At 43.5% G+C, this 144,179-nt stretch overlaps 2 protein-coding genes across 4 annotated transcripts; one reads left to right on the forward strand and one right to left on the reverse strand.

Annotated features, from left to right (window-relative positions):
- Window positions 1-31,169: 31,169 nt before the first annotated feature.
- On the forward strand, window positions 31,170-35,642 carry GPR142 (G protein-coupled receptor 142; the record flags this gene model as incomplete). The annotated part of the gene is made up of 2 exons (XM_060252093.1): window positions 31,170-31,251; window positions 34,786-35,642. Coding segments are annotated over 2 exons (939 nt in total), but the record flags the coding sequence as incomplete, so codon positions are not given.
- Window positions 35,643-60,918: 25,276 nt separating this feature from the next.
- Window positions 60,919-115,423, reverse strand: GPRC5C (G protein-coupled receptor class C group 5 member C). 3 transcript variants are annotated; one of them, XM_060252238.1, is made up of 5 exons: window positions 115,402-115,423; window positions 74,448-75,507; window positions 66,850-66,944; window positions 63,606-63,752; window positions 60,919-62,953 (listed from the first exon to the last, which is right to left on the reverse strand). In XM_060252238.1, the coding sequence occupies exons 2-5, from the start codon at window positions 75,463-75,465 to the stop codon at window positions 62,921-62,923; spliced, it is 1,293 nt and encodes a 430-aa protein (XP_060108221.1). In that variant the 5' UTR covers window positions 75,466-75,507; window positions 115,402-115,423; the 3' UTR covers window positions 60,919-62,920. The 3 variants fall into 3 exon arrangements, with proteins under 3 accessions (XP_060108221.1, XP_060108218.1, XP_060108220.1); XM_060252235.1 differs by lacking the exon at window positions 115,402-115,423 and adding an exon at window positions 85,593-86,096; XM_060252237.1 differs by lacking the exon at window positions 115,402-115,423 and adding an exon at window positions 86,020-86,094.
- Window positions 115,424-144,179: the final 28,756 nt, after the last annotated feature.

Consider the following 144,179-nt stretch of genomic DNA (forward strand, 5'->3'; position numbering starts at 1 on the left):
AGCATGTATGTGTATCAGTAAAAAAGAAACAAATATCAATAAAATGTATCAATAAAAAGGGTTCTTGGTGAATCGACAGCTCACTGCACAGGTAACAAGTGCAAATCTGCAGCCCGATAAAATTAGTATTTAAATTGTACTCAGATAAAGCTCAACATGTCTTTCCCAAGAAGAACAAAAGCTGTGGTTAAATTCAGATGTAATGAAACCATGGTTTAATAGTACTAACTATGGTTAGTATGATTGTCTGAATGTGGACCACTCTGGTACCTATAGATGGTTATGGGATCTGAAACCATCGCTTGAAGTTGGTTTATTAATCACTGTCTTAACTGTGGCTTTGCATGATGTATGACCGCAGATACCTGGGCTTATTTGGTTTATCTCCTTGTGCCATCCTTGAGGCAATGCAGGCTGGAATACTAGCAAGATCTCAGTGCAGGTGACAAGGAAAAGAGCAAAAACAAGAAAGCATACCTTTGTTGAAGAAAACCAGGAGCACCAAAAGAGCACCAAAACCATCATCAAAATAAATCATGGGTTTGCATTACAAGTGAATCAAGCCAGGAAAAACAAGTTTCTCCAATGAGCTTTTAGATGGGAATCTGCCTTACTAGAAGAACTGCAACTGATATGTTAAGAGTGAGTAGCCAACAAAACAAAAGAGCTTTTTCTTGTAGCACAGATGACAGGTCATTACCTCCTTTGGTATCTTTTGGCTCTAAGGAGGAGAATTTTCCACCAGGTATGAGAAAGGCATAGGGATCTGATGTGCATAAAAGAAAGAATTTCTTTGTTTGGGGACAGCAACCTTACAAATTGTGTGAGAGGAGAAACAATTTTTGCTCTTGACTAGCCCTTTCTGCACTCACAATTGTTTTTGATCTTTTCGGAGTTAGGTATTTTCTGAATCTTGGGGTTTTTGTCTGAAAGAGAAGGGAGAAGCTATGTAGAGTTTTCTGAAGAAAACATGGCTTCTGGAGGTAGCTTGCCTCCTAGCCAGAACAAAAAGGTTCACCCCAGGGCTTTTTTTCTGGAAAGAGTGGTGCTGGAACTCTCAAGTGGGAAATGAAGGAGAAACACACAGGCGCCCCTCATAAACTTTTAAACATTTTTTGATAATTTTGTTTCCACAGACAGGCTCCATTCTGCTGTGTTCCTCCAAAAAAAAAAAAAAAGCCGTGGTTGACCCTGAAATTTAGTAACTTTAAGATTATTTTACCCATCTTACCATTCGCTATCATAGAGAGATCATTTTAGATTTAGATAAAGAAAATTGCAATTATTGCATTTTTGCTCATCTGTGTGTGTTATGTGCTTCTGAGTTATGGTTGACTATGTATCAATTTCCTCCAAAACGTCCTGTCATTAACAGCCTTTCTCTGGCCTTACAAACTGAAAGCCATGGTGGCTTCCTTGACTGAGACAACCCATCTCATGTTGGGTGTTTCACTTTTCCTACTGTCTTGAACGTCTCCTAATATTATTGTCTTTTCCAGTGAGCCTCATCTTCTCAGACAAGCAGCTTCATTTAAATAACATTCCTTTTCCTCCCCACCCCACCCCCAACTAAATCAGTACCTTGCAGTAGATAGATCCAAATAGGCAGCCTTGTTGGTCTGAAGTAGTAGAACAAAATAGGAGTCGATTGCACTTAGTTTTATTCAGAATGTAAGCTTTCGTGTGCATGCACACTTCTTCAGACGAGGAATGAGGTACAGTAAGCAGAGCCATATATAGCTGGTGGGGTTTGGAATGCCAAGTGGTACAAAGTTAAAAACCAATAGCAGAATAGTAAAATTAACAAATTCAGAAAACCTTTGATCTGGGTTGAATTAGTGTGGGAATCCATAAAATAGTAACATGTCAAAATGTGAGAATGCCCATCAATTATTCTATTGCTAATAAACCTGGGTCATAACAATGCCCTTCAGTTCTCTACATAGGGCAAACAGGACAAACCCTCCGCCAAAGGATAAATGGACACAAATCTGACATCAAGAATTACAGAACTGAGAAACCTGCGGGGGGACACTTTAACCTTCCAAAGCATTCAATGGGTGACCTCAAAGTAGCTGTTTTACTGCAAAGGAACTTCAAGAACAGAATGGAGAGAGAAATTGCTGAATTACAAATTATTATGAAACTCGGAACAAACACCTCCCCAGGACTGAACAGGGATATTGGTTTTTTATCTCATTACAGATGCTAAACCCGCTCTCAGAACTTCAAGAACAGAATGGAGAGGGGAATTGCTGAATTACAAACTATTATGAAACTTGGAACAAACACCTCCCCAGGACTGAACAGGGATGTTGTTGTTGTTTTTTTTATCTCATTACATATGCTAAACCCACTTTCACCAAGTAGGGTGATATATCCACAGTATTCCAATGTATTTCTCTTTTAGGATAGCGTGTCAGAATAATGCTTTTGTACTGATATACTCAAACTAGGGATATTGGCTGTTTATCTCATTACATATATTAAACCCATCTTCTACTATATTTTAATATATTTTTCCTAATGGCAAACTAGAATGATGTATATATTTATGTTACATGTTAAAAGGTAAATTAGTTGGACAGGAAAAACTTCTGGGAAAGAAATGCCTTCTTTTTGAGTCTGAACTGACTCACCTGACACCAGGTGTTCACAGCCTGGCCAGAACAGGATGGTAGTGCAAGTGCAACATCATAACATAATGCCCAAACACTATAAACTGGGCTTTCTTTGATTAAGGCACTGGTAGCTAATAGGCACATGGACTCTCTTTTATTTATTAGCCCTTTTTGGCAGTGTCAGCTGAGAATAACGCATTTTACAAATTGGACTGTGGACAATTTGAAAGCATACAGCTCCAAGCACATTTTAATATTTAATCCCTAGAGATGATAAACACTTTGTTGTGGTCTTCTGGAACCGCTGGCCAAGAATATCTCTCAAAGAATATCTCTCCAGAGAACTACTTCTCCAGAGATGAACTTGGAGCTACTGACCCAGAACACCTGGTTAAACTGCTGATTACAAACAACCTGAACAACTAGATAGTTCTAAACTGTTCTATCCACTGCTTTTAATAGATTTTAAGTGGTTAGGTTAGCTAGGATGATTAGTTATATGATTAGTTATATTATTATAGGATGATTAGTTATATTAGTTATATTATCTGTTCTCACCCATTATGTGTTAGCTATTAGACATTCCGTTTTTCTTATTATTGGAAATGTGGTAGGGAAGATGGGAGGTTAGGGTGAGGTTAGGGTGAGAGGGAGTTGTTTTTAGAAGTTTATTATTTTATTCTGCTTAGTAGACTTAATTTATTGGATTATTTAACTGTTAATTGATAAATATGAGTTGGGTGAGTGAATGGTGGGTATAAAGATGATCTGAACCCCACCATGTTCACTGTGTTATAGAGCCAAGGGGGCACTAGGAGGGAAGAGTGTTCAATCTGGCCTGGGAGGCCACTATGGGACCAGGAATACTTGTGACTGAGGGGGCTGGAAAGTATGGTGGTGGAAGGAGGTATTGAAAGGGAAAAGAAATGAGATATGGTTTTGCTCGTTCCTCTTCCAAGCTCCATCCTATCCCAAGACACGATGGTAGTGGGCTAGGAATTCCAGCCCTTCTCCAACATTGATGTTGTGCAATGCCAGGTCCATTACTAACAAGACTGCAGCTCTCCAAAGCTATGTAACTCAAGGAGTAGACCTGTTATGCATGATCAAGACTTGGGCAAGAGGAGAGATAGCTGCTCTGAAAGAACTGACTCCCCTGGATTTTATGGTCCTTCATCAACCCCAGACAAAAGGTTGGGGGTGGGAGGGGTGGCAATACTCATTCAGGAGTCTTTCTCCTTCAGGACAACCCCTGCTACAATGGCATTGATAGTGTAGGCCTGGTGTGGGGAGCCAAGGAGAATGTGGCTATCTTATTGATGTACATATCATCTAGCACACCAGCAGATACCCTGTCAAGCTTGGTAGAGGTGGTGGTGGAATGGGCCTTGAGATATCCCAGGCTGATTGTTCTGGGTGATTTCAATGTCCACATAGACACAGCCTCCTCCTTCCAGGCTTCAGACCTAATAGCATCCATGGCCTCATTAGGACTCTCCCAGGCTGTTTCAGGCCCCACACACCAAGCAGGCCACATGCTGGATTTAGGGTTGCTAAGTCCCCAGCTTCCCGCAGCTGGGGACTCTCTCTCACGCACAGAACGCACGCGCGACACAGTGACATCACCTGGAAGTGACATCATCAAAATGATGGTGTCCATGCGGGGCTGCTCTACATTTTTCCGGGAAAACTCTATGGTTTTCCCGGACGCCCTAGCCATTTGAGAGGTAAAAACTCTACGGTACCTATGCACCATAGAGTTTTTACCTCCCAAATAGCTAGAGCATCCAGGAAAACCATAGAGTTTTCCTGGAAATGCCTAGAGCGGCCCCGCATGGGCGCCGCCATTTTATGACATCACTTCTGGGTGATGTCATCACGCCAGCGATGTTGAGGGAGGTTCCTCCCGGGTGGGAGAACCCCTACTCAGACCTGGGGCTTGGCAGTTCTAGCTGGATTTGATCTTTGTGTCGGGAGTGAATGTGGGCCACATCTCTATGGACATTGTGCCATGGTTGGACCACTTTATCCTGAAGGCCTGTGTGGATATTACAACCCATCTCCACAGGCAGCAAGCAGATTTATGCTCATTTATGTTGACTTATGGATCCAAATGGTTTCCAGAATGCTCTGTGGGATCCAATACCCTGTGACAACTCATTAACTGATGGAAGACTGGTACAACAGTCTTTCAGAGGCTATTGACAAGATCACCCCGACATCCTCTTCACTGCCATTCTAAACTAGTTCCTTGGTACACCTTGGAGCTGAGAGAGATTAAACAGGAGCTTAGATTACTCAAACAAGTGTGATGCAGCACTTGTGATGAGGCTACAAGAACATCCTATAGGACATTTATGGCCAAGTGAAATCAGCCTGTTTGCACTCCTCACAAAGGAGTAGGATCTCGACTTAGGGTTACAAGCCCTGCTACACCTAGTGGAGATAGAACTTTTCTGTCCTGGGAAGCGTAACGTGGCCACAGTTACCCATGCTTTGATCACATCCAAATTGGAAAATACTGCAGTTATTATCTGCAATTTATTATGTGATACTGACCCATTTGTTACTTATAGTGTCACTTTTTGCCCTGGCTGCAAAAAAAAAAAAATTAGGGCCAAGACTGCTGTCTCAGTAAATAAATCTTATCACTAACAGGTTTCATTTTAGGTGTTTATAACTTTATTGTATACCAATATTTGTAACTAATTAGGTCTATTATGGTTGGCTATAATGGTAATTGTATTTCTCTAATTCTATTTTACTTGCTTCTGTAGTTTATCTTATAATGGATTTTTAATAATGCTTTTAGTTTTGTTTGACCTTTTTATTATTCTTAATTTTCCGTTGTGATGGCCTTTGGCTATATACAATAAATATTTCTGCACTTTCTGCTCTACTTCAATGAGGTTACTCGCTAACATGGGGCTTCCACCCCCACATCAAGTCACAGCTGACTTACAGTAACCCCACATAAGTTTCAAGGCAAGAGACATTCAGAGATGGTTTGTTGTTGCCTGCCTCTGCGTAGCAACCCTGGTATCCCTTGGTGGTCTCCATTCACTAGGCACTGACCTGGGCCAACTCTGCTTAAGTTCCAAGATTGGGCTAGCTCAAGAGTGGCCAAACTTGCTCAGTGTAAGAGCCACATAGAATAAACATCTGATGTCTGAGAGCCACAGGACATGAACATCAGATGGTTGAGAGCCATAAGACGGAAGGAAGGAAGGAAGGAAGGAAGGAAGGAAGGAAGGAAGGAAGGAAGGAAGGAAGGAAGGAAGGAAGGAAGGAAGGAAGGAAAGAAGGAAGGAAGGAAGGAAGGAAGGAAGGAAGGAAGGAAGGAAGGAAGGAAGGAAGGAAGGAAGGAAGGAAGGAAGGAAGGAAGGAAGGAAGGAAGGAAGGAAGGCAAATAGATGGGGAGGGAGAGGTGGTAAGAAAGCAATTTTAATTTTAAATGCATTCTCTAAGCTACCGGCTGGCTTGGCTTGGAGAAGTGATTTAAAGAGACAAATGCCTTCTTCAAGCTGGCCAACAGGACAGTGGGGGCTTTGAGAGCCACACAATATATGCAAAAGAGCCACATGTGGCTCCTGAGCCACAGTTTGGCCACTCCTGGGCTAGCCTGAGTTATCCAGAGCAGCATGAAGCATACAGAACATATACCTCTGGCACTTAAAGATGCTGCCATCACCAACAAGTTATCACAGGGAGGAAATTGTCTGAGTTGCATTCACAAAGTAGACAAAACACAGCTATATATCATGGCCTGGAGAACAACACTCACTCACAGCTATATGAGTGGGAAACATTCCGCTAGCCAAGAGTTCTGCCAGCTGTTTGTTTAATTGGCTCAGGAAGGAAAGGCTAAACTTGGGGGGAAAGGGTGCCAATCTAGCAGCAAATGAAATGCTAGTACATAAGGAGGAGGGGAGAGTTCACACTTCACTTGTCTGCTTAATACAAAAGCAGATGCCCACATAAATCCTGTCAGCCCAGACAGCTACTCAATAAATGAGAACCGGCTAATATTCCCCCAGCTGTGACCCAACTGGATGCTGCATGGATGAAGGTCACACACTATCTGTTAGAGCCTGGGGCAGGGACTGCACACACGTATGGAGTGGAGGATTCTCTTTGCAACTTTGAGGGTAAGAGGACATACCAATAGCAACCTTACCAAAAGCAGCATGGCTGGGGGAGGGGAATCTGGTCATGACTTTTTCTTGCTCAGTCAACAACAACAAAATCATAGCTCTTCAATACATCTAACACAACTTTCATATCACTATTATATGACAGCACACTAAGTACAGCCATGCCAGCCTAACTACTAATAAATTACCTTTAGCAACTCCCACGCAGTAGCACTGAACAAGGTTTGCTTACAGCTCTAATGCCCAACAAATACTTGGGGTGGGGGGGGGGGTTCTGTACAAGGGATGGTCATGCCAACAGCCTTGTCCTGAGCACAACCATATCCCCATCTTCTGTCTAGCCAGATATTTGGATATTGGCTAATGCAGGACAGCAGGAAGTATGTGCAGCCTGCATATCTCTTTTCTCATGATAACATACATTTAGTGGGTAGCAACAGATTACAGGCAGTCCCTTGATTACTTTCCCCATTAAAAAAAAAAACAGAACATAACCAGAGAGGCTGTGATCTAAAAGGAGATGCCCTCACATGAAAGAATTAGGCTACTTAATCTTTTCCTTTGGACTTCTTTCATGCTAAAGATTGTCTTAAACACCCATGCTACTTTTATCATGCCGGGGAAACAAATTCCTCAGCATGAGAAAGCAATTCAGGGAGTGGTGATTTTTAGTCGGAAAATGGTGAGGAGATGCTTTAAAAGCCCCACTTCAAATTGCAGCTCCCTGTGTTCTGTTAAAAAATAGTCAGGAAAAATAATCATGAAATTACACATGACATATAGTTCACCGTTAGTTTTGTTTCACGCATACTACAGAGTGTGCACTATTATCTCCTAATCAGCTATGCCATCTGCCCACTTCAGGTGGGCAACCTTCTGGAAGCCTCTATGGCCCTTGCATCCTGGTCAGTGGAAAAAGCAGTGGGACAGTAAAATTGCAACATCACAGCCAGGTGGACACCTGGATGAGACATCAGTACATTGTCTGACACACCAACATCCAGGTTTTCACCCAGACCATGCCAGACAAGCAACAAGAAATCAGGGGGCAGGGATGGGGTGGGGAGCCATCAATGGCAGCATAGTGTCATTCCTGGAGGAAACCAGGAAGTGATGTCATGCCTGTCTAGTAATTGCGAGATACTCTGTGGTAAAACTATAGATTTCCTGATGATGCTGAGAGGACTATTTTTTTTTTTCAGTTTTCCCTGGAAGAGACATTATGCTGCCAGCCAATAGCCATTTTTTATTTTTCTCCAAACCCCTCTGTGAGCAACAGCAGGAAACAGGAGCCAGGGATTCCCTGCCCCCCATGGGTGGTCAGCAACCATACCTTGGCATAATATCAACACACTGCACAATGTCACATCTGCCCCTCGCCTCACCTCAAAAGCTCCTGGGGTATCAGGCAGCAGCTTAGCATCCTTATCCCTAATGCACACAAGTTTGTCTCACTGAGGGTTTCCATCAGCACAATGTGACTTTGTTGCCTCCCCTGTTACAGCAGCCCCAAATACACCACAAAATTCTGCTCCTGGGGAACCTGCAGCGGGGGGTGGGGGGGTGGAATCACGTTGATTCTCAACCTGAAGGGGGGATCCAGAGTTCTCTTGGAATTACAATTGATTTTCAGACTAAAGAGAGCATATAGGAGATGTGGACCAGAGCCGATCTTGGCACTACTGAGCAAAGATTAAAACTAACTGGCATGAATAAGGAGTGGACAAGCTCCTGCTTCCCCCTAGTGTTGCCAGGTCCAACTCAGGAAATATCTGGGGACTTTGGGGGTGGAGCCAGGAGCAAGATTGTGACAATCACAACTGAACTCTGAAGGGAGTTCTGGTCATCACATGTAAAGGGATTGGGCTCTTTTAAAAATGCCTTCCCTTCATTGGAAATAATGGAGGATGGGGGCACCTTTTTTTGAGGTTCATGAATTGGACCCCTGGTCTAATCTTTTTGAACTTGGGGTTGAGGAGAGGCATCGCATGCTATGCTGAAAATCTGGTTTCTCTATCTCCAAAAACAGCCCCCTTCCAGAGCCCCAGATAAGCACAGATTGATTCTTCATCATACCCTGTAGGAACCAAACTCCATAGGGTATAATGGAGAGCCCAGCAGACATTCAACCCCCCCCCTCTAAAGCGGGAGAACAGCCTTCAAACCAGAGGATCCCCTGCCCCCAACTGGGGATTGGCAACCCTACCTCCCCTGCTCCAAGTCAGTGCCATTATCTGTTTAGGATTTATGCTCACAAATGCTGACCACATATCAGTTACCAGCATTTGGGTACTTAGAACAGTAGAAATGGTGTGGAGGTATTATGCAGCTGTCTCTCAGGAGAAATCCAGCTGCATTATATGGGGCAGAAAATACCCATATGTAGATTTAATTCCTGATTGGGGAGGGTGGAATGCTTCTATTTCCAGGGCTCCATTAAGGATTTAGGGGGAAAAGAGCTTCCAGATGTTTGTTTATAGAAACATTTATTGCGGCGGCCAGCTCCTCCTCAATCCTGCTCAGGCAACAGAGACCAAGATCTCACTGTGCTATCCTAGTAGTCAATTTGTGTTTTTCAAGTACCTTCAGTATCCTTCTGGCTCTAAACTTCAAGCCTGTATTCACCCCACCCCCCACCCCCCCAAAAAAATCTCTTCTCTCTCACCTTTTCCAGTGTGGTTATTTTAGGTATAGGATTTTAATTCAAGCAAATTCTTCAGAGACTCAGCCCTGGAAACTATTATCCTGTGGCTTAGTGTAGGAAACTGAGGGGTCATAGTAACAAAGGATGATGTCTTTGAGCATGTGCAGAGAGCATTTCCTTCAGCACTGATAACAGCTCTCTATATAACTGAAAAGAGAAATAAGGGTTTCTAGGGCAAAAGAGAAGGCTTTTAGAGGCAAAGATACATTTTCTTGGAACAACATGCTGGAAATGAAATACTGTACCTACTCCTGTCAGCAAGAAGCTTTGGTACAACATCATGCATCAGAGACTCCTTTTAAATTCTGTACTGCTCTTTACCCAGCAATGGGTCTGAATAAACAAAGCCAGCAATGGAGTAAATCTGTTCCAAGTTTCCTGCAACCGTAGTAACATCCAGCAGTTTTCAAACATATTCCCTTTAAACACCACTTTCCCCCTAAACCAGCTGCCTTTAGCAAAACTCCTAGAGCTACTTCATGGGAGCCACCCTGCAAGACACTGTATAGCCTTTGCTAGAAGCCTAGAGCACATTTATTCATCATTAGCATGAATGGCTTTGTTGATTCAGCAATATGATTTCTTACTAGATGAAGAAAACCATAGACTGAATATGCTCTGAAATGCAAGAATGGCTAATGATCAGATCCAAGAGGGGAGGGAAGCAGACTTCATGAAGCTGAGGTACAATCTATTGTGACACATGGGGCACTCTCTTAGATACACATTCTGACTGACAGAAATAGAGAGTGGAGATATTGATTGTATAAACCAACATAAACTAGATCAGGGGTGGGGAACCTTTTCTCTCCCAAGGGCCATATGGATATTTATAACATCATTCGCGGACCATAAAAAAATTATCAGCTTAAAAAACAGTGCTCCACCAAGGGAGAATGATTCAGGCCAGCAAAGTTAATGCAAATAATTGTTTTTTTATTGGAAGTCATGTGGGGAGAGCCTAATCTGGCGCACACACACACACACACGGCCTGCCTCCCTAGGCAAATGCATAGGCCCAGGGCTTTTTTGTAGAAAAAGTCCAGCAGGAACTCAGAAGCATATTAGATCACATCCCCTAATGTTAGCATATTAGGTCACACACTCATTAGCACATTAGGCCACACCATCTGGGATAATCAAGTGCAATCCGAACAGTGACAGTAACTTTTCCAGGTCCTGCAGCAATTCTGGCCAGCCAACCAGGCCCCAGGGAGGCTGCCGCACAGTACATCTGGGCCCTGTGATCCCTGCCTGGCCCTGGGGAGGCTGCTGCACAGCGCAGCTGGGCCCCACAATCCTCGCTGGCCAGCCAGGCCCCAGGGAGGCTGCAACATGACTCGGTTCAGCCCAGCAATCCCCGAGAGCCACACCAAGTGACCTTGAGGGCCGCATACGGTCCTCGGGACAGAGGTTCCCCAGCCCTGAACTAGATTAAGACATGTCAGGGCCCTAAATTACATTTTTTAAGAGGCCCCACATAATTACAAAAAAATGATGATTTATTTATTTAAAAGCCCCTCAAAATCTAAGCTCCTAAACTGTAGCTTGCTTAAGGGGGGGGGGGGGGGAATGGGAAAGGTGAATCCTGTGTGAGCACCAGTCATTTCCAACTCTGGGGTGATGTTGCTTTCACATCGTTTTCATGGCATACTTTTTAACGGGGTAGTTTGCCATTGCCTTCCCCTGTCATTTACACTTTACCCGCAGCAAGCTGGGTACTAATTTTACCGACCTCGGAAGGATGGAAGGCTGAGTCAACCATGAGCCAGCTACCTGAACCCAGCTTCTGCCGGGATCAAACTCAGGTCATGAGCAGAGCTTGGACTGCAGTACTGCAGCTTTACCACTCTGTGCGCTGCTGGGCTCTCGCTTACTTGTGCTTAAATCCAGCTCTGTCCATAGAGAGAAAATAGTTCCCCAGGCAGTGAAACTAAAAATCACATTATAAATACATTATAAACAGTTCCCCTAAAGGCTGGAACTACACTAAACAAGACTGGAATCCCCTAAAAGCTGAACTAAAGCCCCTGACCTGGCTAGCCCAATTTTGTCAGATCTTGGCTGTTAAGCAGAGTCAGCCCTGGTTAGTATTTGGATGGGAGACCACCAAGGAATACCAGAGTCCTGACGCAGAGGCAGGCAATGGCAAACCGCATCTGAACATCTCTTGTCTTGCAAACCCCACAGGGTTGCCTTAAATCAGCTGTGACTCAATGGCCAAAAAAAAAAAAGTGTCCACTCAGTCATGTATGAAGTGCAAAGTGAGAATTTGTTTTGCCTTCACAGACTAGGCAGTTGAAATGCACTCTTATAATACACTTCATGCATATGAACATAATCTAAGCTTCATATAAGAGGTAATAATAATAATAATAATAATAAATTTTTATTTATATCCCGCCCTCCCCGCCAAGGCAGGCTCAGGGCAGCTTACAAGACATGATACATATACCATGATATAACAATAAAATACAATTAATACAATAAAATACAGTTAAAATACAAATTTGTAAGTTTAAGTTAAATAAATTCAGCTGTAGGTACGCACTACGGCTGAATGTCTAAAATTTTCTTCATGTACATTATCAAAAAACATCATGTCATCTATGAGGCAGACCAAAGATAAACTAATGCCAACCTGTCTTTACTAGTTTTCTTTCCACAAGATGGTTAAACTGTAGTCATGAGACATAATTTTCAATATATGTTTTTCCATGTTGAGACAGGGTTCTAATCAACAAGGGTATAAAGAACATGGAAGCAAGCAGGTAACAGTTATTTTAGATTTGGTGACTGTTTTCTACTACCTCACTCACATCCTGCGGCAACTAGTTAACACATTAATACCCTTCCAGTGTTCAATCAGCAGTAAACAGGACAGCCAAATCTGAGTTGGAAAATTCCTAGAGACTTGGAAGGAGAGGGAAATGATCCCTGTAATTTGGAGATCAGTTTTAATTCTGGGAGGCCTCCAAGCCCCACTTGGTACCTCTAGGAAAAAATCAGCGTATATGGTGATTAATTAGGAATACCTAATGTAATGCCCACATGCAACAAATTCTACACATATGTAAAAGGTAAAGGTAGTCCCCTGTGCAAGCACTGAGTTGTTACCGGCCCATAGGGTGATGTCACATCATAACATTGTCTTGGCAGACTAGGGCTGCCAAGCCCCCAGTCCAGGTGGGGGTTCCCCCACCCAGGAGGTTCCCAAACTGCTGGCCCACATTGGGTCGACAAGGGGAACCTCCCCCTATGTCGCCAGCACAATGACGTCACCCAGAAGTGATGTCATCGTGCCCGCGATGGCGCGCAGCAGCCACTCTAGGTGTTTTCGGGGAAACTCTATGGTTTTCCCGGACGCTCTAGCGATTTGGGAGGGAAAACTCTATGGTACAATAGGTACCATAGAGTTTCCCCCTCCCAAATGGCTAGAGTGTCTGGGGAAACAAAGTTTCCCCGGAACGCCTAGAGCGGCCGCTCGCAATGTTGCCAGCGTGATGATGTCACTTCCGGGTGATGTCATTGCGCCACATGTGTGTGAAAGTTCCCTGCTCTGGGAAGCAGGGAATTGGCAACCCTATGGCAGACTTTTTACGCAGGGGTGTCAAACAGGCTGCTCGGGGGTCAAATCAGGCCCCCAGAGGGCTCCTATCAGGCCCCCAGAGGGCTCCTATCAGGCCCCCAGAGGGCTCCTATCAGGCCCCTGAGCAACTGGCTCTTGTCTGCTTCCTTCTCCCTCTCTCTTGCTTCCATCTGCATCTGAACTTGCTTTGCAAGGCTTGCTCAGTGGCACAGGAGCTACAAAGCAAAACCTCAATTTTCTCCATTGGTTGAGGCTCCTTCCCCTCCTGGTTCCTTGTGGGGGAGGAAAAGAGCCAGAGCTTCCTTTGTCCAGTTCCCTGGATCCCATGGAAGAAATACAAAGAAAGCACCTTTAAGGCCAACGAGTGCTAATGTTTTAAGCATGTTTCATTTTAAGTTTTTTTAAAAATATATCTTTAGGTGTGTTTGTCTGTGTCCTTTAAAAAGTTTATATCTCTGCTACCTAATCTTAAATAGGTACACACAAGCCCCAGCCTGACACGGCCTGGCCCGGTCTGACAAGGTCTCATTTATGCCAGATTCTGCCCTCATAACAAATGAGTTCAACACCCCATCATAGATCATAAAATTAATATATTAAATTGTCTCTTCATTCAATCCCATACATTCCATTTCACAAGGAAACTACAGAATTAACAAAAATAATCAACAATCTCTGTATGCTCTGCAAATCTACAGAACCACTTCAAGCATCCTGGTTTTCCTAAACAGACTGATATCACTTCTTTGTGTAACAAAGAGATATTGGTCTATTTTGCCTCCTGGAGGCAAATGGTCACATCTAAAATTGTCCTTAGTTCACTCTGTTTTGCCTCTTGGAAGAATATGGTCACATCTAAAATAACCCTCAGTTCATGGATACATAGAATCTGTGAGATATTCAAATTAACTTCAGTACTCATATTTGTTTAAAGTTCTAACTTCATCTTTATATGTGAGGGTAGAAGTATCAGTCTTGAACTACTTATCTGATTTTTTTTGTACATCAGCCACACAATAACATTTATGCAATTAGTTTCTAGAATAAGAGTGCCTTCTAGTGGCCGTATGCACAGCCTGCCCATCCAACCATCATACAGCCCAATTAGATACCACTGATTCATTTTGATTACAAATTGTCTCTGGCAAAAAGGAAGACTGAGCCAGACCCATTGCACACTCACACTGAAGTGCTTTTTTTCTTATCCAGTATATGAACATTGCCCTTACAAAAATGGTCCAGGCAAGTCCAATGTCATCAGATCTCAGAAGCTAAGCAGGGTTGGCCCTCATTAGGACTTAGATGGGAGACCACCAACCCAAGGAAATCCAGGGTTACTATGCAAAGGCAGGCAATAGCAAACCTTGAAAACCCTACAGGGTGACCATAAGTTGGCTGTGACTTGATGGCACTTTATGTTTGTGTGATATGCCATCAAGTCACTTCCATCCTATAGTAAACCTATGAACACACACTAATGAATGTTCACCAAATATTGAAGCATCTGTAGGGACATGGCTGAACACTGAGTGAAAAGAGATGATAGTGGGGTGGACCATTCCACATCTTCCAGCTTCTGGAGGCTTTGACAGCTGGGCTCTAACATGTCCCTGCCTGATACTGATTGCTCCTAGAAGTGTGGTCCAACCAAAAAAAACACCACAGGACAACACAAATTACCATCCTTGAGAGAGAGATAGTAACTAGGGATGGGCATAAACTGGGAAAATGGTGGTTCATTAGTTTGGCCAAAACAGTAGTTTGGTTCATTCTGTGATTAATTTTATTTTCAATCCATTTCATGGTTCATTGGTTCATTTTGTTCAGGAGGTATAAAACTCAGTGGGAGTCTTCAGCAGGCTCTCCTCCACTCACCCTCCAAGTTTGGCATAGATTGGATTTGGAATGTCTGAATTATAGCCCCCTAAATCAGGTGCCCCCAGGAAAGCTCAGATTTAGCTCTCACAACAACTAACTCTGCTCTCTTCATGCTGCAAAGTGAAAGCAGCTGAGTCACAATGTATGCTCCTATAAAGCAGAATGGGAGCTATATGATTGGTTGCCAATCAAACTATGGACAACTGCTATGGGTGTATCTCGGACTCCCAGAAGTCCACCCCCAGCACTGCCTAGGAATTGATTTTATTGGCGCCAGGTTGTGTGGAAAAATGAACCAAAACCAAAACCAAATGAACCACCGATAAAAGGTGGTTCATTTTCCCGTTTGGGCATGGCATGATCAAACAAATCTGTTTGAAATGAACTATGAATTGTCCCCATTCATGCATGAATCATGATTCATGGTTCAGTTGATGCCCATTCCTAATTGTAACTGTTAAGGGCTGGCTAAATTCTGAGGCTGGGACTGTCAACTGATAGAGATGACAGAGGGAGACACAATGCTGTGCAAGGGGCCAACTGCAAAGCTGCTCTGCCAGATAGAGCTAGGGTTGCCAACTAACTCATGGGGCCTGGAGATCTTTCATCACAATGATCTCCAGACTTCAGGGATCATTTCTCCTGAATAAATGCTCTGGAGAGTAGATTCCATGGCACTGCACCCCACTGAGGTCCCTCCTTTTCACAAACCCTTCCTTGTCCAGGATCCACTCCCAAATCTCCACGAATTTCCCAGCCTGTTGGCAACCCTCAATGTAGCCTGTGGACTACCAAGTTGCTTATCCCTGACTTACTTTATTAAAACAACATACTGTCACTAGAAGGAGACCTGGAACCAAGAGCAGATTAGGGTGTTCTATATTTTAGCTTGTACCTTACTACCACTTGGGTCACTTAAGCCCTAAACCAAGCAGGGCTCATAATCTGTCTCTTAGGCCAATGCAATAAATATTCCAGGTAATGATGACTGTGCTAATAAATCCCTTAGGGCCTATCCATATAAGTGTTTCCTCACGATACGAAACCCAAAATTGTTGAACTATCCCTATTTGTAACAGGGGATCCAAAATTTCCCTATTATTATTGTAGGGACCTCACATTTTCTCGAACAAAAGTTTGCTGCTGGAAAATGCAGCTTTTTAAAGCTAGTATCTTCCTTGATAGTGCCCTACTTGACGGCGTGCAGAGCACGACTAGGGATGAAAGGCACAATGCCTCCCCATTCCTGCAAGCAACGTTTCTTGAGTTTTAAAAAACATTTTATCTTAAAATTTGTTTAATTATTTTGAGTTTTTTCTTTGTACCACTCAACCACCGGAAGTGCTCATGAAGCATACTCTAGCACTGGAGCACCCATCCTTCAAGAAAGGCACACATCTGCAGCAAAGCCAGTCTCCCAACAAGATTGTTCCCTTCCATTACTTTGGGTTGGGACACTGTATCATTGGCCATGAAAAAGACATTAAACCCCCCGCCACCCCACAGATATTGAGAACACACTGTCAAGTTATTGGGAGGGAGAGTTTTTATACTCTGCAAACAAAGTAAGGATTCTGAGCTAAGACCATGGAAAGTGCAAATGGAGAAAAGGTACATGCAGAGAAAAAGCAAGATTACCCTTTAACCTTTTTAGACATAGAGGATGGCTAAACTGCAGCCCTGTACACACCACTATCTGCTGCTAAGTGAGTGCCCCAAACCAAGCAAATATGGATTCTTGTATCACTAGTGGTGATGGTGCTCGGTACTGCCAGCCATTTGTAGGTTAATTGCTTGACAGTCCATCTGCTGATGGCTCATTTAGCCACCAGCATGAAAAACAACAGCTTGCCTGAGAGAGTGCACACAGCTATAGAGGAGGTGGGGGGAGAAGGAAAAGAGAAGAGAAATGGAATTAGGCTTTGGAGAATTAGTGCAAGCTGTCTAGTCATGCGTGCCTCCTATGGATGCCTCCTGAGGCTGGAGGACAAGACTGCGAGAGAAATGGCTGGCCATGACCAGACAAGCCAGAGCCATGCTCAGATGAGCTGCTTTCAGACAGGGTCACCTTCCCCCTGGGCTCTGCCATGCTGTTTTTATAAGAAGCCTCTCTGCATTTGCCATCTTTTTGAAAAGGCTGTTTATATGCGGCCATCTCTGATTGCCACCCTCTCCATCCCTAATCTGCAGATGATGGGAACAAAAGGGAAATGGCTTGGGGATAGTCCCACAGCAGAAGCATGCAGGACTTCTGTAAGACTCTTAACTCTTAAGAATGTCTGACTCCACTTGGATCTATTGTTTAAAATGAGGAGCCACCTCAGGAGGGAGAGGTTACGTCAGAGAAGCAGCAGGAGGAGAACTACCTCAGCCTTTTCCTTCCTATTGTGTAGGAACATTATTTACAATTTAGAGATATTCCCTTATAGTCAATGATGTTTGCCAACTGGTAAATTGAGGATTTACCCTAACATCACATGAGCTAATTCTAGAACAGGGGTGGCCAAACTGTAGCTCCAAGCCACATGTGGTTCTTTCACATATATTGTGTTGCTCTTGAAGCCCCCATACATCATAAGCTGGCTAGGAGAAGGCATTTCTCTCTTTAAATTACTTCTCCAAGCCCAGCCAACCAGTGGCTTGGAGAATGCATTTAAAGTTGCTTTTCTTTTCACCTCTTCCTCCCTCCCCATCTCTTCCTCCCTCTCCATCCCTCCCTCCCCTCCCTCCCTTCCTTCCCTCGTGGCTCTCGAACATCTGACATTCATGTCTTGTGGCTCTCTAACATCTGACATTTATTCCATGTGGCTCTTATATTAAGCAAGTTTGTCACCCCTGTTCTGGAACAAGGTTTACAGACAGACATTTTAGCGCATCTTTGTGGCTTCTGTACAGTCCCACATGGGACTGCGCTTTCACAGGCTGGTCATGGAAAGGAGCTAGCAAGCTTTATAGAGAAGTTTCTAGAGCCCAAGAGTGCTCCCCTTCCCCTCCATCTTCAGTGTAGCCTTTCCCGCCCAAAGGGCCACATGACAGAGGAAGGGCAAACACTCTTCCCTCAGTTCTCTTCTTGCTGTTGTAAAGAGAGAACATACTATAGCAAACTGTTGTGAATTACGTCCCTTAGTGCTTCTGATTGGATTTCTTTGTCTCTTCTTCAAAAGAAATGGTAGGATGGCATGTTCCTCCATATGTGAAGAATGTGGAGCCAAAATGGTGCAAAATTACCATCACAAGTTGTCCCTCCTATGTTTGGGCAAAGTTCACAATACTGCCTCATGCCTGGGCTGCCACCACCTCACTCTGAAGGTAAGAAAGTAAAGCTGCTAGATTCAAAGCAGCTTTGTGGGGAAAAGCTTTTGGAGCCCCAGGCCTGAATTCAGATAAGTGCTGGGCTTTAACAAAAAGAAAAGAAAAAAAAGGTCAAGGACCTGTCAGTAGACTCAGTACTAACTCCCTCAATGTCACAGTCACCTGAAAAATTGACCATGACTCAGTCAGCCTTGGAGCCACCAGCAAAAAATTTGAAAAAGGCTAAACATGCACTACACCTCATTGTGCTGTTCAGTGTTGCCTGAACACCAATTGTTTCTGTGGTGCCAACAATCCTCATCACTCCAAATTGAGCTTCACTTTCACCTTGGGGTTGCCATGATTTGGAGGTTCATCATCACTCCCAAGCAGAGTCTCAGAACCATGCCAACTGATCATTCTTCAATGTCACTTTGACATTCGTCATCACCAATACCAATTGATATTGAGCTCTCCCCAATGCCGAGAACTCCATCACCCTTGGGGCAATGCACCAATCTTCAAGATTGTTGTACCTGGAAGTCTTTGAGATCCCACCAGCACAACCTCCAGTACAGTGTGGATGACAAGATGGGGGAACCTCAGATTCAAGGGCCAGCACAAATACCTTCTGGTTCCTGTTTCCAATGAAGTTTCTCACACAGTTGGGGCTCATGAGACCAATAGCAATTTTTTCCATGGTATCCACTGTCTCAATCTACGTTCAGTAGAAAGAAACAAGCTACTGCCACCCAATGCCCTGTCATCAATGAAGTGTCACATTTTTCTGACTTAGAAGACTTTTCTGAGCCCTGCTTATAGGGAAGGGCAGGGTATATAAAACCAAATAATAAATCATAAAATATAAGAGGTATGGATCAGTGCTCAGAATCTGAGTCAGAAGACGCATTAATGCCTTCATCAGATGACATGGTTGGTGAGCCATCAGCTCCATCACCCGTGGAAGACTTAAAACTTTATGCTGAACAGATCATTCATATGGCTAAATCCTTAAATCTGGTATGCCTTTCTATGGAGCCCCAGTCTTCTGACCCAATAATGAAGGTCCTATACAATCCAGAATCTGGGCCCATGACTCTGCCATTACTGCAAGCCATTCAATATATTGTTAAAAATGCTTTGCCCAAACCAGCCTCCATTGCAGCTTCACCAAAGAAGCTTGAAAATTTGTACAAGATGAAAAAAGAAGGTAGTGCATATCACATTCATCACCCAAGAACCAACCCCCTGGTCTTTGAGGTCCTTTCAGTGAAAGGACAGTCAGGTGCCCTGCCCACTCTGCACCAATGGACAAGGAGCACCACAGACTTGAGCCAGAAGGTCTACTCATCACGGGCAATGGGACTGTGGGTAGTGAATTTTACAGCCATATTTGACCAATATCAGATGCTACTATGGGATAGGAAGTCACAGTTTGTGGACTTAATCCTGGATGAAAAAAAGCCTTCAGCTAAGGTTCTCATGTTAGAGGGCCAAAAGCTCAGAAAGCAGCAATTGAATGCAGCTCAACATGTCGCCAATTGCCACAGTGGGGGAATGGCTTTGGGGGCCAATATAAAGAGACATTCCTGGCTGAGATCCTCAGCCCTCCTACCAGACACCAGGGCCAAAATCAAAGACCTCTCCTTTGAGAGTAGGTGTAATGGGTCTGTCTGGAGAGAAGGACTCCTCAGAAGAAGAGAAGTCTTGCTCTGAATCAGCAGAAGCTGGCAAGCAAGAAGATGAACTGAAGGCTTGTCAGAGTTCACAACCAACAGCTGATGCAGAGGCACCAGCACCTTCCAGTCCTATTCTAACAGATGAAACCCAGGTGGTTATTACCAGCCCTCCAGTTTCACCCACACCTTTTTAGCGCCGGAGACAAACACTTAGAATGGAGCTCTGGGAGAGAAGACAAAGCACACATCTCCTGGCCTGATGCCAGCTGCTTGCTGATAATGAGTAGCTACAGGGTTACTCCCAAGCAGTTGGCTACAAGAAAGACCTTCCAGCAGATGCCTATTAAAGCCAGTCAAAGGGGACTACTGGATGTGGAAGCATCAAATAACTACCTGGTGAACTCTGTAACCACAGCTCCTGACTCTACTTCATTCCAGTGACCTTTGGACCAGCATTGCACTTGGATCTCAGGCCTGCTTGCTCTTGGGTATAACTCTGGACTGAATGACTCTGCCTTCCCTGGCTTCTGGAACCCTTTGACTGTGACTGTACCTAGCTCTTAACAGTAGGGAGCTCTTCAGTGACCAGATGGATGAAATCCTAGATCACAGCTAAAAGTATAAGATTTCAGTGAAGTTATTGGGTATTGCCCCCAGTGCTAAACAGCAGTATAAGCAGAGATATTAGCTCAGAAACTCCCAAAGGTTTCATAACTCTAGGCCATTTGGGTATTCTAGGTACTCTCCATCCTCTCAACAGTGCTTTAGACCTCCTTACTCCGGGGTAGGAGGCAGAATAGAAATAGGAATAAGCAACCTTCCCAGTCCCCCAGGGATCACCAACCTAGAGTTCAAGCATGCTCTCCCTCCCCTCCACCTTCAGTCTTCTGCCCAAATGGTCATGTGATAGAGGAGGGGCAATTATACTTCCCTCAATTCTACCTTAAGGAGTGAGAACGAATGAGTAGAAAAGCCTGCAGGTTGTTTTTAGTCAACAGTCACAAATAATGCCTGACCGTACTGACCGTATGGTGACTTGCCTGCCTGGTGCGAAGGTAGTGGACATTACGCGTGTAGTAGATAGGCTGATAGACAGTGCTGGGGAGGAGTCAGTGGTCGTGGTACATGTTGGCACCAATGATGTGGGGAAATGCAGTCGTGAGGTCCTGGAGGAAAAATTTAGGCTACAAGGTGGGAGACTTAAGGCCAGGACCTCCAAGGTAGCCTTCTCAGAAGTGCTACCTGTTCCACGTGCAGGGCTGGAGAGACAGGCACAAATTAGAAGTCTCAATGTGTGGATGAGACGATGGTGTAAGGAGGAAGGGTTTAAGTTTGTTAGGCACTGGGATGCTTTCTGGAACAAGTGGGAGCTGTACAAAAGAGACGGTCTCCACTTGTCCCCAGATGGAACCAGGCTGCTGGCGCTTAAAATCAAAAAGGTGGCAGAGCAGTTTTTAAACTAAATCTTGGGGGAAAGATGACAGGAGATGAAATGTCTCTGGTTTGGGAGGACTCATCTCAAAGAGATGAAGGGTTAGCTGTTACTTTTCTACCGGGTAATGTATCAGAGTTGTCCACTGAGATGGTGACAAACTGTATGGACTGCCTGCCAGAGTCTCGAGGCAGCAGGAGGAAGTTGGCGGGCCTAGCTTGCCTGGGAAGTTATAGATGTTTGTACACAAATGCTAGAAGTGTTCAAAGTAAAATTGGTGAGTTGGAATGTTTAGTGTTGGCAGAAAACAGATATTGTAGGAATTTCAGAAACTTGGTGGAATGAGGAGAATTAGTGGGACACGGTGATTCCTGGATATAAGTTCTATCGGAAGGATAGGGAGGGAAGGGTTGGAGGTGGGGTGACTCTGTATGTCACTGTATGTATGTATACGGTCCACTAAGATGGAGGTCAGAGAATTAGATTCCCTTCTAGAAATGCTTTGGGTTGAAATAGAGGGCCCAAAAGGAAATTTAACTATGGAAGTTTGTTATCGCCCACCAAATCAAAAGATAGAGGATGATTATAATATGATGGAAGGCTTAAAGATAGTGGCTAGACGTAAAAACTGTGTCGTCATAGGTGATTTTAACTACCCGCAGATTGATTGGGTCAATATGTGTTCTGGTCAAGAGAAAGAGATTGAGTTTCTAGATGCTCTCAATGACTGTGCTATGGAGCAGATGTTCTCTGAACCTACCAGGGGTGGGGCGATCCTGGATTTGGTCCGAAGTAATGCCCAAGACTTGGTGAAAGATGGAAAAGTGATCACACCGTTTGGGAGCAGTGACCATAACGTTATTGATTTCACCGTTTGTATAAATAGAGAGTTGCCCCAAAAGACCGGCACAACCACGTTTAACTTTAAAAGGGGTAAATTCTCTGAGATGAGGAGGCATGTGAAGAGGAAACTGAAAGGAAAGGTAAATACAGTCAAAACCTTTGGGGAAGCTTGGAGGCTATTTAAAACTACAATCCTAGAAGCTCAGATAAAATATATACCACAAGTTAGGAAAGGCACAAACAGGTATAAGAAAAGGCCTGCATGGTTAACAAACAGAGTAATGGAAGCTGTAAAAGGTAAAAAGGATTCCTTTAAGCGGTGGAAAGCTAGTCCAAATGAGATTAATAAAAGGGAACACAGGATGTGGCAAATCAAACGCAAGACTGTGATCAGGCAGGCAAAAAGGGACTATGAGGAGCATATTGCAAAAAACATAAAGACCAACAATAAAAATTTCTTCAAATATATTAGAAGCAGGAAACCAGCCACGGAGGCAGTGGGGACCCTTGGATGACCAAGGGGTCAAAGGATTACTGAAGGAGGATAGGGAAATGGCTGAGAAGCTGAATGCATTTTTTGCCTCTGTCTTCACTGTGGAAGATGAGAAGTGTTTGCCTGCTCCAGAACCACTTATTTTGGAAGGGGTGTTGAAAGACCTGAGTCAGATTGAGGTGACAAGAGAGGAGGTCCTACAACTGATTGACGAATTAAAAACTAATAAGTCACCAGGTCCGGATGGCATACATCCAAGAGTTCTGAAAGAACTCAAAGTTGAACTTGTGGATCTTCTGACAAAAATATGTAATCTTTCTTTGAAATCTGCCTCCGTTCCTGAGGACTGGAAGGTAGCAAATGTCACCCCCATCTTTAAAAAGGGTTCCAGAGGAGATCCGGGAAACTACAGACCAGTCAGTCTGACTTCAATACCAGGAAAGTTGGTAGAAACCATTATCAAGGACAGAATGAGTAGGCACATTGATGAACACGAGTTATTGAGGAAGACTCAGCATGGGTTCTGTAAGGAAGATCTTGCCTCACTAACCTGTTACATTTCTTTGAGGGGGTGAACAAACATGTGGACAAAGGAGACCCGATAGATATTGTTTACCTTGACTTCCAGAAAGCTTTTGATAAAGTTCCTCATCAAAGGCTCCTTAGTAAGCTCAAGAGTCATGGAGTAAAAGGACAGGTCCTCTTCTGGATCAAAAACTGGCTAATTAATAGGAAGCAGAGAGTGAGTATAAATGAGCAGTCTTCGCAGTGGAGGACGGTAAGCAGTGGAGTGCCGCAGGGCTCAGTACTGGGTCCCATGCTCTTTAACTTGTTCATAAATGATTTGGAGCTGAGAGTAAGCAGTGGAGTGGCCAAGTTTGCGGATGACACTGAATTGTTCAGGGTGGTGAGAACCAGAGAGGATTGTGAGGCACTCCAAAGGGATCTGTTGAGGCTAGGTGAGTGGAGGTCAACGTGGCAGATGAGGTTCAATGTGGCCAAGTGCAAAGTAATGCACATTGGGGCCAAAAATCCCAGCTACAAATACAAATTGATGGGGTGTGAACTGGCAGAGACTGACCAAGAGAGAGATCTTGGGGTCGTGGTAGATAACTCACTGAAAATGTCAAGACAGTGTGCGATTGCAATAAAAAAAGGCCAATGCCATGCTGGGAATTATTAGGAAGGAAATTGTAAACAAATCAGCCAGTATCATAATGCCCCTGTATAAATCGATGGTGCGGTCTCATTTGGAATACTGTGTGCAATTCTGGTCACCACACCTCAAAAAGGATATTATAGCATTAGAAAAAGTCCAGAAAAGTGCAACTAGAATGATTAAAGGGTTGGAACACTTTCCCTATGAAGAAAGTTAAAACGCTTGGGGCTCTTTAGCTTGGAGAAACGTCAACTGCGGGGTGACATGATAGAGGTTTACAAGATTATGCATGGGATGGAAAAATAAGTACTTTTCTGCCTTTCTCACAATACAAGAACTCGTGGGCATTCAATGAAATTGCTGAGCAGTCGGGTTAGAACGGATAAAGGGTGATTAACATGTGGAATTCACTGCCAAAGGAGGTGGTGGCGGCTACAAGCATAGCCAGCTTCAAGAGGGGATTAGATAAAAATATGGAGCAGAGGTCCATCAGTGGCTATTAGCCACAGTGTGTATATATATGTTGTATGTATGTATTAATATATATATAATATAAAATTTTGGCCACTGTGTGACACAGAGTATTGGACTGTATGGGCCATTCGCCTGATCCAACATGGCTTCTTATGTTATTTTTTTTTTTAACTCCATTCTCTGTTTTCTTACCAATCACCTCTTAGATAGTCCACATCAGGGCTTTTTTTGTAGAAAAAACCCAACATTAACTTATTTGCATATTAGGCCACACCCCCTGACAACACCATTGTTTCAAACAGGACTTTTTAAAGAAAAAGGCCTGCAGGAACTCATTTGCATATTAGGCCACACCCACTGATGCCAAGCCAGCCAGAACTGCATTCCTATGTGTTCCTGCTTTAAAAAAAAAAGCCCTGGTCAGTCCACATTCATATCATTTTTCTCACTCAAGAGGGTGCGTCATTACTTTTTTAAAAAGGCCATCACAAGGGTTTCCCCAGACTCAAGCACTATAGGGGTTTCCCCCCAGATATTTTACAACAGACAAAAGAGGGGGTGGAAAGACCTTATGGTCCTGAAGAAATATTTACATGTTCTAAGGTTCAGAATGCTGTCCCTGCAAGAAGACCTGCCCTTACTGGGCAGATGTCTTTGGTTTGCAATTCTTGATCTGCCTGCAGGGTGGGGGCACTATGCACACTTTGCTGTGACCCTCCCTTTCTAAAATTCCATATAGATAAAGTCATGCTGAGACCACACCTGGAATTCCTTCCTCAGATAGTCTCCTGATTCAGCATGGGTCAGAACATCAGCCCTCTGTTTTTTTCCCTTCCCTGACTTCTGCATCAGAAAGGACGCTGTGCATGTTAGATGTTAGAAGGGCTCTGCTCTTTTATTTAAAAAGAACAGAGGACTTTAGGAGGGATAGGAATTTATTCATCTGTTTCAGAGGCCACAATAAAGAGTAGGCTGCCCCTACATAAACATTGTCTAAATGGATAGTTTCCATAACTAGAGCAGCACACATTGAAACAGGTAGAAGCTGTCCAGTTGCTGTATCTGTGCAATCTACAAGGGCTCAGGCTTGATCAGCAGCCTTCTCATCCAAGATACCTTTCCAGGATCTTTGCAAGGCCACCACCTGGTCAACACCCTCAGCTTTTGTATGGTATTACTCCATAGGCCCTGAAGTTGACTCCTGGAGTGAGGCAGCTGTGGGGAAGGCGATATTATAGTCAATCTTCCACTACAGCCCACACCCTCCTCCTTGGTAAGTGAACTTGCCATTCTCTCATGTAGGACTGCACAGAAGCCACAAAGATTAAAACGGAGTTGCACTTACCTGTAACTGTTGTTCATTGAGTGGTCTTCTATGTGGGCACACATCCCCCCTCCTTTCCCCACTGTGGGCTTCTCTATTCATTCCTGGTCACTCCTTATGGTGATGAAGGTAGAACTGAGGGAAGTGATCCTTTGGTTAGGAAACTGAAGATGGAGGGGAGGGGGAGCACTCTTGAGCTCTAGAAATTTCTCTATAAAGTTTGCCAGTTCCTCACAGTGGCTGGCCTGCAGAAGCGCAGTCCCACCTGTGCCCACCCAGAAGATCACTTGATGAACAATGGTTACAGGTAAGTACAACTCCATTTCCCTTTTCATATTCAAGCTGATCTAAGTCTTTGCTCATTCTGATAGTCTTATCTGTGGACCCAGTAATATTGTGCATTGTGTCTCAACAATACAATCCTAAACAGAGTCCTCCCCTTCTAAACCCCTTGAAGCCAGTGGGCTTAGAACATTCTAATTCTGTTCAGGATTGCACTGAGGATCTCTCATATGCAGCCGCCTTTCTCCCTGCAAGGTTCCAAAAATATATTTGTTGTTTGGAGGCTGATTCAAAGAAGAGAAACATTAGGCAGCAAAAGGGTTAAGCGTGCCCTCCTCCGCTGCTTCCCTCTTTGAAGTTACTCTCTTCCAGAAGGTTCTTTTCTTTTAAGAAAAAAAGCCTTGGAGCTGAATACAAAGTGCAGTCAGTCTCCCACTGACCCTATGCTGTACTGCCACCACCTGTTGATGACATCAGATTACATGAGAAAAGTAGTCTGCTTTTGGACAATTTTTGCTGTTTGTTTTCTGGCACTTTGATTTACCAGAACACAGAGCAAGCCATCAGCATCACATTTGTGAACAGTAAACTCACAAAGGCATCTGGTGAGTCACTGGGAGAAATGAAATGCTGGGCTGTATGGGCTCTTCATCTGGCCCAGCAAGATAATCCTCAGGCTCTTCGGTCATGGTAGACACCTAATGAAGTTTGCTGTGGCTTCCTGTGCAGTCCACAAGATGAACAGTAGACACTGAATACATAATGGAAGGTCACTTTTTCTGTGTGTGCTGTAGTTCTGTGCTCAGCTCCTCCCCCCCTTTATAATGATGGACTGTCCCCCTACTTTAAAGGGACTGCACACTACCTATTTCATGTGGAACCTATGCTTGGCACTCCATCTGTGTGGAACTATATATGATATTAACATATGCACACTTCCAAACCTACATTTGTTGAGGTAACACAACTGTAGCATGGAGATACAGGCAGCATTAGGATACCTGTATGATCCCCTCTGTAGAGCGAATGGCAGCTTGGGGGCAGGGAAATTGCACAAGGGAAAAGGTTACCTCTTGCACCAGAACCCCCGTTTGAATCAGCCCCAAAAGTTATCAGGTCATTGAATTCAGGAAGGAAGACACCTTTTCATTGTATAACCATCAATATTAGACAAATTCCACTCACAGTTCCTCCTGAATGGTATCCCCACAGAAGTCTCTTGAGCTTGAAGGGGAAAGTGCCTGAAACTGAGGGGAAGAAAGGAAGGCAGTTATTTCATTGCTGGTGTTTTTCCATTACACTCTGAGTGGCAGCTTCCTGTTTGCTTTTGGATGAGTATAAAGCTACTCTATCAGCCCATCCGATCATAGCTGAGTACCTGGTCTGTTTGCAGAAGACAATACTCTGCAGGAACCAATGGAGTGAGCAAAAAAGGGCAGGATGCAAAAAGAATCCAGGCAGGGTGATACTGGACTCTGCACCACAGAGAGCTCAAAGCTAGAGAACAGGGAGAGATACAATCAGAGATACAGGGTTTGCAAGATCATATAGTGGAGGGGCAGGGAAGAAAGTAGGCTGGTATGGAGTACCAATAAGCTGACAATGAGGTGCTTTCCCATCTTCCTCTTCAAGCTCCGGAAGACAGCACAGTTGAGAGTTGTAAGTAATTTTTACCCAGGGGGATGTCACACAATTGTATTCCTCCTCCCCCCTGCAAAAAAAACCCCGTGTACTTTTTTAATAAAATAAATCATTACAGCATGCTTCAAGAACTCATTTTTCCTATGCTGAGGACAAACTGGGTGCTCACAATCCAGTACAGAATTAGGCAGACTTTCATAATTTCAAGAGTTTAAACAATGCAATCCTATGCAGAGTTATTCCAGTCTACTGAAATCTAAGTGTTTAAACTGGAGTTAACTCTGCATAGGATTGCAATGTGCACTGGACTTGCATGACCCATATATGAAGTGGCTCTAGTAGTGGTTCCAGTAGTGGGATAACGCTTCAGTTTCCCAACCCCGGACCGATTTTACACCCTGTTTCTTAGGTAACAGCAGAAAACTTCCCTCAGAATTCTGTAATTTCACCTATAAAATAAGCCAGGGATGTCAAACTCATTTGTTATGAAGGCCAGATCTGACATAAATGAGATTTTGTTAGGCTGGGTCATGTGTGTACCTATTCAAGATTAGGTGGTAGAGATATAAGCTTTTTAAATACACAGACAAACATGATTAATTAAAAAAAACAAAACCTTAAAACAAACATGCTTAAAACATGTTTGTCTTAAAGGTGTCTTGTTGGTCTTAAAGGTGCTTTGTATTTCTCTCATGGGATCCAGGGAACTGGGCAAAGGAAGCTCTGGCTCTTTCCCCCCCTCCCCAGGGGAGCAGGAGGCAGAGGAGCCTCAACCAATGGAGAAAATAGAGGTTTTACTCTGTAGATCCAGTGCGATTGAGCAAGCCTTGCAAAGCAAGCTGAGATGCAGAAGAAAGCAAGAAAGAGAGGAAAGGAAGCAGACAAAAGCCAGTTGCTCAGGGGCCTGATAGGAGCCCTCCGGGAGCCTGATTTGGCCCCTGGGCCGTGTGTTTGACACACCTGAAATAAGCTATTGCCCTTCTTTAATCACTTGCTGGAAAAGGCCACTGGTTAGTAAATAAAAACCTTTACAGCCCTATATGATTTGGGACCAGCATACCTACTCTCACGTGAACCTAACCAACTGCTGCAGTCAGGTTCTGAGGCCCTGCTTCAGGTTCTCCCACCTTGTGAGGTTAGACAGAGGGCTAATGGAGAGAGGGCCTTCTTGATCATAGCACCAAAATAATGGAACTTGCTCCCCAGGCATATTTGTCTGTCCTAGCAATCTCTTCAGCCAGCGGATGAAGACCTTTTCATTTTGTCTGCTGTTCCCTCAAGGATCTCTTCCTCCTGCCATGTTCTAATCATTGCCCCCTTTGTCTTATATATGTATTTCAGTTGGGGTCCTGATGTATTTTATGATGTATTTTTAAAACGCTTTATTTTGATTATTAGTTACTTTGGTGGCCCTAGTTGTGCAGAAAGGTGAGATATAAATGATGTAAATAAATGTCAATGCTGTCACCCAACTGAAGAAATCTTAATCAATTATTAATACACAATTAATCCCCAGCAGAAGCTGGGTTTTCAGGTAGCCAGCTCGAGGTTGACTCAGCCTTCCAAGGGCGGTCAAATGAGCTTGCTGGGGGGAAAGTGTAGATGACTAGGAAAGGCAATGGCAAACCACCCAGTAAAAAGTCTGCTGTGAAAACGTTGTGAAAGCAACGTCACCCCAGAGTCGGAAACGACTGGTGCTTGCACCTTTCCTTTCCAAAGAATAATTCTGAAGAAAGGTACACTTTTTTTTTCTTCAGATAGACACCTTCTGATATGGCATTTCTTCCTCTGTATAGAGAGATAACTTCTTTTAAAATGATACCTGTTATCTGTTTTTGAAATAGATCTTTTTCAGGCTCCTGTGATAATCATATTTCCCCTAGTGCAGTTAAAATGGTCTGATAGCATTCTTTGGAAAAATCACATAGCCATTTCTAGCTACTGTACTATGCAGTAGTATGAACCAAGGGAAAGAAGGGAGGCATTTGCTGAGGAAGTACAAAGAATGTATAGCGAATCCCTTCTTTCAAGTGTTTCAGGCAGTGTATGCAGGTGGACAGAGGATTGCTTTCGTCATATCACAGCTATGAAGAAAAATGATTGTACCAGCAGCAATTGGTATTATTTGTATTCTTTTCTTCTCTGGATCTCAAGACAGGGCACATAAAGGTTCCTAGAAGCTCACCCCTTCAGGCACTGGTGAGACCTAACCTGCTGAACTTCACAAGTTGGCTGTATGCTGTGCATTCAAACCATAGCCTATGCCCTAAGACAAGGCCTACAGACCTTCAGTGGTTAACCCACTGTATCTCCACTGTCACACTTTTTACATAAATACATTACAATTGAGTGCCAATACAGATGATCACTGATTGGCATGGGATTACCATATATATATATAGTGTGTATGTGTTAGGACATTTAACAGAACTTTGGATGTATGACTGGTAGTGATGTTCCATGGCCAGTCCACCACCTGTGCTGAGTATTCAGCACAGTCTCACTCCCCTTCCTGACTCCTGATCTGTCTACATCAAGCACACACCTGCTGCTCCTCCCTCCACTCAGCCACCCTCTTTTTCTTATCTCTCATTCTCACTCATGTCAGCGTTACAAATCTGGTGCGCAGGAGAAGAGGAGATGCCCTATCTAGACATCTGATCTGGGAGAATCAGCAAGAACAGTGCAAGTAACTATACAGGGAAGCTATTCCTACAGAAGCATCATCAGGGTAAGATTCCTTCTGTCTTTGGGGAGACTGAGAATATCTGGCTGGCAAGAGAACTAGACTGAATGTGATGTCCTCTGCAGAAAGATGCTGAGACACATGTCATGCAGTAAACCAGAGATATAAGCGTCACAGTACCCAATTCCATGTCTGCCAGGTGGATGGGAAATTCTAGCTTACTAGGAAAGAGTGAAACAATTGGGTTTAATTATAAAGGTGACTGGGGAGGCATATCCTCTCTATGGAGTGAGTGATCTCCTATTCAAGATGAGCTTATTTGGGAAAACATGTATATGTCACCTTATTCCCAAATATGTCTTTTTTCCTATCGCAGGTGTTTTACTAAGTGGAACCTTCAGTGAATTTTGTATCTGGTTATCTGGGCACAAGTCTGGAATAGAGGAACATTTGCAGCTACCTATGCCCTAGCGCACATTGCTTTCCTTATGCCTCCATGGCCTTGCAAACTACTTAATAGGCTTTACTAGGCTGATCTGGAGATGATGAGTCATGGTTCCATCCATAGCCTTACATGTCAAGTATGACAATCCTAAAGAGAATTAAAAGAACATAAACCAGCTTAGGATGGCACCGTAGGGGTCCCAACAGGAAAAATCTACTGACAAGATGGGTCAACATGTACTTGAAGCTGCTACAAGAAGTAACACATTGATCCTTACATTCATAGCATAATTTTTGATCCCTTTAGAGAAGAAAGGAGAATTTAAATGTTCACGAATTTTTGAGGTTAATTTATCGTTCAAGATAGTGATTAGTTCTGAAATGTATTCTTAATTCCACAACCACCCCAGCTGGCAGATTCTAAGAAAAGATGAATACAACAGATCTGGCATTGACAGGCAAGACCAAGGGCCATAGTGAGGAAGCAAGATCAAGCTGTGTTGCTGGCAATGGTCCCATCATCTACTATGGTATCCTGTTGTGCCTGGGACTGCCAGGTAAGAAAAACTATTTCTATAAAGCTATCAGAGAGAGGGGTGAATAATATCCAAATGAAGGAAGAGCTCTTGGCTGAGGAATGAAGCAAAGGTCACGAGACCATCAGTATTGTGAATTCCCAAAAATCAGGGAGGGTGGCATGAGGATTAGATTTGGATGAGGAATAGTGGTGAGGGGGTTTAGAGATGTGCTCAAGGTTTAGAGATGTGCTGAATGATTATAATTATAATCTGAATACTTCTAACTTAATTATCCTAAAATATGGATGCTATGTCAAGACATAACCAACAACATTGCTCCCTTTTTTTTTCCTGTGAACTGCTGCACCACCTAGAAATGTTCATTGCAGTGCTAAGGGAAAATCTATATACAATAATGTACAAAATAGATGAGATTGACCTGGGAAAGGAAAGGTAATTAGGCTGGTATTTGCTCTTCCTAACGTTGTCCTTTCCAACAATAGAGGGAGCCATGAGTTCAGACTGATGCAGGATATCCAGCAGCAGCTCCGACAGGACAGTTTGATAGGCACAGCCTGATAATGATCTATTATGCATGCACATTTTACTGAGGATTTTCAGAGCCGTAAACCTTTAATTTTGACTTTGGATTGTGTGCCTGCCTTATGTATGATTCTTTTTCCTCCCATGTATTTATTCTACAGCTACAATTTAAAAAATACATTTGTCTAAATTGGGGTAGAGCATCACGTGTGATGTCTGTGGGGTGGTCTCCAAAGTTTTTTTTAAAAAATTACTCAACTACTCTATTGCACATGCACAGTAGTGTCCAGCAAGCACCTTCCATTTAAATCCATGTGGTTCAGGTTTTGTGCATGCATTTTAGTGTTAGTTCATTCAGTGAAAGGGAACAGAATGGAATGCAGGCAAAAGAGGCGGGGGAACCAATGTTGAGTCACATGGCCTCCTAATATGTGGGAACATGTTGAGTGTACAGAATGCATGGCAGAACCCACTGACACTGGCATTGCAAGCTACGATCATTGACAACCTGTGTGTGTCTATGTGTGTGTGCTCCTGCCTGTGCAAATTGGCTGCAACTCCATCATGTTTTGCACAGAGCTACAATGGGGGGCAGGAATCCTCTGGCAGAAGCTCTGGAGAGCTTTTTCAGTCTTGTGCGACTAAATTAAAAAAATAAATTGAGTATTTTTGCCTGTGCCCTAATGCAGCTGCATTGTAACACTAATCTCCTTCATCTCCTTGCAAATTTGAGTGGTTTTTTTCTTTGTAATTTTCTAATTTGATCCTGCATACTGGTTGTGATCTTAGTAGTTTTTAAAAGCCTGTCCTGTGCAATTGCACTTTTCTGCCAAATGGACCAATCCCAAGTGATTCTTAAATATGATGGCTTATAGAAGGGCCATGTGGCTCAGCCACCATTTTAATGTTAGGTTTCCAGAGATTGCCAAAATAGTTCCCCCACACACAAAAAAAAAACTTTGTTCACTAAAGGATGAACTTTGTTTTAGTGAACTTTGTTCACTAAACTTTGTTTCCATCCTAGTGTCTCTCTCTTTACATATCCTGTCAATTTCATTCCACGCTGAGGATTCCCTCCCCACTTTATTTTGTTTGCATGCTGCATTAAAATCTTTTTTTCCTTTTTCCTTTTTTTGGCACTGGGGACCCTGCCATTTGCCTCCTCTATGATCCCTCTTTGAAGTCAATACCAGCAGAGAACTAAATCTTGCACAGCTCCATTTAAACCTCCCGGTCATTCTATTTTTTTTTTTTAATTCAGCAATCTAAGACTAGTGCTAGTCTCATATCACTAGATTCCTGCTGTTTAAAAAAAATAAAAAATTTAAAATGAGAGTGCAATGGAGTTTGTACACTGATGATGAAGGGAAGGTGGAAGAAGGTGCAGTGTGGGCAGGTCAACCTCAATATGGGCAGGGAGTGACCATCAAGGGGTGGCAAAAGGGGGGGGGGGGAATCTGAGAGAATCTGTATGCTTTTGAATTACCTTCAGCTTGGAAGTGAAACAAGGGGGAAATCAGCACAACCCAGGAAACAGCAAACAGCCCTATTTAATACTTGGATGGGAGTCCACCACGGAAGTCCACGGTTGCTGTGCTAAGGCAGGCAATGAAAGGCCACCTCTATTTGTCTCTTGCCTTGAAAACCCTATGGGGTCACCATAAATTGGCTGCAGCTTGATGGTACTTTACATACACCCATATTAATATTTATTAAATCCTCTAATTTGATTTTTCATATTCTAATGCACCTGAGCATCTGTTTCCCATATATAAAGTGAAAATGATAATTGTCTACCTTGCTGAAATAGCTACATTCAAAAGACTGGAACCATGTTACATAAATGCCGGGCATATAAGAACCAGCAGGACTGAGTGACAGGATGGTCAGGCAGAAGGAAGTACAGGTGCAATACAAGATGGGGTCAGTAAATACAATGGCAATGCAGAGCTGGAGAAACCTGGGTCCAGACCCCAACTCAGACATGAAAATCACTAAATGTCCATGGGTCAGTTCCCCTCTCTCAGTCCAACCTACCTCGGAGGATTGTTGTAAGGATAAAATGGATAGAAACATGAATTTATTGGAGAAAGGATATGAGGGTGAAGTAGACAAAAAGGGACTCACCTCTCAAGTCGCATGCTGTTTAGAAGGGCGAGGAGGACTCTCCCTGTTTGCTTTCTCCATGGTGTCATAGCAGCTCCAGCAGCGGCACCATCAGGATGCTTATAGGAAGCAGAAGCTACATATCCCTCCCCTGAGTGCTTCCTGGAAGTTCCCATTCTACTGCCATCACGGCAATCCATGGAGACCCCACCCCTTGAGTCAAAGCCCTCATTCAGGTGCGTTGATACAGCTGTTAGTGTGCTTCCTGAAGGAAGGACTTTATTATATGCCAGACTTCTGTAGTAGTAGCCTGGCCTCCCCCACTCATACATCCTCTCATACACTGGAGAGCCAGTTTGATGTAGTGGTTAAATGCCCGGGCTCTTGTCTGGGAGAACCGGGTTTGATTCCCCACTCCTCCACTTGCAGGTGCTGAAATGGCCTTGGGTCAGCCATAGCTCTCACAGAGCTGTCCTTGAAAGGGCAGCTTCTGTGAGAGCTCTCTCAGCCCCATCTACCTCACAGGGTGTCTATTGTGGGGGAGGAAGGTAAAGGAGATTGTGACCGCTCTAAGACTCTGAGATTCAGAGTGAAGGGCAGGGTATAAATCCAATATCTTATCTTCTTCATACAAACACACACATCAACAAAAGGGACAGTCAGATAACTTAATAAGTATGATCAGTTTCTTCCATTTTTTTCTATGCAGATATTAGCTTTTGTCTGGAATCCCGACCTCTGCCACCACCTTTCATTCCCTCCCCCCCCCAAAAAAAAAAATGAAACCAAGAATTAAATCCAGCTTTACACTGCCCTTCTTGGCAGAAGGAAATTATTTATGTCCTGTGTTTGATGTGGATTTTCTGCTAGCACATCTCTACACTGACTTTTTATCACCTCACTCTCCTCTCCTCTTCGTTGCAGTAAACATTTTGACCGCCATTGCACTATCCCGCCTGGCTACTCGCACCCAGAAATCCTCCTACTGGTACCTTCTGGCTCTTACAACTTCTGACATCCTAACTCAGGTCTTCATTGTCTTTGTGGGCTTTATAGTGCAGGCTGCCATCTTGGCTCGTGATGTTCCGGGAGCCTTTGTCCACACCATCAATGTGCTGCAGTTCACAGTCAATCATGCCTCCATCTGGGTGACCGTACTGCTGACTATAGATCGGTATGTGGCAGTTTGCCACCCACTGCAGTACAGGGTTGTCTCCTACCCTAAGCGCACCCGGAAGATAATAGGTGTTGTGTTTGCCATATCATTGGCCACAGGAATCCCCTTCTACTGGTGGCTAGATGTTTGGCATGATGCGCCCACTGCCATGGACAAAGTCCTCAAGTGGCTTCATTGCTTCATCGTCTACTTCATTCCTTGTGGCATTTTCCTGGTGACAAATTCTGTGATCATCTACAAGCTCAAGCATTCGAGCAGACCCAACAGAAGGCTCAGCAAAACTACAACAATTCTGTTGGCCATCACAACTGTCTTCATTATTCTCTGGGCTCCACGAACATTTGTCATGATCTACCACCTTTATGTGACTTCAGTCAATCAGGACTGGCGAGTACACCTAGCCATCGATATAGCCAACATGGGAGCCATGCTGAACACCTCCCTCAACTTCTTCCTGTATTGCTTTGTCAGCAAGACCTTCCGGCATACTGTATGGGAGGTGTTGATCTCCTACAGGCTCCCATGCACCCAGTCACTGAAGAAGAATTGTCCCTCTGATCCAACCATGAAACCACTGGGAATCTTGCAGCATACTCCACTGTAGGAAGATTACCTTCCTACTGCATCCAGCTGTTACTCTGTTACTATGCTGAAAGATTCCTTTGTTCAACAAGCTGCTAGTTCCCTTGAACGTATAAGTTTGGTATATTAGTATGGTCCACAACAGGAGACATTAGGCAACATCTGCATAGGGTCTGATGGGTATGTATATCTATGAATGTATATTTGTACCTGTTGCATTATAAGTGCATAGATATAGAAGGAGCACTGGAGGAAAATAGATTTTGGGTGCAGAAAGACAAACATTAATGAAGCAAAAAATTAATACACTGGGCATGTATGCACCTAGAAAGCAGTTATCTCTAATGCTCTTCCAAAATATACAACACAGAACTGGTCATCTGCATCCTCTGATCACACAGTAAGTGCATTGCCTTGCTCCCCCACAAGCATTCAAAATCCAGGGAAGCAGAGAACATGTACGTGAACACTCATTTTGTCATGCAACTGGACCCTACAGGAGATGGGCTTTCTGCACAGTAAGAGTAACCAGATGGGTCAGTTTCCAATTCAACAAATGGCCGAGTAGCAGAGGCATAACCAGGATTTTTTTTTTTTTATGTTGGAGGGCTTTTTTAAAATTTCAAGGGCACTCCAATTTTTTTAAACAACTTAAAAAACTCTGGCTCCCTCCTTGGGCAAGTCTTTCTGCTTTCACAGTCAGCTTTAAAGCTGGCTGCAAGAAAAAGACCTGACACCCTATCTTTAGCTCTCCCCTCCTGCTTGGTTGAGCAGGAGGGGAGAGACAAGCAGGGCCAGCATTCCCTCGTTGCTGTTGCTGCTGTAGTGGCTTGAGGGCCGCCCCCTCCCCCATGATCCAAATGTGCAGGACAGGTAGCAGGAGCCTGCCTCCCCACACCATTTAAAGGGCCTTCCAAACAGCTGGTTGGTGGGGCCTTTAAATCATGCGGGGAGGCTGGCAGTTACTTCTACACATCCCTCTCACATGACATGAATCACAGGGGATAACGGGGGCTGCCCTCAAGCAGTGGTGAAGGCAGGGAGGGAAAGTCACCCCTTCCTGTCCCATGGTTCAAATTGCACAGGAGGGGCAGCTGCTGGCCTCCCTGTGCAATTTAAAGGCCCCACCGATCAGCTGTTCAGCAGACTCTGGCTGCTCCTGCCACACACACACACACCCCCATGCACAATTTGAATTGCAGGGGAAGGAGGAGGCCATGGCAGAGGCTGCTGCAGTGGAGGGGAGCAAAGACCACAGTTTTGGGGCCTTGAATTGGGAGCCCGCCCCCTGTGGCTACAGGCCTGTTGTGCAGAGTTGTAGATAAACTGTTGTTCAAATAATTGCTCAGCCATAGAACTCTTGGGCTACTCACTGTCTCTCAGCTGAACCTACCTCAAAGGGATGGTGTGAGGATAAAATGGAATTATCACATTTGCTGCCCTCATCTCCTTGGAAGAATGATGTAATGAAATAAATGACAATATGGCTCCTCCCAGAAGGAAGTCAAACTGCTCTCTTCAGCCCGTTTATTCTCTTCTTGCTAACCTCGAGTGATCAGACAAATATCACCATTGATACACAAGTTGTGCCAGACATCAGAGATACTGGCAAGATGGACCCATCTATGCTAATCTTGGGAACAGGCACGATATAACAGGAGTGATCCCCTCTGCACTGATGGCAACTTGTTATGTGTGGTGAAGAAGCAACACTTCTGGCTTCCACAGCTCAAGTTCTCAATAAATGCCCAGTTCATGATCAAACATCCCAGGGCTTTGTGTTTCTTATTATCTCTCAATAGGGAGGGACGGTGGCTCAGTGGCAGAGCATCTGCTTGGTAAGCAGAAGGTCCCAGGTTCAATCCCCGGCATTTCCAATTAAAAAGGGTCCAGGCAAATAGGTGTGAAAAATCTCAGCTTGAGACCCTGGAGAGCTGCTGCCAGTCTGAGAAGACAGTACTGACTTTGATGGACCAAGGGTCTGATTCAGTATAAGGCAGCTTCATATGTTCATACATTTGTATATCTAATGCAGCATACAGAAACATTTGTGACAGAATGGGACATTGTATATATGTATATGTCCATGTCTGTGAGGAAAAGTCCTGGCCTGGGCACCACAGAAGGAAAGGAGAGACTGGCAGCACCAGGGTTCTGAAATGTGCATGCTGAGAAATGGACTAGAACAGTGAACATACTCTAGGTCGGGAATAAATGTCAGATGTCTGAGAGCCGCAAGGCATGAACATCAGATGTTTGAGAGCTGTGAGACATGAACATCAGATGTTTGAGAGCTGTGAGACATGAACATCAGATGTTTGAGAGCTGTGAGACATGAAAATCAGATGTTTGAGAGCTGTGAGGGAGAAAGGAAGGAAGGCAAATAGATGGGGGTGAAAGGAGGGAGAGAGGTGGAAAGAAAGCAACTTTAACTGTAATGCATTCTCCAAGCTGCCAGCAGGCTTGGCTTGAAGAAGTGATTTAAAGAGACAAATGCCTTCTCCAAGCTGGCTGATGGAGCACTGGGAGCTTCAAGAGCCACACAATATGTGTGGAAGAGCCACATGTGGTTCTCGAGCTACAGTTGGGCCACCCCTGCTTTAAGTCTTTCCAGACTCCTAGAAAGTAAACAGGTTTCCAAATTACACTGGTCTCTTCTTCAGGCAGAATGAGAAAGACGCAGATTCTCATATTTCTATTAAACAAATTCAAGCAGTAAATTTTTGGCCTGGGACTCAGCATAGGGCCACAACTAAATAACTAAGAGGCATCAATAGAGCTGATGGGGGGTGGGATACAGGGCATGGGGCACCATCCAGGGCTCAGGAAAACAGGCAAAAGAGTTTTGAGAGAATACTAAACTTGTCCTGTAAATGCCTAAGCAGGACAATCTATTTCCCACTTTTGAAATACTGCCACTCATCAAATCACACCCTTTGCTCTGGTTACGATCATATTTGCCTTTGGATGTTTTTTTTCTCTCCGTCTTTCTCTGAAAAGCTCCTTTCATGCCCTCTTCCAGGGCCGATCAAATCTGGCTGCATCCCAAGGAGCTCCAAGTACCACTGCTGGGAGAAAGGCTGGCTAAGTCCCATCTGGCTAATGTGTATATGCACAGAGGCAGTCAGTTTTAAATACTACATCTGTACATGCCCATACACATATATCCAGGTTTCTATATGCATACTGAAATCAGAAATACATATCTGTTAAGTCCAAAACACCCCTGTTTTGCAACTGGAATGAAACCTTCCACCTCTAGTTCTCAGTGAGTCTGGGATGGACCACATCAGACTGCAGGTGGGAACTCATGATTATATCGACTTCCACAGAAAGCAACCCCTACTAGATTTGCCAGCTCTGGGTTGGAAAATACCTGGAGATTTTGGGGATGGAGCCTGGAGAGGGATTGCAGTGAGGTATAATGCCATAGAGTCCCAAAGCAGCCATTGTCTCCAGCGGAACTTATCTCTGTCACCTGGACATCAGTTGGAATTCCAGGAGATCTCCAAGCCACCACATGGAGATTGACAACCCTAATTCCTATACATAAGAGGAGAATTGGATTTATACCTCATCCTTCACCCAGAGTCTCTCACAATCTTCTTCCCTTTCTTTCCCCACAACAGACACTCTATGAGGTAGAACAAAGTAGGAGTCAAGTAGCACCTTTAAGACCAACTAAGTTGGGGCTGAGAGAGCTCTCAGAGAACTGCTTTTGGGAGAACTGCTCTGCTGAGAACTTGTGGCTGACCCAAGGTCATTTCAGTTGTTGCGGTGAAAGAATGAGGAATCATCTGGCTCTCCCAGATAAGAGTCTGCACACTTAACCACTACATAAAACTGGCTCAAATTAATGTTAGAAATAAGGTAACCTATCTTTCTCCCTGCCATACTAGTTTTCTTTGTCAAAGGAGGGTTTTTCAGGGTTTGGGGGTATTTTTGGTTTTTTTGGTTTTGCATGGAGGAGTTAGAAAGTAGAGTTCTTACTGCGACCACAATGGTGGCTGTTTCTCTGCTAATGCCCCCATGTTTCATAGCTGCAGCAATACTGAATGCAGGATAGCAGTCCCCAATCAATATTAGAATCAGGGGTGGGCGTGAACCAGGAAAATATGATTCAGTTGAATTCCTGGTGAATCACAAACCGTTACAAACCAAAAAGGCTTCATACAAAGCAAACCAGTTCATGAAGTTTATGATGAGGTAGAATAACTCCCTGGCATGCTAGAGACACCAACCTCACTGGAAATCTCCAGCTGACTCTCCTCTACCTGTCCTCCAAATTTGGTGAGAATTGGATTTACGGGATACAAGTTTCAGTCCTCCAAAGAAGGTGCCTCCCCCTAGGAAAGTGCTTTCTGGAGAAATGGCAAGAACAGATTCAGAAGTGTATAGAACAGATCCTATGCAAGCTAGAGACACCAAACTCACAACAGATCTCTGTCTGACTTCCCTCTACATGCCCTCCATGTTATGTGCAGATTGGATTTATGGGATCTGAGTTACAGCTCCCAAAAGAGACTGTTTCCAATGGAGGGGGGGGGGGTAAAACAGCAAAAAAACCAAAACCCAAGGGCAATAGAAGCCCTACAGAACAAAATCAAAGTCCCAAAGAATCTCTGCAGTAGAAACTGAAGGTGGGGGCATTTTTGTAAGTCCAGCAGAACCAGTGCCACTGCAAACCCAACAAAACTAAGGTCAAACCAGGAAAGACTAAGGGCAAACCAGGAAAGTGCTTTGGGGGGAAATGTCACGCACAGGTTCAAAAATGTATAGAAGGGACCCCCTGCAAGCTACACACACCAAATCCACAGGGAGCCTCATCCCTGCTCCTCTACAGTCTCTTTAAGTTAGGGGCAGATACATTTCTGGCATCCCAGTTACACCCCCCCCCAAAAAAAAGGTCTCCCCAGTGCTCTATGTAGAAAAAAAAAAGCTGCAGTTACAGCCAGGAGTCTATGGAATGGCTCAGAAACAAGTCAGTGACTCCACATTCACAGGAAACCAGGACAGATTGCCCCCCAACCAGATACCGGAAGCAAGGCAAGCATCCCACCTAAAATCACAGCCCCCCCCCCCCAAGTCTCCAAAATCAGGTTTTGAAGGACATAAAAAGCAGACTAGGCATCCCTGGAGTTTTAGGGTTCCCCTAAATAACCCCACAGCAGCTTGGAAGACACCCCAACCTGACACCAGAGGAGCTGATTTCTGCCAGCTGGAGATTAGTTGTAAAAGCAGGAGATCTCCAAGCCCCACTTGGAGGCTGGCAGCCCGGGCCATGGGACAGAAACAGTCTTGGTCGCCCTCATGGATGACCTCCGACGGCAGCTGGATCGAGGTGGCTCGGCAGTATTGCTGCTGCTAGACCTATCGGCTGCGTTCGATATGGTCGACCATTGGCTGCTGACCCGCCGCCTCGCCGACGCAGGAATTCGGGGGCTAGCCTTACAGTGGCTCTCCTCCTTTCTTGAAGGTCGGGGACAAAGGGTGGCAATTGGGGGGGAGCTGTCTCAGAGGCACCCACTTCATTGTGGGGTGCCTCAAGGGGCAGTTCTCTCCCCGATGTTGTTTAACATCTACATGCGCCCCCTTGCCCAGATTGCACGGAGGTATGGGCTGGGTTGTCATCAGTATGTGGATGATACCCAGCTCTATCTACTGATGGACGGCCGGGCTGGCGATGTCCCTATAAATTTGGACCGGGCGTTACAGGCCGTGGCTGACTGGCTCAGGCTGAGCGGGCTGAAGTTGAATCCGGTGAAGACTGAGGTCCTTTGCGTGGGCCGCGGCGGACCGGGAGGGGAGATTACCCTACCGGCTTTTGACGGTGCGCCACTGATACCAGTGCGCAGAGTCAAGAGCCTGGGAGTGCTACTGGAATCCTCTTTATCAATGGAGGCCCAGATAGCTGCCACTGCTAGATCCGCCTTCTTTCACCTCAAGAGGGCGAGGCAGTTGGCTCCCTTCTTGGAACGCAGCGACTTAGCAACTGTGATCCACGCAACGGTCACCTCGAGACTAGACTACTGCAATGCCCTCTACATGGGGCTGCCCTTATACCGAACACGGAAACTTCAGGTAGTCCAGAACGCGGCGGCCAGGCTGCTAATGGGACTACCTCGGTGGGAACACGTGTGGCCTGGGCTGCGGGATCTGCACTGGCTGCCAGTTGTATACCGTGTTCACTATAAAGTGCTGGTCATTACCTTTAAAGCCCTATATGGCCGAGGACCTGCCTACCTAAGGGACCGCCTCTCCCCATATGTTCCCCAGAGAGCACTGAGATCCAGTTCTCAAAATCTTTTAATAATCCCTGGGCCAAGAGAGGCTAGACTGAAGACAACCAGGGAGCAAGCCTTCTCAGCAATGGCCCCTCGATGGTGGAACCAACTTCCAGAGATGGTGCGAGCCCTGCGGGACCTGAACCAATTCCGCAGGGCTTGCAAAACATTTCTTTTTCAGCTTGCCTTTAAGACAGAACCTGGCTAAATTGAACTGCAGCCATCTAGCCATTTTATGTACGATTACGACCTATAGTATTTTATAGCACCTGTTTTATCTTTTTAACTAATTTATTTATGTAATTGATTGTATTTAAAACTGTTGTTACATTGTTTTATTTGAATCATGGAACTCCATGTCTGTGAGCCGCCCTGAGCCCGCCTTTGGCGGGGGAGGGCGGGATACAAAAATAAATTTATTATTATTATTATTATTATTATTTGGTTGGCTTTGGCATTTTTTGTACATCCTGCACAATATTATCCAGCTGTTTTTTCTCCTCTCAGAATAAGATTCAGTTTTGCGTTCTGCACACACTAAAATTAGGCATGAAAATGGTTGGATTTAAAATACTGGCTACAAACCATGTGCACCATTCTCAATTTGCAACCTGCCTGCCACAGGAGGGCAGAAGAGACTGGTCAGCAAATGGAAGGAGGAAGGGACAGACTTGATTCAACGTTTTTTGTCTGTGTTTCTAAAACTTTGGCCTCAACCTTGTTTTCTGGAAGTAGGAGAAGAAAGTCCTGCTTGTCAGGTAAGGGCTGGCTGCCGAGGAGAGTTGTAAAACTGAATCATAACTGGGATTAAAATAAACAAATACAAGCCTGAAATATAGGATTGCCAACTTTTAAACCTGCCCCTCCAGCTGTTCCTTTAATATCAGTTTGATCTGCAGCAATAACCAGGTGATGTTATTTAGCTTCATGCCATGAAAAGCTTCAACTGCCCATTTCCTTATATTAAATCTGTATTAAAGGTTTTTCCCTCTGACTAGTTAGCAAGCTGATCGCGTTGGGATTTTAGTTCGGTGTGCTTGGCTCAAAAGATTCCCAGTCTGGAGCTGAAAAAAAGCTTGTGGTTCCCACCCTGTCTATTTTTCTAAGCAGTGCATTCTAGATCTTGTGGCTTTGCCTAGGTGCATGTTTTCAAGGCTATTTTCGTAGTTCCCATCAAGCAACACAGGGAGGAGAAACACCTTGCATGTTATGTGAAACTATAAGTGCTTCTGCATGGGGGGAAATATGTTGTGGCACTTGAGAGTAGAAACTCTGCTAGGAACTCATTACTGGTCATACTGGTTAAACAATCTTTCATGGGCATTGCAAGTCATAATCCTGGCAGTGATCTTTTTAGTTCATAATGTTAATGTTTATTAAAAGGAATGTTATTTTAAATATACTACCTTACTTTAATTGGGAGGGGTTCTATTTTGCCTTGCTTAATTCTGCTATGCCCCAACCTGGCATGTTCTACAATATCAATTGCTTAGGGTTGCCAAGTCCAATTTAAGAAATATCTGGGGACTTTGGGGGTGGAGCCAGGAGACTTTAGGGGTGGAGCCAGGAGACATTGGGAGTGGAGCCAGGAGACATTGGGGGTGGAGCCAAGATCAAGGCTGTGACAAGCATAATTGAACTCCAAAGAGAGTTCTGGCCATCACATTTAAAGGGACAGCACACCTTTTCAATGCCTTTCCTCCATAGGAAGTAATGAAGGATAGGGGCACCTTCTTTTGGGGCTCATAGAATTGGACCCCCTGGTCCAATCGTTTTGAAACTTGGGGGGTATTTTGGGGAGAGGCACTAGCTGCTGTACTGAAAATTTGGTGCCTCTACCTCAAAAAACAGCCCCCCCCAGAGCCCCAGATACCCGCGGATCAATTCTCTATTATTTTCTATGGGAATAAATCTCCATAGGGAATAACAGAGTTCCCAGCAGCCATTTCCCTCCCCTCCCCCCGCTTTCTGACGACCCTGAAGCGGGGGGAGGGTCTCCAAACCGGGGGATCCCCTGCCCCTACCTGGGGATTGGCAACCCTACAATTGCTACAGATCCATTCTCTCTATAGATCTTTTATGAAAGATCATCTAACACCAGAATTAAAGTAAGTACTCAGGCAGTGCTAGCACAGATGGGGCTATCTGCCTCCTGCATTGTCCCCTACACAAAATGAATGGTTGGTAGCTTTGAAGCGGGGAAGAATAGCTGGGCTCTTAAGCCTTGAACTATTAATATTTTTTTTTCTTTAAAAAATAGGGAATGGTAAAAATCATTCCAGCACGGGTTAGAGGACATGCACAATACAGACATATTACTAAGATAATCAGTATTTTGAAATGGCAGAAGTAGCTTTGCTTGCATTGACCTTGGTTTAATTTTAATTTTTAATCTTTTTAAATGTTAACGCAAGTACTCCTACTATAGGTATATATCAGCAAACATGTGACTACCAACACAGGGGAAACAAATGATAAGTTTAAAAGGTTTTAACGAATGTTTTCAAAACAGTACAAATGTGGGATAAGGGCATGAAGAGTTTGGCTCATCACCAGTAACATCTCAGGCACAAGTTAAAACCCACAGTAAGTACAGCACTGCAACTAGGGTTGCCTGGTCCAATTCAAGAAATATCTGGGGACTTTGGGGGCGGAGCCAGAAGCAAGGGTGTGACAAGCATAAATGAACTCCAAAGGGAGTTCTGGCCATCACATTTAAAGGGACTGCACACCTTTTAAATGCTTTCCCTCCATTGGAAATAATGAAGGATAGGGGCACCTTTTTTTGAGGCTCATGGAATTGGACCCACTAGTCCAATCTTTTTGAAACTTCAAGGGTTTTTTGAGGAGAGCCATTGGATGCTATGCTGCAAATTTGGTGCCTCTACCTCAAAAAAAAGCCCCCCCCCCGAGCCACAGATACCCACAGATCAGTTCTCCATTATACCTCATGATGGGAATCAGTCTCCATAGGGAATAATGGAGTGCCCAGCAGACATTTCCCTCCTCTCCCCCCCAGATTTCTGATGACCCTGAAGTGAGGGGAGGGCCTCCAAACCAGGGGATCCCCTGCCCCCATCTGGGGATTGGCAACCCTACCTGCAGCTCACAATGGGCACACTGGGGAGGGGGCAGGGAATTCCATTATCCCATCAACAAAATGTTGCCATTCAGTGTTGGGAAAATGCAGCTTTCTCATTTTTGATCTCCCATAACAATTGGAGTACTCGCATGGGAGCACCTTCCTAGCGCAATAAAAGCAGTCATTTTTAAGGCAGTGTGAGGCACAGCTTTTTACTGTCACTGTAAGGAAATGGCTACATTTCTGGACCAACAAATGTACAATTTGCCTTTCTGTCTTTCTGTGCTTCTGTTCAGCCCTAAATGAACAGGAATAGAACAACCACACTTCTGTGCTTTAAAATCATGCTTAATTTCTGGCAGCTCTTACCTTCCTTGGCAGATTTTAATTAAACAATAATTGCCTGCCAGAAGGGGCTACATTTGCTAAAATTCCAGGCACAGTTCCAGAAGCAGATTGCTGTCCCTTGAGTTAACTGAGCAGCTTTGACAGTGAGCGGAGGAATCATAGGGGTGTGCAAACACAACACATTCTCAAAATCCATGTCACTCCATTTATTTTACATGAGACTTTGCCATGAGCTTTTCAGTAATTGCTGCCAGCTTGGATCAAGGGTTTTTTTTTTGGGGGGGGAGGGGGGTGGTTGGTAGGCTGGGAAAGATTTAGGCATTTTGGGAGACAATCCTGCATTGAGACTTCAGTGACACTCAAAAACTACATCCCCTACATCAACAGAGGATGCTGCATAGTAAGAAACATACCCCCCCTTTCTTCTTTTTTTCTCCATCCCTCCACTGCTGGCTATTTCCTGCCATCTTTAAGTTTACTTTCATCACCTAGAATAAAGACATAAACATAGGCTCAACTCATATCCCATGAAACCATGGCTCATTAAACTAACAATGTTATGCGATGAAGGCCAATCCACTGACTATAGTTTGGGTATGTCAAGCCAAAGTCTGTTTCCAGTTGAGTTGTTACTTCAGGTAGTGTTAACGATGGAAACGGCTGGAAATATGTATCTGTTTTGTATGTCCTTTGCAATGTTCTAAAGTTTCAGTCATTATAGGGTTAACACTGTGCCTGATTCCCTATTGTCTGCATGACCTGGGAAGAGGATAATGACTGCTGTCAATCAAGGTCTAGAAACAGGAACACCTGTTTTGTTTGTTTGGTCAGTTAGTCAGGTGACTTCCTTTGTTCAGGCAGAGAGTTCAAGAAGAAGGAGGAAGTGGTCTTCCATTAAGCACATGATCTTCTAGTGTGAGGATGTAGTTCTATAGTGTTTGTTATTTTCACCTCCCAGTACCTTTTCCCTGTAGTAATAAATATGTTTTTGCTTTTTCATGTTAAATGCCTCTCAATGATTATTTGATCCAATGATCCATTGCACTGTTTGAGATAAAGAAATAGAATTTCAAACAGAATTCCCTAACAAAATTGATAGCAGAGCAGATGGTTCTTGGTTTTTGCAATCAAGCTGGCAGCTTATGGCATGGACTGTTTTTTGAATTCTGAATTATTTTTTTAAAATCTGGATCGCCTTTGAGAGCATTTAGAAAGCAATAGGCAAAAAATTGCTATGCTGTGCAGACAAGCCTCAATTTTAAAACGACGCCTTTGTTTTCTCTTCCCAATACTGAGAGCGTTCTGACTTAAATGAGCTTTGAATTCAGATTGTCTCGATCTGGAAACGCTGCTACTTTTGTCTAAAAGCCTCAGATGTGCTAGAGAGAGAATTTTTGGAGCTTTTAATCCTTTTTCTGTGGATTACGTCAGAGAACTTGGAAGAGCCTTGCTGCAAGCATGTGCGCACATCCAGCTGCCTTTTCTCTCCAGTGAGGAAGGAAGAATCTTTAACCCTGCCCTGCCTGATTGCTGTGAAAAACGTCGAGCCCAGAGAGAGGAGCCACTGGATCTTCTGTTTCCACATCTTCAGGAACAGCCACTGCAAATCTTAGTTTTGGTACCCTGAGTAACCTACCAGTGATAGGATTTTGTACCCTGAAGTTAACTAAGAATAATTTCTTATTCTGGCTCTTGCTCCTAATGCAAAGACTTGAGATTTATGGAGCTGAAAGAGTTTTGTCTGAAAATCCCCCTGAGAATGAGCAAGAACAATCAAATTTTAAACGGCTAGATGGTTTTGCAAAAACTCTCATTTTAGAGTCTATTGAGGCATATGAAATTCCTGAATTGCACACTCTTAAAACTGCAAAAGAAATGCTTGAATGCCTTAAAGATAAATATAACAAAACTCCCATAAGCACTATTCATGATTTAAAGGGCAAAATATTTGATTTTCAAGCGCAAGAAGGGGAGAATGTGACTAAACGTCTGAAGGAGCTCATGTGCATGCAATCCAGACTACAGGAGCTTGGTGAGGCTATTGCAGAAAGAGACTTAATCTCAACTATATTGAAAGCTCTACCCAGTATTTACAAGCCAATTAAGATGATTTTGAGACTGCAAACAGATTTGAGTCTGGAAGGCCTGTTAAAATGCTATCAAGGAGGAAGCAGCCTCCAGATCTGGGGACAAGGACACTGAACTGTCTGATTCTATGTCTGCTTTAAGCCTGAAACCACTGCATAGGAATAAGGCAAGGAAAGAGATAATTTGCCATAGATGTGGCTTGAGAGGCCATATTGCAAGATATTGTAATAATTGTGATGCTGCTACTGAACAAGGAGGACATTAAAGACATTGTTGAAAAGCTGAACAAAGAGGTCAAAATCAAAAGACTTGGAGATATTAAACACTATCTAGGAATACAGATTGAGAAACTCGAGGATGGACTCTTAACTGTGCCAAAGATGAAAGATTATGGACTTGATAGAATCTCTTGGCATGAGAGACTGTAAAGAATCTAAGATAACTCTTGAACCTGCATACCTGAGAGCTCAGGGTGGTCAACCACTCAAAGACATTGGAGAATACAGAGAAGCTATAGGAAAACTCCTGCACCTGAGTAAAACTACCAGACCTGATATAACAGGTGCTGTCGGAATACTGAGCAGAAAAGTAAGTTCGCCTAATCACCATGATTAGAATGCAGTAAAGAAACTTGCCAGATACTTAAAAGGAACTATGGACTTAAGACTGATCACTGAACCTTCTGAGAATCCCAGACTAGTTGGATACATGGATGTCAACTATGCAGAAGAATCGTGCAATTACAGATCAACCAGTGGATACTTGTTCTTCTACAGAAATGGACTTGTAGAATGGACTAGCAGAAAACAGACTATAGTGGCACAATCTGCAGCAGAAGCTGTGTGTGTCAAAGCCAGTGCCTGCAGTGAACTTGAATGGATTTTTCATCTGCTGAAAGACTTCAAGATAAAACAACCTGTACCTATTGTAATGTTTGAAGATAACCAAGCATGTATTGCTATATGTAAAGGGGAAAGTAGAACAGCCAGCAATAGATCCAGGGCCATAGCCAGGATTTGGAAGATCAGGGGGCATTTACATTTGGGGGGGGGCACTGATGCCCCCCAGTGCCCCACATGACCTTCCCTCTAGTTGTTCTCCCTGACACCCTCCCCTCCCCCCCTCAAGGAAGTGAGGGTGGTGATGAGAGTGACAGGCAGGAGAATGGGCAATGATCAGGGCTGGGAAAGATGGGAAGGAGGCGAGAAGGCGGCGATCAGGGCTGGGAGGGAGGGGAAGAGGCCAGGAGAAGCTGGATCGGGTCTTGGACTGGGAGGGAGGGGAAGGAGGCGGGGAGAAGGCGGCGATCGGGGCTTGGAAGGGAGGGAGGGAAAGAAGGCAGGAGAAGCCGGCGATCGGGACTGGGGCTGGGACTGGGAAGGAAGTGGGGAGAAGGCGGCGATCGGGGCTTGGAAGGGAGGGAGGGAAAGAGGTCAGGAGAAGCTAGTGATCGGGGCTGGGACTGGGAGGGGAAGAAGGCGGGAAGAAGGCGATTATCGGGGCTTGGAAGGGAGGAAGGGAAACTGGGAAAGAGGCCAGGAGAAGCCGGAGATCCAGGCAGAAGCAGCCCCCCACCTCCCCACCAGTTAAAGGGCCCGATGATAAGCTATTTTGCGGGCCCTTTAATTAGCAAGGGGGCTTGGGCTGCTTCTGCCTCCAGCCCCGCAGTGCTATTTTAATGGCAGGGAAGGGAGGGTGGTGGTGAGGGGCAGGCAAGGAAGAGCTTCCCTTTCCTCCTGTCCTCTCCCTGCTACTTTCCCCACCACCACCATTAAAATAGTGCGCAGGGCTGGAGGCAGAAGCAGCCCCAGCCCCTGTGCTAGTTAAAAGGCCCGCAAAACAGCTGATCAGGGGCCCTTTAACTCCAGTAGGAGGCTGGAACTGCTTCTGCCCTCACCTGCCAAATGCTCATGGGGCCAGCAGCAGACCCCAGAACCATGGCAGAGGCCCCAGGGGCTGCTTGGGGCCTCCAATCAGGGGGCCTCACCCAGAAGTTTGGTGGCTGTGCCCCACAGGCCCCCTCATAGCTACGGGCCTGGGCCAGGCCATGTATGTACCTATTTAAAATTTGGTAGCAGAGATATTAACTTTATAAAGGACACAGAAAAACACAATTAAATATTTTTTTAAAAAAAAACCTTTAAAAACATGCTTAAAACATTAGCACTAATTGGTTTTAAATGTGCTTTCTTTGTATTTCTTCCATGGGATCCAGGGAACTGGGCAAAGTTCTTTCCTTCCTTCCCCAAGGGACTGGTGGGGGAGGAGCGTCAGCCAATAGTAGGAAGAGAAGTTTGGCTCAGTAGCTCTCCTGTGCAATTGAGCAAGCCTTGCAAAGCAAGCTGAGATGCAGAAGGAAGCAAGAGGGAGAGGAAACAGATGGCAGCCAGTTGCTCGGGGGCCTGATAGGAGCCCTCTGGGAGTCTGATTTGGCCCCCGGGTTGCATGTTTGACACCCCTGCCATAGGTTATAGGTGGAAACTTCCCCCAGATTCCTCTCTCCACATGCAGCACACCCAAATTGCCAGGAACTTCCCAGGTAGGAGTTGCCAACAATGGCCCCATCTTATGCTGGGAACCAACTGCCTGGCATACACAGGGGGTTGCCAACTCTGTCCTGGGAATTCCAGGAGATCTGGTGGTGTTGTCAGTGAAAAGTTGAATTTGGGGATTTCACCTATAACCTAATAAAGTTCATCCTCCAAAGCTGCCATTTTCTCCAGACGACGTGATCTCTGTTGTCTAGAGATTAGATGTAATTCCACTAGAACTCTAGGCCTACCTGGAGGTTGGCAATCCTACAATCTACAAATGCAGACAGCTGCCATTCAGAACACACTGTTAACTCTGCCTTGAAAATCCACTGGTAGGTCAGATGGAACCATGGTACATAATTAAGCCCTAAAATAAAACTGTGTTTGTTCTAATCCTTTGAGGAGGGATGAACATCCACCACATTTACATCAAATGTTCCTAAAACATTTTAGAGAGCCAGTTTGGTGCAGTGGTTAAGTGTGCAGACTCTCAAATTCTTTCAGAGCTATTCTGATCAAGAGCAGTTATGTGAGAGCTCTCTCAGCCCCACCTACCTCACAGGGTGTCTGTTGTGGGGAGAGGAAGGGAAAGAAGATTGTAAGCCGCTCTGAGACTCTTTCAGGTAGTGAAGAGCAGGGTATAAATCCAATCTCTTCTCTTCTTATCTTGGAGAACCAGGCTTGATTTCCCACTCCTTCACATGCAACTGCTGGAGTGATCTTTGGTCGATCACAATTCTGTCAGAGACTGTTCTGGAAAGAACAGTTTCTGTCAGAGTTCTGTCAGAGCAATTTCTCTTTCCAGAACAGTCCCTGACAGAATTGTGACTGACCTAAAACACAGGGTGTCTGTTGAGGGGAGAGGGAAAGGAAAGGAGATTGTAAGCCTCTCCTTCAGGTAGTGAAGGGCGGGGTATAAATCCAATCTCTTCTGTTCTTCTCTTCTAAAACTACAGTGCCCAGCAGGGCAAGTGAAGCGATAGCTGAACAAGGCCAGACAGACACTACTACAGGACAGGCCCAGCAGAAAAACTAAGGGTGCATTAAATAATGTGCTTTGCAACTAGATTTTTACCATGTAAGAACAGCAAAATCCACTTGCAAACAGTTGCCATGTGAAAAGTACCCTAAGACAGTACACTAGTCACTGCCTACAGTTCTGGGCTAAAGCTTCTGATGATCTTCAACATAGATCTAAAGCATTTCCTGCACACTGATCCTTCCCTGCCTTTGGGGGCAGGGCTTGTCCTTGTCTGGAGCAACTACTCACTACCAACAAAAGACCTGTTCACTTACACTCTCTTCTTCTCTTGAACTGAGAGAATCTAGCAGACAAGGCCACTCCCAACATTCAACAAGGACAACAACAACAACAAGACCTGAACTAATAGGGTTGTCTCCTCCCCCTGCCCTCCTTCCATGAGTCATGGAGTCATTAGGGGCTGATTGGATTCACTGTACAAGCAGGGACAAAGAAAGGGCTGTTGTTACTTACCTCGCGCTCACAGTGTCAGTTTGACTTCTACTGTGTTGGAACAAAAGATTTCCTGTTAGTGTTGATCTGCCCTCAGGCACTTTTGCTTGCTGGATTCAATGGCCATATCCATAGAAAACCCCAACATGAACACATCATGTTGATGAAACATGATAGCTATTTCTCAGCCACCTCTGCCCCTCCTCTTGCCCAAGGCAAGCAAGCATCGCTCAAAGAATGCACTCAACCATAAAAATGCATCTGATGAACATGGCTGACTATTCCATTAATACTGGGGGGGGGGGGGCGTGTTCTGTAATGGAACCTAATACATAAAATCAAACAGGTTACTGGGGGTAGAGTTGCCAGCCTTCAGGTAGGGTCTGGATATCTCCCAGAATTACAACTGATCTCAAGATGACAGAGATCAGTCCCCCTGGAAAAAATGGCTGCTTTGGAGGGTGGACTCTGGCATTATGCCTCCCTGAGACCCCTCCCCAATCCAAATCCCACACTCCTCAGGTTCCACCCCAAATCTAGAGGTATTTCCCAAGCAGGAGTTAGCAGTCTTAACTGGGGGTATCTATAAAGTTACAACTCTTCTCTTGTCTTCCTGTGTTCCATTTTCACCAATGCCTCACTCCCTTTTTACTGTCTCCCTTCATATCTCTTGGTGTATGACATAGTTTACCAGCAATGGTTCCACTGATGTCTAACTTCAAAATTTACAAACAACATCAAGAATGGGGAGGGACGGTGGCTCAGTGGCAGAGCATCTGCTTGGGAAGCAGAAGGTCCCAGGTTCAATCCCTGGCATCTCCAAAAAAGGGTCCAGGCAAGTAGGCGTGAAAAACCTCAGCTTGAGACCCTGGAGAGCCGCTGCCGGTCTGAGAAGACAATACTGACTTTGATGGACCACAGGTCTGATTCAGTATAAGGCAGCTTCATATGTTCATATGTTTTAGGGGAGGGACGGTGGCTCAGTGGCAGAGCATCTGCTTGGGAAGCAGAAGGTCCCAGGTTCAATCCCTGGCATCTCCAAAAAAGGGTCCAGGCAAGTAGGCGTGAAAAACCTCAGCTTGAGACCCTGGAGAGCCGCTGCCGGTCTGAGAAGACAATACTGACTTTGATGGACCACAGGTCTGATTCAGTATAAGGCAGCTTCATATGTTCATATGTTTTAGGGGAGGGATGGTGGCTCAGTGGCAGAGCATCTGCTTGGGAAGCAGAAGGTCCCAGGTTCAATCCCTGGCATCTCCAAAAAAGGGTCCAGGCAAGTAGGCGTGAAAAACCTCAGCTTGAGACCCTGGAGAGCCGCTGCCGGTCTGAGAAGACAATACTGACTTTGATGGACCACAGGTCTGATTCAGTATAAGGCAGCTTCATATGTTCATATGTTTTAGGGGAGGGACGGTGGCTCAGTGGCAGAGCATCTGCTTGGGAAGCAGAAGGTCCCAGGTTCAATCCCTGGCATCTCCAAAAAAGGGTCCAGGCAAGTAGGCGTGAAAAACCTCAGCTTGAGACCCTGGAGAGCCGCTGCCGGTCTGAGAAGACAATACTGACTTTGATGGACCACAGGTCTGATTCAGTATAAGGCAGCTTCATATGTTCATATGTTTTAGGGGAGGGATGGTGGCTCAGTGGCAGAGCATCTGCTTGGGAAGCAGAAGGTCCCAGGTTCAATCCCTGGCATCTCCAAAAAAGGGTCCAGGCAAGTAGGCGTGAAAAACCTCAGCTTGAGACCCTGGAGAGCCGCTGCCGGTCTGAGAAGACAATACTGACTTTGATGGACCACAGGTCTGATTCAGTATAAGGCAGCTTCATATGTTCATATGTTTTAGGGGAGGGACGGTGGCTCAGTGGCAGAGCATCTGCTTGGGAAGCAGAAGGTCCCAGGTTCAATCCCTGGCATCTCCAAAAAAGGGTCCAGGCAAGTAGGCGTGAAAAACCTCAGCTTGAGACCCTGGAGAGCCACTGCCAGTCTGAGTAGACAATACTGACTTTGATGGACCAAAGGTCTGATTCAGTATAAGGCAGCTTCATATGTTCATATGTTCAATGCATTTGTCCTTTTGTGACTCAAATCCATTGATTAAGTTCTATGCAGAAATGCAAGATGCAAAACCTCACAGAAACAGTGCCTGTTGTGGACAATCCCAGATGCATGGGAACTGTCAGTGAACACCCAAATGGATAGGAAAACAGACATTCTTATTTTTATTATTACTTGATGGGTTCTAAGGCTGAACCCTGAAATTCCAAACAGGTTCTAAGGTTGAATTCTGGCTTATTTTAAATCCTGGTGAGGTGAGCATATGAGTAACCAATTTACACATCAGCTTAAGTTGGTCATGTAACAACACCAATTATAGCTACTACTAGTACACTGTCAAAAATAAAACTGATAAAAATAACCAAGATATAATGCAAGAATTTCTACAATCACTACAACATTAAGCACTTTTTGTGGTGAGCAGGCATAACTAAATTAACTAGAATACACTTTTTTCTTGCTAAACAATGCACTTACCAATATCAATGAGTGGCCTGTTACAACTAATCTCCACAATATAGACATCAGTTCTTCTGGAAAAAATGGCAGCTTTGGCATATGGACTTTTTGGTATTCCATACAGTCTTAAGAGAAATAGAAGTCCTAGAGTGACATCACATGACCACTGAGCTCCCTCTACTACCTTTCCCAGGCATCTCCTCCAGATCTCCAGGAATTTTTCAAGCTACAGTTGAAAAACTAAGTAAGGAATTGTATAGTTACAGAAACTGCTTGAAATATTCAGAGCAAAAATTAGGCTACTATTAGATTTGCTGACCTCTAGGTGGGACCTGGAGATCTCTCAGAATTACAGCTGATATTCAGTCAACACAGATCAGTTCCCCTGAAGAAAAAGGCTGCTTTGGAGTGTTGACTCAACATTATGACCTGCTGAGAACTCCCTGCCTTCCCCAGGCTCCACCCAGAAATCTCCAGCCATTTCCCAACCCAGAGTTGGTAAGAAGTTTGGAGGGAGGTCTGTGGATATGATGTCATAGAGTCTGCCCTCTCACTAGGGTTGCCAACCTCCATATGGCATTACGGTTGCAAGGTCCTACCGCCTTCCTGACAGGGAATCTTCTGTCCTTCTTAGGAAAGTCTGCCCTTCACACTTTGTGTGTGTGGTGCATTGACATCACCCGGAAGTGATGTCATCATACCATCGCCACATGGCAATGCTCTAGATTTGGATAAAACTCTATGGTTTGAGCCCAAATTTACCATTAAGTTTTGCCCAAAAACTACAGCACCATCACATAACAGATTTTATTTACTTATTTACAACTTACGTTGTACTCATTGTTACATACTTAAATGTGTCTAAGTGAGTCATGTTTCACTCAGTTGCTTATGTTGAATCTGCTGTTCAGGGTTCTGCATTAGCTTTACGTCCTGCATGTTGTGTCTTTTACTGCTGTAACAAATGTCTTACACTCATCTCCTCCATTTTACTCACAACCCTATGAAGTACACTGAACTGAGTATGTGACTGGCCCAAGGTAACCCAGAAAGCTTCCATGTGAGAATGTAGTTTCAAACCAGGGTCTCCCACATCCTCATGCGATACTTTAATTACTGCATCGCACTAGTGTCTTGTACCCTCTGCACAACTCAAAATTTGAGATACATGCAGAGGTTCCATTTCCTCCTTGTTCTGCTGTGTATATGAAACACAGAGAGCATGTGTGCATGTTTCAGCATTGTATCATGTTTCCTGTGTTTCAGTATGTCATATGTACTCATGAGAAAGGCACCTGGCTTTTTCCCTTCCAATTTTTGGTCTCTTGTCTACCTAAATATATCAGGGGTGGCCAACAGGAGTTCTCCAGATGCTTTTTGCCTACAACTCCCATCAGCCCCAGCCAGCATGGCCAATGGCTGGGGCTGATGGGAGTTGTAGAGAAAAAACATCTGGAGAGCTACCGTTGGCCACCCCTGATATATATAAATGAGTGCAAGATTCTACATGCTTTATTTCATGTCCACCTATGATATGTGCATGATTTGACCCATAGGTTGTATCTATGGTCTCAGGTTTTTTTTAATTATCTGCTCTGCCTGCACTTAATTAGCTTCCTGCTTTCTTAGTGAGGAAATGTCATAGCCTGAATTGCATTGTGGTCTGAAATTTGTCCTAACGGTACAGCTTTGGCGGCAGGAGCCCTGTATGCGTATTAAAAAGCTGACACCTTAATAAAAATATTTGGAGCACAGGCTTTTATGGTAGAAGGGATATGGCCAATAGTTAAATTAGCAATGCTAAATGAACCACCAGGGTGGAAAAAGGAAGTCAATTTTGGAAATTCCTGAAGCTGGCCTAATATTGTGAGCCATCAAGTCACAACTGACTCATATTTGATATTTTCAGAGCAAACAACACGTAGAAGTGATTTGCCATTGCCTGCTTCTGCATAGTAATCCTGGACTTCCTTGCTGGTCTCCCACCCAAGTACTAATCATGGCCATCTCATGAAGTCTCTCAATAATCCTATTATTATACAATTACACCAACCAGTCCACCATTTATTCAAACGCTTCTCAACTTTTTAAAGACATCTCTGCATGCTCAATTATTCTCATCATCCACCCCAAATACATTCTAGACAAAATAACTGTGGCATGCACAGGAAAGAACAGCGAAGGTTAAGAAAAGGGACAGAAGGGTTGGATTAAGAAGCCCAGGTCTTTTCCTTTTGCCCTGAGTGCTCAGTTGCTCAAAAAAAAGCCAGCAATCATCTCAAAAATAATGGTTAAATGGGGTTTGCTGTTTGGCCCGTCAACCAGTTAAATATTTCCAGATGCATCAGTAACTAGAGTAATGTTTAGCCACGAACAACAGTTCCCAGCATGGGCTACTTATGCAAACTCACACCTGAACAATCTGCATGAGATCTTTAGGGTCTGTACAAGCCCCCAGGGGGCTTCAGTTGTGCTGCAATTGCCATCACCTGTTTGCTCACTTATTATAGAGCTCCTTTGTGGTGACTTTTTTGAATAGAAGCACAGTCTTTTGTCTGTGCAGATGGCCACAGCACTGCTTTTCTGCCATTTCTGATGGAGGCAATCATGGCATGTGTAATGATAAAATACCTAGAACCCAACAGCATTAACCCAAAAACTAAAAACCTGGCAAGGGCTCAAAAAACCATCGATATGGGGCCTTCTGTAAAGTAGGGTCGCCAAGTCCAAATCAAGAAATATCTGGGGACTTTGGGGGTGGAGGCAGGAGCAAGGATGTGACAAGCATATTCGAATTCCAAAGGGAGTTCTGGACCTCACTTTTAAAGGGGCCGCAACCTTTTAAATGCCTTCCCCCCCCCCCCCCGTTGGAAGTAATGAAAGATAGGGACACCTTCTTTTTGGGCTCATAAGAGTTGGACCCCCTGGTCCAATCCTTTTAAAACATGGAGGGTATTTTGGGGAGAGAGACTGGATGCTATCCTTAATACTTGGTGCCTCTACCTCAAAAAACAGCACCCCCCCCCCAGAGCCCCAAATACCTGCAGATCAATTATACCCTATGGAAATTAGCCTCAATAGGGAATAGTGAAGTGCCCAGCAAGATTTTCCTCCCCCCCACCCTGCTTTCTGATGACCCTGAAGTGGGAGGAGGGCCTTCAAACTGGGGGATTGGCAACCCTACTGTAAAGGCCTTTGCAAATTTCCATCCTGAAGCAATGTAGGAGGTATTCATCAAACTCCAACTTTTACAGTAGGTGAGAAAAAAACCCCGGTTCTTCACAAAACCTGGATAATAGGTCACCATTGCTATCCCTTTCATGGATCTGCTACTACTGGCACCAGCTTTCTCTCTGAAAAGAGCAAAAACATAATTGAAACTAATGTGTCATTAAGACAATTCTGAAGCTTTTAAAAACAAAATGCATCTCCTTTCGTTTCAGGGGCATTGAAAAGGTTTGTGCCTTACCTGCCCTTCAGAACAGAACATTGAGCACAGCTTGGATGCCTGCTCTGTAGCAACCCTGACAGGTTGAGCCAAGATGGCTGCTGACTGGACAGACACTGCTTTGGCCAACCTGTTAAGATGCTTCAAACCTGACACAAACATTTATCAGTCAAAGCTTTTTCTGGTTTGAAAATACACAATTAAGAAAGCTTCACAGGCTTCACTAGCAAGATAATTTCAGCTGCTGCTTAAGGAACCAGAGCAAGAACTGAAAATAATGGTGGAAAAATTAATGAAACTGGTTTTGATCATGTCCATCACATTATTGAGCACAGCTGATGTAGAAAGCTGGCTCTTTTATCTTAGCATCTAGGACCCACTAGCAAGTCCCCTCATATTAAAGTTGCTGAGTAACAAGGACAAACCTTGCAAGCTATTTTTACTGCAGACAATCTCAAGCAGCCCAGAAACATGGGCCTCAGGAGACAGGTGGCTTGGACCAAAATAAGGTCACAACAGAGCAGGTTCTATCCCTTGGAAAGTGGGGTTTCAAGTTGGAAGAGACTGGTTTGGACCAGCCAAATTGCCAGGTTACAGCTTCTGAAAGCATCCCATCTTTCTCTGCTCCTCAGCCTGCCTCAAGGAGAAAGAGGTCACTGAGCTCCCACCAGCCACAGACAGAGGCACTTCAGGTGCTAAATAATTCATGAAGTTTCTCTTTGCTCAGAATGCCATATCCTGAGCAGCAGGGGGGGAAACGCTGCAAAAAGGAAAGGCTGTCCAGTCAGGATGTATGCCACTTGACCTTGGCATGACCTTTTCAAACCTCTCCAGAAAGTTGATCATGCTTGACTTATCTGGAGTGTAATCTTTTTATGAAGGGTAATGGTGGGTTCATGCTCAAAAACCATTAGATATGGCAAACTTTCTTAAGTAAACATATGCATTTATCAATATGAGGGGAAAGGATGGCACTGATTTCCATAATGAAGGAATAAAGAGGGCAAGGAAGGGCCTTTGCTCAGGGGTACAGCATCTGCTTAGTATGCAGAAAGTCCCAGGTGATGTGAAAGACCTCAGCCTGAGACCCTGGAGAGCCTCTGCCAGTCTGAGTAGATAATACTGACTTGATGGACCAAGGATATGATTCTGTATATACTTCATTTTTAAGAAAAAGATGATATTGGATTTATACCCCAGCCTCCACTCAGAATCTCAAAAGTCTCAGAGTGGCTTACAATCTCATTTACCTTCCTCCCCAACAACAGATACCCTGTGAGGTAGGTGGGGCTGAGAGAGCTCTCACAGAAGCTGCCTTTTCAAGGACAACTCTGCAAGAGCTATGGCTGACCCAAGGCCATTCCAGCAGCTGTAAGTGGAGGAGTAGGGAATCAAACCCAGTTCTCCTAGGTAAGAGTTCATGCACTTAACGACTACACTAATTTAACTACACTATACTACATTAAGAAAATATAAGCCTTGCAATGAAATGCAGATTAGTCTGTGCTGTTGTATTCCCCATAGCAACCTCTGGCTGTGAAAGATGAACCATGAAGAAGCAAGACAGGAGGAAAACCACCTCATTTGAGCTGTGGTGCTGGAGAAGGCTCCTGAGCATTCCTTGGACAGCAAAGGTAACAAACAAGCAAGTATTGGACCACATAAAACCAGACACGCCTCTGGAAGGAAAAAATCACAAAACTGTGGCTGATATTTCATCCATGTCATGCAGAAGAACTCACTAGAAAAAGCAATTATGATTGGATTGGTTAATGGCAAAAGGAAACCAGGCTGCTAAAGAACAGGGAAGCTAGACACCATAAAAGTCAACACCACCCTGAGCACGGAACAACTCACAGAAACAGTGCAAGATCAGAAAATGTGGAGAGAGCAGGCTCATAGGACTGTCAAGAGTCAGACACAACTGAATGGTTAACAACAAGAACAACAACAACAACTTCTGTTTCAGAAGACTTAGAGGGTTGCTAATCTCCAGGTGGGGGCCTGGAGAACCCCTAGTATTACAACTGATCTCCAGAAGGCAGTTCCACTGGAGAAAATGGCTGCTTTGAAGGGTCCACTCTATGGCATTGTACCCCACTGAGATGCCTTCCCAACTCAGACCCCACCTTCCCCCTGCCCTACCCCCAAATCACAAGGTATTTCTCAAACTGGAGTTGGCAACGAAACATCTAAGAATAATTTTGTTATTTGTCATATAGATATTTTGGAGTTCTCATCATGCTATGGCATGTTATCACTATTCATTTTAAGTAGTAGACAAAGTAGTCCACTCTGGGGGTGCATCCTGAAGAGGGCAGGATATAATGCCACAGAGTACACACACGCAGGAACCGATCTCTGAAGACTGGAGACAAGTTGTGATTCTAGGTGACCCCAGGACCCACCTGGAGGCTGACAACCAAATATGAAGAATAAAGAATACATACATTTGCATTACCAAACCAAGAAACGCAAAAAGGGCTTGTGTGTCACTTGTAAAGATGGCTCTATGATAGATCAACAAAACTGAGGACATTATATGCTAGGCAATAAGATGAAGGTTTATTTTGAGGCATCTAGGGTCTGGGGATTTAAAACTATAACTGCATCATGTATTTTGGGTGTGTTCATATTTATAGCCCAAGAAAGCACTCCTTTCCACCTCAACCTGCTATATTTAAGTTCCTAGTTCTAGTTTACACATCCGTACAGATACTTATTTGTTCATTTATAACCTGCATTTCCCCTTATGTTGTTCTTTCTGCTTTAACTTCACAATAACCATATGAGGTAGGTTAGGCTAAGAGTTTGTGACTGGCCCAAAGTTACCTAGGAAGCTTCCATGGCAGAGCAGGGTTTCAAACCTAGATCTTCTGTGTCCTAGCCCAACGCTCTAAATCATTGCACCACACCATAAAGTCAGCCACTGAAACTCAGGACTGAGCTGTAGCAATTGGACAGACTTCCTCTGCTCTTCAGTTGCATGTTCATAGTACAGCTGAGTAGTCAAGGCAACAATCCGTAAAATGGAAAACAAAACAGGGCAACTGAGCTTGGCAACCCAAAGGACAGCAAGTAAGGGAGGCAGAAACAAGAACTGATGAAGTAGATGGCAGCAGTTGAGCCTTAAAAAGTGTGGCATGTTTGGACTCCAAAGAGGAGGATGTGGAATGGAACTGGCTCCTCATATCACCTGACCCCAAGCCCTTTGGGGTCTAGATAACAGTATTACTGGCATGAAATATCTGCAGTTATGACAAACCCAGCCTCATTCAGCTGTTAGTTTGCTGAGTAACTTAAGGCTGGCCATGATCTCTCAAGCTAACATATTTTACAGGACAGCTGTGAGGACACCGTGGAGGAGAGAACAGAGTACACTGCCCTAAACACATCTGAGAAAGGTAGGATCAAAATGTAACAAACATCTATTTACTATTACATTTTTATTCCACTCCTCTTCCAAGGAATCCTCAAACATCTCCATTCTCTAAATACAGCCAGGGGGAAAAAAATTCAGCAGCACTATTTAGGAAAAACGTTGGATTTATTTGTCAGATAACTGGGCTATAAAGCCAGCTCTAGAAGAACACACTTCCTTTAAATAACAATAGGATTAAAATATAACAGTCTCACACACATTCCTCCTTATCTCTTTCTGCAATTCACTCACATCCATCATTTTAAAAAAATCACATGACACTTTGTTTAGCTATATATTTTTTTCCCGCCCAAATGCTACACACACACCAGCAAAGCACAGAACTTCTCAAAAAAGGGTGGGTAGAAAACAGGACTCAGTGCAAGCCTCTTAGAAATTTCCCTGCAGTTCAGAGGACTGTAAACTGGCCCTTTCTATTTCTAAGCAAAAAAAGACAGGACAGAGCCTCGAGGCAGGATGTGGCCTTTCCTTCCCGATGTATAAAACCTGCCTGTCTGGAGAGCTTAAAACTGAAGGCCCATTTACAAAAGGCACTGCATACACCAGCCTCAGAAGCCAGAACATGACTGATGAAAAGGCACTGCTAGGAGCATGCAGACTCTTCCCACTCCATTTCTGCAAAGCTTGTTTCAGTGTCCTCAACCTCTGCCCCCTGCCAGCAATGTCTTGTTTCTTGCCTTTTTCCTCTCTTCTCAATAATGAGAGCAAGCTGAGCTACTCATTTGCACAGAGAACTGGGGGAACACTGGGCACATAAAGACTATGCTTAGCACATAGTCCCAACAACTGGCACATAGTGGTGAGCATGGGAAAGTAGGCTGCCTTGAAGGCTAAGGTGCCTCCTGAAATAGGACTAGTGTATTTGCATAAATGGCAGGCCCTACTGACTGTGGTTTGTACTCATTGGGTCGGCATCCTACTTATCAGGTAGGCACCATGTCAGTCAGCACTGCTGCAAAGGCTGTGGGCAACAGAGGGCTGTTCACTGAGCTCTCACAAAAGAACTAGGAAGAGGCCCTTTTGATGATTCAGCTAATAAACAGGAAAATGTTATAGACAAGTTAGCAAATATTCGGGAGGGTTCTGAGAATTCCCAGGATGCATGGAAACATGAATTTACCACCTTAATCTTCACAGAACCTCTGCACAACCAGCAGGTCTCCCATAGACACACACCCCATTAGTTGCAACATACATCATGTTGAACGGATGGCCTTCAGGAAGCCATCAATAGTTCAAAAGCCCTATATCATGTTGTTGGGATGTTGCCTTCTAAATAATAAACAGCCTCTCCCATTTCCCATTCTGACATTGAGCAACGCTCCAAGTATTGAGAAGTCATGTGCTGCCTTAATTTGTGTCAAGAAAACAGCAGGTGAGAGGACTACTAAGATTTTGGGAGCAGCATAGCTCTGTCACACTCCAGGTCTTGAGTCAAAGGCGAGAAAGCTGTCAGATAGCTTGCCACAGTTCAGGTCAAGACTACAAAATTTCTTGCAGCATATGACAGTGTCTCTCCACAGCATGATGAGCATGAACTCCATCAAGAGAACTGCAACATGACCCTTCTCAGCTGTGCTGTTTGGTAACAAAATGGAAAGCAAAGGTACCCAATCATCCACCAAAAGGCTGAATTGCAACCAAGGAGAGGTCTTGTCAATACCAGCAGTGACCTGTTTATACAACATAAACACAATGGATTCTGGAGAAGGCCAGACACGTACAACAGAGTCAACCTGGTTCTTCAAAGATGTGGAGTAAAAAACATGGGGGGGGGAGCTCCCAAAGTGCTGGCTAGCTGCACTGCAGAGGTGGCACTAAGAATAACCTGAATGACAGCTCCAAAGAGAACAGAAGCCCCACTGTTCAGAATTAAAAACAGCAGGCATATCCCAACACTATGACCCAGATTTTAAGTAGCAGGGACTAAGCAGAGCTTGTTCGGATATGCACAACAAAAAGAAAAGCACTGTTTCATCTTCCGGGATGAATCTCAGATGGTTAATTGAGGCCTAGCCCCATCAGATGATCCTTCAAGAAGGCAAAGTTAGCATGGTCTTCTCTCTGCCAAAACCAAGATGTAGGCTGTTACCATCTGCTCTTGCTATATGGAGACGAGGTCTAAAGCAAACAGAGACAGAAATTAGGTCATCAAGTTTTGTTTAGTAAAAAGGTTCTGCTTAAGCACAAGTAACTAAAAACTAATAAAATGAGTAAGTGAATGTGTGTCTGTGTTTGTGTGTATGCCTGCCTAATTGGGAAGGACAGGGAATAGCTGTTCCTGCAGCTCTTTTCCTATATTTAGGAAGGGATTTCAATCCTGCAGGGTACTCCTACTTGGAATCTACAGGCCACATTACTTCCCCCAACCCAGGTTTGAAGGTGTACAAATTATGCATAATTTTGCATATTCTCAAAGCACACTAATCTCTTCCCCACTGACTAAATTTCAGACTGCATGGGAGTAAACATATAATGTATAAATAGATTTTAAAAAACAGAAAGGCAGAGCTGAAGATTGAAGTCCTAAGAACACTTTCCAAAGAGCCAGCCCCGATTAATAAAATTGGCTTTACTTCCAAGTAGACCTGCTTAGACTGTTCTCTCAATGTGCTATATTCTACAGGGACAGTTCTGTTAACACACTTTGCTGTTTTGCCAATGGACTAGTACGTGGGATTGCACTGGAACAGAATCCTACTGTTGCCTGTCACCTACTACCTAACTTCATTGCTTATGGCTAAACTAGCCACTGCCTATGTCTTTTATGCACCTGTTCACTCTTTCCATCCTTCTGTGTCACCTGCTGCTTATTCTGTGAAAGGTAGGCATCCTCGGCACGCAGCGTGGAATTGGCACTGCCCATCACTTGGCTGTTGGCTGTGGCACGTGGGAGGATAACATCATAGGTCCCTTCCATCTATAAGCAAAGCAGAAAAAGAGGATAAATATTAAGCTCTGGGCAATAAGTAAGTGTGGTCAACTGAAGCGGTTTTTTAAATTCCATCTATTTAAGAGCTAGTGGAAAAGAGATGTGCATTTTCCTGATCTTCACCTGCTATGACTACAGCCCTTGCTCACTTATCTTTTTTTATTAAAGCATTCACTGCCTTTCTCCATGGTTCACCTGGAAGTCAGCTCGAGTTGCCAGGAAACCAGGGGGGCATGTGGGTGTGGCCATCAGCAATGGCATGGCATGTTACACATCTCTAAGAATCTGGAAACTCTCACCAAAGCCCACTGTGCTTAGCAAATTGTTAGAAGCACCAGGAGACACTTGTCTGCTGACCTCAGTTGGCAAGAGGAGCATATATGCTTTCTTATATTATCTATTAATTTAAAAAGTTTTGAGTGGCACATTAAAGTGAGAAGTGGAGGAGAGAATAAGGAAGGAAGCGCAAAGAAAAGGGAGGCTGAGAAATGGTATATGAAGCCAAAGAAGGCACATTATCAATTGATTAATCATTTTCTTTGGCACCTAAAGAGTATCAGTAAGAACTATTTGTTCCTTTTTGCTCGGGGCCATAGCAGCAGACTTGAGCACACTGCAGAGTGGTCTCAATCTGCCAACAAGATATGCAAGGACCTCTTGATTCCCAATGGTGCTACAGCTTGAAAATAGCAAAACTGCAGCAGCTATTGTCTTGGGGCTGATGTCGAGTAATGTCCAATGTGGCCAATTTTAAAGCATTAGGTGGGCCTCTCTAAGGGCCTAAACAAGGGATGTGCTCTCTCCCCTCTCCTAGATCCCAATATCTTGGGAGTACAGCTTGACTAGGCCACATGACTAAAAATGGAATTGTCTCACTGAAGTCTTTGAGTGCCAGCATCATCTTCTGTTGAGCTACTAACATTGCAGAGCTGGAAAAAGTAAAGAAGATAGCGAGCAAGATGATTAAGGGTAGAGATGTAAAATTTCTGGAAATTTTGAAGCTCTGTTTTTTCCGGAAAAAAATGGAAATATTTGGAAAAATTTAAAAAATGCTACATTAGCACTTTTTTCTTTTCCAGATTGAAAGTCATTCTGCTACTTTAGGAACATAAAATATGACTATGGACAATTTTACTTGGCCTGAAATTATCACAACTAGAAAATTAAAAATATAGTGTATCCAAACAATTATTACAAACAGAATTTACTTTTTAAATAATGTTTATTTGTAATTGTAACAAATGGAGCAACAATCTCCTGAACAGTTTACTAGTTTATGTGGAACAGACAAAAAACCTCCACAAAACACTTTTTAAAAATCCAGAAGAAACAATAATTCATATTTCCTCTCCACAATATTAAATAAAAATAAAAAATCCATTCTCATAAAAAGAATTGAAGGGGGAAGTGTATAGAAGGGAGTGTAGGATTAAGCTTCAATGAATGGGCATGACCTAGGACTTGTTTGTCCTCAGTGCACAGAGATTAGAATAATCTGATACCATACATATTTTTTATAAATGATTTGGAAAATATTTGAACACCTTGTCTTAAAATATTTTATTAATCATGTTAAAATAAAATGTTGCATAATCAATTTTTTTTCTTTTCTTCAATTTTTCCAATTTTTTGGAAAAAAACAAAAAAAGCTTTCCAAATTTTTCCGGTTTTTTTCCAGGCCTTCACATCTCTAATTAAGGGGTTGGAGCATATTTCCCAAGAGGAAAGAGTCTGGTTTCAGTTTGAGAAAAGAGACAACTAAGAGGGCATATGATATTTTATATTTACTTCATTTAAGATGATGATATTGGATTTATATCCTGCCCTATACTCTGAATCACAGAGCCTCAGAGCGGTCACAATCTCCTTTACCTTCCGACGCCCCCCCACCCTGCCCCCGCAACAGACACCCTGTGAGGTGGATGGGGCTGAGAGAACTCTTACAACAGCTGCCCTTTCAAGGACAACTGTCTCCTATGAGAGCTATGACTGACCCAAGGCCATTCCAGCAGCTGCAACTGGAGGAGTGGGGAACCAAACCTCGTTCTTCCAGATAAGAGTCCATGTACTTAACCACTACACCAAACTGGCTCTCTTATACCCCACCCTTCTCCCTAATCAAACCCAAGGTAATTTGCATACTTCTCTCCTCCCTTTCATCCTCACAACAACCTTGTGAAGTAGCTTAGGCTAAGAGTGTGTGATTGGCCCCAGGTCACCCAGAAAGCTTCCATGGCAGAATCGGGATTCAAATCTGATTTTCCTAGATCCTAGACCCTACACTCTGACCACTGTACCACACTGGCTCTCCAAAAATCACAGCGTCAAACTGGTGCTGGTGGAAAGCACCACCAAGTTGCAGCCAACTCACGGCCACCCATGAAGATAGCCATGTTCATCTCAAGCAACAGAACAACATTTGAGTCCAGTGGTACCTTTAAGATGTACATGAAAGCTTATACCCAGAATAAAACTCTGTTGGTCTTAAAAGAGGACTCCAACTTTGTTTTATCGCCATCCCATTCAGTTTTCAAGGCAAAAGACATTTAGAAGTGGTCTGCCATTTCTTAGCTCTGCAATCCTGAACTTCCTTGGTGGCCTTCCATTGAAAGACTAACCAAGTCAACTCTGCTAAGCAGCAGGTACCTGATGAGATCAAGCTAGCCTGGGCCATCCAGGGGAGTGGAGGAGGCTTTCAATCTGAAGTGGCACTCCTTAAAAAAAGGTCAACTTCCTCATTTAATGTGTGTTACAATTAGGCCTCATTCTGCCTAGAGAATGAGACAAACTCTCAAAGACCTGAGCAAGTAGATTTTCACCCCTGGGAAGCAAACACAAATATGGCTGCTACTTGTTATGAGCCCTCAGCTAGACACAAATTTACACAGAATGTCTGGGTTTGACACATCAGGCAAATCTGCAGTTCGTCAGGCTGCCCAGCTTTCCCCAATAAACAGACAGCTAATGGAGGGTCAGTTTTAAAAGCCAGTCACATAGAATACAAAGGAAGCTGAGCTGCAGCCAAGAAGCTGGACTAGAGAAGGAAAAGGATAAGACAAATCAGCACAACTGTACACTCACTTACAGGCCCTTTGTGCATGAGAGCCATCTCTGTGGGCTGGTACACACTTGTCAGTAGCTGCCCATTGTACCCACTGTATGGTGACACAGGTTTTTTTGCTGAAAAATAGAAACCAGAAGACAACAACATTTAAATATAAGCGCTTAAGTGCTTTCACAGACATAGGCTATATCCAGATAGCAATACTACCAGAGAACAAGGGGGGCAAAGGGTGGATGTACTGTATAATCTAGCCACCAAGTTAACAAATTGAAAATAACCTCAGGGTAAATTGTTCTTTTTTTGCAAAACACAAAGAAAAATTACTCTAAGCCTTTTCCTCTCAGTGTATTATCTCCTGTACAGTAGTAAATATGTCACAAGAAAAGCCACTTTTCACTTACCTTCTGCAGTCAAAAAAGCACCTGAAGTACAAAACTGCTTAAAAACTGCTTAAAAACAAATTATATGTTTGCTCTATAACAAGGGTGGCCAAACTTGCTTCATGTAAGAGCCACATAGAATAAATGTCAGATATTTGAGAGCTGAAAAACATGAATGTCAGATATTTGAGAGCCAGACATGAAGGCAGGAAGGCAAATAGATAGGCGAGGGGAGAGAAAGGTGGAAAGAAAGCAAGTTTAACTTTAAATGTATTCTCCAAGCCACCAGCTGGCTTGGTTTGGAGAAGTGATTTAAAGTGAGAAATGCCTATTCCAAGCAGGCTAATAGGGCAGTGGGGGCTTTGAGAGCCACACAAAATGTTTGAAAAAGCCACATGTGGCTCCCGAGCCACAGTATTGCCTCCCCTGCTCTATAAAATTCATGGAGGTTAGTTAGTTTTCTAATAGCTAGGTTTGCCAGGCCCTACATGCCTGGCAAGTGGCAGGAAGTTTGAGGCATGGATGTTGGGTCCCACAATGTCCTGTGCACCACTACATCACTCCTGGGAACAACCTGTAAGTGATGCAGCAGCACAAAGTGAGCACTAACCTCCCCCCTCTCCTTTGGCTGCTCTAGATGGTCCCCACCACTGCAGGAAAGCTGGCAGTTAGGTTAGTTTGAAGGCACAACTTCTCCTTCCCAAAAACAGGTACTCTGAAGGCAGCAAATGTAATAATGAATAAACTAAAGATTAAAAAAAACACATTTGGATGACATTGCCATAATTCCCCTATTACTAGAGAAGTAGAACCCCCCCACCACCAAAAAAAACCCTCCAAAAGTTTCAGGCCTGTCATTAATGTGACACTTTACAGGGTTGCCAGCCTCCAGGTGGGGCCTGGAGATCTCCCGCTTTTACAGCTGGTCTCCAGCTGGCAGAGATCATCGCCCCTGGAGAAAATGCCTCCTTTGAAAAGTGGACTCTATGGCATTGTACTATGCTGAGGACCCACCCTTCCCCAAACACCACCCTCTTCTGGATCCACCCCCAAAGTCTCCAGGTATTTTCCAGCACAGACCTGGCAACCTTACAAATTAAACATATGAAACTTAATTAACAGGAAAAACTCCACATGTTAAATGTCAAGCTAGAACACACACAGTTTCAAAATAAAACTGATTTTCATGTGTAGCTATCACACACACACACTCGAAATTCATTTTGACTGTGAAAACATACATCCACATTTATTACTTTAATCAAACTCAAATATTATCCTTGAGAAAGTACCACCAGGTTCCTTCTCCCATATCTACTGTGTTTCACTTCACATGCCACTAGAAATCCTCAAGAGTCTTCACCTTTGCTCACAAAGTTTTATGAGGAAAAAGCAATTTCTCTGCATCTTCCACGCTGTTACTTTCTGCTGGAAGCCAAGTTAAAAGCACTGACTCATCACTGTCCCTTAGCACGAGAGCCATCAAAGGTCTTCTGGGAGTTTTGTTTTCTACATCAGCCATAAAACAAAGACTTGTTTTGTGAATAACTACAGACAAAATAGGATTTAATGAGCACGCTGTGCCAAGACAACGGAGTCCTCTAGGGTTTGTAGCACTCAAGAGGCAATGCTTGTCATAAAAGCCCTGGGCAGTCATTAAGTCACATATGTGGCATTAGCCAATCAAGTTTCCCATAAAGATTTGTCAGCCAACCAAAATTCTTTATGGAAGTCATATTGGCTTAGGGCTGCCAAGCACAGCCTGGTGACCAGCAGGAAATTGGGAGGAGGGGGTGACATAAGCAAACATGTGATATCTCTTGTGGGGAGGGAAAAAACCAGAAGTGATATGGATCCCAGAGATTCCTACAGTGGAAAGAAACCAACACCATCAGCAAACAGCAATTTTTAAAATTATTTTTTCCCATCAGGTACAGGATTGTGGCTGGGGGGAAAAAATGGGAGGCAGAGGATCTCTCACAGGAAACTGGCATCCCTACATTCTTGGTAACATCACTGTATTCGTCTATGAAAAACTCCTAAGAACACTTTCCTGGGAATAAGCCCTGTTGAATAAGCCTCAGTAGGCCTACTTAGTACCGTTCTCTAAATGAATGAAATTGCTTTGTCTTCCTGCGGCAATAGCATGAAAGGCCCTTCTAAGGTAGCCAAATGCTTAGAGAAGAAGTGTCCTTTCCCTTTGATAGAGGTAAATTCAGCAGGTGATGTTATTTATCTGCATACCATGAAAAGCTTCTGCTGCACATTTCTGCACCATATCCCTCTGTTAAAGGGGCTGGACCTGTTTTCTCCCAGCCTGTGATAATCCCAGTCCCTCCAAAGACTGCTACATTCGAATTTATTAAAATGAAAGGAATAGCTTGGAGTTGCATTGCCAGAAATAAGGGCACTCTCCTAAATTCTGTTGGGGATTCTAAGTTCTTCAGGGAAAAGTATTCCTGTGTTTCAAACTAGAGAAGAATACACAGTGGAGGCAGTATCTACCAGAAGGTTGCCAGGTGACCTGGGAAATTCCTGGAGATTTGGAGGGGGGGCCTCTGGAGGGGGATTTAGCTTAGAATCTATGTTGTACTATAAAGCAGGTGTCCCCAGTATGTCACCACTGTGCCTGTCAACATCTTTCCTTGTACCCAGCAAATGTTTTTTAGGACATGAGTAGAGACAGGAGGGACCCAGCCCAGCTTCTGGTTACTTATGCAGTTTTAAAAGTTGTGTCAGCAGCCACTGCCACCACAGCATAAGGTTTTCACTGTGTGACTTAAAGTAAACTGTGTATATGCAATAAAACATTTCAAAAACAGTATGTTCATTTTAAAGACATCCCTGCCTGAAATGTTGAAGAGTTGCTATTACAGTGAAGCATGATCTCTCTGACATTTTGTAACTGGCTCTGCCTCCTGCAGAATGCATTTTGGGGCTGCACCTACCACCTTCTACCATAGTTCCAAAGGTGCCTATATGCTTTAAAAGATTTTCATACACTTGGCCCCTTAAAGCCACTGTTCTCTCTGTGGAACTGATATCTGTAGCCTGGAGATCAGTTGTAATTCCGAGTGAACTCCAGGTCCCTATTGGAGGCTGGCAACTCTAGAAGGAGTACAATAAAGAACATAATAAAGAACAATATAAAGTAGAGCGCAAGAACTAGACAAGGCGTAAAAAGGTTATGAATCATGGAATAACTGTGATTGGCATGGTATGCAATTATGAACTAAGGGCAGTTTGGAGCTCCCCCTCCCCTTTTCGTAGTGCCCTTCACCACAAAGGGGGGATACCCAAAGTCCTATCCAACTCATGTTTCTCAAATGCAGGCCTTATTGACTTCAAAGTGATTTCGGATTGCTTCCTTGTAAACATACTTATGATTGCATTGCTTCCTTGTAAACATATTTACGATTGCAGCCTGTGACTATTTTTCTTAATATGCTTCAATAGTAGCATTGAAATAAAGCTTCAAGATGTATTTTCTCACCGCAACCCATGCAAAGTAGCTGGCTAGCACAATAATGTAACACCTACCCAGGCTAACTAAACATGCACATCAGCTTTGCACATGTAGTGGTCCATATTAAACAAGTTGCTGTGCAAATGCAAAGCAGCATGGTTATTTTGCCTTATAAGCATCACATGTAAATCAGGTCTTGAATTAAATCACAGCAGGTTTGAAGTTTCCCGCCAGATGGAGAGCAATCTGCTGCTTTTGAAATACAAGTGTATTGAGAAAGCATACTAAACCTCTAGGAAAATGTGCGAGGGTTTTTATGATAAAGCAACATCTAATGACTTCTCAAGAAACCTAAAAACGTGAAGGCTCAGCCCTCAGGAGAAATTTTTAAAAGGCAATGTACCAGCTGCATACCTGTCATTAAAATGTGTTATTTTTACAGGCAGCGTGCCTGCGCAAGGAAGGTTCTTACTTTTTGCACTGCCTGTATCCACACACTGCAGCCTGACATACAAACCTGAGTAAATTTACATGCATAACAGCAAGGTTAATAAAAAGCTGCCGAACTTGCATATGAGAGAGCTTCTTAGCATTCAGGTATTCTCAATACTATGGAAGGCCAAAATGGGTCAGACAAACAAGTTTGATGGACTTAGGTGGAGTCTTTGGTAGGAGGTAGACAGCCAAGTGCAGAGGCTAAACAACTAAGTGAGCCTGTTTACATGAGGTTTTCAACACAAGCAGCAATACAGGAAACACCTCCTCAACCTCAGAAAGCCTTCTCATTTATTTATATCTCACTCTTCATCAGGAGAACTTAGAATGGTGTATAACGATATCCCAAACAGTCTCCCATCCAGAAAAAAAGCTTGAGTCTCCTGTCCAGTAATAGTTTAACACCATAAAATTATTGTGTGCTATTCCACTGTTTTCTAAATCGACTGGAAAAATTACCTCACTAGGCCCAAGAATTACAATTTAATGGTAGGTTTTTAAAAATACTGCCCCATATATGTGCCTAGTGCACACACACACACAACTAAGAAAATGTAATATACAAAATCCAATAATAATTTATATGATTAACTAACTTATTGTAAAGAATCTAAGAAAAGTAATCCACAACAGCCAACAGTGCAATCCTTTGATGCTTTAGCCTAATCCCACTGAAATCCACTGGATAAATCTGTATGGGATTGCAGAGTTAATTTATTTGTGGAATGCTGGTGACTACTTATCATCTATTGGAGAACAAATCAGGATTGCTGATGAATATAGAATATATGTGCAATTTAAAAAGAAATACTGTACATCCCAGTGAAGGAAAATCACAGGAGCTTGGAAAAAACATGTTTTTAAAAAATCTCTTTTTCAAGCTATCTTTTAGGGTCCAACCTACCATCCAGACTGCTACTTCCACTGACAGTAGAATCTATCAGTGCATTTTTACAATGATTCAGTTCTCATGATTTAATTGTGATTTAATTCTCGAGGCAGGCCTATTGGGGGGCGGGACGACCAAGTTCAAAGTTACAGTGTAAGTACAAGATAGCACATGCTGATGATTTTGAAAATCCAAGGAAGAGATGGAGGCTCCTTCTCCTAATCGTCAAGTAATAATCTTTTGACTCAACTGCTCTGCAGTTGATAATAACAAATATTATAAAGGTTTGTAATTACTGTAACATTTGCAGTCACTCAAATCAGATCCCTAAATGAGTGTTAGAAGCAGGGACATCAATAATGTCATCGTATTTTAAGCACAATAAAACATTAAAATATTTGTTCTTCTGTTCACTTTGCACATTTTGAGCCAGGCATCTTCGTTGAAAGAACTTTCTAAAACCTTGATTTGAGGTAATTAGTTGCTCAGGCCTAGCAAAGTATGTGCAAAGTAAAAATGGTCATGCAAAGTAAGCATGGTCTCACAAAGCTGAACAAAAACTGGCTAATTAATAGGAAATAGAGAGTGAGTATAAATGGGCAATTTTCAAGGTGGAGGGTGGTAAGCAGTGGGGTACCACAGGGCTCAGTACTGGGTCCAATGCTTTTTAACTTGTTCATTAATGATTTAAAGTTGGGGGTAAGCAGTGAAGTGGCTAAGTTTGCAGATGACACTAAATTGTTCAGGGTTGGTAAGAACAAGAGGATTGTGAGGCACTCCAAAGGGATCTGTCAAGGCTGGGCAAGTGAGGTTCAACGTGGCAAATGAGGTTCAACGTGGCCAAGTGCAAGGTAATGCACATTGGGGCCAAAAATCCCAACTATAAATACAAGTTGATGGGGGGGTGAACTGGTAGAGACTGATCAAGAGAGAGATCTTGGGGTCATGGTAAATAACTCACTGAAAATGTTGAGACAGTGTGTGACTGCAATAAAAAAAGCCAACGCTATGCTGGGGATTATTAGGAAGGGAACTGAAAACAAATCAGCCAGTATCATGATGTCCCTGTATAAATCGATGGTACGGCCTCATTTGGAGAACTGAGTACAATTCTGTTTGCCACACCTCAAAAAAGATATTATAGCATTGGAAAAAGTGCAGAAAAGGGTAACTAGAATGATTAAAGGGGTTGGAACACTTTCCTTATGAAGAAAGGTTAAAACGCCTGGGGCTCTTTAGCATGGAGAAACGTCGACTGAGGGGTGACATGATAGAGGTTTACAAGATTATGCATGGGATAGAGAAGGTAGAGAAAGAAGTACTTTTCTCCCTTTCTCACAATACAGTCTTGTGGGCACTCAATTAAATTTCTGAGCAGTCAGGTTAAAACGGATAAAAGGAAGTACTTCTTCACCCAAAGGGTGATTAACACATGGAATTCACTGCCACAGAAGGTGGTGGCAGCTACAAGCATAGACAGCTTCAAGAGGGGATTGGATAAACATATAGAGCAGAGATCCATCAGTAGCTATTAGCCACAGGGTATTGATAGAACTCTCTATCTGGGGCAGTGGTGCTCTGTATTCTTGGTGTGGGGGGGGACAACAGTGGGAGGTCTTCTAGTGTTCGAGCCCCACTGGTGGATCTCCTGATGGCACCTAGTTTTTTGGCCACTGTATGACACAGAGTGTTGGACTGGATGGGCCATTGGCCTGATCCAACATGGCTTCTCTTATGTTCCTATGCTCTGCTTTGGTTAAGCAGTTCTAATTAATTAACATTAGTTAAATGGTAAAACTGATAAAAAGAAAGGCAAAATAAGAAAAATCAGTTCTGAAGTAGAGGGAAGTGGATTCAGCCATAAAACTGTGTCTCAAAGAGAAACATTTGGTAAGTCTGTGTGTATCTGGGCCAGCCAGCTTTTTGGGGAAGTAAGCAACAGTCAAATCCAAAGGATGAGATAGTGCCGCTCTCACACATACTCTTCCACACATGGAACCTCCAGACCCACCCAACCCCTCATGCCTTGGTGCCATTTTTATCACACATCTACAAGGTTGGGGAACAGGTAGCAGCACAGCAGGGGACAAATAAGTAACAAGACAAGTCTGTCTCTATATCATAGTCAGGTGCAGAATAATTTCCACTTCCGTCCAGGTATGCCACTTGTGCATTTGTACTGCAGGAAGAACCTGGACATGATTCAGGCAAACCCAACTTTCTTAGAAATCATTTTTTAAAATGAGCCTTGTAATCTTAACAGCCAACAAAAAGCATCATGCACAATTTCAGCAAGCATAACACAAAAAATCACACTCTTATTTCATGAAGGACATAGTTTCACACCCATTGCCAATAGCTTTGCCATGGCTCACATGTTTAGGCCTACCTGAAGAAGGTTCATCCATTGAGAAGGCTTTATTCTCCACAAACATGCTCTGAGATTTCTGCTCCTTGAGGATTGTTTCATATCCTACTCCTCTGGTAGGGTAGACATCCTCCTCATAAGCCTGCTCTGGCCGTGGTCTGATCAACTGAGAAATCTCAGGGATGATGTAAAAGAAGACAAAGACACAGGCATTGGAGACAAGAGCAATGGCCAGTGTTGGGTCATCCCAAGATAAGCTACCCTCCTGCTTGTTGCCGTAAACATACATGACAATCCATACTACCCAGATGGCCATGGAAAGTGAAATGGTGAGGAGGATGAAGATAGCATGTTTCCTCCAGTGCTTATACCGTCCACACAAGACAGGCCAAGTGGCAACAAAGCTAGCCATTTGTAAGAACATGACATAGATGAGCGCCATGACGAAATCCTCATTATCCACTTGACAGGGATCCTTGGATGCACCGTTATTCCTCACTACAGTAATAATGAGCCACTCAGCATTGATAATCACCTCAACCAAAACGAGAAGCAAAGCCACACCAAAGGTGACCCACCCCTGTGGACCATGGTTCCTTCGGGCAAGGAAATTCAGGCTGAGGGAATGGGCCACAAGGCAAGAGAAGCAAATAGCAAAGAGGACACCAAAGAGGAAACGTCGTGAGGCACACGTTGAAAAATGCGGCTTGACAATGAAGGTAAACGTCAGGCAGAACAGCCCAAAAGTGCCCAACAAAAAAAAAGCTTGAGTCCCTATCATGTTTTTCTTCCTGTGGTCCTGGACAAAAGGTGTGCTAGCCACTAAGATAACAGTGAGTACAAAACTGGTCACGACACCGAAACTAGCCACTGCCTCCAACACGATGCCCCAGGCTGCTGACAAGTCACAGAGGTTGTAGTAGATGTTTTGAAGATCATTACCACACCCTGGAGGAGGGGTCTCTTGAGCCAAGCACACATTAATAAGAAGCGCTAGGAGCCAGATGCATAGTAGCAGTATCCCGGGTGTAGCCGCCATTTTGGAAAGAAGGCAAGGATTCTTTGGCACTTCTGGAAAGAACTAAAAAAAACAAGGGGAGGGAGGACAAGGTTAAGAACTATTAACAGTATGTTATATACAGGCCTGGATGTAGTCTATGTTTTTAAAAAAGGGAATGTGTGTCGTATTGGTTTAATCTTTGCTATTAGGGTTGCCAACTGACAGAAGTGTCCTGGCCCTTTAATAGAGGTTTAATGCTTTGAAACAAGCAGTTGAAGATTTTAATGGCACCAAGGTAAATGAGCTCCCTCATCCAGCAAATAGCATCTCAATAATCCTCTATTAGAGCCCCGATTTAGATAGCTCAGGATAGCCTAATCTCAAAATCTCAGAAACTAAGCCGGGTCAGCCCTGATTAGTAGTTGAATGGGAGACCTCCAAGGAATAATGGGGTCATAACACAGGAATGGCAAACCACCTTTGAACGTCTCTTGCCTTTAAAACCCCATAAGGGTTGCCATAAGTCAGCTGTGACTTGATGGCAAAAAACAAAACTCTTGTGTTAAAGGGTCCAAATATATTTTATCCAGTCCAGCTGCTAACCCTATTTTTTTTTGTAAGTTGTGTGTATGTATGTGTGTATTTATCTATCATCTATCTATCCATCCACACACATGACTTACAAATAATTTTGCAAATATTTGCTTATTTTGCACAAAATAAAGCCTTTTGCAGGCCACCAGGAGAGGTAAAGAACTATGCAGAGCAATGAAGCTCTGCCACTTAGCCATCCCCACAAATGCTGTTTCCCTCCTTCTCATTCCAACACCAAATAAGCAGACATTACCTACATAGATCTAAACTTATTTTCAGAATCATACAGGCTAGAAATTTACTTTTTAAAAGGAAAACATATTACCCATATACTTTTATTTTGTTTATATAAGTATTTTACCCTGCTGTTTGGACCCAAAACAGCTTACAGTACAACATACCCAGTTTAAACAAACAAAAAACCACATCCTAAGATAGCAAAGGTGGCCAGGTCTCCCGCAGTTCTCTCCTCTACCTTCCCTAGTGCTAGGCTGCGACAAGGAGAACGTGCAATCCTAGAGACACTTTCGTGGGAGCAAGCCCCACTGAATAATATTGGGCTTATTTCCATTTTAAAAAATATATAATTTATTTTTATTGAATTTTTTCATATAATATAAAATAAAACAGAAAATAACATCAAACATATACAGGGGGAAGAAAAAATAATATACTACAAAATATTCAAATACAGCATCAGTATAACATAAGCTCCATGTATTTGGTTGGTATTTTACAAACTTTAGAAACCTTTCCATTAACATACTCAAGAAAAACAAACCATTTTTCCAGAAACAAGTTTCCTGATTTAGGATCATCTTGTTGTACAATATAAGTTGCTAACTTGTCATGGATAAGAATATCCCAAACTTTATTAAACTAGCACTTCAATGATGGAACTTCAGTTGTCTTCCAAAGTCTAGCTAATACAATCTTCCTTGCTAGCAACAATAAAGCCAGCAACTCTTGCTGAAGAGATGAGAGACTTAAGACAGGCCAAAAATTCAACAAAATAGATTCTGATGTGAAAGTAATAGATAATCCAACTATTTCTTCTATTTTTCCCAAGATACTTTCCCAGAAAACCATCACTTTGGGACATTCCCACCAGCAGTGCAGGAATGAACCAGACTGCCCAGTCTTTCCAACCATTCAGGTTGCCCTTTGCTTTACCCTGGAACAGAATGCTGGGAGTACATACCATCTTGCAAAGATTTTGTAATTCCATAACCTGAAGTAATCAGGAAAAGGAAAAAGAAAGGTCCCCTGTGCAAGCACTAGTTGTTTCCAACTCTGGGGTGACTTTGCTTTCACAATGTTTTCACAGCAGACTTTTTACAGGGTGGTTTGCTATTGCCTTCCCCAGTCATCTACACTTTCCCCCCAGCAAGCTGGGTACTCATTTTGCCGACCTCGGAAGGGACTTTGATTTAAATAAATTGCCAAATCTGTTCCCATTGGTCGTCATTGAGCGAGATATCACAATCTTTTAGCCATGAATTCTATTGTTTCCATTTTCACTTACAATTGTTCTCCAATACTGTTAACTAAGTATAACTGAGTGATAGATTGGGGGTAGTGAAGTGAAGCGAAGGGACCTGTGAGTGAAGGGCACTGACTCACTTGGTACAGTGTTTACATGCTCTGCGGATAAAAGCCCCTGGGTTCATTCCACAGGAACTCCTGTGCGTGAGATGTGGAATGTACTTTTTTTGTATGTGTGTCTTTCTGGGGATCCCTAACCCATGGTGATGATTTAGGGCAGTAATTTAATTTGGTATAAGGCAGCTGCTTATATTTTTACCCAAAGGACCTGCATAGACTATAGCATAGATATAAATTGACAGCAACACTGAAACAAATGTACCAAAGAGTCTAACAAAGTAGTTGCTTAATGAATAGCCTATCTGTTGTGGCATAAGCTTTCATGGGCCAGTGCCCACTTTGTCAGATGAATGAAATGTTATCCTCAGTTGGTGTTATTACAAAGTGAGGCCCAAAGGCCTAGCAATGAAACACAAGAGATAGGTGTGCCACATTACAATGCAAAGCACAAATGGAAACAAGACCAACTCAAAAAAGCAGAAGATTCAATCAGAGTACAGAAGTGACTTTCTCTCCAGTTCATGAACACCTAAGGACCCTCTGTAATGCGCTGACTGCTCCCAGCCTCTACTGAGACCAATCTGATAGTATATAATTTGCAAATTAATTCATGCTGAACTCTCTTTCTGAAAGGGTTTTTTTTTTTTTAAAGCTTGGTGACTTTTGAGTCTGTTTCAGAATACCCAGGAGGAGACTGGTTTCTGAAGTGCTTCTATTTTTAATCTCATTTGTGTCCATTTGCTCTTTCACATAGACAACCTGGTCTATATGTAAATGGCAGAAGGGTAGTACTAGAACATGATAGCTTATATCATATTAGATCACCCTGATTATATTGTGATTGTGAAAGAGAAGGCAGACAAAGCCAGACAGGTAGCTAAGAGCCCCGTACTTAAACACAGGCCCAGAAGAGTTGAAAAACAGCAACTCAGCAGCAACAATGGATCACCCAGTGGATAAACAAACTTGAGAAAACCATCCCTCAGTTGGCAAATTCCTGGAAACTTGGATGAGGGATCTGGGGAGAGAGCTCAGCAATACCACAGAGTCCACCCTCAAAAGTAGCCACGTGGCCCAGCAACATCAGCCATATATTAAGAGATGATTCACTCACACATCCTCTCCTGTGATTTACTTAGAAGTTTAAAGTTGCTTTGCTATCTTTAAAAAGTCCAGAAAGTGGCATACAATACTACCAAAGTCTAAAACAGAGGTTAGAAACATAATAGATCGCTCCACAGGCCAACTTGCCTCACTCCATCACTACCACCTACCCCAGGAGACAGCAACATTAGCTTTCATTTGGGGGCAGCTGCTGGCTTAGAAAGCCAGACAGTTGGGCAGAGCGCGCTACAATGGTGCGCTGGTTGACTAGATGACAGATGGAACTTCTGCCATACCTCAGTCACACTCTGTTCCAGCTTCCAGGGGAGGGAACCATGAGGCAGTGGGAACATAAATCATTGTGGAAATGGAACAGGAAAACTGGTTGCTGGAGCAGTACTGCGTGTACTAGGACAGACTGGGAAGTGAAAATGGTCATGGAACAAATCAAGCTGATCAGCCCTTGCAGTACCAACAGTGGACACTGGCAAACTGGTAGCAATGCAGGAGGAAGGAATGATCCTTGTTGCCCTTGCTGAAGGATCTGGACTGAGGAGTCCTCTGAGGCACCAGCAGAGGTGCAGGGTGTGAGTGTGCTTGCTCCTGACTGTCAGTGGCTCTCCAGGACAGTGGCCTGCTGGCAAATTTTTCTGTTAAGCTAGTGAGCAGCCAGTCCACCCCTGGTGTGTATACCAAAATTCCACAGAAGTGTATGGGGGGGGAGAGAGAGAGACTGAAGTATATAGCATATGGCACAGGACTCAGCTTTCCAAGAACGTCACTTTTATTTGCTTGCCAAAAAAGCAATTGTTCTTGCCATTTTACCCACAAAAATTAGATTGAACATATTTAGGCAATACTTGCTAACATCTTGAAATACAGAGTCATTGTTGAACAGAGGCTCCAAACTTCAGGAGGCTGGGCTAAAATGCCTTGCATATTTCCTTGCTTTCCTCCATGACTCAGCAAAATAACAAATCATGTAGGAGAAAAGTTTGGGAGAGAAATGCCAAACCAGTTTGAACCGCTACTCACCGTCAAAGACTTATTGGTGCTTTCATTTATTTGTCATGCGCCTGGAGGTCAGCCCAGGTGTCTTGTTTCAGTACATGCACTCAAACTAAAATTCATTCCTGCAAAGTCAACTGGCTGGCGTTGTTATAGTACCCATCTGAATCCTCACAGTTTAGCCATTTAAGCATTAAACCACAAAACTCACAAATGCATTTGTGAGTATCTCAGCTTTCAACAAAAAGCACATGCAACACATTCTTTGGTCAAAAAAGGAAACAAACAAAAAACCCCTAGAGCTCAGATATTAACTTAGTTCTTCTTTAAGGCATGATTTTAGAGAGGATTACAGTAATTTGTGTGGGAAAAGATCACATCCCAGAATTTTGGAGATTAGGGAATGCTCACTGCAGCTTTGAGGATCCAACCTCCATTTATTTTCTATGTAGCAGTGTTGTACAAGGAATGATAGCTGCTCTTTGCTCTGAATGTCACTGACTTGTGGTGCAGCTTGTTTGTTTTGTTTTTTCTTAACTTTTCAAGTAGCTATAAAAAGCTACATTTCCAGGAGACATGCAGATTTATTATCTTGCTTGCTTTTCAAGGAGGCTCATTCCATCACCTTTCTCAGAGGAGAAAACCACAAACTTTAGAGCCACCTAGGGCTTCATGGCTTGTCCACATAATCATCAGGATGCATGCTAACTGCACAGGATGAGCGCCAATCCACTGGTCACACGCATCCATTGCCATGCACAAAATCTGGATGTCGACATGGGTTGGCAGGTGATATTTCTCTAATCCTTCCAAACGTGTACTAGAGACTGTATGGTCAGTGTAGAAGTGAATGGTGACTGGACTGCTACAGGCTGGGAACCATCATGTGCAAGCTTTCCTGATGGTTTTTCTGTGACCACCGCATGTGTAATAGTTATAAATGGACCCCAGTCACAGAACTAGAACTATAGCTCCCTGCCTCCCACTTTGTATTTTCTCAGCGCTGTGGTGGTCTCTCATAAAACAGAATGAGAGATAATTATCTCTCATTTCCCTGCATACTCTTTAGGAGAGAAGCTGTGGCTCCTTAGCAGAGTACCTGCTTTGCTTACAGAAAGTACTAGGTTCACTACTCAGGTATCTCCAATTAAAAGGATGACTCAGTAAGTGGTGAAAGGCCTCTACGCAAGATCCTGAAGGTCCACTGCTAGTACCGTTCATGATAGACCAATGGTCTGATGTGTGAGTAAAAGGCAGTTCTGTGTGTGTTCTCTATCCCATTTCCTTGTACGCCCCAAAGAAGGAGTAGGCGTCCCTTGATGCCATCTCTGGTAGAGCTGTGCTCTTCCCCCACATGTTTATGAACAATATTTAATCAACATTAACCAACCCCTGCAGCTGCAGAAGCCCAAGTGGGAGTTATTGTTGTGCTGACATTGTGCGGTGTTGACATCACTGCTGGCTCAGTAGGTCATAGCTCAGGTTTTAGCTTTCCCATCCTTAGTTCATTCAGAACCACAGTTTATACCATATTCTGGGCCAGCATTTGCTGCTTCTTTCTGTAATTTCCACCGTATCTTTGGATTTGATCTAACCCAGGACATTTTTATCTCACACTTCCTCTGAGAAACTGAGGACAAGCTACACAGCTCTCCAACTTCCTCTTTTATCTTCCCAACAACCCTATGAGGTAGACTGTGCTGAAAGAGAGCCGTTGTCTCAAGGTCACCCAATGAGATTCTCAGCAAAGCCAGGATTTGAACCCACATCTCCCCAATCCTAGTCTAACCAAAGCAGTGTATTGGTTAACACTAACTCATTATTCAAATGTAGCTCAGTGGAAAAGCAAACACTTTGCTTGTCAAAGAGCTTAGGTTCAGCCTATAGCATCTCCCATTTAAATATCTCATGTAGGAGGTCTGGGAAAGACCTCCTTTGCTAGGGAGCCATGCAGGGCCGTAGCCAGGATTTCATGTTTGGTGGGGCCCACAGCAGCATTTTTTTGTTTCAGGGGCGGGGGGGCCAAGGGGCCACCCGGTTTGGTCCTAAACACTTTTTCTGCTTCTCAAGTAAAGTGGCATCCCCCTCATTTGTCTAACTCAGTAAACCTTCCAGGGGGATCCGGCTGCAAGTAAGCTTCTCTCTCTGCCCTGCCAATCTGAAGCCCATACATTAGTAATGCGGCACTTGTTCAAAGCAGTGGCATACGGCGGTGAGCAAAGGGGGCAGATTGGAGGCCCTCCAATGGAGGGGCCATACAGATGGAAGGAGGGTTTCAATGGAGTGGCCTGGCCAGTTTGGTGTAGTGGTTAAGTGTGCGGACTCTTATCTGGGAGAACCGGGTTTGATTCCCCACTCCTCCACTTACACCTGCTAGCATGGCCTTGGGTCAGCCATAGCTCTGGCAGAGGTTGTCCTTGAAAGGGCAGCTGCTGTGAGAGCCCTATCCAGCCCAACCCACCTCACAGGGTGTCTGTTGTGGGGGAGGAAGGTAAAGGAGATTGTGAGCAGCTCTGAGACTCTTCGGAGTGGAGGGTGGGATATAAATCCAATATCTTCATCTTCTTGGCCCCTCCAACCCCCTGTAGCTACAGGCCTGGAGCCATGACTAGCAAGAGCAGATAACATTGAGCTAGAGGGCTCAGCAAAAGGCAGCTTCACAGCTCTGCATTTTGCAGTAACCTAGTTAACGCTGTGTGACATCAAATGACTTGCGGAGACACCAATTGAAGGGAAAAGAATAAGGTGCTAATTGTGAAGAGAGAGTTCTGACATCTGGTTTCTGTGCCAAATCATAAGGCAAGCTCTTTTTTAAATATACATTTCTCTGTTCAGTGTTTCCATTTTAAGCACCAGGCATTTGAATGGGTCATATTTCACTGCATTTAAAGACAACACAATAAGTATTTAACATGTGTGCCTTATGTATATTTTGCACTCAACTTTCAAAATACAAAAGTGATCAGAAAAACCATTAACAACCTTCTGCCACTACCACGGCATAGTGGGTAAGCAAGATGGACTAGGATCTGGAAGATCCAGTTTCAAATTTCTGCTGTGCCATTAAAATTGCTGGATGACTTTGTGTCAGTCACACGCACACACACACTCAGTTTGACCTATCTCACAGGATTACTGTGAGGACAAAATAAAAAGGTAAAAGGTAGTCCCCTGTGCAAGCACCAGCTGTTTCCGACTCAGGGGTGACATTGCTTTCACAACATTTTCACGGCAGACTTTTTTACGGGGTGGTTTGCCATTGCCTTCCCCAGTCATCTACATTTTCCCCCCAGCAAGCTGGGTACTCATTTTACCGACCTCGGAAGGATGGAAGGCTGAGTCAACCTTGAGCCAGCTACCTGAAAACCCAGCTTCCGCCGGGATCGAACTCAGGTCGTGAGCAGAGCTTTGGACTGCAGGACTGCAGCTTTACCACTCTGTGCCACAGGGCTCTCGAGGATAAAATCTGGGAGCACAAAAAAATGTATGCCACCCTGAGCTCCTTAAGACGAAATGTGGGATTAAAAAGATACTAAATAAACAATAAATCACATTGTAAAGCAGCCCCATCAGACTTGAATGGCCCACAATTCACTCTTCTTCAGGAAGTAAGCAACATTACCAAGGTAGCTAGAAGTGACAAGATCTGTCTCAAGAAGCTTACATGATTCCACAGCAAACACTCCAGTGTGGGCATAAGAGGTATGAGTGTAAATGGCAAGGAGAGGTGACTGCAAAGTGCAACTATTTCTCTTGGCACAAGAGAAGCTTGGGTTGACTGGGGATGGTTTAGAGATTGCCTTAGATCCTAGCAATGCTAGGATCCATGGCCCCTAAATGATTTCCAGTAGAGGCTAAAAGCTTGAGCCCACTTCCATGTGTGCTTATGCAAAAGTAAACTGCACTTATATCAGTGGCTCGATCCCTAGAAAATAGCTATATATAATTTACTTGTTATTCATGCTTTTCTATTGTTGGTAAAACAGTAAGAAACAGGAGATGAGAGTCATACCTACAGAAGATGCAAGAGCATGGATATAATCAAGAGATGTACTGGTAGGGCTGTATTCCCCTTCTAAATAGAGATCTATCCCCAAACAAATGGTGAACTCATGTCTTGTTTACAGCTAATGTGTCCCAGTATATTTCTCAAATTAAGACACAACCAGTTTTAAAATTCTAGAATCTGTCCATTATCAGCTTTCAGGGACAATATATTGGGATCCTTTGTCTGACCTGATGGGATCTTCATACAGATTTCTTTAAAACTGGATCCAAAACGATCAAGACTGACCAGAATTACCCAGGCCACTTAGGGTGTGAGGACTGGATAAGCAAAGGAAGCATCCATTTTACTGGGGCTGGGTTTACACAGTATTGAATATGGAGTTTGGTGAAGCCATCTGTATTTTACAAGTTCCTTATTTCTCCATCTTTCTCTAGGAAATAGATCCAGGTAGGCAGCCATGTTGGTCTGAAGCAGAGGAACAAAGTTTGAGTCTAGTGACACCTTTAAGACCAACAAAGTTTAATTCTGGGTATAAGCTTTTGTGTGCATGCACACTTCTGAAAACGCATGCTTCTTAGCTAGGAAAGTTATTACACTTCTGACTCAAAATTCCCACAGCAGTTGACCTTTTCCTATTTGCATAGGTAGGGACAAAAGAGCAAGCATTCCTTCTGGCTACTGCACAGCCACCACTTCTTGCCCAAGCTTTGTATTCTAGCATCACCACTTGGTCAAAGTAGGAAAGCCCTTCCCAAAACCAGCAGCCCAACCCAGACAGCCTAGCTTTCTGCACCCACTTGTTTTGCTCCCATACTTTGTTCAAAATACATGATGGAACCCAACAGCATTTTATATTCATGTCATCCCTCCTCCAAAAAAACTTGAGGTGATATACAAAAGGTTATTCCCATGTTATCCTCGCAATAACCCCAAGAGATAGACTCAATCAGCCACAATCTTTGTGATGGGGCAGGGATTTGAACCCAGGTATTTTTGGTCCAAAACTCAACACTATACCACACTACTGAGCTAACAATTTACTGTTTATCTACTCTAATCCTAGCCATTAGATGCCATTGAAGAAACTCAGAATTCAGCATACACAAGCTGCATTCCTAGTTATCAGGTCCTTTGTCATTTGTCTGATTTTTTTTTTAAAAAAAGAGAAAGAGAATCGCCAACACCAACAGTTAAAGAGAAAGGCCACCTCACATTTTGCCTTGCAAATTTCCAAATACAAAATCTAATCACAAGCAGCTTGACCTTTGAAACAGTGATTGTATGCCCTCCTGTTTAAATAACATTCTTCAAAGATAAGACAGCCTGGAGAGAGAGGGGGTGGGGGTTCCCTTCTCCATTTTCATGGGGGTTCTCCTTTTTCAAAATCCTCAAGCCTCTCCCGCACAGCCTCAAATACGGATTTTTAAAAGCTCGCGTTTGACAACCTATGCCTAAATATACTCTTATTAAATTCAACCACACAGCTACAAGTACAAGAATTTAAACGCAATAGTTCGAAGGGCTAACCGAAGAGTTCTTTCAAAGCCCAGATCGCAAAGAAGAAAGGGAAATCGCAGCGGGCCGGCGAAGGCGAGCAAGGTTTCTTGCCGTTGCGCGAGCCTCCTTTCGCACACATTTCTTTAAAAACCTCCAGAGAGGAGAAAAGTGGCGAGAAGGGGAGGAGATCACGTTTGTGCATTTGCAGGGGGTCCTCCACGTCAGCAGCAGTGGAAGGTCTCAAACTTTGGGGAAAGCCCCGAAGGAGGCACGACTGACCACCAACTCTCCCACCGATCGTGTTGTCCTCGCGGAAGACATTGCTGGAAACAAGAGCGCCAGCCCTTACCTGCTCGAGGTGGAAATTCCCCCTTCCAGGAGGACAAAGCCAAGCGGCGCAACGCAGAGTGGCCGGGACGCCGAGAAAGCTGCCGGGCGGCCAGCACCTGGAGCCTTCCCCGGAGCCAGAGCGGAAAGTTGAGGCGCGGGGAAGCAGCCAGCAGGGGCTGTGCACTGGAAAGGCTGTTGTGCTGAGGACCGGAGCGGGGAAAAGAGAGACGACGGCTCTTCCTCTGCTTCAGAGACGCCTGCTGCCGGCGTTCGCCTCCTGGAGACTACGAGCCTGACATCACGGTGACATCAAGCCCATTCAACGCTCTTATCAGGCCTTCGCCCAGCTCCTCGAAGCCAGATTGCAGGCTAATCAATCAGACGCACACACACACGGCCCGCCTCGCGCCCTAAAAGCTGGCGCCTCCGCCAGTAGCCGCGCTCGCCTTACGCACGCCAGCCAAGTTCCGCCTTCGGCCTCCCAGCCTTGGCCAGGTTGTTTCGCTCGCTTGCTCGCGGACCTGGTTGGCTGCCTGGCACGCCCACTTTTGCATCCACGCCTCCTCCCGCTTGCTTTATTGTGCTGCCCGTTGTCGACGGTGCAGGTGCAGCGAACCCCATGCACCGCGGGACCTGAAAAGGAGATCACGCTGGTTTTTATTGATACTCTGCAGTTAAACGGCGATTTCCTCGGTGCTTCAGTTCGGAAGAGAAACGCGTGGCGGGAGGGGCAAGCACGTATGCTAGGACGAGGCGCTCAAAATTTACTCCGCTGGCGTGCTCGTATCCAACGGATTCCGATTTTAAGACGGAACAAAAATGAAGCCTTGTGTGTAGTTCGCTCACTGTGGTATGCGCAGGAATTATTTAAGGAAGCTTGGATTGAACCTCACAAACACAGATTGCGACTGTTGTTTTGAGAACTTGCGAAAATGTCTTGCGTAAAGTGTGCTTCGTTTTGGTTTATAGATGGCCCAAATGGATGATAAAAGATTGATACTTGATTGCAGGGCCCGCCCTAGACTGCCCCAGGCAAGGCTAACTTCTGGCACACACACCCCACTGATAACGTCACCAAGTCACATGGGGGGTGCTCAATTCAACTCCCCAGGAAGGCCGGTACCCTAGGCCAGGGGTCCCTAACCCCCCGGGGTTGTGGACCAGTCCCGGTCCGTGGCCTGTTAGCAACCGGATCATGAGTTGTATAATTATTTCATTATATATTACAATGTAGTAATAAGAATAATAATAAGACAAAGTTGGATTTATATCCTGCCCTGCACTCCAAATTTCAGAGTGGCTCACAATCTCCTTTACCTTCCTCTCGCACAACGGACACCCTGTGAGGTGGATGGGGCTGAGAGAGCTCTTCCCAGAAACTGCCCTTTCAAGGACAGCTCTGTGAGAGCTATGGCTGACCCAAGGCCATGCAGCAGCTGCAAGTGGAGGAGTGGGGGGTCAAATCTGGTTCACCTGGATAAGAGACTGCACACTTAACTACCACACCAAACTAACAGGGGAAAAAATGCACAATTGTATCATCCCAAAACCATTCCCACCCCACCCCGGTCTGTAGAAAAATTGTCTTCCATAAACTGGTCCCTGGTGCCCAAAAGGTTGAGAACTGCTGCCCTAGGCCCTAGGGAATCGCCTGGTTTGCCTAGTGGCAGGGCTTGATAGAGTTGATGCCATGGGCCCAGAAGCCATGCTAAAAAAACCCTACAGTCTGCTTCAGCTCAAATTAGGTCAAGTCCTAGGACTGTGTTTTTCTTTCAACAGGTTATTAAATTGGCCAATACCTAATCCAGGATAGCTCAACAACACCGCTTTACTATGTGCCACATAAAAGTAAAGACCATTATAGTATGCAGTGCGATGCCTAAGTGGTATGAAACTCATTGGCATACTAAAGCAAGTTAGAATAATCCCAGGGCAAACTCAGCAGTGGAAAAGTACAAAATAGCGGTCTTGCGGCCCCTGACACGTTCATCATGGCATACGCTTTCGTGAGCCGGAGCCCACTTTGTCAGAGGTTTTAGCTATTGAGAGATGCAGATGGCTCTATGAAAGCTTGCACTGCGGTGAATTTGTTGCATCTTCAAGTGCCACAAGACTCCAGTTCTTTGTGTGCAGCAGACTAATACAGCCATTCCTCTGGCAATGGAAAGAACATCTGTTAGGGATATTGCATATGCAGGAGGAACTGGGCTCACCCTGTGGGCAAGGGCCAACTGGGATATTTACAGGGTCCAGGAGCAAGCCAAGCTCAACATCCCTACCATGCTTTGAGTCAGCAGTGCAGGGCCTGCTCAGCCAATGACTATGCTTGCTTTTAGCTGCCAGTGGTCATATCAGACAGTGAGCCACTGGGATCTTCCTAGGATAGTCCATGGCTAGTCCTCTCCACCTATGTGAGAAATAAATGCTCAGACTCCTAGTTAAAGGTGCATTCGAATGTACTCTGCAAAGTCTTTAGGCATCACCAGAATATGTTTGCAGAAATATGTTTCTGTAAACATATCCGAGAAGCAAAAACAAGGACATTGAAATCAAAATGCACATGAACTAAGTGCTGTGGCAGACAGAACGCAGGATTAGAATAAAAACCAGAACAAGAACTGCCTTCCTTGCACCAGAGCAAAAGGTAATCCAATCTTACTTACTTCTAACTGTAGTCTGTCAAATGCCTTGGAAAGCTCCAGACACAAAGCATGACACTGATGGCCATTCACAATTTTTTTGTTCTTCAGCATACTATGACAATCTTGATATGTGTGACTAGCCAGAGATTTCAAGCACATTCTACACCAGGCATACTGAGAGCATCTTGTGCATGGGGGAAATGCCAAAGTTCTATTTTGTACAAAACAGAATTCTGAAGAAAAGAAAGTGGCCACTGTGGCTCAGTGGCAGAGCATCTGCCCCTCCTGCTGAAGATCCCAGGATCAATCCCTGGCATCTCTAGCTAAAAGAATCTCAGCTGGACAAAATACTGAGGAAGACTAATAGTCATCTGACTCAGAACGAGGCAGCTTCAAATCTAAGTGCAGAGCACATATACTTCCTGTTTCTTCCACATCCGTGTGCTGCCCCCAAACCACCCTAAGTCTTATTCAAGAGAACAAAATTGGAACAAGAAAGGAACAAGAAAAAGATGGCACCACAAGCTCTGGTGAACTAGATCCACTTCACATATCACACGCATTATACAAGTCAGTATGCAATTCAGAACTGAAAATCACAGCAACAAAAATAAGAATATTAGTCTCCCATTAAAACCCATTTCTCAAGGCTGGAAAAACTGCTGGCTTACCCATTACAAACTTACAACTGCCTCTGTCAACAAAATTTTGGCTGCTAATTTAATATGGGAGTACCAAACATACAGAGAACTATATAATTCACACACGAAACATCTGTTTTGGTCTGCTGTTGCCTTCTAATTCAAGGAACAGTTTTTTGAACTTTAGCTAGCACAAAAGGTCAAAATACATTTGGGAACTGTTATAGAACTCTTGCGGATCTCCAAAGCTGAGTACAGATGGTTAGTGCTGGAGATTCCTGTACTGAAATGGGAGGAAGGCTTAATATGTTTTTCATGTGATAACTGAGCTTTAATGTTCCTGAATCATGACAACTATGCACAGGCTGTGTATGAGAGAGAGGAGAACCAAAATCCCACTGGCAGAAGAAATGTATGTTAAGAAGGCTGGGTAGATGCACCAAGACAATCCTCTATACTCTGCGAGCTGTGCTCCTCTATATTCTACCAAGCATTTCACCACCAAGCATTCCTATCATTAGCTAAAATTATCAAATGGTTTTTATTTTATTTTATTTCAGTTAGCAGTCTGTTTTCTGCATACATTAGCTTTATATCATATGATATTGTTTGCTAATATAGTGACTCTTGTTTTGTGCTTTCTGTGAGACCTCAAAGGTAATGAAAACCAAGACATAGCTTACTTCTGTATCAGAAGAATACAGTACGTACAACGCATCATCAAACAGAAATCAAAAAGTGACAGCTGCCCCTCCCCCACAATTTCCTCATTAAACAGCTGCCCCTCCCCCACACCAGCCCCCACCTCCTGATCAGTAAATGAATGCCTGACGTAGTGGGATTGTACTTTTTTGCTGCCCCTTCTAATACATTAATTGTAACCATCCCAGCATTTTCTTACACATTAAATCCTAACATTTACCTAGCCACCTAACAGCATTTTAGATGCCTATTCTAATACATTAATTGTAAACATATAGCATTTTCTTACACATTAAATCCTAACATTTTTCTATCATCTTCAGTGCCTGTTCTCAGAGTGAGACAAAAGTATTTGACCTTAAAAGGTCAAGTGCTGAAATGTATATCTCGCAGACGTGGGAGGATATTCACCCTGTGAGAGAGAGCAAGAATCTTAGCAAATTATTTAATGCTGACACAGTTTAGACCTGGACAAAATAAACAGATGAAATTAGGTTCTCACGCAATAAATTTCCTGTTCTTATGGTCTGTGATTTAAAATAGCTTTTCCATCAAATTTATGTATGGGCTAATTGTGAGAATAGTGTTTGACCCCCAAAAATGGTCCTAAGAGGTCAAGGGGTTTTATGGCTGTGAAGTGCAGAAAAATGTAGACTTAAGAAAAATGCAAAAGCAGGACAGAGATATACAATTTAGGTTATTTTAAATATAAACAAAGATAGGATTTTCTGACATGTATAGAAACACACAGGTTACAGAATGCCCCATTGGTTTTTTTGTGGATATACTCTGACTGTGTCCAATATGTAGATAAAATAAAATTTTAAATAAAAACAAGCAACAGTAAGCAGTGTTTTAAATGATTTTAGTTCTACATGCCCTGTTAAATGTGCATTCACCCCATGTTCCCCAAGTATTGTTGACAACACAAATATTTACTGCCAACTTTGGTAATTTTTGATATGGTTCCACCAAGATCAGGATCTGAGCCTTTAATTGTATTCAAGTAGGCATTCATTTGCTTTTGATGGAACTCTTAACATCAGAAGATCTGGGGCTTAGTTCTGAGCCATGCAGCTCACTTAATATCTTGGCACACAATACAACTTTTTTCCATCGTCAGCATCCTCCACCTGTTAGCACTCCAAGGAGCTGTCTGGGGGGGTTACTTGAGCAATGAACAGGGCCCCGGCAGTAGGAGGTTGCCTAGGATTCTATAAGAAAAAGAAGAGCTTATCGTTGCTGCTTTAGGGAGAAGAGGGGGTTGTGGGTCACGGGCAGCCTAGGAACTGATCTCCTTGATGAACCAAGGGTGCAGAGAGAGGAGCGAATTCCACATTTTAATCACTCTCTGTGTAAAATAGTATTTCCTTTTGTCCACCCTGAATATGCTATCAGCCTCGTTGTATTGAGTTCTAGTATTTTGAAAGGGGGAAAAAGTTCTGTTTGTCAACTCTCTCCACCCCTTGCATAATTTTATAAACCTCTATCTTGACCCCACACCCTCCCCCTCCCCTAACATAGCCATCGCTTTTCTAAACTGAAAAGTCACTCATCAGCCTTTCCTCATAGAGAAGGTGCTCCCCCCCCAACCCCCCCAATCAACTTTGCTGCCCTTCTCTGTACTTTTTCTAGCTCTGCAATGTCCTTTTGGAGATACGGTGACCAGAATTGTACACACTATTCCAAACAAGGCTGCGATATAGATCTATATGGGGGCATTACAATATAGGCTGTTTTATTCTCAATCCCGTTCCCAAGAATACCTACCACAGACTTTGCCTTTTTCACCGCTGCAGCACACAGGGTTGACACTTTCACCAAACTATCCTCAACACACTTGGGATTTTCCCCCCTCTCAGTCACAGCAAGTTCTATCCCTATTAGCTTATACGTGAAGTGGGGATTTTTTTTTGACCCACTATGCCATCACCTTACACTTACCAGCACCTCACCCCTAGTTCCTAATCATTTATGAATAAATGAAATAGTCTTGCCCCCGTACCAATCCTTATCGGACCCCGTAGCATACTTCCCTACATTGTGAGAATTGTCCACAGATCCCCACTCTTTACTAACAGTCATTGAACCAGTTTTTTAATCAGAAAGAGAACCCATCCTCTTATCCCATGACTGCTAAGTTTACTCAGGAATCTCTGGCGAGTCTTTCTCAATGAACTCTAAAAGGTTGGTGAGGCAGGACTTCCCTTTGCAGAAGCCATGTAGGTGAAGAGTAGGTGGAATTCACTGCCACAGGAGGTGGTGGCGGCCACAAGTATGGCCACCTTCAAGAGGGGTTTAGATAGAAATATGGAGCACGGGTCCATCGGTGGCTATTAGCCACAGTGTATGTGTGTATATAAATTTTTTTGCCACTGTGTGACACAGAGTGTTGGACTTGATGGGCCGTTGGCCTGATCCAACATGGCTTCTCTTATGTTCTTATGTTCTTAAGATTAAAAAAACCAAAACAAAAAAACCTGGCACGATTGTGATCTGAGGGTGGAAAAATGTTTTTGTTTCAAACAGTCTTATTAGTAACATATGGCAATAAATTTCAATTTCTTACATCATTAATAATTACTTTTTATCTATCCCATATATTACTTTCTACCCACTCCTCCCCCGTTACTTGACACCCGCCGGTGTTATATACTTAAAATCTTAATATTAAAGGTACCCTTAATTAATAAGAACCAAAATTAATATCCTCCTCCCTCTTGTACTTAGTCATTATCAAAAATTGTCCAATGTCCTTTTATTTTCCACTCTTTTTCTACGTATCTTCTGAACTTTTTCCACTTCATCTTAATTACTTCTAAATCATAGTCTCTTAAGGTTCATGTTAACTTGCCCATTTCACCCCAGTGTCATAACTTTTAAAATCCAATCCCATTTTTCTGGTATTTTTTCTTGCTTCCACAACCGCGCATACAACGTCCTAACTTTTTCCACTCCATCTTAATTACTTCTAAATCATAGTCTCTTAAGGTTCATGTTAACTTGCCCATTTCACCATGTGTCATAACTTTTACAATCCTACCCCATTTCTCTGGTATTTTTTCTTGCTTCCACAACTACGCATATTATGTCCTAGCAGCTGAAAGCAAGTATCAAATTATAGTTCTATCTTCTTTTGGATTTTTTTTTCCATTTGTAATCCCAACAGGAAAGTCTCTGCAACTTTCTTAAATTCATATCCCGAGATCCTAGAAATTTCTTGTTGAATCATCCGCCAATACTTTTTTTGCCCTTTCACAAACCCACCACATACGGTAGAAAGAACCTTCATGTTTTTTTTTACATTTCCAACACCGGTCTGGCATCTTATTATTCATCTTTGCCAATATCACCCAGTGAGTTGCATTTGAACACGAGTCTCCTAGGTTCTTGTTTAGCACTTAACCCGCTAGAGCCAGCGGAGTATTTTACTTACTTTACTGTAGCCCCCCCTTTTTTGTTTTTGTTTTTTTTGCTGAGACTGAAATGTAAGAACAATGTTCTCAACTAGGATAGGCATTAGAGGACCACACTAGGATCCGGAACCATCAAGTTCAAATCCTGACTCTGCCACGCAAGATTGCTGGTGACTTTGAGCCTATCACGCTCTCTTGCCTTAGCCTACCTCACAAGGTTGCTGTTGCGAAGATAAAATGGAAAAGGAGAAAAACAATTGATAAGCTGCTCGGTATCATGATTAGGGAGGGAAACAGGATGTAAAAACTAAGCACTACACCACAATGGTTTCAATGAAATGTGGAGGCTGGACAGTTGTAAGAGACCGCAGAGGCTACTGTTACACGGCTAACCCTACTGACGTCCAAGCTCTGACAAAATTGGGCTAGTCGGTTATATTCAGGCTTCCCATGAAACATTTACATGCGGATAATTAGAGAAATAAGAGCCCCAGTGGTGCAGAGTGGTAAAGCCGCAGCACAGCGGTTCTAACCTCTGCTAACGACCTGAGTTTCACGGTTAAAACAATTTTATTTGGTAACAAATTATATGTCCTGCATCATTAATAACTTCTTTTAACTATCCCACATATTACTTTCTAGCCATCCCTCCCCCATTACTTGACCCCCGCCGGTGTTATTTACTTAAAATACTAATGTTTAAAGGTACCCTTAACTAATAAAAAATGAAAATTAACATTCTTCTTTTTTTTTCTAAGACTTCATCATTATCAAAAATTGTTCAATGTCCTTTTATTTTCCACTCCATCTTAAAAACTTCTAAATCATAACCTCTTAAAATTCTTGTTAACTCGTTCATTTCACACAATGTCATAACTTTTACAATCCAACCCCATTTCTCTGGTATTTTTTCATGCTTCCACAACTACGCATATAATGTCCTAGCGGCTGAAAGCATGCACCAAATTATAGTTCTATTTTCTTTTGGAAATTTTTCCATTTGTAATCCCGACAGAAAAGTCTCTGCGACTTTCTTAAATTCATATCCCGAGATCCTAGAAATTTCTTGTTGAATCATCCGCCAATACTTTTTTGCCCTTTCACAAGTCCACCGCATACGGTAGAAAGAAACTCCATGTTTTTTACATTTCCAACATCTGTCCGGCATCTTATTATTCATCTTTTGCCAATTTCTTAGGAGTCATATACCACCTGTACATCATCTTAAAACAATTTTCTTTAATACTATGATACGCTGAGAGTTTCATAAAGTTCTTCCACAAATATCCCCAAGTTTCCATATATATTTCTTTATTTACATTAATTGCCCACTTAATCATTTGAGATGTCACTACTTCATTTTAAAAGTAACATATAGATTTTTGAAATTAATTTTTCATTGTCTCCAAGCAGAACTTTTCCCATTTCTGTTCGTTCTCATCTTATTCCTTCAGTTTTAACATCGCTTTCCACCAAACTTTTTATTTGTTGCGTTTGAAACAATCATATTTATTATTCAACTCTTCGGCAGTTTTCAATTCTATTTTACAGCTTTGTATTTTTAGTTTATACGACACCCTTTTTCCCTCTCCCATCTCCGCCGTTATCCTTATTACTTCCGCAGGCACTGAGGATAGAGAAATGTTACGACCGTTCCTTTGTCATAGATTGCTATTTGATCATGTTTTGCGCGCTTCGGTTTTAATACAAAGGCACGCAAATCGGGGCCCTCGGCGGTAGTTTCTAAAGCATCCGCGCAATTCGATGTTTTGATTACGCGTGTCTTAGACGGTCGTTGTATATAATCGAATAAAATATAATACGCGATCGCGATGTATAACGTTAGACAACCTTGTTACTCTGACTTTTGAAAACCCCGAGATAGGCCCCCTTCTGCGAATTCGGCTCAGCGGCCCGCCACCAATAGGGGAGTCGCCGTTGTTCAAACGCGCCAGCGGGTGCGGGGGGGGGGGGGGGTCGGCGCAGGATTCTCTTTAAATACGGGAAACCCGAGCGCCGTTCTGACGGCTCCGTACCACCATGGCGAATACACCCCTGTCTGTTTTTAATCCTGTGGTCCCTGGAGCACCCGTGAGGAGGAAAACTACAGCGAGGATTCAAAAACCTAGCACCGATTCTGACAAGGAGAATGTACAGCCGGTTCTTGCTAAACGCCTTTTTGCTTCCCCCGAGAAAATGAAAGATGGGGCAGAAATCTGTACACCGAAGCGGAGTAGATGTTTCCAGGATGGTGAGAGTTGTGACTCCGTGAATCCGTCACAACAAGATACATTTAAGGTGGGTAGAACAACATGGGAAAGATGTGTAAAAGGTTGTGTTGTTTCTGTTTAGGCTCCTTTCCTCATTTTGTGTGTTTGTGATTTTTAGAAAATTTGTCTCGTGGACTTGTCCGGTGTTCAGACGTCGATTCATACCGTCCTGCAAAAATACGTGGGAGTGTCCGATGAAGACGTTCCACCTGTGGACAAGCAAAAGTCACGTTCTGCGATGTACAAACTGATAACTGCCACCGCTTATTCTGTTCTCAATTATTGCTCCAACGATCTCTCTTATTCTATGTGTGACGGATGCATTTTAGATAGACCCGGACAGAATTCTCATGTATGTTTGACGTGGTCCTCTGCTTTTTACGATGAGAACTTAAGATATGTTTGTCGCAATCTGAATATGGGCCCCGTGTTGTATGTGATCACGGTTATTGCGTGTTTTCTTGATTGTTGTGGTATTAACAAGAATCATGTCATAACGTTGGCCAACCTGGTGGAAGGCGTACAAACATCCCCGACCCCCTGTGAACAATTGAGAACGTTGTTTCAGAAATGCCACCGACCCTATGTGACACTTGTTGAGAAATTTCTGCATAATACATTTCAGAATGGCACATCTGTGAATACCTTTCTTTTCCCCCTTTTGTAAATAAATTTTAAAAACTTTCTGTAATAAATGTACATTTTATACATTCACATGTATAAAAATAAAAATGTATTTAGAAGCCGTTGAGTTTGTGCAAATTTTGATACTAAAAAATATTCGATATTAAAAAAGATCACGCTGCATTTAGGGAGGTCGCTTTTGATCAGTAAGAGGGAGATTGACGCCGATACGCCGATAGACGTATGGTTTTACCAATAACGATGAAAATAACGGCTCTGCACCGAGAAAACTTAAAATAGACCGAGAGCTATTTAAACACAAGTCCTAATACCGACAGCGTGTTTTCACGGGTTCCTTACTTTAAAAAACAACACCGTGCACGCTCTTCCCCACATAATCCTGAACAGCTCTTTAAAAGTTCTTTAAAAGCCGGAGCAAGTCTTTTTCTGTAGCGGTTCCGTTCTTATGCCCCGGCTGAAGGAGGGGGCCGTCTCTTCTCTCATCCGATACCACCAACACAGAAAGTCCTTCTCCTGGTTTGTTTTAATAATGTATAATCATGCCAATTTTTGGCTAATGGCTTTTTGTAAAACACTTTGGGCAACAAAGAAACAAAGTATAAAAATACACTGAATAATCGGACACACCCTGTTATTACATATAAGCTTTTTTCCTTTATTTTCACTTTACGGTGAAACACTCCCCTGTAAATATGACCTATTGAACAGGGGTAGGAGTGACGGTGTAAAGGCTGCGGATCGCAATTGTGGGAGGATAGGTTTCTTCGGCGTTTGCTTGGGCGGATTAAAATTAGCTGGGGCAGGTGGGGTAAGAAACGGAGGGAGTCTATCTGATTTTATATAGGAAAGCGGGTGTAATATTGTATAAAGATGGCTACGAATCAAAAGTGCCGAGGGTGAGCATAATGGGAAAAGGTGAGAATGGGGGGAGGCCGGAATCAGGTTGGGGTGCAATAAACATATTACAAAGTAACACACGAGCAACAGCGTTATAGTCCGCTGCCGGATCATGTTAGGGAAAGGGGGGGGGTATGTTCCTTGTCTATACACGTAGGTAATCCCATCATTCTTTTACCCGTGTTCTTTCGGACGGTACTTCCTCTACATTTCTATGACCGTATCTATTACGGATGCTTAATTTGTCGGCTTCTCGGTTTGTAAGAAACCTACCGATTGGGGGAAAGTAGGTTGTAAAATCGTATCTGTATAGAACCGGCGGTACTGGGGCACGGTTGGAGCAGGCCGACGTATTCATCGGCAGTCATCGAAGAGTCGCTATGCTGAGCGATCTGACAGCCGAGACAAGGCGACTGGTGGATGGCTACTTGCGACGCAACCTGAGTGGTTCGGTGCTGTCTCACAGCCACACGGCCAAGACCCTGCGGAGAGTGGCTGACAAGCTGGAGAGCCGTGAGAAGACATTCTTTCACTCCATTTGCTCCACAGCAATCTTGCCGGAGCCTGGTAGGGCAGACGTCCATTTGAGACGTGTGGCGGCGCAGATGGCATCTGATGGCGGGCTTAACTGGGGTCGAGTAGTGGCGCTGTTTGTGTTCACCGGCACCTTGGCAACAGCGCTGGCTGGGCGGGGGGCTCACGAGGAGATCGGCGGCCTGACAGAGGCATTGGTCATCTATCTGTCTGTGGAGAAGCGTGAGTGGCTGGAGGCGCATGGTGGCTGGGAAGGGTTCTACCGCTACTTCAACAAACACGGTTCTGATTCAATCAGCCGGTGCGATACCAAAAGCAACACTATCATAGCGACCGCCGGATTTGTCCTAGCAGGATTAGCTTTCCTCATGGCCGTGAGATAAAAGTACATCGTGAACTCGAAACTATGAACAAGCGCTATGAAACTATGAACAAGTACCCGTGATGAGTCCGCTCTATATTTTTACAATTTTAATAACGTTGCTTAAATCGGTGTCTAGGCCTGAATGTTTAAATGAAGCACAACCCACCTTGGCAACGTCAAAAAACCAAACAAATGGAAACAAAGATTGTTCAGGTCCTAAGTTTGTATGTTTTGTTAGTTCCATTCTAGAGAACTGAGGCGTTATGCTAAAATACGTTAGATGACCTTGCGGTGCAACCGGCGTAACGATGTGTGTTTGGATTTTTACGGTGGGAATTCTAAGCTTATTTCAGTCGAGCACACCACGTGTTTCATACCGTCATATCTAATAGAAAAGCATTTTATTAAAGCGAGAATATACAAAGCGTAGCTTTTTTTAATTAACAACAATCTGCATCCCGACCCACGTGTCTACAGTTCCCCGCGAATGAGGCGTCTTCCACTTTGGTGTCGAATAGGAGGGAAGGGGGGATTGCCGGGAAATCCTGCAAGGGGGGGGCAGGGTAAGAAATACACGGCGTACATCTTTGTCGTGTTGCGATTCACAAGGATTAGACACGTGTGTATGTACAGAAAGTGTAGCAACGATACATCCGCTTTATCAACGTGAGAAAACAAAAACAAGCGTGCTATTTCCCCCACCCTACTGAAAAAATACAGTTCTTACTATCCGCTTCAGGATACGGGTCTTATATACAAACAGACGTGTGTGTTTTCTCATCTACATGTGGTTGGGACATTCTCGATTCTAATCTGTATGTTTTTCCTTCTTTGCAACCTCTTCTTCTTCCTCCATGAGGGAATCAACCTCCTTTGGAGACTCCGGTGTTTGCGCTTCATCAACCGGGGGTTCCCTCGCCTTTTCCACAGCTTCATCCTTCGTGTCTGCTTCAGAATCTCCAGAGGTATCCTCCATGTCCGCTCCGGAATCACCGGCTGTATCGTGCTCGGCATCTGCTAGGGAATCTTCCTCATCTGAATCTTGAAAGTGTGCTAGACCCCCGCAGTATGGGCAGTGACAGGTGTCCGGCCTCCCTGAGTTGACCGCTGCCACATTCTCTACCTAAAAGTTTGAAGAACAAAAAAAAAAAAAATTAGTATCCGGTCTCATGAGCGTGCCCCCCACCCCCAATTCCACACACCTTGGGGGTTTTTTAGGCCTTACATTCGGAAAGAGCGCTTTCAAATAGACCGTTTCCTCCACAATCTCCATATTTTCTTGTGCCTTCCCTCCACGTTCTGACTCCTTGATAGAGACGCCATTCTCAGTGAGCTCTGACTTTTCCCAAGCCTTCTTTGTGGAACTCTCCCTCAAAGGGGATTCATTATTCTCCACCTGTGTTGAGTTCTTGAGATTAGAACCACGCTTTCTTAAAGATTTGAGCAACACCAGGGTTAGCATCCCACACATGATCAAATCCTCTAAATCAGCGACTTTGGTCTCTGATCCCTCCGCCGCCTAATTTAAAAAAAAAGAAAGGGCATAACGCTACATGACCCGCCATCGCAATCCTCCCAGCTTTCCTCTTTTCTCACAACTTACCCGTGCATCTGTTTCTGCTTCCTGGTTCTCCAAACTCTCCTCTTCCATGTTTTCGGGTACAGATTCTAGAGGGGTCTTCTCGGGGGCTGTGTTCTCCGCTTCTATCTCATCACCGTTGCCTTTTCTTGAATGTTTGTGAGGCTTGATGCCTAGGGGTCCCTCCATGTTAGAAAATTTCTCCATGGTGGTACGGAGCCGTCAGAACGGCGCTCGGGTTTCCCGTATTTAAAGAGAATCCTGCGCCGACCCCCCCGCACCCGCTGGCGCGTTTGAACAACGGCGACTCTCCTATTGGTGGCGGGCCGCTGAGCCGAATTCGCAGAAGGGGGCCTATCTCGGGGTTTTCAAAAGTCAGAGTAACAAGGTTGTCTAACGTTATACATCGCGATCGCGTATTATATTTTATTCGATTATATACAACGACCGTCTAAGACACGCGTAATCAAAACATCGAATTGCGCGGATGCTTTAGAAACTACCGCCGAGGGCCCCGATTTGCGTGCCTTTGTATTAAAACCGAAGCGCGCAAAACATGATCAAATAGCAATCTATGACAAAGGAACGGTCGTAACATTTCTCTATCCTCAGTGCCTGCGGAAGTAATAAGGATAACGGCGGAGATGGGAGAGGGAAAAAGGGTGTCGTATAAACTAAAAATACAAAGCTGTAAAATAGAATTGAAAACTGCCGAAGAGTTGAATAATAAATATGATTGTTTCAAACGCAACAAATAAAAAGTTTGGTGGAAAGCGATGTTAAAACTGAAGGAATAAGATGAGAACGAACAGAAATGGGAAAAGTTCTGCTTGGAGACAATGAAAAATTAATTTCAAAAATCTATATGTTACTTTTAAAATGAAGTAGTGACATCTCAAATGATTAAGTGGGCAATTAATGTAAATAAAGAAATATATATGGAAACTTGGGGATATTTGTGGAAGAACTTTATGAAACTCTCAGCGTATCATAGTATTAAAGAAAATTGTTTTAAGATGATGTACAGGTGGTATATGACTCCTAAGAAATTGGCAAAAGATGAATAATAAGATGCCGGACAGATGTTGGAAATGTAAAAAACATGGAGTTTCTTTCTACCGTATGCGGTGGACTTGTGAAAGGGCAAAAAAGTATTGGCGGATGATTCAACAAGAAATTTCTAGGATCTCGGGATATGAATTTAAGAAAGTCGCAGAGACTTTTCTGTCGGGATTACAAATGGAAAAATTTCCAAAAGAAAATAGAACTATAATTTGGTGCATGCTTTCAGCCGCTAGGACATTATATGCGTAGTTGTGGAAGCATGAAAAAATACCAGAGAAATGGGGTTGGATTGTAAAAGTTATGACATTGTGTGAAATGAACGAGTTAACAAGAATTTTAAGAGGTTATGATTTAGAAGTTTTTAAGATGGAGTGGAAAATAAAAGGACATTGAACAATTTTTGATAATGATGAAGTCTTAGAAAAAAAAAGAAGAATGTTAATTTTCATTTTTTATTAGTTAAGGGTACCTTTAAACATTAGTATTTTAAGTAAATAACACCGGCGGGGGTCAAGTAATGGGGGAGGGATGGCTAGAAAGTAATATGTGGGATAGTTAAAAGAAGTTATTAATGATGCAGGACATATAATTTGTTACCAAATAAAATTGTTTTAACCGTGAAACTCAGGTCGTTAGCAGAGGTTAGAACCGCTGTGCTGCGGCTTTACCACTCTGCACCACTGGGGCTCTTATTTCTCTAATTATCCGCATGTAAATGTTTCATGGGAAGCCTGAATATAACCGACTAGCCCAATTTTGTCAGAGCTTGGACGTCAGTAGGGTTAGCCGTGTAACAGTAGCCTCTGCGGTCTCTTACAACTGTCCAGCCTCCACATTTCATTGAAACCATTGTGGTGTAGTGCTTAGTTTTTACATCCTGTTTCCCTCCCTAATCATGATACCGAGCAGCTTATCAATTGTTTTTCTCCTTTTCCATTTTATCTTCGCAACAGCAACCTTGTGAGGTAGGCTAAGGCAAGAGAGCGTGATAGGCTCAAAGTCACCAGCAATCTTGCGTGGCAGAGTCAGGATTTGAACTTGATGGTTCCGGATCCTAGTGTGGTCCTCTAATGCCTATCCTAGTTGAGAACATTGTTCTTACATTTCAGTCTCAGCAAAAAAAACAAAAACAAAAAAGGGGGGGCTACAGTAAAGTAAGTAAAATACTCCGCTGGCTCTAGCGGGTTAAGTGCTAAACAAGAACCTAGGAGACTCGTGTTCAAATGCAACTCACTGGGTGATATTGGCAAAGATGAATAATAAGATGCCAGACCGGTGTTGGAAATGTAAAAAAAAACATGAAGGTTCTTTCTACCGTATGTGGTGGGTTTGTGAAAGGGCAAAAAAAGTATTGGCGGATGATTCAACAAGAAATTTCTAGGATCTCGGGATATGAATTTAAGAAAGTTGCAGAGACTTTCCTGTTGGGATTACAAATGGAAAAAAAAATCCAAAAGAAGATAGAACTATAATTTGATACTTGCTTTCAGCTGCTAGGACATAATATGCGTAGTTGTGGAAGCAAGAAAAAATACCAGAGAAATGGGGTAGGATTGTAAAAGTTATGACACATGGTGAAATGGGCAAGTTAACATGAACCTTAAGAGACTATGATTTAGAAGTAATTAAGATGGAGTGGAAAAAGTTAGGACGTTGTATGCGCGGTTGTGGAAGCAAGAAAAAATACCAGAAAAATGGGATTGGATTTTAAAAGTTATGACACTGGGGTGAAATGGGCAAGTTAACATGAACCTTAAGAGACTATGATTTAGAAGTAATTAAGATGAAGTGGAAAAAGTTCAGAAGATACGTAGAAAAAGAGTGGAAAATAAAAGGACATTGGACAATTTTTGATAATGACTAAGTACAAGAGGGAGGAGGATATTAATTTTGGTTCTTATTAATTAAGGGTACCTTTAATATTAAGATTTTAAGTATATAACACCGGCGGGTGTCAAGTAACGGGGGAGGAGTGGGTAGAAAGTAATATATGGGATAGATAAAAAGTAATTATTAATGATGTAAGAAATTGAAATTTATTGCCATATGTTACTAATAAGACTGTTTGAAACAAAAACATTTTTCCACCCTCAGATCACAATCGTGCCAGGTTTTTTTGTTTTGGTTTTTTTAATCTTAAGAACATAAGAACATAAGAGAAGCCATGTTGGATCAGGCCAACGGCCCATCAAGTCCAACACTCTGTGTCACACAGTGGCAAAAAAATTTATATACACACATACACTGTGGCTAATAGCCACCGATGGACCCGTGCTCCATATTTCTATCTAAACCCCTCTTGAAGGTGGCCATACTTGTGGCCGCCACCACCTCCTGTGGCAGTGAATTCCACCTACTCTTCACCTACATGGCTTCTGCAAAGGGAAGTCCTGCCTCACCAACCTTTTAGAGTTCATTGAGAAAGACTCGCCAGAGATTCCTGAGTAAACTTAGCAGTCATGGGATAAGAGGATGGGTTCTCTTTCTGATTAAAAAACTGGTTCAATGACTGTTAGTAAAGAGTGGGGATCTGTGGACAATTCTCACAATGTAGGGAAGTATGCTACGGGGTCCGATAAGGATTGGTACGGGGGCAAGACTATTTCATTTATTCATAAATGATTAGGAACTAGGGGTGAGGTGCTGGTAAGTGTAAGGTGATGGCATAGTGGGTCAAAAAAAAATCCCCACTTCACGTATAAGCTAATAGGGATAGAACTTGCTGTGACTGAGAGGGGGGAAAATCCCAAGTGTGTTGAGGATAGTTTGGTGAAAGTGTCAACCCTGTGTGCTGCAGCGGTGAAAAAGGCAAAGTCTGTGGTAGGTATTCTTGGGAACGGGATTGAGAATAAAACAGCCTATATTGTAATGCCCCCATATAGATCTATATCGCAGCCTTGTTTGGAATAGTGTGTACAATTCTGGTCACCGTATCTCCAAAAGGACATTGCAGAGCTAGAAAAAGTACAGAGAAGGGCAGCAAAGTTGATTGGGGGGGTTGGGGGGGGAGCACCTTCTCTATGAGGAAAGGCTGATGAGTGACTTTTCAGTTTAGAAAAGCGATGGCTATGTTAGGGGAGGGGGAGGGTGTGGGGTCAAGATAGAGGTTTATAAAATTATGCAAGGGGTGGAGAGAGTTGACAAACAGAACTTTTTCCCCCTTTCAAAATACTAGAACTCAATACAACGAGGCTGATAGCATATTCAGGGTGGACAAAAGGAAATACTATTTTACACAGAGAGTGATTAAAATGTGGAATTCGCTCCTCTCTCTGCACCCTTGGTTCATCAAGGAGATCAGTTCCTAGGCTGCCCGTGACCCACAACCCCCTCTTCTCCCTAAAGCAGCAACGATAAGCTCTTCTTTTTCTTATAGAATCCTAGGCAACCTCCTACTGCCGGGGCCCTGTTCATTGCTCAAGTAACCCCCCCAGACAGCTCCTTGGAGTGCTAACAGGTGGAGGATGCTGACGATGGAAAAAAGTTGTATTGTGTGCCAAGATATTAAGTGAGCTGCATGGCTCAGAACTAAGCCCCAGATCTTCTGATGTTAAGAGTTCCATCAAAAGCAAATGAATGCCTACTTGAATACAATTAAAGGCTCAGATCCTGATCTTGGTGGAACCATATCAAAAATCACCAAAGTTGGCAGTAAATATTTGTGTTGTCAACAATACTTGGGGAACATGGGGTGAATGCACATTTAACAGGGCATGTAGAACTAAAATCATTTAAAACACTGCTTACTGTTGCTTGTTTTTATTTAAAATTTTATTTTATCTACATATTGGACACAGTCAGAGTATATCCACAAAAAAACCAATGGGGCATTCTGTAACCTGTGTGTTTCTATACATGTCAGAAAATCCTATCTTTGTTTATATTTAAAATAACCTAAATTGTATATCTCTGTCCTGCTTTTGCATTTTTCTTAAGTCTACATTTTTCTGCACTTCACAGCCATAAAACCCCTTGACCTCTTAGGACCATTTTTGGGGGTCAAACACTATTCTCACAATTAGCCCATACATAAATTTGATGGAAAAGCTATTTTAAATCACAGACCATAAGAACAGGAAATTTATTGCGTGAGAACCTAATTTCATCTGTTTATTTTGTCCAGGTCTAAACTGTGTCAGCATTAAATAATTTGCTAAGATTCTTGCTCTCTCTCACAGGGTGAATATCCTCCCACGTCTGCGAGATATACATTTCAGCACTTGACCTTTTAAGGTCAAATACTTTTGTCTCACTCTGAGAACAGGCACTGAAGATGATAGAAAAATGTTAGGATTTAATGTGTAAGAAAATGCTATATGTTTACAATTAATGTATTAGAATAGGCATCTAAAATGCTGTTAGGTGGCTAGGTAAATGTTAGGATTTAATGTGTAAGAAAATGCTGGGATGGTTACAATTAATGTATTAGAAGGGGCAGCAAAAAAGTACAATCCCACTACGTCAGGCATTCATTTACTGATCAGGAGGTGGGGGCTGGTGTGGGGGAGGGGCAGCTGTTTAATGAGGAAATTGTGGGGGAGGGGCAGCTGTCACTTTTTGATTTCTGTTTGATGATGCGTTGTACGTACTGTATTCTTCTTGTATCATATATTTCTTTCTTCCTGAGAGCATTTGTATAACTTAAACTTTACCAGCATGGATCTCTTTGTAATGCAATTATGTAGCTGCTTTAACCCATTTCCTGCACGTTGATACTGAAAGACTGCAATGCAGGTACGGCTGAGTGAACACTGGCTTGGCAGAGTGACATCTACCCATTTATCTATCTTTTCTGAACATCCAGCATAAGGCAGAGTTGTGCGACATGAAAGCTTGCTTTCAGCATTTAAAAATACTAGTTAGTTCAGTCAAGGGTACAGTTTCACTTGCTATGTGCCACTACCTTTTCTTGATGAGTATGTTTCTTATCTAACATTACAATACTGCTCTTAAAAGTGTAACCAGAAGCCAGTGAACTAGAAACTGGGAAAATGCCAAGCCAGCCAAGCTCAGGAGCAGAAGCACGAATACAGAATTCTGCTAAGGAAATGTTCGCTGCAGCTAGCTACCCATGGGCCTGTATCTAATCACCATTTGCTGTAGGCAGAAACATCCCCTTGGAGCTCACAGAAGAAGGGTTGGTAAATTTAGTTTTCCAGAACAGGGATTCCCAAATAGTGGGTCACATGATTCTTTATGGGCTGATCAACATAACACTAATAGTAAATGCTAAAAAATAAAAATGAGGTTCAGATAATAGACACAACCTGAACGCTTAGTTAAGTTCAACTAACTGTGGTTAATGAGACTGTCTAAACATGGGCCATTCTGGTAAGCATGGTTAATTGGTAGCCATTGAACCAAAATCTGAAGCCATAGTTTGAAGTTGGCTTGTTAACCACTGTTTATCTTAACCATGGTTTCGTGTGATGCATAAATGCAGGTGTCCTGAAAATGTCCTTGTGCACTCTCCAACTGAATAGATGCTCAGATCAGAGCACTGGATTATGTTTGAACTGGCCAGTTTCCTGTAATGGTATGAAGCAGTAACCCTGTTCACATATTACAAGGAATGCATGCACATCCTGCATGTACATGCATACATCGGTTTGTAAGAAAGAGCCAATATCCATATATTTTATTGAAACCAGTACCTGGATAAGTGTGGTGTTTAAGTGTGTACAGATTCTACATGTGTTCACTGTAATTTGTGAATAGGCCTCCTGGGTTTCCTTAAACTAGGATCAAATACAGCAATTAAGCCAATTAATTATTTTTGTCTGAAACATGCACATGCTAACTTTTCTGTCATTATGTAAACTCACAGTACTGAAAATGTTATTTTTATGTTATTAGATATAACATACGTTGGCTGCAGACTTGCTTTTCATGAAACTTTTAAAGAAACAGAAACCTTGCCAGAAAATGAAAGGCAACCAGCCCTGTATGTGTGAGCGTATTAAATGTGATCTGGTTTATTTTTTGCAGAGTAAGAATCATCCAGAATCTTTGATCCAGGTCAGAGATGAGCACTTCCTTGGACCTCAGACATGTCTCAGTCCAGTTAAGGTACTCTGAGGGCTGGATACAACCAGCATTTTTGTTTAGTCTTATCAGCTTTCCTCCTTACTACTACAATCTCCCCCATGTGGCTTTTGTCTATGCAGGTTCCAGTATAGCTTTGGGCAGGTCAACGGAGACACCCTCCTCCCTTTTCCACCAGTAGAAAAACTGGTTGGTTCTGACCCTAAAGGCTATGAATTCGAGTTTGGTTCCATGTTTTATGTAGCCAAATAATCTCTTAATAGGTATATAACCCACTAAATTGGGGAAGTGAAAAGAGCAGTGAGATGAAAGTGCAGATTATAACCTTCCAGTTTACTGCAAATTCCAGAAATAAACTATGCCATAGCTATCCAGACAGAAGATTTAAGCCTGGTCTCTACAACAAATATTCATTAGTTGTATAATGATTTAACTGTCCCCATTTCCCAAAACATCATGTAGTCTGATGAGGTTTATTTACTTCATTTACACCCCTGCCTTCTCCCCAAGTGGTCTACGTAGTTCTCCTGCCTTCCATTGTATCCACGCAGCAATCCTGTGAGGTGGGTTAGGCTGAATGAGTGTGGCTGGCCCAAGGTCATCCTGCAAGTCTCTATGACAGAACACCTTGGTCTCTCAGATCCCATCCAACATAGGATTGCCACCCCCCAAATCTCTGGGTATTTCCCAACCCAGAGGTGGCAATCCTAGTCCGACATCAAACCACTTAAGTGGTTCTATTCCTAGTCCTGTACAGAATTACAGTACTCAAGATTTCCCAGCAAGAAAGTATGAGCATCTGTAGTATGGATATGCCCTTAAGATACCTTTGCACTTGGTGAATAAATTGGGATGGATTAGAGATGCCCTTTAGACTGGCAAACCAAAATCCCTGATTCTCCTCTGTTGCCTGAACTTTAATACTGCTTGCTGCCTTGTGGCCATCTGGAAGCTGCTCGCAGTCACTCAGCTGAGGGGTTGCTATTTTGAGAGAAGAGGCACCTAGTGGGGGAAGATTCTGCTGAAATCTGAACTCAGCGGTGCCCATTTCCTTCTCTGCATTTCCATCTCCTGCAATGCCAGTAAAACAAAATTCAAATGGCTGACACCCAGAACAGAACTTTGCACGTGTAAGAATACGAGTAAGCACATTACTCCTTTATGGTGTGATGCACTTACATTTTTACCCCCCACCCTCACCCCACAGCTGGAAGTTGTACCTTGCTTTCCAGGAAATATTCTCATTGTTAATATTGCATTAGATTTCAAAATACTTTTTGCTCACCTGCAGTTTGTGCAATTAATTATTTTAAGCAACCTACTTGTACTTTGAATACAAAGCATTAGGGAGGAACTCCTCCCCACCGCTGCTTTAACCTGGGGGTGAGAAGAACACTTTATGCTAACAAAATACAGGACAACATAGCAGAAGTAAACCCTTCCTGTATGATTACACACATACAGTGTTCCCTCTAAGCTGAGTCAGTGTGAGCTAACTCACAGTAACTCACAGTTTTTTTAGGTTCTGATTCACACACTTTTGTCTTAGTTCAGGAAGGATGGCTACAGAGCAAACTAACAAATGCCTTTCCAGAAGATGATGTTGCAGTGAGACTGAAGGAGGGGAGCGCTGCTGATGAGAATGGGTGGGTACCTAAACCAGCAATGCTTTTTTAAGATGCTCAAACTAGTGCTTAATATACATTATTTCAACAACTGCTCATGAGGGGAAGCTCTACCTCTGCTTTCCCCTCTCCACTTAGATTTCCCAGAGGTTTGTCATGGCCCTCTTCTGTTTGTCCATGGCTGATCTTTTTAAATAGTGCCAGAGCTTTCAATATAACCACTGTGATGATACCCATCTCTACTTCTCTATCTCTGAACTTTCTCCCATCAACCTCACGCGTATAATTGGCTGTTTGATATTCCCATTTGGATGTTTCATCACCACCTGAAACTAAGCACATTGAAGGGTGAACTTCTGATCTTCCCACACACACATACACCTCCCTCCTATGCTTCATTTCTTGACACATTCGACATCCTCAGTGGCTATGCCACTAGCCACCTTGTAAAACAGGCATGAAGCCCTGGCTTATTTTGAATGCGTCTCTCTTTTTGGTCTCCATATTTAGGCTGTTGCCAGGACATGACGCCTCTCCTTTTTCAACACTGCAAAAATGGAATCCTGGTCATCTCTTGCCTTGGCTACTGCCTGGAAGTTGGAACTGCCACCTTATATAATGTTAATGTTTTCCGAATTCTTTTTCTAAAACTATCTTTTCGCTTCTGGTCCAATCCCCTTTCTGTACTGAAGCCAAACCTAGGTGCATGTCACAGAATGCATATTTTCCCCTTTTGTCTTCAGTCTCCCTTTATTTCTTTATATATCCCATCTTATTTCCTTGGACTCAAGGTTGCTATTTGCAAAAAACAAAACAAAACACAAAAGCACTGCAAAGATTTAAAACACACAGAGAAGTATTTACATGTATCTCCCCATGGCAGGTTTAGATTGTAAACTCCTTGGGGAAAGATCTGCTTTCTTATGCCCATGCACTTTGATAAACTGTGTGAGTTATATATGTGGGGGTGTATGAGAGTTGTACATATAACTCACACAGCGTGTATTACTGTTAAGCAGGAAAAGAGGCCTCCTTAAGCCCATTCATGCACAGTACAGATTAAGACTGTGGTTACAGAAGCCCTCAATTTAGGGTATGTACAACCGCAACAGGGAAATAATTAATAAATGAGCATCCACACATGCCCGTTTTTAATATATTGCCTAAAATGTACAAGGACGGCAACCGCCCGCCCACCCGCCGGACGCCCAATTATTTCTGAAGCTGTTTGTAGCACTGGTTCCCTCATATATTAAGGATACTGGTGATTTCATCCTAAAGGTTGAAAATTTTAAAGTTCCACCCACAGTGATTTTGACAACCTTGGATGTTAAATCGCTTTATACAAGCATACCACACATTAGAATAAGCGCACATAACACATTTGAATTGCATACAGATAAGAATCCACCAGCACATTTTTGATGGATCTCCTTGATTTGATACTGGCTAAGAATTATTATGGGTTTAATAGTTCTTTTTTTAGACAAAGGGTATAGCAATGGGTTGTGCAGCTGCGCCTAGTATAGCCAACATCTTTATGATTGATTTTAAGAATTTCATTTATAACCAGAGCAGTAATCCATTCTTCCAAAATATAATTTTTATAAGTGCTCTATTGATGATTTATTTATGATTTATAGAGATCCCTCTAACTTTACTGAATTTGTACAATGGCTGGACAACGCTCATCCTTCCATTAAGTTTACCAGCCATCAAAGTTACAATAGCATTTCCTTTTTGGACACTGTCGTGCTTTCACAACGTTTTCACGGCAGACTTTTTAAGGGGTGGTTTGCCATTGCCTTCCCCAATAAAGGCTTATGCAAAGGCTTAGCAATAAAGGCTTATAATAAAGCCAACAGGTAAGAATGTGTATCTGCATTCTGGGTCCTATCATCCAAGCCAAGACATTTAAGACAAAATATTCCATATGGGCAATATCTATGATGAAAAAGAAATTCTACTAACACATCAGATTTTGAAACTGACATGAAATGATTAGAACATTCCTTTTAAAGCAGAGGCTATCCAGCCCTTACTCTCAAGGAAGCTAGGCAAAAAGCTGAAGAAAGACTTCACTCTGACTTACTTAAAATTAAGGAACCAACCAGGACTGATAATGCACTTGTCATGGACTTTGGATTTTTCTGCCTGTTCAGATGCCATCTCTAAAATTACTTATAGAAACTGGCTTATTGTAGAGCATCTCCCAAGTTGCGGTACTCCACCATTTATTGGGTCAAGAAAAACTTAAAGTATTAGAGAGTATAATATGTTCTGATATTGCACCTCCCTTAAAAAGATTTTGTCCAGGACTAGACATTTTGCATGTGGATCCCACTCAGTGTATCCACAATCTTGGAACACAAAAAAGCTCATTTTACCTAATTTTGAGGAAAGTATTGTGAGAAAAAGACCCCTAATTCCAAAAGTCACCCATTTGGTTGCCAGGAGACTCAACTCACACACATCTGCCAGGAGAACATGGGTTTTGTCTACCAGAATGTAGGGACTTATGTGAGTACAAACAGCCACAACGTTGCAGCAGCACTCCGTGTCTCTGGAGGAGTGCTAACCAGGAGAACAGATGGGCTTCCAGTCGCTCCGTGCAATCACCATCTCGGCTGTTGCAGCGGAAGAAGTTGTGCCGCCAGGAACTGTCCAGGCAAGCGGTTTCCAGCCTTGACCATAGAATCCATCTTGGGAGGCTAACACCACCAGCAGCTATCTTCCTGCAGTGCCAGACTCCATTACAGCAAAGCGAGAGGCTCACGTACTCAACAGATGTTTCCTATGCATAAGGCCATCAAGCTTATCTTAGGCGTGGATCCTGCCAGACTGCCTAAGACTTTGTCCAACGGAACCCAAGACAAAGATTGGTGCCAGTAGAGGGATGAAGAAGAGGAAGAACATCTTCACCTAGAGCCAAGTGTCTTTCTATAGACTGGGTGTTTCCTTGGGTAGCAATTTGGCCATCTATTGTCACCTTTTTAGATAAGTTTGATAGTTTTAATCACCCCCACCCCAATCATTTCTCCCATTCTTTCCCTTAATGGTCATCCTGGAGCATTCCCCTTTGGCCCATTGTTACCTGGAGGTCCAATCAGGTAACCAGGGCCAAGCCTGCTCATTGGCCAGATATGGGCAGCTAATCATGTGCCCCCAATAAACTGACTATTGGCTACTGCATAAGTCCAGCCCTTATGGTCATTGCGGAGCCTCCCCTTTTTCTGAGGTCATGTATCAGCTGACCACTGTCATCCGCCCCTATACCTCCCATCCCCTAAGGGCTCGAGGTAATCCTTATAACCTGTGACCCAGCTCCCCACAGGTGTGCATCTAGCAGTACCCCAGTTCTGCTGTCTAGGTACATCCCCGATTCCTGATCAGTTGAGGGTCCCTTCTCCCTAGACCTTGTTCATCGCCATTGGAGCCTTCCTTGAAGACTACGATCAGTAATTATCACCCTGTTTGTCCATCCTTATGTTACCTCTATGCATTTCTCTCTATTTTTATTAGGACTGTATGTGTGTAGTATGTATTCATTACCTTGTATTTGTGTTCTATATTTTTCTGTAATACTTTTTTAATTGTTTTACTTAGTTAGTGTCCTTGGCAAATTTAAGCAATAATTTCTGGAAGTGGAATCCTGTATACATAGATTCTAGATCCTTTTTAAGCCAGGTGCCCACCTGTCAATTCCCCAACCTCTTTTGAGGGCATTTTGGCTTACAGTATTGACTCAAGTACAAACTGTGCCTCCTCAGGAGTAATTTACCTGATCTAGTGTGCATGCCCCCAGCTTTAGGTTGGATCAACTATATGCCCAATTTGGCAAAGAATTTCTGAGCATAGGTCTTGTTTGAAAAGGCGAATTTCTCTTTAGTCTGTCATTTTCAGGAGAAAAATCATTTTTGTAATTATTTTAAATTCATTATTTTGGAAAAAGTGGAAATGCCCATGTACAATATAATGAATTTACAAAAGGAATTGTTAAAAAGAGAAAGTTGTTGGATCTTTTGACTGAACACATTAGAATCTCAGGGACTGAACCAAGAAATGGATCTTTCTTGTCACCTGTGAAAATATCAAAATTGGACTATTTTGTAATAGTCACTTTAAAACTGTTTCCTGAGTGTATGAGCAGTATTATCACAAAACTCTATTTGTATACTTTGACTTTGTATTCATGTATGCAGAGATCACATCAATTGTTGAAGGTGAGTGCCTAGCCTGAACGTTTAGAACAGGGGTGTCGAACTCATTTATTATGAGAGCTGGATCTGACATAAATGAGACCTTGTTGGGCCGGGTCATGTTGGGTTGGGCCGAGCCATGTTGGGCCTGGCCGTATGTGTACCTATTTAAGATTAGGTAGCAGAGATACAAACTTTAAAGGGAGCTCTGGTTCTTTCCTTCCTTCCCTAGAGGAGCAGGAGGGGAAGGAGCCTCAGCCAATGGAGAAAATAGAGGTTTTGCTCTGTAGCTCCTGTGCAATTTAGCGAGCCTTGCAAAGCAAGCTGTTATGCAGAAGGAAGCAAGATATAGGGAGGAGGAAGCAGATGACAGCCAGTTGCTTGGCAGCCTGATAAGAGCCCTCTGGGGGCCTGATTCGGCCCCTGAACTGCATGTTTGACAGCCCTGATTTAGAAGTCATATGTGGAATTAATTTTCTGGGTAAACTGTATGTAACAAGTTGTTATTTTTACCTTGATGTTGTTACAAGTGTTATACTTGTTTGCAGAAGCACACAAGGAGAGGTTGGTTTTCTGAAACTAACCTTGCAGCTGCAACTGTTACAAACTTACCGGCTCCAGGAAGGAAGGAAGGTTTAATAGCTGAAAACATCAGAAATGAATCCAGACACGGTTTTTGGACTTTGCCGGGAGTCTCCTGGTTTCTCCCAGAATTGTAAAATTTGGTGGAACAAACTATATACTGGACATTATTGTAAACTTTGATGGAATGAACCATATACTGGACATTATTTAAGAGTTACATACAACTTCTTTTGAAGGTTTATTACAGTTTTTGATAAGCAATGTAGTTATAACCTTTATCTAATGCAAAAAAGAATAGACACTTTAATAGAATATTATTGTGTCATCATCACAGTTTCTTGCTGTTTTCATATTACTTTTGGGCTATGATCCCCTTTTTGTTTTCATCACATGGTTGATGCTACGAGCACCTTAAGTAAATAGTTAAATAAGGCTTCCTAGTTTCTGTTGTACCCAAGCAGAAGAAGTTGAGCCGTCAGGCCCAGATGTCAGTAGGCTGCTGCCTACAGAAATTCTTACCACAAGAAAACCAATTACAGCTGCTCTGTTTCTGTGTTCAGCACTTCTCACCACATATAGGGCACTAGATGCATTTGGTGAATTCTGACAAATCAAAACGCTTGAAATAAGTGGTTTATGGAGCCCTTCTAGGAATAGATCTTTTGAAATATGGCCTCTGCATATCTAGGATCTGTCACCACCTTCTAGACCGCCCCTCCCCCCAAGAGATATCCATTCAGCTTTAAAAGAGCTAGTCAACATTACCTAGTACTTGTCCATGATTTTTTTTTGTTTAAAAAAATCCATATTTTGGAGATGCATTTTCTAAAAATATTGTTAGCATGTACACACATGTGCACCAGGGCTGCTGTTTTTAAAGCTTTATCTCATCTCCTGCATCGCTAGCAATAAAATCCCTGAGTTAAAAAATCTGTTCATTTGCATATTCATGGATAGGAAGCAAAACCACTCTAAGGTATGTCAATGTACACACTTGAACACAAAATCCCCATAGAGCTTGACATTTCACAAGCAGAAACTAGTCAGGTTTCTTTAAGAACATAAGGTGAGCCTTGTTGGATCAGACCAGTGGTCCATCTAGTCCAGCATCCTCTCACACCGTGGCCACCCCTACTCTGGAAGGCCAGCAAAGAGGACTGTGGACTTCCCCTGATAATGTCCTCTACCACTGGTATCCAGAGGTTTATGAGTTTTAACTGTGGAGGTTTCCTTCAGTCACCATGGCCACAAATAAACCTGGCCTCCACAAGTCCCCTTTTGCAGCCATCTGTGCTTATGCCCATCACTACAACCTTTGCCAGTGAAGTTCAACTTTTAATCACTGTGTAAAGTATTTCTCTTTGTCTGCCCTGAACCTACTGCTGATCAGCTTTCACTGGATGGCCTGCAAACTTTGGCAACCACACTGCTCATTCCCAGTTCCAGATCATTTATAAACCAATTAATTAACATCAGTCCCAATAATGATCCCTGTAGGACCCCACTGCTTACTTTTTTTCCACTGAGAGAACTGTCCTTTTATCCCTATTCTCTGCTTCCTTTCTTTTGGGCGATGTTTAATTCATAAAAGGACCAATCCTCTTATCTTATGACTTCTAAGCTTACTCAGGAGTCTTGTCAAAAGGCCTTTGAAAGTCAAACTATATAAAGTCAACTGGGATACCATTATCTGTGTGATCACTCCTCATAGAACTCTAAAAGGTTGTTGAGGTAGGACTTCCCTTTGTAGAAGCCATGCTGATTTCCCCCTCTGCAGGCTTTGTTCCTCCATGTGCTTAATAACTATATTTTTTTTATACTTTCTACTATTTTTCCTGGAATAGATGTTAGGCTGACTGGCATATAATTCCCTGTTTTGGTGCTTTTAGCGATTCATTTCTCAAATTCTCTTTTTTTCCTTGCATTATTAATTTATACTTCTCTTGTCAGAGCCTGTGCTCTCTTCTGTTCACTTCATTGGGGCATTTATTGTTTTGCATTGGCAACAGCATACCATATTGGAATGACAGTTCATTAATGTATCTCTAACCATCCACCCCAAAGAAAAGTCCTCTTTGCTTTCATGGCAATGCAGGAAAGATTACTGCAAAATAAGTGAATACAGCATACAGACAGCAAAGAAAATCTTTCAGCAATGAGTAGTGGAGGAGGGGGTGAAGAGGGTGTTGTCATCAAGCCTCCAGGCAAGGTAAGGATAAGGGCATGACGAATAAATACAAGAATGTCACTGCTCTCCCTTGTGAAACACTGGTGGGCATGGAAAGCAGCCTACTACACTGCCTTTCCTCAGTGGATTCCTGACCCCAATCTGGCCCATTGTTCACTTGGTGTGCTAAAGCTTAACTGAGGGAGTGTTTCCACAAGCTTGGCGGCAGGCAGCAGCTGCTACTATGGGAAAGTTTGTCCTTGAGCAAAAACAACAAACAAAACTGCATGACCCTGAGCTGCCACTCCTGCCAGCAATAAATGCTGACCCATCACAGAAGGCAACCAGGACATATGCTGTTTCCTTGAGATTATTTCTTTCCACAGCTCAAGGTTTGTTTTCTAAAAGCCTGACCCTGGCTTGAGCCACACACTTAACACACTAGCACTGACCTGTAAATTCTGGGAAAGTTCTACAAATAATTACTATGGGCCTCCTACTGAGCTGGCTACCAAGAATAGCCACAGAAAGCCTCGCCCTCCTATTGGGCCTTCAGAATGACACAGGAGCAGCTGGCACCAAATAGCTTCCCAGGTAAGTTCCTGAAAAGGACAAATGAACATGCAAAGCTGTCTTGGGATAGAACCACAGGTGATACATAGTCAAGAGGCCCTCTATAGTTTTAGCCCATGAAGCTGTTGGGGCAGAATTTTAAATACTGTTTGGGAAGGGAATTTAACTCTTCCCCATCCATTTTCTAACAGGACAGTTTATCCCACTCCTAATGATCTGAATTTGCTGGAGAATACTTACATGGCATTGACCACCACACATAGGGTTGCCAATTTCCAGGTAGAGTTTGGACATCTCCCTGAATTACTACAGAGATCTGATCCCCTGGAAGAAATGACTGCTTTGGATATATGATTGTCAACCTGCAGACGGTGGCTAAAAATCTCTGACTAATACAGCTGATCTCCAGGTGACAGAGATCAGTTCACCTGGAGAAAATGGTCACTTTGGAAGATGGACTCTATGGCATTATACACCCTTGCAGGCCTCAGATTCAGTGGCAGCTCACAGGAGCACAGCTCCTGAACCTTTCTGAGAGTTCCTCCTCCTCCTCCTGAGAGTTCCACCTCCTTGTCCATTGAATAGTATGTGCAGCTGCATAACAATCCCTGGATGAGCTCCACCACCTATTTTTCTACAAAACGGCCCCTGAAACCTTGAAATCTCTTCCCTCCCCAAATCTCACCCTCCTCAAGCTCCACCTCAAAATCTCCAGGTATTTCCCAACTTGGGAGTTGGTAACCCTATTTGAAGGGTTGCATTTATACTCCATGGAATTGGCAATCTTTCACCACAGGGACTTGCAGGCAAATTAGTTCCTCCTGGGATCTCCATCTCAAGTGCACAGGGCCTCAATACTAATCAGGGCAGTGGTGTAAAGAGAGAAGGGGCTCCTTCCCTCCCTTCCCTGTGCCATTTTCCCCTCTCAAAATGGCTTCAGGGGCAAAATATACCCTGTTGACAGCTGTACATGTACTAACATACTACACATGCAGCTAAGGTTGTCAACTCCAGTCTAGAAAAACTCCTAAAGATTCGGGGGCAGTACCAAGGGTTGGCAACTCTGGGCTGGGAAATTCCTGGAGATTCTGGGGGTGAAGATCAGTTGAGTATAATGCCATGGAGTCTAGTTTCAAAAGCAGCCATTTTCTCCATGGGAATTGACCTTTGTTCTCTGGAGATCAGTTGTAACACCAGGAGTTTGCTTGGTAAAATCCCTCTCCAAATTCCCCTGCCACAGGAACCACTACAGTTGCAAACCCCTGGTGTTACAACTGATCTCCAGAGAAGTGTAGTCTCAGCACACACACTGTAAAAATTTTAAGTGTCAGTAAAAAAGCATCTGGAAACTACATGCAATGTAAGTATCAGTGGATCATATTATTGATCCATTCAACCCAATATGGTCCAGGCTGGCTTCAGAACTTATTCTAATGATTGTTTAATTGGTTTTAATGCTTTAGTTTTCCTTTTAGCCTTGTTCGTCACCCTGAGCCTGCTTCAGCTGGGTACTCATTTTACCGGCCTCAGAAGGATGGAAGGCTGAATCAACCTTGAGCCGGCTACCTGAACCCAGCTTCCGCCGGGATCAAATTCAGGTCGTGAGCAGAAAGCTTGGACTGCAGTACTGCAGCGTTACCACTTTGTGTCATGGGGCTCGGCTAAAGATACAGAATCCAAGCCATTAATTACAACTTTCAAACTGCCAAGCTTGTCTAATATAGTATGGGCAGTGGTCTATGTTCATTGTTATTCATTTTATGAAACAATTTTTAGAAATGGATTTTTTTCCCATGGAAAAATAAAACACTGCTTCCAATTTAATTAATTATATTAAAACATTACAATAATGCAAACTCTTAGTACCTCTTATATTCTGAGGATACTTAATGAAGATCACAGTTTCTGTTAAAGAACCAAACACAAAAGAACCTTTTTTATTCAGAATATTATTTTCTATGTATTGCTTTACAATATCATTGACATAGGATAACATTAGAGAGGGGAACAAAATCTAGTTAAAAATCCATAGTCTTTAGTCTGTGATCTGATCTGTGCTGGCTTTTGGAGATGAGGCCATTCAGTTTAGCCCTCTCTCCTCTTCTTGTAACCCAAGGTATTTACCACTGAGGGACATTCACTTAACAGCAACATCCTCCAGGCAAGGAGCTAGCTGTGGCAGAATTTTAAGTATGTGAGCATCAGTAACAGGATAAGCCTGGGAGGGAAAGGAAGTATTCATGGTATTTTGAATGTACCTGGTACCCTTCCTCTCCTTCAGCATCGTCTGTGGTTTTCTCTCACCTTTGGCAGACTTTTGCCAAGCCCAAGCCATCCACTGAACTCCCACTGGAAGCAAATAAAATAAAAACGACCTACATAACTAGGATTCCTGGCTTGGATTGCTCCTACTCAACAGCAACTTGAACATTCTGACTATTTTTAGTGAATTGAAAGCTTCTCCTTTCAAAGAAGGTTAGAAGACTTGCTTTATCTTAGAACAAGATTAGGTTATTCTAATTACACCTTTCATTGCAACTTGTCTGTTTGAGACTGTTCCAGTCCCAGCCATGGATTCCAAAGAACTGGCCCCTTTGAATGAACACATTGTACCAAATACACTTTACCTTACCTCTGCAAGTGTGCAAAAGCAATCCTTGAGCCGTGCGCATCTGTTCTCACTGCAGTGTGTGTCATTGCCTGTTTCTAGCTTTGCCTTCAATACTACCAATAGAGTTGTGACAGGTCATCCACAATGACATTAGCATGTATTCTTGGCGCTGGATTTAATGGGATCATTTTGCCAGCAGGGATTGCCAAATTTCATTTTCTGGCAGGGCTCATTTGCCTTTTACAACTGCCAGACAAGCAGAAATTCAGCACAGAAAGCTTTTATCATCATTACATCATCAACATGGGGGTGGGAGACTCGTGTGAATTTCTGCTTAGCTTACCACACAGCCATTAGGACTTTTGCCAGAGTATTGGCAGTCCTATGCACAGAGTAGTATCTCCCTTTCTCTCACGTTCTACATTAAATATCACATAAATCCCAATACTCACAGTTATTATTGATTATATATTCCTATCCTTCTTCCTAAAAACTCAAGAGAAACACATTGCCTCACAACAATCCTACAAGACAGATTCAACAGCAACTGCCTGAAGACCACTCAATGCACAGCCAAGTTCAGGATTTAAAAACATTAAGAACATAGACACATAAGAGGCTCACCTAAAAAGATATGAACAGCACACATCACTGAAAGGTAATAATAAACGTACATGTATTAGGGTGCTGCGATAGGTAGCACCCCCACACCCAACAAGACATTGATTTCAAATTGATGTATGAATTTGTCTCTGTATGGATATACCCTGTTCAGAAAGAAAGGAAACAGACATTTTCCAACAGTGAAGTCACTTGTAGGGAGAAACAGAAAGGCACTGAGGGTGGAGTATGACATCAGCTTAGTATTGGGTGAGATTTAAAGCTCCATTAAAAGTTAGCAGGCAGGTCTGCTGAAAGTTACTTTTGGCCAGATACAGATTCCCTCAGTGTCCCACCACCATCATGTAGACCTAGTACAAATGCTGTATGAAAACAAGTAACATGACTTGTTTTTAGCAAGCTTAATAATTTCTTCATTGTCAATGTACTATACTTTTCTTCCCTGCATTCCATTTCTCACACTTATACCCCATCTCTCCTTCAAGGAGCTCAGAGAAGTCCCCAAGCAACATTTTATCCTTGCTGTGAGGTAGGTTAGACTGAGAGACAGCCACAGTCCCAAGATCATACTTCCCCTTTCCCTCAATAAAATAGCCACTGAATTAATCGCTACACACCAGCAGTATATTGCCCTCAGACCCTCAGAGTTTTGTCTCCCTGGTCCTCCCTTTCTCTATGGCCCTTTCAGTGATTCCAGCTGGTAAGAATAATTTCCACTGTTTTTACTTTGAAGGCTAAGAAACCAGTCTCTGGCCAAGGTGGTAACCACATCGTGACAACAGCATGGTGCTGGTTCATCCATAACTTTGTCTGTTTACTCAGACCACAGAGTGGCAAAATGTACCCACCAGCAAGATTTCCTAATAAATCCTCTTTTAGGACAGGAATTTCCTTTACAAAAAAGTTACATTCAGAAGATTATAACCATTAACATCTGGCCCCTTGTATGAGGAAATCTTAGCTATCTGTCCTCTCTCTGCTGGCTTCCCAGCCATTCTTATTGTCGGAACATTACTATCTTCAAACCTTGAACAAAAGCACAGTCATGATGGCTGGAAACCCACAATTCCTTTTTTCTACTGCTCTCCATTCATGTGCCTCAGTCTAGCATTATTTGGCAAAGAACTTTGGTCCTGATGCTGCAGTTGGGTGACAAAAGTATACTATAAGAACAAATCACCTGGAAGTTCTTGAGTTTTGTTTTCCTCACAACACTGGAAAGCAGTATGAGCAAGCAGGGCTAAAACCCTATGTTCCACAACTGAAGGGGGACGGGGGAGAAGAGGTGCAGAAAAATACAGTTTAATGGAGAATTAACAGAAAAGTCTGGTCTGGTTTGGAGGATTATTCAACCCAATTACAGTAAGATCCTTAAAAGCAGGAATTAGACATGAAAAGCAGGACAGACAATCCTGTACACACTGAGCTGACTAGTATTTGCTTTGAGGCAGGATGCTTTGTGCAAATCCAAAGTAGGTCTCAAGGACCTGAAGAGAGGCCCCCAACTCATTACATTTAAAGTGCATAATTTAGACCAAGGACTATTTGACATACCTACCTTAGTACAGGAAAGGTTGGGTTTTGTTTCATTTTTCAGGTTAGAGCTCATGGAACTTTAATGTTTCTATTATGTCTGCATTTGATGAATGGTATAATGCAGGGTTTCCCAAACATTTCTTTCCCGTGGCCTGGTTATTTTTAAACTTCTCCTTCGTGGCCCACTAAAATTTGGGGGTTGGGTGGAGCCGGGAGATAGGAATTATGTCATTTCCTGTGGTGTCACTTTCAGGTCAAGGGCCAAGTGATGTCACTTCCAGGGCACACTGAACCAAAACTCCAAGAAAACCAAAACTCCGCGTTTTCCTATGATGTCACTTCCAGGGCACTCCCCCAAACCTGCCTTCTCTTCTGAAATAATTTCATTTTCAGAAAAATCTTTCTAAAACTCATGCTGAGCCAAAATGGGAGTGGAAAGTGGGTAGTCTGCAACTTTTTCATACATTCCCAGGATCCTCTCTCTCCACCCTCATACCTGTATGCACCTATCTGTTTGTGTGTTCTTCTCCAGCTTGCAAGCACTCCTAATGCCCATGTTCAATTGCCTGCACCACCTACACACCCCTTCCTCAACAGCACTGGCCAGTGTATGCGGTTGGAAATGCTGTTGCCATTGCCATTAGGAATGCCAGCGCTGTGTACCACCCCCACTGGGCCCTGGCAGCTGTTGTACCTCAAAATATGCTGACACATTTAGTAGGCCCTTCCTTCAGCTGCTACTACTGGAACCCTGCCACAAGCTACAACCAAGCTTGCTTGGTTTCAAGAAAATCTTTTGACAGCTATTTTTCATACTTTTCTTTGGCTGAAACACTGGGAAATTGCTGTGAAAGGTAGCAGAGAATTGTACTGCAATTAATGAATTAATTTCAAGTTATATAAAGTTCATACAAACTTTTCTGCAGTTATCCCAAAGAGGATATTTATGAGGGGCTTGCAGCTTTTTACTGGCTGTGTTTCCCATGCCTTTAAAAGCAACCTGTTGTGCAGATATTTAGCCAGTGAACTTCTTTCATCCTTTTTAATATCTACAGGAGGAGTTTAATTTTGGTGTCAGACAGCTGTTAAAAGCAGGACCAGTAAAATGGTGCCAAGTTCATAGTACCATCTCTTCCAGTGCTGTTGAGATATTCAGCAGTAATCTCCAAAATTCTCTTTCTGCCCCACACCTCTCACACTCACACAGAAATCTCATAGAAAGGCCAGCTGGCTACAACTGGGGGTGCCAATTTTTCATTGACAGAGCTCCTACGTCTGCAACAACATATGATGAACAGAAAAGTTTCATCCAGTAAAAATGGAAGGAAAGAAAGAAAGGGAAAGAATGAAAGGGAAGGGAAGGAAAAGAAAGACATGGAAAGAAAGAACATAAGAGAAGCCATGTTGGATCAGGCCAGTGGACCATCCAGTCCAAAATTCTCTCATACAATGCCCAAAAAGCACCAGAATGTTCACCAGTGGGGCCAAGGCACTAGAATTCCTCCCATTGTTGGTTCCCTCCACCCCCAGCACCAAGAATACAGAGCATCCTTTGCAGAGGGAAAAAGAAAGAAGGGGGGACAAAGGGGAAAAAAGCCTTACTCACCATCAGATTTCCCTATCCAGCAACAAATCTGCCCAGGGGTTGTTTGGTAAAAAAAATAGCTACTGGAATGCCCACTCCCCGTCCCTCCTGATTGAAAAAAAACACACACCCCTTCTTTGCCACCCAGGCCTCCCAGGGAAAGCTCATACCTTGAAGAACACTTCATGGATCTAAAGTGCCAGTGGACACCAGCTTTTCTCTCAAACACTGGGAGAGGGGGAGAAGGAAGGAGAGGCAGCCCAGCTCCTCTCTGCACAACACAGAGACGGGGGAAGGAAGGAAGCCAAACAGAGCTCAAGCTCTGCAGCCTGTGTCAGTCTTCAAGGCTAGCTTTTCTCTGCACAACACAGAGACAGGGGAAGGAAAGAAACCAATCAGAGCTCAGGCTTTGCACCCTGTGTCAGTCTTCAAGGGTAGCTTTTCTCTGCACAACACAGAGATGGGGAAAGGAAGGAAGCCAAATGGAGCTCAGGCTTTGCAGCCTGTGTCAGTCTTCAAGGCTAGCTTTTCTCTGAACAATAGAGAGATGGTGGAAGGAAGCAGCACAGAGGTCATGCTTTGCTGGGGGCGGGGCTAGCTTTGGCTTTTCTTGTGACCTGGTAGTGAGGCTTCCATGGCCCAGTAACCGGGTCACGATCCTGCAAATGGGAAACAGTGGTATAATGGTTTATGACACAATACACTTACACATATTCCCCTTTAAAATAACACAGGATTGGGGAGACAGCTGGAAAAAAATCAACCACAGAGCCACTTTCATGTTACCAAATACATTCATTATCATACGGAAGAACAGATCAATACTGTAATGCCCTAGGGTTGCCAAGTCCAATTCAAGAAATATCTGGGGACTTTGGGGGTGGGGCCAGGAGACTTTGGGGCAGAGCCAGAAGTAGGGGTGTGACAAGCATAATTGAACACCAAGGGAGTTCTGGCCATCACATTTAAAGGAACAGCACACCTTTTTAAATGCCTTCCTTCCATAGGAAATAATGAAGGATAGCGGCACCTTCTTTTGGGGCTCATAGAATTGCACCCCCAGGTCCAATCGTTTTGACACTTGCAGGGTATTTTGGGGAGGGGCACTAGATGCTATACTGAAAATGTGGTGCCTCTGCCTCAAAAAACAGGTCCCCCAGAGCTCTCGATACCTCCAGATCAATTTCCCATTATACCCTATGAGAATCGATCTCCACATAGGGAACAATGAAGTGCCCAGCAGACATTTCCCTCCCTCCCCCCCATTTCTGGTGACTCTGAAGTGAGGGACTGGCATCTCTTCTCACGAGTTGCTGCCAACTTCTTCAAAGTAACACAGACACGCCATCCCAAGAGGAAGCCATTCCAAGTGGAGTCTGAAGCCTCCGGAGGTGGAAAGTCAGATGGTGGTTGTGGGGGCAGGGCTTCCCCCCACCAGCCAGCTGACTGGGGGCGGGAAGGAGCCTGGGAAAGCAGGAGAACCACCGCTGGGACCTGGGGATTGGCAAGCCTATAATGCCCTGTATGATGTGGTTGCACTTTAAATACTGTATACAATTGTGGTCATCCTGATTCAAAAACATACATTGCAGAGCTGAGAAAAAGGCACAGTTGGACAGCCAGGATGATTATGGATCACCTTTCCTGTGGGTAAAGGCTAAAGAATGCAGGGGTTTCCAGTTCAGAAAAAAGATTACTGGGGGGGGGGGGGGGGAATAGGGGTTTATAAAATTATGAATAGGGTGGAGAAAGTGAATAAAGAGAATTTTTCATCTCTTTCCCATAGTACCTGAACTTAGAGGCAACAGAAATACTTGATATGCAACAAATACAAGACAAAAGAAAATATTTTGCTCAGCAAGTAATTAAATTGTGGAATTTGGTAACAATGGATGTGATGGCCACTAGCATAGATACTTAAATGGGGTTAGACAGATTCATGGAGGAGAGGTCAATCAATGGCTACTAGCCATGGTGGCTGAAGAGAATCCCTAAATACAAAAGCAGTAGGGCTCTGAATTCCAGTGCTAAGAGACAACATCACAGGAAAGCCTTGCCTTCTATCTCTTGTTTGCTGGTATTCCAGGGCAACTAGTTGGCCACTGAGTGAAGATGCTGGATTATATGGACTTCTGGTCTGGTTGAGCAAGATTTTGCTTATGTGTATTAAAATGCTACTGACCAAAAATGTCAATGACACAGCATAGCCCAGGGGTGGCCAAACTGCAGCTCAGAAGCCACATGTGGCTCTTTAACAGTTATTGTGTGGCACTGGAAGCCTCCCACCCCACCCCATTGGCCAACTTGGAAAAGGATCTTTGCGTCCGGGATTTTGGTGGACGACATCGCTGTGGAAGCGGTGCCATGGTCGGATCACCTAGCCCTCAAGGCCCGTGTGGGTGCGCCGCCCCAACCCTGTATGGGTGGTGAGCCTATTTTGGCTCGCCCGCGGAGTCTGATGGACCCTGAACGGTTCCAAATGGCTCTGCGGGATCCCTGGCCCCCTAGCGATTCCCTTGATGACCTGGTAGAGGCTTGGTATGACAGGCTGTCCAGAGTCATCAACGAGATCGCACCTCGGCGTCCTCTGTGTCCCCGTAATAGGCTGGCTCCATGGTACACCTCGGAGTTACGGCAGCTGAAACAGGGACCCAGACGACTAGAGAGGCGGTGGTGGCATACTCGTGATGAAGCGACGAGATAATTGAGAATTCGACAACTCTGCCTCAAGGCAGACCAAATGTGAGGGAATTAGAATTAGGCTGTGAGGCTTTTGCGAATTTTTTTGCAGATAAAATCTCGTCGCTCCGCCAGGACTTTCCCGCCACGTTGGATACAGTACAAGAACTTGAGGCTCCGTGCCTGTCTTCTGATTTCGTCTTGGATCACTTTGACGCACTTAGCCTGGGGGAAGTCGACGGAATTCTCTCTACTGTGCGCCCTACAACTTGTGATCTTGACCCATGCCCCTCCTGGCTAATTAAATCTTGCCAGAGGGAGCTTAGATATCCTGTACGGGATATCATAAATAGAACCCTCTTGGAAGGGCAATTTCCAACATCCTTGAAAGAGGCTATGGTTCGCCCTCTCTTGAAAAAAAGTACAGCAGATCCGGCCGAATTGGCGAATTACCGACCGGTCTCGAACTTACCATTCTTAAGTAAAGTTATTGAGAGGGCAGTGGTGTTACAGTTGCAGAGTTTTCTGGATGACACTTCCACCTTAGATTCCCACCAGTCCAGCTTTCGTCCGGGTCATGGGACAGAGACAGGGCTGGTCGCCTTGGTAGATGACCTCCAGCGGCATCTGGATCGAGGCGGCGTGGCAGTGCTGATGTTGTTAGATCTGTCGGCTGCGTTCGACACAGTCGACCATCAGCTACTGTCCTGCCGGCTCGCCAACACAGGGATTAGGGGGTCGGCCTTACAGTGGCTTTCCTCCTTCCTTGACGGATGGGGACAAAAGGTGGCAATTGGGGGAGAGCTGTCCCGGAGGCACTCATTAGTGTGTGGGGTGCCACAAGGTGCAGTTCTCTCTCCGATGTTATTTAACATCTACATGCGCCCCCTTGCCCAGATTGCTCAGAGGTTTGGGCTTGGGTGCCACCAATATGCAGATGACACCCAGCTCTATCTACTAATGGACGGACGGCCTGACTGCGTCCCGGAAAACCTGGACCTAGCATTGCAGGCCATGGCAGGTTGGCTCAGGCTGAGTGGGTTGAGGTTGAATCCAACAAAGACAGAGGTCCTTTGCTTGGGCCGCAGTGCCCCGGGAAGGGAAATTCCTCTCCTGGTTTTTGATGGTGTGCCACTGAAAGCGGCCCATAGGTTCAAGAGCTTGGGGGTTCTTCTGGAGCCTTCATTATCAATGGAGGCACAGATAGCGGCCACTGCCAAGTCTGCATTTTTTCATCTTCGACGGGCAAAGCAGTTGGCCCCCTTCCTTGGGCGCCGGGACCTAGCAACGGTGATCCATGCAACGGTCACCTTGAGACTGGACTACTGTAATGCCCTCTACATGGGGCTGCCCTTGTGCCGAACCCGGCGGCTGCAGCTAGTGCAGAACGCGGCAGCTAGGCTGTTGTTGGGACTCCCAAGATGGGAGCACATACGGCCGGGGCTGCGCGGACTGCACTGGCTGCCAGTGTTGTACAGAGTTCATTACAAAGTGCTGGCTATTACCTTTAAAGCCCTATATGGCTGAGGACCTGCCTACTTGAGGGACCATCTCTCCCCATACGAACCCCAGAGAGCGCTGAGGTCAGCTGGAAAGAACCAGCTGAATATCCCTGGGCCAAGGGAGGCCAGATTGAAGACTACTCGGGATCGGGCCTTCTCCATTGCAGCTCCACTATTGTGGAACCAACTCCCGGAGGTGCGGGCCCTGCGGTGTCTAGACCAATTCCGCAGGGCCTGCAAGACCTACCTCTTTAAAATAGCCTTCACTTAATACCGAGCCAAGAAAGATTCGCTGGATATGTTTTAGCCACTGAATTTTATTGAAGATCTGAGTCATAGCACCATAACATTAATTTTAATACAAGTTGATTTAATGATTTAATGATGGTTTTATATAATTGTAATTATTGTGAATTATGGTTTTATTGTACATTGTATTTATATGTTGTGAGCAGCCCTGAGCCTGCCTCAGCGGGGAGGGCAGGATATAAATAAAAGGTATTATTATTATTATTATTTCTGTCTTTAAATCACTTCTCCAAGCCAAGCCAGCTGGCAGCTTGGAGAATGCATTTTAAGTTAAATATGCTTTCTTTCCACCTCTCCCTCCCATCTATTTGCTTTCCTCCCCCCCCCCCCCAATCTTGTGACTCTCAAACATCTGACATTCATGTCTTGCAGCTCTCAGACATCTGGTGTTTATTCTATGTGGCTCTTACATTAAGCAAGTTTGGCCGCCCCTGGCATAGCCCTTGGTAGTCCACATGGCCCACGTCAAAAGTTAGAACCTTGTTTAAACTGCTACTGCTCAATAGCGCTCTAGGAAAAAGTTTGCTTCTGGCTCTTTTCCCATGCAGGTGAATCCATGACGATGGCACAACAGCCAGTTCAGCACATGCCAGGTAGAGGCCTGATTAAACAGCAACACTCCCATGCTGTTCTCTACCTAGGCAGAGGCCTGTTTGCTCTTAATGTGCAACTGCCAGGGCTTCTTTTTTTTTTAAAGCAGGAATGCACAGGAACGCAGTTCTGGCTGGCTTGGTGTCAGGGGGTGTGGCCTAATATGCAAATAAGCTCATGCAGGGCTTTTTCTACAAAAAAACCCTGTGTGGAACAATGGTGACATCAGGGAGTGTGGCCTAATATGCAAATGAGTTCCTGCTGGGGGTTTTCTGCATAAAAAGTCCTGGCAACTGCCCTCATCCATTGTACTCTGGTACTTTCTGCAAACAGATACTCTAGTAGTCTAGCAGATCAACCTGCTGTTTGCCAGATATAGCATGCACAATAAACACACTGAGAGAAAGCATTGAGAAGGTGCTGGAAACCCGTCTACTTGAACACACAAGAGGTTCAAATAACCAGCAGCATCAGTGTTACTTCAAACCATTTCCATGAAAGAACTTCAGTTATGTGCTGTTGGTTTTCTCGACATCCCCATGGAAATACATTTCACATGCCAGATGTCTATTTATAGCCTCATCAAACCCAAAATAGCTTCTAGTAGCCGGACTGCAAAACCCACTGATTTTAGTAGAAGAGATTTATGCATGCTTCATTTTCCCATGGAAACCAAGGGGCTTAACTTCAACAAGTTAACTTTAGCTGGATTGTGCCTATTGTTTACTTGGCTTGGGTCTAGACTACAACTTCCGAAGGCTCATATTACCTTGGATGCCACGCTTAATCAGAGAAGTGTGGGACTATACAATGGTGAAGGAAATGCATTCCATGCACATAGAAACACTTTTTCCATTTGACCTACAAACACTGCAAAAAAACCACCACAAAATGTTTACAAAATTAATGGTCTTGGCCTCGCTATTGAAAATAGGATCCAGGGATGAATTCTGGTACAAAACACATCCTGCCTAACAAACTCTGCCGTAAGGCCATTATCATACTTATTTTGCAGATGGGAAACCACTGCAGGATTAGGTATGGAGATAGGGCATGGCCATATTATAAATGAGATGCTTCTTCAAGGCCAGTTTTTGTGAATGGGCGCTGACTGAGGCCCAGAATGAGTTAGGAATGCTCCCACAGCACTGCTGTTCTTGCTGTGCAGGGATGCATTTGAACATGCAGAGTCCCATCTTATCAATGGAAAGTACAGGCCCTGTCTCCCCAAAAAGGCGGAGCATCCTTCCCAAAGGGCCCACTGAAATCTGTAGCTTTATACTGTTACACCGTACATTCATATGGCTTTATAAGTGTATACATAGCTTGCAGTCTACTATAGCCAACCCACTTACTGTAGGAGGAGCGTTTGCCTCTAAAGTTACTCTCAAGCAGCTGGGCTCTTTTTGGAATATGGGAGTGTGAATGCACACACATGTGTACTTTTCCCCTTGAGGCCCAGAAGGTGACTGCTGGGGTGTGAAAATGATAGCCTCCCTCTCACATATTATTATTGCAACATCTGATGAGTAGAACTTTTATCTGAACATATTTGCTCTGATCCAACAAGGGAGATATGCAGAAAAGGCCTCCTTCTATGTGTGAATATGTGCACCTGGATGCCTTCACATACTCATCCAAGCCCCACTAAACTAACTGGACAGCTCTTTGGATGGAAGTTGCACATCACCAGCTGCAGCCACTAAATGCCACTTATGACTAGTTGCCCACAAAATGCAGCTGGATCAGGGCCATTTTGTAGTTTGCTAAACCAAGAAGGGGAACGTTGTTCAGTTTCAATCTGGTTTGATGTACACCATGCTGAGGGCTTTTTTTTTTGTAGAAAAAGCCCAGCAGGAACTCATTTGCATATTAAACCACACCGCCTGATGCCAAGCCAGCCAGAACTCAAAAAAAGCCCTGATCATGCCTACACCAATGATGTTGTCAACAACATCATTCAGATGTCATGGTGAAATGACACTTCATCAAGTTAGGATGTGTTCCATCAAGCTACAATGGTGCGGCGGGGGGCGGGGGGGGGGAGGCCACGCATGAGTTCAGCCTGAATATTATTTAATACATTAACCCTATCCTCCTTTCAAGGAGCACAGAGCGGCATACCTGATTCTCCTCTCTTTTCTATTACCCTCACAATAATCTTGTGAGATAAATTAGGCTGAAAGAGTCTGACTGGCCAAAGATCAAACAGTGGCAAGCAGGGATTTGAACTTGAGTCTCCTCAGCATCCACTCCAAAACTTGAAAATCCATACTGGAGCCTGAAATGAAATCTGAATGTGGCCTATGAGAATAAACTGTTTATAAAATACATTTAAATCCTGCTCCATCTTTGAGGAACTCAGAGATTTATGCTTGCATCCAGTTATCCCATTGTATGTATTGACTGATAATATTTATCTGTTGCCTCTCAAGGAAGCTTCCAACGATTATTAAAATGCCAATATGAATATAGCAGCAATTGAAACCCGCAATAGAAAACCAACTCAAACTATCAAGAAGATTTAAAGAACTTGCTGCAAACCCACCAGAGTTACCTAAGTACAAGGGAAAAGACAAACACAGCAGCAATCTACCAAAAACTTACTCAATAAAAAGCCTGGGAAGATATACAAAAAAGACTTTCACAACAACCTTGCAGAGGCAGGCAAGACTGAGAGACTAATGGGCCCAACATCAGTCAGTGACTGTGGAGCTATGAATTCATGTCCCTGCTCCAAATACAGGAAAAGCTACCTGGTGACTGCCTGTAATCTAAATTCACACGATGCTGCCTTATATTGAATCGGTGCACACAGAGGAAGCCATGTAGTAACATGAACAAACAGCAAATGCAGGCCAAGCAGATGCTGTGCCACGAAGCCACATCCCCTAAGTGTCTAGATCTCCGCAATGGTTTTCTGAGGCAAAAGAGCCAATGACATCTGTTGTTGGACTATACCACCTCAGACTGAAGACGGTGGTTCATGACTGGAGGTTCCATACAAACACACACACACCCTACCCTGCACAGAGAAAACCAGCATGTCAAAGAGAAAACTGGAGTACAACTTTTCTTCATTTGATACATTTCTATATACAGTACCAAAGTCCATTAATTCAGAAGGGAAAATAAACAAAAGACTTCCATGGCCTGAAGAAATAATATAATTTGGAAAACTGAGACTTAAGCAACACCTTTTTTTAAAAAAAGCTACCTTAGAAATTGTTTATATCTTACTAAGACAAAAAATGAAAACACTAAAAGAATACCTTCCTGTACTTCGATCCATGAAATAGTGGCTTCAACAATGTTGAAAAGATGAACTAGATCCAGGAAAACTTCCTAAAATAGATCACTCTAACCCTCAAACCAGAATGCACATCAGGAACTGCTTGTTTGGAAGCATCCTTGTCTATACATGTTCACCCACCATGTTTTGAGAGGTTTTGATGTATGGTTTTCCAGCAAGCACTCTTATCATGAGCCCATTCTAAGATGGCACAATCACATGAGTGGGAGATACCTGCATCTTTTAAACTGGCACTAAAACTTTGAACTAAATGCATGGACAACATACATTTTTTGTCTCATTCTTGTTGATTAAAATCAATCCATTATGGGTTGTAGCTCTGCTTTTCTAGTCATTGTTTCACCATTTCAGTTTCTCTTCCCCATCGCTCAATTAACTGAACCACTGCAATTCATTCATCTAGTTCTGCTGCTGCTGGAGCCTCAACTGGCCATACATTGCTTGAATCTTGGGAAACTTCACAATCTTAATTTATGTCCCACCCAAAGATTCATCACCCATCTCTGTCCTTACCCCTGGGATAACTGATAGATCATGTCATGTAATTTTAAAAGCAAGTTCACTTTGTCCTCAATAGACCACAATGAATGACCTTAATGCAGAAACTCTGCAGTTCAGTCACTGACAGTTACAGAAAGCCAAAGACTAATTTCTTTGAATTCCGTTCCACTTCTGTGGCCTTTGAAGTCTTCTCTATAGGAATTTGTTCTGTGCCTCCCAAAGTAAAATGAAATTACATAACCTCCCAGGTTTCCTCCTGAGCTTTTGACACCTAGAACCAGGGTGTTTTTTGTAGGAACTTATTTGCATAGGCCACACCCCCTGATGTCACCATTGTTTAACACAGGGCTTTTCTATAGAAAAAGAACAGCAGAAACTCATTTGCATATTAGGCCAAACCCCCTGATGCCAAGCCAGCCGGAACTGCATTTCTGCTCAAAAAAAAAAAGCCCTGCCTAGAACCATCTCACAGGTAAGCAGTTTCAGTCTTCCTGTGGGTTTTTTCTGGCAACCTCACTGGTCTGCTGCTAAAGCCCTTGCATTTTACCAAAGAACTCTGATCCACTGTTGATAAATTGCTTTAACTAGAGACTGATGCTCACAATCAGTAATAGTAATGAATCCATCTTGTGAATGATTCTTATGCCTGGATAAGTGAGACAACTTGCCATGGGAGTGTATTCTATATAGATGTTTGCAGAGACTTTCATGCCCCAAAGCAGGGGTTTTTTAGTAGGAAAAAGTCCAACAGGAACTTATTTGCATATTAGTCCACACCCTCTGATTGCACCATTGTTTCACATAGGACTTTTTTGTAATAAAAGCCCAACAGGAACTCATTTACATATTAGGCCACACTCCCCGACACTAAGCCAGCCGGAACTGCGTTCCTGCTTTTTAAAAAAACCCAAAAAACCTGCCCCAAAGCAGGGCCTGTTGCAATAAATTGGTTTATCAAGGTAAGATATGGAACAACCATCTCTGACATCAATGGGATCATGCAGTTGAAAACCACTGAATTAAATACATTTTGAAGTTACTGGTAGGCTTCCCAACCCTCCCGCCCTGGCGGGGGACCCCAGGATTTCCACCCTCTTCCCCCGCTCCCCAAAAAATGGAAGCAGGGGGAGGGGGGAAACGGCGCCAGGGAGCATGGCGAGCTGCCCGATCCTGGAGTGGGTGCGGCCGCCGCGCCACTGCCGCCCCTCCCCGCCCACTGCAGCGGCTTGCCATGCCCCTGGCCCGCCTCCAACCCCCCCTCTGATTCCACCCCAGAGGCGGAGCGGGCGAGGCCGCCGCTGCCGCCCCCCCCCCGCCCCACCACAGCTGCTCCTCCGAGATGGGCTCAGCCTGAGCCCAACTCGGAGGAGCAGCCACTGCGAGCGGCGCCGTTTCCCCCAGTGTCTCCTGGCTCCACCCCCAAAGTTGCCATTTCCCCCCAGTGTCAGCGCCGCCGTTTCCCCCCAGTGTCTCCTGGCTCCACCCCCAAAGTCTCCTGGCTCCACCCCCAAAGTCCCCAGATATTTCTGGGATTGGACTTGGCAACCCTAGTTACTGGGGCATATTTCCAGGTATGTAAGCCTAAGATTGGACTCTTAGACATGCTTAGGGAACAGTCTTAAGCATACTGGAGAGCTACCGTTGACCACCCCTACTTGGAAATGTTTCATGGAACTCACTGGGGTGTGTTTCCAAGTAGATTCCATGAGGTGTGGGCAGTTCAAGTCATCTAAAGTGCACCCGATATTTAGATCAGCATGAACTCATTTGTAGGAGACATTTGCTTCTGGAAAAAGTATCATGCACAGCTAACCAAACCTTCAAGTGATATTAGCAGGGAGGGAAACACAGAGATTTAGCATGTGAGATACTCCCAGCTGGGCCAGGCATCTGTTCCTCTCCCTCCTGTAAAATGAATGAACGAGTAGCAACAGCAGCCATCTGCCAGGGAAGAGAGGGAAATATCTTTGCTCCAGACTCTGGGAAAAGGCTCCCAGACTCATCTCAGAAGTGGCCTTGGAAGGCAGCCTCCTGCTTCACCTCCAACACCAAATTCTGATTAGTTGCACATTCACAAAATTCAGGAGCATGGGAAGATGGTGGTGTTTCTTCTCTTGAGGGTCACAAAGAGTGACAATGAAGAATATCTGGCAACCAGATGGCTGAAATAAAGCGCATGCATTCATTATGGTACATTATGCATTGAGCAGGGGGTTGGACTAGATGCCCCTTTCCAACTCTATGATTCTATGACATCCTCAAAAAGGGGGTCATTTCAGACAATCTCAGTGACTGGCAAAATAAGAAGCTCCAGTTGCTAACTTGCCCTTTGCTCTGAGCTGCAAACCGGCTTGGCCATATCAACCAGCCAAAAAAAGGAAAGGAAAGAGCTGGCAGAGGGGCAAATGAAAAGAGTGCCTAAAACTGCAATCCTATGCAGAGTTATTCCAATGGGTTTAAACTGGAGTAACTCTGCATAAGATCGCACTGTGAATCAGTGCATACTAAGGGATAAATACTACATGTGGTAGAAATTCCTAAATCACCAGTGCAGCAGAACTGAAATACTGATGGCCCAAAGGGTTGCCATCTTGTTACTGGTCCTTTAACATTAGGATTTTGGGCGTGTGATAATATTTACCTCCACACCAAGAAAAGTTTTACCTGCTGGTTTCTGGATATCAGACTCTTGTTACAGCACTGGAACGAGCCAGGCTTCCTTGTGTAAGATGCCCTCCCAACACATCTACTCCGACTTCCCCAATACATACATGAAGGACACCACTAGACAAAGCAAAAGCAGATCCACAAGCACATACTTTTCAATGATACTCTGCATTTAGAAGGAACAGAGAGGCAAGCATCTACTTAACTGGCCATATTGGAAAGAAAAAATGATATGTTCTGGAGCTGCTGGGGATGGACTGGCAGTCATTGGCTCAAGCTACTGACTTGGGGTTTAATTAAAAACAATTTGAGCTTGTACTACGGGTGTACTGTCCTCAATTAAGAGGCATCGTAAACACAGTTCACTTCTGGGACGTACAGCCTGCCTTTCTTCAAAGATCACAGAATTCCCATTACACAACATCAGTAGCCACAGGGTACAGCTCTCTGTATTTTGACATAATTGCATGCATATGGGCAACAATTCTATGTATCTGGAGAATGCAAAGTTTCCAGATGTTACACAGAACCTTCAGCTTGCTATCAACTGCCTGCACCCTGTCCTTACTCACTCCACCCAGCAAATACCCAATTGAGATGGGAGGTTCGCCCTGACTGCTGGGTCTGCAGAACACCACAGTAACCAAAAGCTTGAAGCGGGGCCCAACAACTGTGGTGAGATCTCCAGACAGAAAAGGCCATCAGCAGCTGTTAAGGGACAGGAGGGACTTGGAAGCCCCCTTAAAGGGAGGCAGAGTTTCCCCTCCAAATACAGCATTCTTCTGTGATAAGTCAGGCAGTGGGGTTCCAGAACTGCCTCCATAAAAGAGGGCTCAGGCATCCAAGGAGGTGGCTGGCTAGTTGCCTCCAAGGGTTAAGAGGTTTTCAGCCTGCTCTCCCAGGATGAAGTTGACAGGATCCTGATTGCTGTTAAGCCCATCATGGCTGGTTAAAGCCTGTGGTGACAGTGCACAGATTCCTCTGAGGGAGCTTATCAACTTGATCCTCTCAGCAAGGACATTCCTGGGAGCTTTGAGGAGGCAGTGGTTTGCCCTCTCCTGAAAAAAACATCTTTGGACCCTATGGTCCTTGCAAACTACCACCCAGTTTTGAACTTGCCATTCATAGGTAAAGTAGTGGAGAAGGCAGTGGCAACACAGCTCCAGGCTTTCTTGGAGGACCTTCCAGTCCAGCTGGATCCCTTCCAGTCCAGCTTCTGCCCGGCCCGTGGGACAGAGACAGTGCTGGTTTACCTTAGTGGATGATCTCCAGAGGCATCTAGATCAAGGCAGATCGGTGCTGCTGCTACTTCTCAATCTGTCAGTAGCATTTGATATGGTCGACCATGATGTGTTGGACCACTGCCTCACTGACGCAGGAATATAGAGGCTTGCCTTGCAGTGGCTGGCCTCTTTTCTCCATGGTCAGGGACAGAGGGTGGCACTTGGGGGAGAGTTGTCCCAATGACACCTACTGGAATGTGGGTGCTACAGGGTGTGGTTCTTTCTCCAATGTTGTTTAACATCTATATGCACCCCCTCATCCAGATCATATGGAGATATGGGCTGGGGTGACATCAATATACAGATGATACCCAGCTCTATCTGTTAATGGACAGCTGCCCGGGCTCTGCCCCAGAGAAACTGGGTGGAACATTGCAAGCTGCAGCTGGATGGTTGCAACAGCCAGATGAAACTGAATCCATCGAAGACAAAGGTCCTGTGCCAGGGGGTTGGGATCAGAGATCATGCTCCCATTCTTTGACAGGGCTCCTTTGGTGCCCACATCGGGGGTGTACAGCTTGAGGGTACTCCTGGATGTCTCTTTATCCATGGAGGCCCAGGTTACCACCCCTGCCAGATCTGCCTTTTTTCATGAGGCAGGTCAGACAGTTGGTCCCACATCTCACTCCCTGTGACTTGGCCAGTGACCCACACAATGGTCACTTCCAGGCTAGACTATTGTGACTCCCTCTATATGCGGCTGCCCTTGGCCCTGCTCTGGAAACTCCAGCTGCTGCAGAATGCTACTGCATGGATATTGATATCATCACCTGTACAGACAATGATCCATCCTGTGCTGTGTGAACTGCACTGGCTACCTATTGAGTACTGGATCCAGTTCAAGGTGCTGGTACTTACCTTTAATGCCCCATACAGTCAGGAGCAGCATACCTTCAGGACCGCCTCCCCCCATATGAGTCTCACAGATATTTATGATCAGTGACCCAACACCTCTTGGTGACCCGGCCCCAGAGGCATCCAACTTGCCTGTAAAACAGAGTTCTTCTGCCAGACCTTCAACTGAAGTAGTGGACGTCACCAGTTATTGGATAAGACCTGCCTGTTGAGGCTGAATCTGTTACTTTTAGCTTCTGTCATTTTAGCTCTTTATATAATTTTAATCTAGTTTTAGCTATTTGACTGTCTGATTTCGTAATGTAACCTGCCCTGAGCCTGTTTTATGGGAAGGGTGAGCTATAAATTAAAACAAACAAACAAACAAATAGGTAGCAGCTCAGGAGGCAGACAGAAGGTGGCTCAGGGGTGGATCAGCAAAACCTTCTGCAAAGCCCACCTTACAAACGTCTCTTCAGGCCATGGAGATGTCTCTATTAGATAATCTTTCTGCACAAATGGCTGGGATATTGAAACCCATTAATGATCAGCTACAGGACTTTACTAAAACTCTCTCACAAACTGCGCAGACTGCAGAACTTAGGCATGGCTTTACAGGATGAAAACCTTCAGCAAAATGATCGTATTCTTCAGCTTGAGGCCACGGTAGGACAAAATAACCTTAAACTGCGTGGTTTTGCAGTGGGGGTGGAAGCTTCTAATGATCTAATTGATTTCCTGACACCCTGGCTGTCCCAAGAATTACACTTTACTGATGACTCTCCATTAATTCTTCATAAAGCTTATCGCATTGAAGAAGAAGAAGATATTGGATTTCTATCCCGCCGTCCACTCCGAAGAGTCTCAGAGCGGCTTACAATCTCCTTTACCTTCCTCCCCCACAACAGACACCCTATGAGGTGGATGGGGCTGGAGAGGGCTCTCACAGCAGCTGCCCTATCAAGGTCAACCTCTGCCAGAGCTATGGCTGACCCAAGGCCATGCTAGCAGGTGCAAGTGGAGGAGTGGGGAATCAAACCCGGTTCTCCCAGATAAGAGTCCGCACACTTAACCACTACACCAAACTGGCTCTCCAATGCTAATTACAATACCTGGGAATGCTAATTACAATACCTAATCCACAATTCAAATCTTTGCTCCTGAACACAGCCAGAGAAAAAGAATACTTAAAATACCAGGACTGTAAAATTACCATTTATCCAGATCTTCCACAGGATGTATTGTCTCTCAGGAAAGCACTGAAGTCAATCACCACCAAACTGCAACAGGCCAACATAAAATACAGATGGACAATGCAGTACAAATTACAAGTGCGACACCTTAGCAAACAATATGTAGCCACGGATCTGGCCTCTGGAATTACTATGTTGAAGGCCCTACACTTGGAAGTCCCTGCAGACTTACTGAAGAAAACAGCTAAGAGGAAACTCTCACTTACCCCAGAGAAGAAATGCAAGATTCCCATCCTGGAAAACACCTGAAACCTATGAACTGAACATTTGCTGCTGACTTTCTAATTGAAGACGTGGAAGCTGTCAGAACTGATTTCAATGAAGAATACATGATACCTGATTTATGAATATAAAGGTGGAGGAATAGGGATGGGGGAGGGGGTTACGTTCTTCTTTCCTTGACTTCTTTGCTGTGTTAATAGTGTTGTAATTGCTGTTTTATTTTGTTGGTTAGAGTAGGTATAAGTGTGGAACTTAAGTGAAGCTTAGTATAAGAATCTTACCAGTTAAGATTTCAACAACAGGAATTAGATAGACATTTTTGAAGTTAAATTTAGTAGTATAGACTTAGAGTTTTACATTGGGTATTTGGTGACCTTAATACTTATAGGATACAACAGCACATTTCTAGAATGTTGTGACTAGATTATTAGCATATTTAGAGTGTTTAACTTGCAAAATGAATCCTTTAAAAGTTATGACTTATAATGTACGTGGCTTAAACAACAAAATCAAACAAAAACGTGTACTCTCTCAGATTATGAAAGATAAGCCTGACATTTTGTTCCTACAGGGCATCTGAAATCTAAAGATCACCCAGTCTTGAAATCCCCCTGGTTTGCTACTCAACTCCTTGCCCCTGGGAACTCAAAATCGAGGGGAGTAGCCATTTTACTTACCAAGCACATCCGCTTTGAACTACAAGACACCATCTCTGATCCTCAAGGTAGAGTCCTTTTTGTAAAAGGCAGTTTGGAAGGCTTTCCTCCAACACTAGCAACCTTATATGCTCCAAATATGAACCAGTTAGAATTTCTAAACCAGTCATTATTGCAGCTACAAGCGTTCCAAACTGATAATGTTATACTAGGAGGGGACTTTAATCTGATAGCCAATAAGGCTTTAGACAGAACACAGAGGCAGCTCAACCCTCGAAACTTAGGTAACACAGATACAGGTTTATCTTCCCTTCTTGAAAGCTATGGTCTATATGACGTATGGCGTCATTCCCACCAAAATGAGAGAGATTATACATATTACTCAGCATGACATAACATTTGTACACGAATTAATTACATAATTCTATCCCAATCTTTAACTAAATTTTTATCAGACATACAAATTGGCATTAATATTTGGTCAGACCATACACCAATCCTTTGTATATTAAAACCATTTAGACAAATACAAACAGAAAGGCACTGGAAATTTGAGACAAAATTTTTAGTGGATGACACCATGAAAGAAAAAATTGCCCAAGGCATACAAAACTATTTTAAAGAAAATAACACAGGTGATATCTCATTAAATACATTATGGGATGCATCTAAAGCAGTTGTTAGAGGCTTGGTATCTTCTATGGCAATATGCCTGAAAAAAGAAAAGAAACAATTGATATTGGTAAAACAAGAAGAAATTAAACATTTGGAACTACTCCATAAACAAACTGGTAACTCATGTATTTATAGGAAATTAGAGGCAGAACGGAAACTCCTACAGGATAAGGAAACTGAAACAATTCATAGACTACTGATGTATATTAAAAACAGGTACTGGAAAAAATCCCCGAGATCAATCAAATACCTAGCGTGGAAGGTTAAACAGAAGCGCCAAGCCTCTCACATATTCTCACAAGTAGAAACTAAAAGAATTGCCAGAAATATGGCTGATTTCTACGCAAAGATATATTCCACCACAAAACCTGAGACACCTAAAAAAAAGCTTTCTTAAGTAAACAAGGGTTGCTGCCTAAGCTAACTCCTACCCATGTTCACTTGCTGGAAAAAAAATATTACAACAACTAAAGTCATTGAATCTATTCAACAGCTGAAACCAAATACTGCACCTGGTAGGAATGGCCTCCCTCCCAAGTATTATAAAATGTTTAAAGCAGAGCTAGTTGGTTCCCTAGCAACTCTATGCAACAATATTCTAGAGTCAGGGTCCATGCCAAAAACTTGGTGAGAAGCCAATATCATTACAATTCCAAAACCGAATAAAGATCGTCAAGACCCAGCTTCATACCGCCCAATTTCACTCCTTAATGTGGACAACAAAATTTTCACAAAAACTTTGGCAAACAGATTAAAAGTTATATTACCTGATTATATTAAGCCCGACCAAATTGGCTTTATTTACAAAAGAAACATTGCTGATAACATACGTCACATTTTAAACATTATTTCGCATTGTAAAGCTAATCAACAAGAAGCCTTACTATTATCACTAGATGCCACAAAGGCTTTGATAGTGTTGAAATCCACTATTTGAAAATGGTTTTACATGGTATGGGTTTTGGCACTAAGTTTAACAATGCAATCCACGCTTTATATGAGGAGCCCTCAGCTAAGCTATTAATAAACAGCTATTTTTCTGAATCAATCTCACTACAAAAAGGTACGAGGCAAGGTTGTCCCCTATCCCTGCTTCTTTTTGCAATAGCCATGGAACCTTTGGCTGAGACAATTTGTACAAACCCTCTGATTAAAGGAATAGACATAGGTGTTACTTCTCAAAAAAATATCCTTATATGCTGATGATATTGTCTTACGTCTCTCCAAACCCTCTGATTCTTTGCCGGAACTACAATCTATATTACATAACTTTAGCCTAGTCTCTGAACTGTCTTTTAGTCAAACAAAATCAGATATATATCCAATTAATAGGTCAAACTTTAATATCCAAAATATTAAACAATTTTCCCCTTACAATTGGGTTTCAAAAAATTGGAAGTATTTAGCGGTGACTATACTTGTAAAACTGTCGCAGTTTATTTTCTGCCAATTTCATCACCTTGCAGACAGAAATTAGAAATTCAATTAAAAACTGGAATGCTGTCTCTATATTGGACGGATAAACTAGATCTTATCATACACTTTATCCTCCCCAAATTTTTTTACTTATTTTGGACCATCCCAATTGAGATCCCCAGGAAATGCCTATACCTTCGGCAAAAAGAACTTTTACAATTTTTATGGGCAAAGAAAAGACCACGCACTAACCAAAAGACTCTTTACAGATCAATACTATGGAGGTCTTGAAATACCAAATCTTGCACTGTACTATGGGTCATCCAATTTAGCCTCCTTATTGAGAGCTTTAGCTTCTCCCACCTTAGCTTGGGTACAAATAGAAACACATGATATTTGACCTCTAAATTTATTTGACTATATATGGAACCTTCCTGCTAACAAGTTGAAACGAAAAGCTTCTCTTACAAAAAGCTACTTACATGCTGCCATTAAAATATGGAACAAATACAGAAATAGAATCACCCCTTTTCTATCCATTCAATCCTCATACTTGAACCAAGAATGGTCACCCATACATACTGCAGATATTCTGATATCTTGCTATAAAGCTGGACTTACACAAATTACAGACTTCTTCAGCAAAGGAAAGCTTTTAGAAAAGAACAAATTAAGAACAAAAAACTGGTCTTAAGTTATTTTGGCTACATTATTTTCAAATCAGAAGTTTTTTCTCCATACCACTAACACAGAATGCCCTAGCCAGACCTCAAACAGAGTTTGAAAATATATTACATACACTAACTACTGACAATTCTAAACTCATATATATATTGCGTAAAGTTTTGCTCAAGTTAGACCATACCCCATCCTTAAAATGTCAAAGATTATGGCAAACTGATTGTAACATAAAATTTTCTGACGACTGGAAAGAAATATGGTCTTCCCCATCTTATGCCTCTAAAATTTCCACCATTAGACTACAATCCTATAAACTGCTAATGCTGTTGGTACTTACCTCCAAAAATACTTCACCACGTGCACAATAGCATAAGTTCAAACCGTATAAAATAGTGTGGGGACATAGGCAACTATTTTCATTGCTGGTGGTCATGCAAGCACATACAGAACTTCTGGGAAAACATCATTCAACATATAGCACTTATTACAAGTACAAACTTACCTTTAAAACCTGAAGTCTTCTTTCTTGGCAAATGGACTGATGGTGGGAAAAATAATTCAGAAAGAATACATAGTATCTGTTGCACGCACCACCCTGGCGGCACACTGAATTGATAAAAATCCCCCATCTATCCTAGCTTGGCAACAAAGACTGTGGGAATATTTTATAATGTCTAAGATTTCTTTTCAAACTCATACCCCTTTGACGGAAAATTAGGAAACATTCTTTATTGCTGCATGGTACCCGGTGATAACTTACTTGTCTGAACAAAACATTTTGCCACGTCGAATGCTGTATAGAAAGATGTTGTATTTTTAGTCCTATTAAGTGTAAACTCTTTTACTTTAGCTATTCTGGAAAGGTTAAAACAAAAAAATAATATAGATAATAATAATGGAAATACCCATTGTGCTTTAGTTTTAATTATTGACAGCAATAATTGTTCTTCTTTTTTTCCCCCTTGTTTTGTTTTTATTTCTGAAAGGAAAATGTAATTATAACTGTAACTAGAATTGTAGCTATTTCTGCTATGATTATTAGCTTTGAATATTGTAACCAAACTTTAAAGTTAAAATAAAGTTTATGCTGTTGAGAAAAAAAAAACCTCTTAGAACTTGGTTGGTGTCCTGCTTCTACAGTCATCAGGGAAAACTAGTGGACTGTTCAAAATAACAGGGACATGTAGCTGAAACCAGTAATGGATATGGATTACAAAAGTTGATTCTAGAGAAAATGCCATTAACCCAAACCAGACTAATATTGACTATGTGGCATACAAAGGCCATGCAAAGGACTAGATGCTCAATCAGCCATCGTGGTCCAATTCTGCATTAGAGTTTCCCAGAAAATGCAGACTTGGAAGGGCAACTATTCCTTACCAATTAATGCATCAAGATCCACATTTCCTAGGGTCTAGCCGGATATGATAACTGAAGCTCTACAACAGAGGGTCCTGTCTTCCCTGCCTAGAGAGTTCTGTTTGTCGCAGGAATGCAAGAAAATGATCCTTGAAGGAATGCAAGAAAAAGATCCTTGAAGGAAAGAGGCAGAGAGCACTTGCTAAGCGAGTATTCCCACCACTTGTGTGTACATCCTGCCACCTACTTTGGATCTGCACTACACAGTTGAAGACCATTGTTTTTAATTCTGAACATGAGCTTCACATGTGGATCACTAAATCTGTAGATTAGGGCCATGTACAGAGAAAGGAGATCTTTCTACAAACTGGGGCAAGGAGGCTACAGGTTTGTGAATCATTGGGAGAAAAAATCAAAAGCAATCACACTGTTCCTTGTCTAGAACAGTCATTATTGCAGGGTACAACTCTACAGTGAAATGCGCAAACTTAAAGCAGACTCTTGTCAAAGGCACAAGTACTTGGATGCAAGTCCCACAGAACTCAAGGGGATCTATTACCGAATAAGTAGACCTGTCTACTTGTCAAACAAGTAGGCACTTGTCTACTGAGCGAACACAGGAGAAATGCCGGTGCCCCCTTCTTTGTTGTGAAGATTCAAGGCAAAGCAGCTGCTAGGAACTGGGGTGGATCAGGCAAGGTAATTTTTGGTACTTCTGAATTATTGGTACTTTTGCAGCAATGTGTGCTGTGTATTAAGGACGAGGCACAGCCTGTGTGTACGGTACATGAGTTACAAAAGGAAGCATTATTTCATGGAACGGCCGGGCCATGGAGCCTTCCCCTCCCTAAAAAGCATTCCATTTGTTAAAATGGTGAAGCCTGAAACTGAAGTGGCTGCAGCGACAAGATGTGCTATAGTGACTAAAGTGTTAACCTGGGACCAGCCCAAAATCACAAGAAAAAGCTGTGACTCCCCCTAGAGGCTATAGGGATGCAGTGCAAACAACTCATTCCGCTGATTTTTAGTGCTGAAAGAGCCAGCATCCAAGCCCCCCTTATCGATAATGGTGGCTTCTTTGGCAGCTGCTCTTCCTGTAACCGATTACTGATAGAGGACTCCCGGGTCCCAACCCTCACAGTGGGGCCAAGGAATTGTTTTGTGCCCCCCCTTCTCAAATATTGGGCAACATCAGTTTGGCATTGCTTTTCATCCTGCAGCAAATCTCAGCGTACCTTAAATCCTGCCAGAAGAAATGCACACTACACCCAACAGTTAGAAATAACTTCCTTGGAATGACTTTGTCAGGCTTAATTCTCCATGAAGTTGAAGTGGGCCCTTGTCCTCGGAAGATGCCACAGCAACTCTGCTGGTCTTTCAAGTATTGTCAGACGTGTTGGCTTGGAGGGCACTCTGTATAGAGTTTAAAGTCACATTAGACCAATTTTAGCTTCCTGCGAGTCAATGACAAACAAGAAACCAAACTGCAATTGTGTTGTGTAGAGATTAGAGCATCAGACCAAAATCCAGGAGGCCCAGGTTGGACTCTGCCATGGATGCTTAGAAACATGGAGTTGGAAGGAACCTCCAGGGTCATCTAGTCCAACCCCCTGCACAATATAGGAAACTCTCAAATACCTCCCCGCCCCCCCCCCCACACACAGTGACACCTGCTCCAAGCCCAGATGATGGCAAAAAGGAAAAGAAACCCTCCAGGATCCCTGGCCAAAGTGGCCTGGAAAAAAATTGCTGCCTGACCCCAAAGTGGTGAACAGCATTCCCTGGGTGTGTAAGAAAGGGCCACAAGAACTAAGCACTGATGCAGCCCTTCCTGCTCTCCTTCTAATGATCTGCCAAAGTTCACAGAATCAGCATTGCTGTCAGATGGCCATCTAACCTCTGTTTAAAGACCTCCAAAGAAGGAGAGCCCACCAACGTCTGAGGAAGCCTGTTCCACTAAGGAATCACTTTGTTCTTCCTATTGCTTAGTTGAAAGATTCTCTGCTTTAATGTCAGCTCATTGGTTCTGGTCCAACCTTCTGGGGCAATGGAAAACAACTCCACACTGTCCTCTGTATGACGGCCCTTCAAGTACTTGAAGACGGTTATCAAGTCACCTCTCAGTCCTCTCCTCTCCAGGCTAAACATACCCAGCTCCTTCAACCTTTCCTCATTGGACTTGGTCTCCAATGTAGTTTCCTGACTGATGCTGCAGCTACCAATACAGCACAGAGGCAGCGAGGCTTCAAAAAAATAAGATTTCTCTGTAGTTTCTCGGCCCCAGTCCACCCAGCAGTGGCCACTCGCCCCCACGTCACCAAGGCCTTTTCGGGCCTTTTTAAATTGGTAACTGAATATAATTC

Source organism: Heteronotia binoei, chromosome 13 (assembly GCF_032191835.1).
Source record: "Heteronotia binoei isolate CCM8104 ecotype False Entrance Well chromosome 13, APGP_CSIRO_Hbin_v1, whole genome shotgun sequence".
Taxonomy (NCBI): domain Eukaryota; kingdom Metazoa; phylum Chordata; class Lepidosauria; order Squamata; family Gekkonidae; genus Heteronotia; species Heteronotia binoei.

Excerpts from the sequence above, each read along its gene's own strand:
- GPRC5C (XM_060252238.1), bottom strand. The coding sequence starts at position 75,465 with ATGGCGGCTACACCCGGGATACTGCTACTATGCATCTGGCTCCTAGCG. Across the intron at positions 66,945-74,447 it reads AATGGATGAACCTTCTTCAG|CAAAAAAACCTGTGTCACCA; the intron begins GTAGGCCTAAAC and ends TCTATTTTTCAG. Across the intron at positions 62,954-63,605 it reads AGGATGGAAAGAGTGAACAG|ACCTCGTCTCCATATAGCAA; the intron begins GTGCATAAAAGA and ends TGTTTGCTTTAG.